This window comes from Zea mays, chromosome 10 (genome assembly GCF_902167145.1).
Source record: "Zea mays cultivar B73 chromosome 10, Zm-B73-REFERENCE-NAM-5.0, whole genome shotgun sequence".
NCBI classification, from domain to species: domain Eukaryota; kingdom Viridiplantae; phylum Streptophyta; class Magnoliopsida; order Poales; family Poaceae; genus Zea; species Zea mays.
In genome coordinates, this window is record NC_050105.1 from 124,185,161 (window position 1) to 124,329,339 (window position 144,179).

Here is a 144,179-nt window from a genome sequence, read left to right on the forward strand (position 1 = left end):
CCTTCCTTCCTGCTCTACGAAACCTTGGAAGTGGGGGAGGCGAGGGATGGGTGTCCCTGATTTGTTGTCTATGGTACCCGTTCAATGGCTCGGCATCGCCTGTCTACATGACCTTCCTTACCACGGTGTCAACTCGGTATGCTTCTACCACTTCTATGTACCTATCACCCATCCTTCTATCGTTACAAAAATTATTGTGTTGTTCCTCTGTTGTTTTGGGTGTTAGTTTTTTGTTGTGCTAGGGACTGAACATAATTTGGGTGTGTTAATACTTTATTTTATTGTCCACACATGGTTTGTGTTCTTCTGATGGTGGCTCATGGATCCTACAAAATATGTGTTAGGATTTGGAGATCCATACGAGCACTATCAAAGGGTGTTTGTCCTTGTGTTCTTGTCTCTTACATGCATTAGGTCGTTTCTGAGACCACATTGGCACAATGGACTCCATGGTGTTTGAGGTTGCTGAATTGGATGGAGCAGCAATGATTTGTCATGCTAACAGTAAAAGAAAAGGTTGCTGAGGTTGCTGAATTGGATGGAGCGCATCCATTTTTATTGATGCCTGACTTTAGCAACCACTTCATATTTTTGATCTATCTTTTTTATAAGTTTGAGTTCATGTGACTTATTTTAGAAACTTGAGCTCACAAACATCCTCTTATTTGGTCTCTGTATGGTAGAATTATGTCATTCTATAATCTCTGTTCATTCAGTCAATCGTTGTGAACTCTCTTCTAATCGCTCCCTTGATTGTACGTGTTGTATCAAGACATATTGGATGGAGTAAACAACAACATCAATTAGTCAAATAAAAAAATATTATACGGAGAGCGGAGATAATTAATAAAAAAATCTTGAGATCTTTTTGGTGAATAGTTTACGTGGGTATTATTGTGAGTCGTCGTAACGCACTGGAAACTGACTAGTATCTAATAAATTAAGAAGAGTCTTTTGAAAATAATCTTAGGACAACCGCAATGGTGTAGATAGCACACTCTTTATACAACATCCATGTCATCTACATAGCATCCTGTAGTGAATGTTTGTAATAGTGTATTTATTTATATACAGATATATGTTGGGTACCCGGGAATGGAGTACCAGAGAGGGCTCTAAGACCTCCAAAAACGGCCCGCTTGCCAGGCAGTTCGGCGAGAAAGCCCAAAAGGCCATCCGGGAACAGTCCACCAAGCTGATAGGCTCACTGAACAAATATCCGTTGAGCAACCCAACGAGGCAGGACTATCGACCAACCTGCCCATCGAGCAACCCAGCAAGGCGGGCTGCCAACCAATCTGTCCGCCGAGCAACCCAGCGAGGCGAGTCTGTCGACCAACCGGACCTCCGAGCAACGCAGCAAGACAACAACTGACTCTCAAGGGGAGTCAGTCTGGTACTATCCAGCCACGTCAACATGACAGGACATCACCGAGCCAGGCTCGGACTATGGAAGCGGTGCTGAAGGGGTCTATGTCAGGCACGATGACGGATATGTATCCTTGCTAATTAGTGGGACCGAACGATCCCGGTCGTAGAGACCTCGTCATAGGAATCTCTGCATTGACCCATACACCAAAGGGACGGGGCAATACACCGTACCAGGCATGCGTCTACACGTAATGAAAGATGACGCTAGGAGGATGATGGAAGATGAAGTTATACTGAAGAGATCCTTAAACCACTCCTTTACCTGAATCGATAGAACCTGCCAGGCACCGTCACGTCCAAATCAAAGTAGCTACAGGAAGGCGGCCATGAGACGACGCCACACCAGAGGTACGACGACGCACGCCTCGGCAGATGACTCCATGGAGGCTACAAGGCCTAGAAGCATGACCCAACAGATGAGACCACAAGGGCTATGAGGCCCAGAAGCAGGAGGTCGGTCCCCATCCCAATAGAATACTAGTCCACACTATAACGTATACCACTAGGCTATAAAAAAGGCAAGACAACCCACATCCAAACATCATCCTATATCTCTACAACTTCACATAAGCACTCAGCCGTACACACATTCTAAGCAATGCCACGATCACCACTGCACTGGACTAGGGCTCCGTCCTGAACTAGTATACCCCATTCGCCTCATATCCACCCAGAGCTCCCCGTAGCTCACCATTCGGAGTGATTCCGCGCAAACACCCCTGCCGAACATAAATCTTATTGTCCCCCGATTTCAGAAACCACGACAATATATATAAGCGTTTTTACTAATTACATACACTCTCTGTATCACCTCATTTTCGCGTATAGGCTTACTATAGATTCATAGATAGCAGCACTCTTTCTCTTTGTTTAATTTATTACCACATAGGATAGATACTGTCCAACAAATTACCCATCATTATTGTCGGGGACCTTTATTAGGGGTACCCCCAATGCTCCTTAATTCGGCTGGAAAACATCTTCAGAACAAACCATAAACGACTGATAAAGCGCAGGCCTCGTCTGCCAAGGGACACGACCTCATCCGAGCCCAGCCTCGGGCAAGGACGGTAGCCCCGAACGGACTCACGCCTAAACCGAGGGTCCCCTCAGTCAGCAGACGCACCCTCGGCTCGCCCGAAGCCCAGCTCGGGCAGACTTTGTCGTGCAGCGACCTCGGCCGGATCGCCCTACCAACCGACCGTATCGCATGCGCATTTAATGCGGGGATCGCCTGACACCTTATCCTGACACGCGTGCCTCAGTCGGCAAGGTCGAAGTGACTGCGGTCACTTCGCCCCTTTACTAACCGTTCTGACAGGAAGACAACACTGTTCGCCCCGCTCCGGCTACTGTGCCAACCACCAGGGCAAGACTAGCAACAGTAAGTCGTGACCTCTCCCAAGTTCAGCCTCGGGCGCAACAGGGAGCTCCGCCTCGCCCGACCTCAGGCCTCGGCCTCGGGAGGAGTCACATCCTCGCCCGACCTCGGCCTCGGCCTCAGGAGAAGTCTCCGCCTCGCCCGACCTCAGCCTCAGACCGACTACGCTGCAGGGGATACATCATTACCCTACTCCTAGCTAGCTACCTCAGGCTATGAAGGGACAAGACCAGTGTCCCATCTAAGGCTACTCCGGTAACATGTAATGATGGTTCCCCGCGTGCGCCCATGACGTCAGATTACTCCCAACCTCCTACGGAAGCAGGGGAACGTCAGCAGCATCCATGCCGCACCGCCAGCTATGCTTCTACAGGACTCAAGGCACTTCTCCGACGGCCACGTTGGTACATGTACAGACTCAAGTCATTTCTCCGCCAACCACGTTAGCTCATAGCTACACCCCAATTGTATAGCTGGACATCTCTTTGTATCTATAAAAGGGGATGTCCAGGGCCTTCCTAAGGAAGGGGGGGACGCGACGTACGAACAGGCGACGTACGAACGAGCAGAGGCAGGCAGAGTAGGAGAGTCGCGGTAGAGGCGGACTCAGACAGCTCACCTCAAGGCCGCACCCTCTCTTTCTCTCTCGCTCCCTCGCGACGCTTGTAACCCCTACTACGAGCACCCCGGTGCAAGATAACATAAGCCTCATTCCCCTCTTGTGTTCCATCTTGCATCAACCCATCTGGGCAGGGACACGCACCAACAAATTCACTAGTTGGTTGAGGGTCCTCGTGGGTCCAAAACACCGACAATTATACTCGTATTCAAACTTTACTCTATGAACAATGTTATAGTGCAAAACAGTGTTTTTTTGACCATATGAGCGAACTACTGGACACGATCTTTATAGAGAGCTGATTTGGAACCATTGTGTCTGCCCTTAGGAAAAGTATAATAATGGGTTCTAATCCTGCTTACATGTCATTTTTGCTTATGTGGAGGAGAGAGATATAAAAGTAGAGGAAGTGGTCTCTTATGTAAGAGCTAGATGCTACACGGGCTCCAAGACAAAAAGGTAGAAGACAAAGAGACAGAATAACCAGCTTTATTATATGAATGTGTTTATAGAGACCACTATAAAAGCAGCAGAAGTCGATACAAATTAAAACATAATATTTATTGTTGGTTCTAAATAACATGTCAATGAGTTAGAGTCAATATTAAACTTGCTATTATGTGTTGTGCTAACAGCCTGGCCCCACGTGAGCCCAAGCTGTCATTCTGTCAATGCTTGAGCGTAGCTTCCGTGCGAAAAGAGAGAAGGCTGCGAGGCTACCACGGCCGATGACTGCAGCCAGTAGCCCGCAGCGCACACCGTCTGGAGCGGCGAGCCAACGTGCCCACCGTCACCTCGCTCGGTGAGGATCCTCTACATTAGCATCCGAATCTATTGGTCCATCACACCCACTCATCATCGACCACGTCTCCTAAGAAACGCTAAAACCTTTCGAACACACAGATCCGGGATCCGCTGCTCCCCACCAGACGCCTTCGAAGTCGAACCTGCTCCTAGGAGCCAATAACCACCGACAGGTGGCTCCAGTACCATATGGTCCCACATGCCAGTCTATTCATCGTCACTGTTTCGTGGGGGGAACAGGCATGGATGTGTACCAGTACCAGTACAAACCAGTGGCAGGCAGCGGTGTCGCCGGCAAAAAATTTCGAAACGAGAGGTGTCTGCCTATCACTTGCGAAGAAATCGCGAGGGGAAGCGTGACACCTGACGAGCTGAGCAGGCAGGCGGTAGTGGCCGAGCGAAAGCATCCTCGATCTCGTCGTATCGTAGCTGCCGCCGCTCAGAGCAATGGAGAGAGCGGTGCCAGTTCGGAAGTCGCACACCAACACGGCCGACCTTCTCTCCTGGTCGGCCACGGGCCCTGACGCATCTGCCTCGCCGGCCGCGTCCTCCCGCCCCAGCCTCAAGGTTTGTTGTCGCCCTATTGATACCCGTGTCGGTGTGTTGTGAATTGATTGTTAATCTGTTTCTGCGCTATGCGGCTGACTTGGGGTTGATGGTGTGTGAGCAGCCGGCCGCGGGGATTACGCCGGCGATGTTCGGCGCGCCGGTCACCGAGCAGGAGGCCGAGGATCTGAGCAAGAGGTGAGATCTGAGGCATCCCCTTTCCGCATTCCGTGCTCATCCGTTAGTTGTTAGTTCGATTCCGATCTGATCTAGCGATGCGTATCTATGTGTGCGTGCGTGCGTGCTTTGTTCGGATGTATGCTCCTGCCGATCCAGTCGATTTCTCATTTCAAACGTAGAGCTTGGTTGCTCTGGTTTTGACGAGAAACGCTAGAGCGGATGGGGTTTAGTGAGGAGTGGCAGCTGCGTGTTTCAATCCTTGCGACTGCCTTCCCATGATGGTAGCTGGAGGGCAGTCGCTTGCAGGCGGTTGGTTCATGTGAATGCTGGGCCGTGCGCATGGGGTACAGTGCAAGCGTTTGACACTGCTAGTGTCCAACTTCATGGCATCAGTAGTGTATTGTAGATGGCGGTAAACTCCAAATTTTTAGTACTGACTGAAAGTGATTTCAGGGATGCAGAACGTAAGCGCCCAACTTGAAATTTATAGATTTTTTTTCCAGATCTACGATGTGATAGTGGGCTGTGCACACCGACGTCCTGATATAAGCTGTAGCGGTGTCACTGCCTGTTTAACATGTTCCTTTTGGTATTTATGAAAGTATACACTTTTGTTTTACATTGGATGATGATGAAAATTTTCAGGCAACTGTGACAAACCTTGTAAATGTCTCTTTTAGAAATTCATGTTTTACATGAAAATGTGTACCTGACAATTCTGTGATGGAGTGCTTGCATTGGACAACGGTAGAAAAGTAGCTGTGGATGTTCTAGTCTATGTAATTTTCAGCATACCTTCCAAATTTATTTGTCGCTTCTTCAGAGATAAAATGTACTGAACACTAACCTTCGTGTTGACCTATTATAGTGAAAGGAAATTTTGCTCTGGCTCAAAGTTGAAAGAGATGGGTGGGAGTGGGATTTTTGCTGAGAAGAGTGAAAATGGTGATGCAGAGGCTTCAAATCCTGCTAACAAGACTTCCTTGAGGATGTACCAGGTACTGGTGTTATTCAGATCCTTCTACTGAAACCTATTCTCGCTTTCTTAGCATTACTGTGCTGATCCATCCCAGTACATATTTATGTTTATGTGGATGGAATGCAGGTGATGCTTACACTTCTGTTAAGAAAGTGCACTGTAACTGATATTTCAAAGGAAATGCATCTTCTAGAGCTTATATTTCCCACATTGTGCTAAGTTTAGGTTTATGTAACGTTGATGCTTGACTAGATTTTGTATCTCTGATTATCTTGCATCGATTGGTTCTATATCACAGAACTGTTTTCTTACTATGTGATTCACCTTTTCATGACAGCAAACTGTGACTGGAATAAGCCAGATTTCATTTAGCGCTGATGGAAGTGTTTCACCAAAGAAGCCATCGTCGATACCTGAGGTGGCTAAGCAGCGAGAGCTTAGTGGCACCCTGGAAGATGCTGATGCTAAAATCAATAAGCAGCTTTCTGAAGCCAAGACCAAGGAGCTTAGTGGGAGTGACATCTTTGGTCCGCCTCCTGAGATTCCAGCGAGGCCATTGGCTGCTCGTAACATGGAGCTACAAGGAAATGTCGATTTTTCACTTCCACAGCGAAGCGTCCACACATCAGTTAAAGTATCTAATGTAAGTGACATCAGAAAATGACTCTCCGATCGATGTTTTGATGTACATTTTATTCATTTCTTGGCTGTATATGCACTACTGGTTAGCCAGTCAAAGACATAATATAGGAAAATTGGCTCTTCATTTCTTGGAAACAAATGTCGTCTTCAACTTTATATGGTTTGCACATGGCTGAACATTGCAGGCTAGTATTTCATTTTGCACAGTTATTTGTATGGCTATATTTGTTTTATGTTCCAATGATGCAAATATTTGAGTTACCAACCATTGTAATATAACTTTGTACTGCAAACATTCCTAATTCTGTACTGCATAACTAGTTATCCCTATTCGATGTGCTTGCGTGAATGTGGCACTGTGGTTTGCATACCTACCTGCTGAATACTATGTTAGATTATTAGTGAATGCTGCTGCCTTTTATAGTAGCAATTAAATCTGTTTATGGTAAAAATGTCTGACCAAGAAATCAGAATTCGAATCTGGGCTTGATAATGTATTCTTGCTTGCATCTTCTCTAGCATGATAATGTACTGAATTGATATGCTTAATAGTTATATTTGTACCATCATTCCATAGGATAATATGCAAAAGAAAATTTTGGTGTTTATGCTACAAAGAATTCGTTTGCGAGCTCTCGAATGAAATACACTAGCTAGGCTAACAGCATTGCGGAGAACAATTCATCATGTTTGGTTGATTTTGTCCTCATATGACTTGATATTCTTGGGAAACCATTGTATTCACCCCTTTGATCAGTAGCTAGATGCTTTTCATCATGTTAGCATGAATATCTTACCCTCTGAATCTATGTAAACTTATGTCGCAGCCTGCCGGAGGTCCAAGCAACATCTCTTTCAGCGAAGAGCCTGTAGTGAAGACAGCAAAGAAAATCCACAACCAGAAGTTCCAGGAGCTGACAGGTAACAACATCTTCAAGGAGGACGTCCCTGCCTCGGCCGAGAAGTCTCTGAGCTCTGCGAAGCTTAAGGAGATGAGCGGCAGTGACATCTTCGCCGATGGAACGCCAGCTCCCCGAGAATACCTTGGCGGCATCCGGAAGCCCCCTGGCGGTGAGAGCAGCATCGCGCTGATCTGATTGTTCTGGGCTGCTCTAATTCGCACTGGCTAGCAGCGCCCCCTCGCCAGTCGTCACTGAAGCAGCACACAGAGTGCATTTCTTGACCTCTTGGTTCTCGAATCGTGTTGGGGATCATAATTTATGTTGGGTGTCGTTAGTCTAATATAATTTGGAGTCAGCAGAATCTGATCCGGTTACCTCCGTATCATCTGATACGCGGGTGTGTGATCTCATCTGTGATCCATGCTACATTATTATGTTATGCCATCCGAACTGAGAACTTATGCAACAATTATTTTTGGACTCGTTTCTGGGACTATGGCATCATATAGGATGTTTTGCTTGTGCTGTCGATGATTCCAAAGGTACATAGTTTTGAAAAGAAGACATGCTACATTATTATGCTATGTATTAGTACAACCGAACTGAGAACTTATGCAGTAATTATTTTGGACTCGTTTCTGGGATTATGGCATCATAGATATGATATTTTGTTTTGTGCTGTTGGTGATGCAAAGGCTCCAATACTTTGGAAACGAAGACTGTATATTCAGAGTTTGCAAAAGTGTGGACCAGATTTTGTGTACCATCTGGTAACAAAACCTCTGGAAATGAAGAACATCCAGATTGTTTTCTGTAGCTGTGTTGGCAGTAGATGTCAACGTCAAGAATAAAATAGACCCGCGCCTTGACCATTGGGCCACGGAGTCGTTGTTGTTACCGCTATTGTTAAAACTTAAATATAACATCGATATCACTGCGAACGTTCGGTTAACATTTAACAACTTTGCATGACGTATTCCTGTATTAGAAAAACCACGGACAGGGCACACGCATTGGCTTTCAGCCTTCGTCCACAGACAACTCTTCCTCAGACGACGACCACACTGCAACCATTGACACACACAACGTCCGGAAGCGTGTCACGTCCACAACAGAAGGCCGCATCAGTCACTCATCACTCATCAGGGGTCCTCCGCAACAGAAGGCTGCACGAACCGTCTCCAGTACCAGTGGCGCTCCCAGATGGCGCCCATGGCCTCGAGCGGTACCCCCTTGGTCTCCGGCAGGAACGCCACGACGAAGGCGGTCATGACGGCTACCCAGGCCGCGTAGTAGATGAAGGTGGCGTACTTGAGCGTGCACAGCATGGAGAGGAACGTCTGCGTGAGCAGGAACGTGGCGCCCAGGTTGACGGCCACGCTGACGCCCTGCCCCGCCGACCGGATCTCCACGGGGAATATCTCGCCAGGGATCACCCAGGTCAGCGGGCCCCACGACCAGCCGAACGCCGCCGAGAAGACGCACGTCAGCGCCAGCACCGCGAGGGAGTAGGGCCTGGCCATCGCGGACCCGCCGTCGGCCCCGATCTGGGACCCCATGATCCACGCGACCGCGACCTGGCAGATGATCATGACGAAGCCGCCGGTGAGGAACAGCGGCCGCCGGCCGTACCGGTCGACCGTGACGATGGACAGGAGCGTGGAGGCGAGGTTGACGGCGCCGAGGATGACGGCGCCCATGAGCGCGGCGTTGCTGCCGAACCCGGCCGTCTGGAACAGCACGGGCGAGAAGAAGGCGATGACGATGACCCCCGTGAGCTGCTGGAACAGCGGGACCGCCACGGCCACGGCCAGGTGGTGCCGGTGCTCCCGCCGGAGGATCCTGCGGAACGCGCCCTGCTCGTGCGCGCGCGCGGCCTCCACGGCGCGGGCCACGTCCTCCAGCTCCGCGTCCACGTCCGCCTTGGCGCCCCTGACGCGCCGCAGCGCGGCGCGGGCCTCCTCCGCGCGCCCGCGCACGAGGAGGCTGCTGGGCGTGTCCGGGATGAGCAGCGCCCCCGCGAGGATGACGGCGGCGGGCGCCGCGGCCAGGCCCAGCGAGAGGCGCCACCCCCACGCCGGGATGCGCGAGGTGCCGTAGTTCACCAGGTTCGCCGCCAGGTTGCCGATGCTGAGGAAGAGCTGGAACCCCGTCGTGAAGGCGCCCCGCCACTTGGCCGGCGCCGTCTCCGCCAGGTACACCGGCGCCGCCTGCCATGCATTCGTCACTCATGCGTGTGAAGTAAAACACTTGGGATCCTGGATGTTAGAAAGGACAGCCAACTACCCCAAGAAAGCCGGCAGGATGACGCCATCTTAGGCATCGCTATCCCGTCAGGTCGGCGCTTGAGAGCGATGTGCTGGCTCAAAACCAACCACTAGTCCTAGCTACCTCGAGAGACAGTGAGCAAACGAAGCAGGAGTGTCGTAGGACGGTGCCGTCGCAACAACCTTTCCCATCTCCTCTGCTTCTTTTGGGCATGGCAATTGGCCAGCTACTCTCCTGTCTCCTTTGGTGGAGGTGCAAAGCACCTATCGCCTCATCTCTTGTGCAGGAATTCATTTTACCAGAGAGTAATCAGAGTATCCTATTCCTAGTATCCTAGCAAACAATTGGCTATATGCTTGTTTTGTGAAACATAATATATTCGGCGTCCACTGAGAAGAAACGCCAATATGCCGAAAGCCAAAACCACAATGAGATATTTTTTTTACCATTTTTCTGCAGCAGCATTGCTTAGTTTTCTAATTGAATTCCTGTCAAGAAGAACGCTAACTACTTGTACGCGCTGATAATGTTATAGACAGCTGGGTAGGTTTGTAGTGTAGCTTCATCTATCCATCTACCTAACTATAAGCTGACAACAACAACACATCAAGATAATAAAAAGTACACTTTTATTAGGGCATGTGTAGGGGTATTAGTTTCATGGTTTGTCCATGCACACTAATTGAAGGGCACACACACAGTGTGGGTCACCTATCATCTAAAGCTTGCTTAAGTGTTAGTAGTATATATTTACACTACATTATATTACTATGGGATTCTGTCCAATATAGCCCCAATGGGTACCCAGCCAGATTACGGTAGTCGTTCATCAGCCTCAGATAGTGACCGCACAAGCTGAACTATCGTTCCATTACTAGAATATTTTGAGTTATTACTATAATTTAAACTTATAACCATAAGGCAATCCATCAAAAGTTAGTGAGGGATTAGAAACACTAAAGTACATACAGGATTAGTAATGAGAGAATCTAAATCATTAGACATTTTTTCTCATAAAAGGAATCATAATAAGGACTTGAAATTGGTGGAAATGATCAAGCAGTACTTTTTTTAGATTCCGGTCTAAAGTATGTTCCCATTCACTTGTTAAGGAAATGGCTATCAAGAACGAATTAACCCTTTATTCTTTTTTAAGTATACCTCTCCCGAGGATAGAAGAGTAGGACAATACAATACAAAAAGGTTATTTATTTATTCTTTCCTTCCTTTATCCCTATTCATAGGGATGAACTAATGCCAAATTCTTTCCATTTATTAATTGTTATTAGGAGGGGGTATCAGTACTTGTGTTAATTAACAAGGAAAAACAATCGGATCGGATGGAGGTGCCGACAAGACCTGGTTGGTAAAGCCGATGCCGAAGCCCAGCAGCATGCGTCCGACGATGAGCATAGCGACGTTGACGGCGGCGGCGTTGACGGCGGCGCCGGCGAAGAAGAGCGCGCCGCCCGCGAGCATGACGGCCTGCCTGCCGATCGCCCTGGTGACGCGGCTGGCGACGAGAGAGGCGGCCAGCCCGGCCAGGTACAGCGACGAGGTGAACGCCGTGAGGACGTGGCTGTCGTAGACGCAGTACTCGTCCCGCCGCGCCGCGGCCATCCTGCGCAGCACCCCCGGGAAGAAGGCCGACAGGAACGACTCCATCGCCGTCACGCCCCCCGAGATGCCGATGTCGTAGCCGAAGATGAGGCCGCCGGAGGCCGCCATGAGGCAGGTCACGACGACCGAGAAGGTCACCTGGCCGCCGTAGTCGACGGACGGGCCATCAGCCACGGCGAAGCCACCCCCGGCCATGCTTGCCTTTGCCTTCCTGCTCGCTCGAGCGCCGCAGGCTTTACCTACTACAGTAGTAGCTAGCTAGCTAGCTACCACTCGTCACCGAACAGCTCGGCGATGCGATGGGTTAGCAAGTGAGGTATTTGTACTGCTGACAATGACGAGTACTGCCGCCGGTCCGCGTGAGCAGTCGTTAGGTGAGCGCCCTCATTCCCTCACCAAACTGCTCGATTCTCTTGCAAGCCCCCACGGACTTCGAATCCGCAACGCAGGTCAGAACTCAGCAGTGTTAGATTCTAGGGTGGCTAGGATCAATTCCTAAGCCCCTAAATCTGCTAATCCGCATTTGTTTTAATCAAAGAAAGGTCGTCTCGGATCAAAGTGATTAGACTCAGATTTACCTCGTTGTCTATCACCCCGAGCCAGATTAGATCGAGAAATTCAGAGAGTAATCCTCTCATACTAGGGTTTTCTAAACCCTAAGTTCAAGGATTCACTACCGGAATCCGAGACTTTGTCGAGTGTCGGACTCTTTGCCGAGTGACTTTTGTCGGGCACTCGGTAAAGAAGGTTTTGCCGAGAGCCGCACTCGGCAAAGTCCGGCTCTCTGTAACGAGCTGATTTATCGAGCGCAGGACACTCGGCAAAGAAGGCTCTCGGCAAACGGCCGTCCTAAAGCTGACGGTCGTCAGCCTTTGCCGAGAGCCGAGGACTGGCACTCGGCAAAAGGGCTTTTTTGCCGAGTGCCAAATACTGGGCACTCGGCAAAGAACTCTTTACCGAGTGCCTTCTATAAACACTCGACAAAGCATATTTTTGTTTTTTACATGTTGGCCACCAAATTTTTTGTAGTATGTTCCTACACTATATAGACGTACATGTACCATTTTGGGACAATTATACCAGTGTTTGCAATAGCTAGTAGATTTAGTTCGTTTATTTGAATTTGTTCGGAAAATTCAGATTTGAACTGCAGGTCACTCGAAACTTGGAAAACCGTGCATGCAAAAAAGATATCCATGCTACTTAGCACAAGTTACGACTGATTTCAGGAGCGGACCCGAAACTTCGAGCACCATGCTCATTCAACGTGGCTGTGAACTTGCCATCCAGGTGTTTAAAAATTGTATAAAACACAAACAAAGTCAGAAAATCATGAAACCTGTCCACGTGTCATGATATCATATGTAGAGGCTGTGATAAAAATTTGAATTTTTTTTAGAAAACTGTGATGCACTATGTGTACAAACCTAAGAGTTCCACATTGAAACTTTATGATTTCATGTGTAGTTCTCTTAGGTTTCTACACATAATGTCTCACAACTTTCTCGAAACATTTTCAAATTTTTATCACAGCCTCTACATATGATATCATGACACGTGGACATGTTTCATGATTTTCTGACTTTGTTTGTGTTTTATACAATTTTTAAACACCTGGATGACAAGTTCACAACCATGTTGAGTGAGCATGGTGCTCGAAGTTTCGGGTCCGCTTCTGAAATCGGTCGTAACTTGTGCTAAGTAGCATGAATATCATTTTTGCATGCACGGTTTTCCAAGTTTCGAGTGACCTGCAGTTCAAATCTGAATTTTCCGAAGAAATCCAAATAAACGAACTAAATCTACTAGCTATTGAAAACATAGCTATAATTGTCCCAAAATGGTACATGTAGGTCTACATAGTGTAGGGACACACCACAAAAAATTTGGTTGGGAAAATAAAAAAATACAAATGTACTTTGCCGAGTGTCAGCTGGTTGACACTCGGCAAAGTAGGTTTTGCCGAGTGTCAGCTGGGTAACACTCGGCAAAGAATAGTGAAAGAGTCTTTGCCGAGTGCCAGTGATCTGGCACTCGGCAAAGCGTATTTTAAAATTAAAAAAAACTTTGCCGAGTGCTGGATCACGGGCACTCGGAAAAGCACGTGTACATACCAAACGGTCAGCGCTTTCTTCCTCACTCTCTCACTCTCCTCACTCACACGCGCCGCCGCCGCGCCCTCACCGTCGCCGCGCCCTCGCCCACCGCGCCCCTGCCCACCACCGTCACGACGGCCGTGCCCGTGTCGCGCCCGCCGTGCCCGTGCCGCGCCCGCCGTGCCCGCGTCCGCTGTGCCCGCACCGACGCCGCGCCCCTCACCCACCGCACCCGCGCCCTCGCCGCCGTGCCCGCAGCTGCGCCCGCCGTGCCCCTCACCCGCGCCCGCCGCGCTCGCCGTGCCCGCGCCCGCGCCGCCATGCCCCTCACCCGCGCCCGCCGCGCTCGCCGTGCCCGTGCCCGCGCCGCCGTGCCCCTCGTCGTGCCCCTCGCCCGCCCCCGCCTTGCCCGTGCCACCGTGCCCCTCGCCCACCCCCGCCGTGCCCCTCGCCCGCGCCCCTCGCCGTGTCCCCGCCACCAACGTCGCGCGCCACCACCGCCGTCGGAGGCCGCCTCCTCGTGCGCCGCCACCGCCGCCTGGCCACGCCACGCGTACCATCGTAGCCCCCACGCGAGGTATAAACTTTTTATGCGTCAATTCACCATGTAGTTGTGGATCTACCAAGTTATTCGCATCTCCATCATGAAGCATTGTGATGGCTTGCAATGGGAAATAAGAAATGTGACAACTGCTAGTAGTGTATACTTTAGGTGAATTTCTTCTTACTGTGTGCATGTCAGCCATCGTGCTGTTAGTTTTATTTGCAGGTTTTAAAAACCTCAACGTACAGGGGAGGTGCTGTCGATTTTTTTGTATTAACAGACTTGTGTTTCTTTTTTACAGAGAAGATACTTGTCTTCCTAGCCGCTGCGGGTCTGCCTGCACCGCGTCGCGTCGCCACTGCACCGACCCGCCACAGCCCCACTAGCCTGACTCCACCGCCACCCTAGGTATAACCTCTATTTTCGCATCATGGTCGTAGATCACGTAACCCAGTTAGGCGTCTCCCGTTCGAAAGAGATACGATGTAGATATGCAGATCTTTGCATATCTACAAATGTATCAGTTTTGAATTGTCCACGTTTTTTGGACAGCCCACGGTTGCGTAGATGGTGTTAGTTTCATGCTCTACTCCGGTCCGAGATACAGTTTCGGCGTCACCTCCCTGTTGTTCTCCGAACAGTACACTCTCCCTGCCAGGACGTGTATCCGGAGAATAGCGGGGAGGTGCTACCAAAATTCTATCTCGGATCGGAGTAGAGCATGGAAACTAACTCCATCTACGCAACCGCGGGTGGGATTAGGACATATCCTCACCTATTAGAAGGTAGGAACGTAGTGTACATGCATTACATGTCTATATTAAACTATACTCGGTTATATATGTTAGAGGATGGAGGACCGTGAGTGGATGTACACGGGCCGCGTAGGATGTAATGATGTCACCCCTGAATGGATTAGGAAGACCGATGCTTTCGTGGAACGAGCATTTGGCGAAGCTGCTAAAGGAGCGAGTCTAGTCCCTTGTCCGTGCAGCAAATGTGCCAACAGGAAAAGGAAAACAAAGAAGGCCATGGTAGAACATATTTGGAAGAATGGATTTACGCCGGACTATACTCGGTGGATCTTCCATGGTGAAGCGCATCGCACGAGAGAGGAGGTGGTGAGACAACGCGTCGAGGATTACGATGCTGATGCCGGGGTAGCGGGCATGTTGAACGAATATCATGAGGCATAGTTTGCCGAAGGACGTACGGAGGACGAGCCAGATGCGACCGCAAAGGCATTCTACGACATGTTTGACGCGGCACAGAAACCCCTTCACGACAAGACAAAGGTTTCTCAATTGGATGCCATTGGGCGTATAATGGCGTTCAAGTCGCAGTACAGCATGAGTCGAGACGCCTTCGATGGTTTGTTGACAGTTATTGGCAGCCTGCTTTCGGAGGATCACGTTCTGCCAAAGAGCATGTACGAGGCACAGAAACTCCTCGTGCACTCAAGATGACGTATGAGCAGATACATGCTTGTCCGAAGGGCTGCGTCCTATTTAGGAAAGAACACATTGAGGCAAAGTACTGTCCGAAGTTTAAATCGTCTAGGTTCATGGAGGTAGGCTCTGGTGATGGATAGAAGAGGCAGCTCGACATCCCCGTGACAATCCTACGCCACCTTCCGTTCACACCGAGGATCCAGCATCTATACATGACAGAGGAATCCGCGAAACAGATGACATGGCACAAAAAAGGCAAACGATACAATCCTGACAAGATGGTTCACGCATCCGATGGTGAAGCATGGACCCACTTTGATGCCATTCACCATGAGAAAGCCGAAGAGGCTCGTAATGTTCATGTTGCGCTGGCCACAGATGGGTTCAATCCCTATGGAATGACCGCTGCCCCATACACATGTTGGCCCGTGTTCGTTATCCCCATCAATCTCCCCCCCCCGACGTATGCTTTCAAAGACAGAACATATTCGTGTTGTTGATAATTCCTGGACACCCGGGGAATAAAATGGGCGTGTACATGGAGCCTTTGATTGATGAATTGGTCCGTGCTTGGGAGAAAGGGGTATGGACGTACGACCGAGCTACGAAGACAAACTTCAAAATGCATGTTTGGTACCAGTACTCCATGCATGACTTTCCGGCGTATGGGCTATTTTGCGCTTGGTGTGTTCACGGTAAGTTCTCATGCCCAGTTTGCAAGGAAGCTCTTAGGTTCATTTGGTTGAAGAAGGGTGGCAAATATTCGTCATTCGATAAACATCGACAATTTCTCCCTCCTGACCATGCATTCCGACTAGACATCAAGAACTTTACGAAAGGTGTCGTGGTGACAGACCACCCACCTGCAATGATGACTAGTGTCGAAGTTCGCCAACAGATAGATGGTCTCGTGGCCAACCCAGAAGGTGGTTTTGTGGGATATGGTGAGCAACATATGTGGACACATAAGTCGGGCTTGACTCGGCTCCCCTATTATGATGACCTACTCCTTCCACACAACATTGACGTGATGCACACTGAAAAGAATGTCGCCGAGGTACTTTGGGCAACAATTATGGAGATTCCTGATAAGTCAAAGGATAACGTAAAGGCAAGAGTGGATCTGGCAGAGTTATGTGATAGACCAAACCAGGAGATGAAGCCGCCTAGTGGTGGAAAGACATGGAGAAGGCCTAAGGCTGATTTCGTCCTGAGCAGGGCCCAGAGGAAGGAAGTACTACAGTGGATCAAGATGTTAATGTTCCCTGATGGGTATGCAGCTAACCTGAGTAGGGGGGTGAACTTATCTACTCTGCGAGTCTTAGGGATGAAGAGTCATGACTTCCACATATGGATTGAACGAATTCTTTCGGCGATGGTTCGAGGCTATGTCCCTGAGCATGTCTGGCTAGCGCTTGCAGAGTTGAGCTATTTCTTCCGCCAGCTTTGTGAAAAAGAGTTAGCTCAGACCCTGATTGCAGACTTGGAAAGGATGGCACCCGTGTTACTGTGTAAGCTGGAGAAGATCTTTCCACCCGGCTTCTTCAATCCGATGCGGCATTTGATTCTTCATCTCTCGTATGAGGCACGAATGGGGGGGGGCGTGCAGGGACATTGGTGCTATCCAATCGAGAGATGTCTAAAGACTATCCGAAAGAAATGTAGAAATAAATGCAAAATCGAGGCTTCCATTGCAGAGGCATACATATTGGAGGAGGTGTCAAACTTCACAACAACTTACTATGGTGACAAACTGTCGAGCGTGCATAATCCACCCCCTCGTTACAATGATGGCGGCAATGAATCGAACCTCAGCATTTTTCGAGGGCAACTCGGAAGCACGAGTGGTTCAACCACCAAGACCCTGAGACATGAAGAGTGGCGCCATATCATGCTATATGTATTGACCAACCTTGAAGAGGTGACGCCATACATGGAGCAATTTCTTCATGAATGCTGGCGTCGATCAAGGGACCCAACTCCACAGGAATATGATACCCTTCTTAGAAAGGGTGTGGGAAATGGATTGCCCGATTTCATTTCCTGGTTTAAACGTAAGGTACGTGCTTAGTTTGTCATTTGAAGTTGCTCTTACGTGCGAATAATATAACAATCTAGCGTGTTTGAACTTGCAGGGCCAAAGAGAGCCGTCTATGAGTGCCGAGTTGAGACAAGTAGCCAATGACTTTGTCTATAGGGTCAGGAAATTTTTTTGGGTATGATGTCAATGGATACCATTTTCGCACAACAAGCTACGACCAAAGTCAGCCCAATCAAAAAACCACGTGTTCTGGAGTCTTTACGCCCGGGCTTGACGAGGTCGAGTATTATGGAAGAATTGAAGAAATATATGAACTCAATTTTTATGGTTCCAAACCTCTTACTCCAGTGATATTCAAATGTCATTGGTTTGACCCTGAAGTTACGAGACGGACACATTCTAATCTTGGGCTAGTCGAAATTCGACACGATTCTACCTTACCAGGAGACGATGTCTATATTGTGGCCCAACAGGCCACACAAGTGTATTATCTTCCATATGCGTGCCAAACGAAAGAATATCTTAAGGGTTGGGATGTTGTGTATAAGGTATCACCGCACGGTAAATTACCTGTTCCAAACGATGAAGATTATAACTTAGATCCGGACACATATGACTGAGAGTTCTTCCAAGAAGATGGGCTAGAAGGGCGATTTGAGATAGACTTAACCGAAGCGATCGGAATGGAAGTAGATATTGAAATGGTTGTTGATGAGGAGGATGATGAGGTGCAAAATGAGAATGACTTAGAAATGCTTGAAGGCAATGCCAATGACGAACTTGCGCCTTTAGATGGTGTTGACTATGAAATGGTTGATAGTGATGATGACACTTATGATCCGGCTAACCCGAACACATATGAAGATTATTTTTAATCGATGTAATGCTATATTTCATTTATTTTGCATATGTTTCTAAATACATATTTTTTATCTGTGCTTAATTGCTTACTCTTAATTGCAGGTTGTTGGACAAAGATGGTGGGCGGTGGGACGAGGACGAGGAGGGGGAGGGGGAGGGGGAGGAGGAGCACCCGTAGGACGGAGGAGGAGGCGCAGCAGGACGACGCCGTACAACAACAGGTGGAGCAGCAAGCCACTGTCGATGCGGCACAGTAGGACGATGACGATGCGGCGCAGCAGGACGACGACGACGACGCCGCTCAGCAGGATGTCTCTGGTTCTGGCTCCTCAGGTTCGAGGAACGTCTACTTGCGAGGTCCCGCGAGTCTTCCTCAGCGACCCATACTTCGTGACAGACGTCCGCTGATACGACCCGATGGGGAGAGGTAGGTAAGTTTAGATGTTGTTGTTGCTTTTTCATATTATATGTTCAAATTAATAATAGAAACTAATACTTTATCTTAATCACTTGAACAGGTCTTGGATGGTTTTGGAGAGTGCAGGGGGTCACGACCGCCTCCCCAATGGCATCCTCGGCCTTCTATGCAGGGAACACTTTACTGGACTTGTCGAGTACGCCGGAGTGACGGGCCCAGCCTACACCTTCGACCACTACGCCGTCGCCCCCGATGCAGTAGATCGGGACGACAGGGAATTCAACAACAAGGCGGAGCGGGTGAAGCAAGAGCTGTGGGTAAGTCTTCCTCGCACTATATTGTTTAATAAGTCGCATTTGTTGCATATTCTTGAAATAATGTATGGATACATCGTCTTTGTATGTAGGATTTCTTCAGATGCGAGGCTGGATACGAGGCCAGGGTGGATGTGGTGGCTACCACGAGCTGTAAGAAGCTCATCGTGGACATGCACTACGAGGCGCGCATCCAGGCCATCGTCACTTACCACGGCTCCGTCCTTGGGGAGAAGGTGAGCAAGAAGGACGCCCGAACCATGTCGTTGACTCCAGACCAGTACTTGCAGGTAAATACAAAACTTTATTATTGGTACTAAATATGCTTAATTTTATCTTCTGATATGCCGTGTACTTGTATTTTTTAGATGATTCCTTATTGGTGCGCCGCGCATCCTAAGTGCTGGGAACAGATGGTGCAGAGGTGGTGCTCGGCTGAGTGGGACGAGGCGCACAACGCTAGCCGGGAACGGCGTTTGATGATGCAAGGTCCCTCCCACCATCAAGGCAGCCGCAGCCTGGGCAAATACGCGGAAGCATGGGTACGCGCTCTTTTTTATTTAGGTATATAACTTTCGATTAGACATGATTTCTAACCATCTCGTTGGTTTTCTCGCAGTCGGCGTCACATGGTGGCCAGCCTTGCTCCATCTTCTCGGCATATGCTATGGCCCACAAGGGGAAGGCAACGTCCGACGTCACCTACAACCCGGATGACAGGCCCGAGGCGTACACCAACCCCGCCGTCCACAGCCGCCTCAGTGAGTACACCGCCCTGGCCAAGGAGGTCCATGGGCCAGATTATGATTCGAGGACCGAGGACATCGACGGAGATGTCCTCATGAGGGTCGAAGGAGGCAAGAGGCATGGGCGGTACTGGATTGCCGACGGGGCAATCGACTCATCCTCCACTCCCACTCTATCTCAGGTGCGAGCAAGGAGCACAAGCGCGAGCCCAGCCATACGACCTCGGCATGATAGCTCACAACATCGTATCCAGCAACTCCAGGTTATTCCTTATCTATTCATCGTTCATTTGTTATTATATATCTTCTCTTTGCATTATCGTAACATTAGGGCGAAATATTACAGACTCAGCTAGATGATGAGAGGAGGCAACGTGAGGAGCTGGAGAAGAGGATGGCGGAGATGTTCGCGTACATGCAGAGCCTTGGCGCCGCACAGGGTCATGCTCCACCACCTCCGTTGTTCCCTGCAGCTGACCCTACTGAGTTCACTACTCCTGTGAGTATCAAAATTTTAGTACTACATGATATATATTCATATGTTCTCACACATGCAATCTCTTCTCTGTGCAGGGTCAATCGGCAGCGTCGAACAACCCTCACGCTTCATCCAGCCCTTCGTCGAACCAGTCCAGCCGCCCACCTCGTTGATGACCTGTTTTGTGATGATCCAGACTTATATTTGTGAGTGTTGGTGATGTTAGTTATACTTGGTCTTGTGAGATACTTAGTGAGACTTATGTGCTGTGAAACCTGATTTATGTGGTGATATTTATGATATATATGGTGTTGATGATAAATGTGTTGATTCTGTGATGCGAATGATATATAATGTGATGTGAATGATATATATCTTTTGTTTGTCTGGATGGAATAGCAAAAACAAATAAAAAAGGGACTTCCTGGTCACTTTGCCGAGTGTAACACTCGACAAAGAGGTTCTTTGCCGAGTGTAATGTCTGTGGCACTCGGCAAAGAGGCACGCTTTGCCGAGTGCCGCACGTAGCACTCGGCAAAGAGCCTAACATGAGGACCCTCCCTGGCGGGTCCTTTGCCGAGTGTCCCAGGTGGCACTCGGCAAAGATGGATTCTTTGTCGAGTGCTTATGGGAAGACACTCGGCAAAGGTAACTCCTTTGCCGAGTGTCATCCGTGACACTCGGCAAAGACACCGTCTCTATCACCCGTCGCCGTAACGGTCGCTTTTCTTTGCCGAGTGCTCGAGAAAAAGTACTCGGCAAAGAAGGCTTTGCCGATGCACTGTTTACCGAGCCTTCTTTGCCGAGTGTGACACTCGGCAAAGCCTTTGCCGAGTGTGACACTCGGCAAAGCCTTTGCCGAGTGTTTTTAAGGCTTTGCCGAGTGCTCTGGGCACTCGGCAAAGCACTCGTTTCCGGTAGTGATTAGGCCATAGTATCAGACTTGGTCTCGGTCATCATCCCAAGGAACCGAGAGTAACAAATTTTTAGGAGCGTATTCGCGACTGCTCGTGTGATCCGTTCGACCCAGTGCTGCATGGTCTACATTCTGTTCTTCGTCGTCTTCGTGGATGACGCGTGCGCAACCGTTCGAGGGACTGCACAACGTACCCAGCGCTGCATCGTCTACATTCTGTTCTTTGTCGTCTGCTTAGACAACGTGTGCGTGACCGTTCGAGGGACTGCACGACGTACATCTTACTGCATCGACTTTATACGGCTACATTGAACATACACACGAGAGGTCTCGTGTGAATGGAGTCACGGATGCCTTGAGCACTGATCCCTCCGCAGGGTACATTATGTTCTTTGTATTTGTGCATGTTTTTATTGCCGTTTACTGCTATGCGAGTAGTTATACACACGTACACATCATGTCATCACATATATCACACCGTTTTTCTAGATTAAATTAAAATTAAAAATGCGAAAATTTCTAATAATCCAAAAATATGATATTAGATATTTTTCTGTTATTGGTTTTCCTACTATGTTAAAACCAATTGAACCATTTGATGTGACGTTTTACAAGAGATGGCGTAGTAAGATGATACTGTGGTCGACAACAATAAACTGCTATCACGCCACACAGGGGAAACCCGAACAGTTCACTCATGAAAAGGAGAGAAAGTTCGATGTTGCCGATAACCTGTTTCGAGGCGCCGTGATTGGCGCTCTTGCCAATAAGTATGTTGATTTTTATCTAACATGCACATCCGCAAAAGAATTATGGGATGTATTAGATGAGAAAATTTGGTGTTTTTGATGCCGGTAGCGAGCTATACATCATGGAGCAGTTGTTTGACTATAAGATGGTGGAAAATCATCCTGTAGTTGAACTGGCTCATGAAATACAGGCACTGCTCAAGGAACTCGAACAATTTTCATGTGTCTTGCTTGACAAATTCGTGGTCGACTGTATTATCGCTAAATTTTTGCCTTCTTGGACGGACTTTGCTACCACTCTAAACACAAGAGACAAGAGTTTAGCGTGGTTGAGCTTATTGGTACTCTTGATGTTGAGGAGAGGGCGAGAGCAAAAGACACTCGTGGAAAAGAATTGAGACTTCTCTTGCCAATATGGTACAAAATAAGAATTCCAATACATCACGTAATAATAAGAAGAAGAACAAGTAACAGAGCCACGAAGCCCAAGCAAAGGAGCTGGTTGTTTTGTTTGCGGGAGTACTGATCATTGGGCAAGTGCTTGTACAGATCATAAATTTAAGCAAGAGAAAAACTAGTCCAAGAGAAGAAAATAGTAAACATAGTTATTAGCGAGACTAGAGAAGGAATATCGGGGTATGGTAATGTTGGGACCATGCTTCGTCGCCGAAGGTCCTACGGAAAGAAACACCTTCGGCAAATCCGCTTGTACGTAATACCGAAGCTATCGCTCATGGAGCTTCGACACTAGAACGTATCCAAAGACGAAGGAACAAACCGACTTAAAGATGAAATGACTTTTTAGTCCATAAAGAGTCTGAGTTACAATTGTGATCTTCTGTAAGGGGCATGATTGTAATTTCTCACAGGCTACGCCCTGTGCCTATAAATAGATGAACAGTACTCCTTTACTATTCACGCAATCTTGTAATTGCTGACGCCGTGCTGCCGAGACGACAGGTATAAATGTACCTAATTACCGTGTTTTAATATCCGAATTCATATTGTACAGAAAGAGTAAATAATGTTATTTATTTTTATCATACTGTAGCATTTTTTGTATTTTATATTTCTTTTCACGTTATTTTATCTCTGATCATGAAAATATAATCTTCGTGATATATTATTCATAACCTTCGTCCGAAGCTCATTAAATCCACGAAGGAGTAATGTTGCAGCGGACCATGGGATTTTACATCTAATTCTCTATGTTGCCTTGTTCTTAATTCGAAGCATTTGAGAACAAGTCCCCAACATTGGCGCCCACCTCCGGTGAACTCACTTCCACTTTTTGAGCTGATGGCTTCGTTCAAGAACCAAACTGGAACTGCTTCGGCTCCGAAGTTGATTCTCCCGATAACAGGCGGTTCATGCTCAGAGCCGGCTAACAAGAAGTAGAAGAAGGAGGCGCAAAGAAGAGTACAACATGTAGGGGTGCAAGGACCCTTCATCAAGTCAAGATGGTCTCACATCCCAATTACCTTCTCTCAAGAGGATCTTCAGCTCAAGGATTACCCACATAATGATGCTATGGTTATCTCTTGTGTGATCAAGGGGTTTTTGGTCCACAATGTCTTGGTTGATACAGGCAGTGCGACAGATATCATATTTGCTAAGGCCTTCAGACAAATGCAAGAGCCCGAAGACAAGATTCATGATGCTACACACCCTCTTTGTGGCTTCGGAGGAAGACAGATTGTAGCGCTTGGCAAGATTACCATGCCAGTGACCTTAGGATTCGTCAACAACACAAGGACTGAGCAAATTGTGTTTGACATTGTTGACATGGAGTATCCTTACAATGCTATCATTGGTCGCGGAACACTCAATGCTTTCGAAGCAATTCTTCACCCAGCATATCTTTGCATGAAGATACCTTCGGATCAGGGACCTATTGCTATTCATGGGAGTTAGGAAGCCGCCAGAAAGGCCGAGGGGAATTGGACTGATTCAAAGGCAATCCACAACATAGATGAAGCCGAAGCTTGTGAGCAGTACAAGCATAGAAGAGAGAAGGCTGCTTCGGCCGATCAGCCGAAACCCATGCTTTTATGCGAAGACATCACAGAGCAGAAGGTGCTGCTGGGATCTCAATTGTCTGAGGAACAAGAGAAAACCCTGATAAGATTCTTGTTCAACAATAAAGATGTTTTTGCATGGTCCGCTAATGATCTTTGTGGAGTCAACAGGGATGTTATTGAACACTCGCTCAATGTTGATCCATCCTTCAGGCCCAGAAAGCAGAGGCTTCGGAAGATGTCTGAGGACAAGGCCGAAGGAGCTCGAAATGAAGTAAAAAGACTCCTCAGTGCCGGAGTCATTAGAGAAGTGAAATATCCAGAATAGCTGGCTAACACTGTTATGGTAAAAAAGGCCAACGACACATGGAGGATGTGTATTGATTTCACTGATCTCAACAAGGCTTGTCCGAAGGATGAGTTTCCATTGCCAAGGATAGACTCTCTAGTTGATGCAGCCGCTTCATCAGAACTTATGAGTCTCTTGGACTGTTATTCAGGCTATCATCAGATTTGGATGAAGAAGGAGGATGAGCCAAAAACCAGCTTCATAACCCCTAGCGGAACATATTGTTACCTTCGGATGCCTGAGGGGCTCAAGAATGCTGGAGGAAGCTTCAGCAGAATGACAGCAAAGGTTCTTCATTCTCAGATAGGCAGAAATGTGCTAACTTATGTCGATGATATCATTGTAAAAAGCACGAAGCAAGAAAATCACATTGTTGATTTGTAGGAGACTTTCGCTAATTTTAGACAGGCCGGTCTAAAACTGAATCCAGAAAAGTGTGTTTTCGGAGTAAAGAAAGGGAAATTCCTTGGTTGCCTAGTTTCGACAAAAGGCATTGAGGCTAATCCAAATAAAATCGAAGCTATTCTTCGAATGGAACCACCAAGCACAAAGAAGGGGGCTCAACGATTGACAGGAAGATTGGCATCTCTCAACGGATTCATATCTAGATCAGCAGAGAGAAATTTACCATTCTTCGAAGTGCTGAAATCAGCCGAAGTTTTTCAATGGGGACCAGTTCAGCAGAGAGCCTTCGAAGAGCTGAAGCAATATTTAATAGACTTAACGACGTTAACTCCACCAACGCCAGGGGCTCCTCTGTTGTTATATGTGGCAGCCTCGCACTCAGCGGTAAGTGCGGCACTTGTCCAAGAGAAGCTTGAAGGGCAAGTCAAGAAACAAGCTCCAATATACTTTGTATCTGAAGTTTTTAGTTTATCAAAGAAAAATTATACAGAATTAGAGAAGGTGCTATATGCTGTTTTGATGGCTTCCAGAAAGCTTCGGCATTATTTCCAAGCATACAATATAATTGTCCCTTCTTCACAACCATTGAAGGACATTATGAGAAATAGAGAAGCTACTGGAAGGATTGGAAAGTGGGCTGCGGAGCTTAATGAATTCTGCATTGATTATGTGCATAGATCTTCAATTCAGTCCCAGGCGTTAGCTGACTTCATTGCTGACTGGACGCCAGGGGCTCAGGTAGAAGAGGCAAGTAAAGATGCCGAAGCATGGACAATATTCTGTGATGGTTCTTGGGGAACCTTCGGAGCAGGGGCAGCCGCTGTGTTGGTCGCACCCTCCAAAGTTAAAACTTGCTACGCAGCAAGACTTGATTTTAGCTGCACAAATAACATTGCTGAGTACGAAGCTTTACTTTTGGGTCTTTGGAAGTTAAAGGCAATGGGAATCAGAAGGGCGGTTCTTAAAACTGATTCCCAGGTTATCTCCGGTCATATTGGCAAGAGTTGTAAGGCAAGAGACCCGAAGCTTGAGAAGTATTTAGATACGGTCCGAAGGATTGAAGCTTCCTTTGAAGGGTTTTCTGTAAAGAATATTCCTCGAGGAGAAAATGAACATGCTGATTTGCTAGCCAAGTCAGCAGCACAGGGGCTGCCCTTACCTTCGGAAGTATTTTTTGAAACAATAAAAGCACCTTCGGTTGAACTCCTTGAAAGAGCGGTCCTCAATATATCTCCTGTTTATAGTGAAGACTGGAGAACTGAGATCATCTCCTACCTTCAGGGTAACTTCCTTTCAGATGACGAAGCTTATAACAAGAGAATAGAGGCAATAGCTCGTCCATATGTAATAATAGAAGGGGAACTGTACAAGCATGGGGTCTGCTCTCCGTTACTCAAATGTTTATCCAGAGCCGAAGGTATAGAATTGATGAAGGAAATACATGCAGGCCTGTGTGGATCTCACATTGGATCTAGGCCTTTGCTGGGAAAAGTTTTTCGCCAAGGATTTTATTGGCCAAAAGCAGCTTCGGATGCAGCGGAGTTAGTCCAAAAGTGCGAAGGTTGTCAGAAATGTGCAAGAGATAAAAAACAACCTTCGTCCCTAACCCAGTTAATACAACCCACTTGGCCATTGCAAAGGTGGGGTCTTGATTTGTTAGGTCCGCTACCACCAGCACAAGGCAACTTAAGATATGTTGTAGTGGCAGTGGAATATTTTTCTAAATGGATTGAGGCAAAGCCTTTAGCCACAATAACTTCGGTTACCGTTCAAAAGTTTTTCTGGCAAAGCATTGTTTGTCGCTTCGGAGTGCCGAAGGCCATCACTGTGGACAATGGAACACAGTTTGATTCCGAAGCCTTCAAAGAATTTTGTGAACAAATTGGCACAAAGATCCATTTTGCATCAGTTCGACATCCGGAATCAAATGGACTAGTTGAAAGGGCTAATGGCATCATAATGACAGGAATAATGAAGTTAATATTCAATCAGCCAAGGGGAAAGTGGTCAGATGAATTAATCAAAGTGGTGTGGAGCCACAACACAACAGTGTCAAGGTCAACAGGTTTTACACCATTCAAATTGCTGTTTGGTGATGAAGCAATAACCCCAGAAGAGGCTAAGGCAGGGTCAATAAGAACAGTGGCTTCGGCGAAAGACGAAGCTGATTGTTCTGTGGACAAAGATGCTATAGAAGAGATCAGGCTTCAGGCTGTAAAAAACATCAATAAATACCAAGCCGAAACAATAAAATGGCGTGATAGAAAGGTTCGGTTGAAGAACATTAAGCCAGGACATTTGGTGCTTCGAAGAGTGGCCAACCCAGACACAGTGGGCAAACTACAGCTAAAGTGGGAAGGTCCCTTTCTGGTACTATCTTCGTCAAGACCCGGATCCTACAGATTAAAGGATATGGACGGCAACGATATTCCTAGATCTTGGAATGCGGATGAGCTTCGGCGATATTATGTGTAACCTGATGTAATCTTTTTTATTTTTTATTTTTCTAGTTTTTTCTTATGGCACCCTTTTCCTTTCCAAAGGGGGAGAAAGGTTTTTAATGGGGCCATAGTATGTAATTTCCCTTTTTCATTATTTTAGCTCTATAAGAGCGATATCCCCCCAAAAATGTAAATGTAAAAGCTGAGAATGCACCATCGAGTGCAAACGAAGAAAGAAAAGAAAATAGGGAGGCTTACAGCGAAAAATAAACGTTGATTCCGCCGAAAGTAAAAGGCGAAGAAGCTCCTAAGGGAGGCTTACAGCGAAAAATAAACGCTGATTCCGCTGAAGTAAAAGGAGAAGAAGCTCCTAATGGAGGCTTACAACGAAAAGTCAACGCTGATGCATCGAAAGATTTGAGTCACTCCTAAGGGAATGACGGCTATGATTATGGCTCTGAATATGTACTTGGACATTCATTCGCACAATACATCACATCATGACATTTGCATTCATAAACATTCATTTAGACATACATAGGATCATTATCATATCATACAGAAAAGGCAGATGCTTCGGCTATGAGGATAAAGCTTCGGAGAAAAACACAAACAAGAAATTTTTGTGCTTCGTTGTGTACGAAAAGAAGGGAAGGTGTTTTTCGCCTTCGGCTCAAAAAGAAAATTTCGTCCACAGCAAAGCAGATTGTACGTGAACAAAGGGGAAAAGATATATTACAAGGTATGCACAAATTGACATAAGTTTCTTTATAATCATGTTACAAAACTTTTTCTAGAATCTTGTGCAGCAAAAGACTTTCGGAGCATTGGTTAAAGCTTCAGTTCGTCATTCTTTAGCTTCATCATCCTGTACATATTAAAACGGAATGAGAAAAGCACAGAGTTCAAGGAGAAGGTAAAAGTAACGAGTATAAGTTTCTCACTGGCTTAAGGTGGCTCTGAGCTTCGTCACCAGCCATTTTTCGCCCGCCATTTATCCAAATCTGCGTCATAAACCTGTTTCCTATGCTACGAGCTAGGCTAGGGATATCAATTAAATCTGCTGGTGACAGACTGAAATTTGGTCTGTTAACAATTTTCCCATGTGTGCAGCCAGCTTTTAGGAAAGCAGAAGCCGTGCCTCGAGAAGCTAACGGGGTGCAGAAATCGGCATGCCCGGCGATAACTTCATCAAGTGCATCAACTTCGCCCTCAATGTATTCAAAAGTGCTCGGCAAGTTTTCAGCTGAAGGTGTAAATTTGTCAGAGCTGGCTCCGATTGAGTGAAACACATCCTTCAGCCGCTGCACACATCGGTTTCTGAAGTCTAAGCACTTTTTCTGAAGCTCTTTCAATGATTTCTGCAAACTTGAATTTTTCTCAATTTCAGTCTTGAGACTTGCTTCAAGATTCTTCTTTTCTTCCTCAGATTTTTCTGATTGTACGAGTAATTTGCTGTTTAATTTGTCAATTTCAGCCTGAGCTTCAGCCAGCGAGCCTTCCATAGATTGAATGACGAAGTCTTTCTTATCCAAGGCAGCTTCGTGATCTTTAGCTTTATGTTCAAGATCTTGAATGACGAAGTCCTTTTCCTTCAGAGCAGCTTCGTAATTTTCAACTTTGTTTTCTAGATCTTTGATGATAGCTTCGTTTTTCTTATCTTCAAGATCTTGTTGCATCCTTAGCACTTTACTTAGTAATATACTCTGGCAAAACAACCTTCATCAGAAAACATTTTAATCAGCGTAGAACAATAAAAGTTGAGAAGTTTTTACCTTGAAATTAGCATAGAACAGACTACCGGCGATATGTTGTCGCTGGTACCTGCACAGGTCCGCTTCAATCTTTGGTAGCCCAACACTCTTTGAGAAGGTTCTAACAACTTTGGCCTCGGTTCGATTCCGAAGGCATCTCAGTTTACCTTCATTGACTCCGCCAAATAGTAGAGCCCCTGGCTTGTATCCGCAGGATATAGCGTATTTCTTTAGCTCTTCTTTTTCACTTTCTGATAAATCTTGTCCAAGTATATCTTGAAAATCAAAGTTTTCTTCTTCCAAAGTGTCTTCAATTTGTTCTTTTCCTTTCTCAATCGTCGAGCCCACCGCGACCGCAGCAGCTTCTTCTTCAGCCATTTTCAAAAGTATGTTGTCAATATCACCAAGTGTGGTCTCTAGATTAGGATCTTCGGTGATCTCAGTTTCGGCTCCGGTGGCTCTGGTGGCTTCAGCTTCGGCAGTAACAGCGCTCTCAATTACTTTTGGCGCCGATGTTAGTGGTGGTGTCTGGTGAATGATATCGGCCACTTGCATAATTCTTCTTTTCTTCTTCGGCTTGGCAGGACTCTCTGTTGCCGAAGGTTCTTTTTCCTTTTGAAAAAACTTTGTCAGTTCTGGCGCTAGCGGACTTAGCTTGATAGGCAAAGGATCAGTCATTACCTTTAGAATCTCTTCCACTTCGGCAGCAGAAGGTGTTGCAGGAGCTTCTTCTTCTTGGGCTGGCGCCTTCGATTATGGGGTTGCAACTTTTCTTCTCTTTGAAGCAGTTATCTTCGGCTCAGGGCTTAATTTTCTTTTCTCAGAATATTCTTTGTCCTTTTTAGCCAACTTGGTGCCTTCTTTATCAAGGACGCTGGCAACCCGTTTTCTTTTTTGCCCTTCAGCAACCTTGCCCAACTGCTCATAATCAGGATAATCAAAATTCAAAGCATCCATCACCCGATTCATCCTTCACTTCGGACGAGTGCCAAAAGCTGCGGTCATTAATTGATCTTCTTTTTTAGAATAGTTGCCGAGGATCTCATTGCACATAACCTCAATTGTATCTAGCCACTCTTGGCAAGGCGTCTTAAAATGTTTTTTAAACTTGAAATGATAAGGAAGTCGAACAAGCTCTTTTTTCTTCTTCTCTCCTTTCAGCTTTGGCATGTCCCATTCCCTAAAAGTTGGGAATACTCTGAATGCTAAGAACTCTTGGACTAGATCCCTGGTGCCAATGTGCTCTGCAACAGTCCGAAATTCGATCAGCGCGGTCTGGCATGCGCTATCTGGATCCATGGTGCATTGAGGCCTAGTTTCCCCGAAGGTTAACCTTAAAGAGCTCTGAACCAATTTTTCCTTCTTTTCATCCACTTTGACATAAAACCATTCACCCTTCCAGCCGGCTGGCCATTTTGTACGGTAGCTAATAACTGGGTACTTGGCATCTTTCCGGTATGCAAAATTGTAGCAGCCAAAGTTATCATGTAGCCCGTCTTCTCTAGCTTTGGTCTGATAATGAAGTTCATGCGACCGGCAGAAACCTTCGGCAAGAGGTTCTGCATCCTGGCTTCGGAGTGCCCAGATGTAAACACTGAGCCTGACAATAGCGTTGGGAGTTAATTGATGAAGATAAATTCCAAATCTCTCTAACACATCTGCAATCATCTCGTGCAGGGGAAATCTTAGCCCTGCTTTGAAGAAGCTTTTAAAAACCACCACTTCATCTTTTTCGGGCTTCGGGGTAACCTCATCTCCCCCGAAGCGAATTAGCTCCTTCTTATCTTCGCTGAAATAGCCTAACTTCAATAACTTAGCCATATCACCTTTGTTAATAGTGGATTTCCCAAATTCCAAGTGAATGGGTTTGGATGGCGTTGCACCGTACTCATCTTCAAATTCAACTTCTTCAACATCAGCTCCTTTCACTTCGGCAGCAGGTGCATCCCCTGATGTTGCCAGCCCGGACCGCCTCATTACTTCGGAAATAGGAACAGTTTCAGAAGCTTCGGCTTCGTCTCCCGCACGCTCAATCCTGACAGTGGAGCGCAACCTAGCCATTTGATTATGAACACCTAAAGGTTTTTTGAAATTAATAACCTTTTTTCTCGAAGCTTTTCTTGTGACAAAGCAGAATCCGGAATGGTGCTTTGTTTGAGTGCAAGGATCAAGCTTCGGCTATGGTGAAATTTTTGGCAGCAAAACAGTGCAATTGCAATGAATGCTGTGGTAACTTTACACCTACCTGTTTATTTATATAGTGCTGCAGGTAAAAAGGTGAATCGTCAAGCCTCTTACACCGGACAGACAGTCGCCCGCACTCACTGAACAGTGGGCCACAAAACCCGAGAAGGTAAATGTGCATGCTGGGACTACTTTGCGCTCGGAAGTTATATCGTTTCTCGGCAACGAGCCCAAGGAAGGTGTTTTTCGGACCTTCGACTACCCGAAGCTTAAGGAGATTTTTTCATGGTTCAAGCTCGTTACGAAAAACGATCTAGCGCCGCGAAGGGGCTACTGTTGGGACCATGCTTCGTCGCCGAAGGTCCTACGGAAAGAAACACCTTCGGCAAATCCGCTTGTACGTAATACCGAAGCTATCGCTCATGGAGCTTCGACACTAGAACGTATCCAAAGACGAAGGAACAAACCGACTTAAAGATGAAATGAATTTTTAGTCCATAAAGAGTCTGAGTTACAATTGTGATCTTCTGTAAGGGGCATGATTGTAATTTCTCAAAGGCTGCGCCCTGTGCCTATAAATAGATGAACAGTACTCCTTTGCTGTTCACGCAATCTTGTAATTGCTGACGCCGTGCTGCCGAGACGAAAGGTATAAATGTACCTAATTACCGTGTTTTAATATCCGAATTCATATTGTACATAAAGAGTAAATAATGTTATTTATTTTTATCATACTGTAGCATTTTTTTTGTATTTTATATTTCTTTTCACGTTATTTTATCTCTGATCATGAAAATATAATCTTCGTGATATATTATTCATAACCTTCGTCCGAAGCTCATTAAATCCACGAAGAAGTAATGTTGCAGCGGGCGAAGGGATTTTACATCTAATTCTCTATGTTGCCTTGTTCTTAATTCGAAGCATTTGAGAACAAGTCCCCAACAGGTAATATTTTACCTAATGTTCTTTCAGTATGTCATTCCCCTGAGTGGTGGGCTGATACTGGTGCTAATATTCATGTGTGTGCTGATATTTCTTTGTTTTCTTCTTATCAGTGCAAAGGGACTAGAGCCTTGCTGATGGGGAACATATCACATGCGCGTGTTTTTGGTGTTGGTACAACCATTCTAAAGTTTACTTTAGGAAAGATGGTGCTATTGAAGAACGTGCAGCATGTCCACTTTATCAAAAAGAATCTAGTTAGTGACTCACAATTATTTCGAGATGGCTACAAACTTGTTTTTGAATCTAATAAATGTATACTCTCAAAGTATGGAACATTTATTGGAAAAGGCTATGATAGTGGAGGCTTGTTTCGCTTATCTTTGCATGACACATATAATAAATCTATAAACAATATTGTTTAGAATGAGTTGAATGTTTGACATTCATGACTTTGTCATATTAATTTGGTTGTGTCTCGTAGTTAACAAATTTAAATTTAATTTCGAAATTTGATTTAGTCAAAGGTTCTAAGTGCCAGGTGTACGTGCAATCTAAGCAACCTCGCAAGCTCATAAGGTTGCGGAGGCGAGAAATTTGGCACCACTAGACTTAATACATTATGATTTATGTGACAAGAACAGAATATTGACTAAAGGCGACAAACGATATTTTATTATTTTTATCGATGATTCTACTAGATTCGGTTATATGTATCTTTTAAAATCAAAAGATTAAGCTTTGCATTATTTTAAGACCTACAAAGCTAAAGCTAAAAATCATCTCGAAAGAAAAATTAAATGGTTAAGGTTTGATCGTGGTGGAGAATAGTTTTCGGGTGATTTTTCTGCTTTTTTGTGTGGAACATGGTATTATTCATGAGGACACCGCTATGCTCACCACAATCCAATGGGGTTGCTAAAAGAAAGAATCATACTCTAACTGATTTGGTTAACACCATATTAGAGACTTCGGGACTAAGAAATGGTGGGGTGATACGATCTTGACTGCGTGTCATGTCCTGAATAAAGTTCCCACAAAAAATAAAAAAGTCACTGAGAGCACCTAGAGGAGGGGTGAATAGGTGATCCTGTAAAATCAAAGACTAACTAGCCACAAACTTGATTATTAAAGTGTTAGTTAAATCAAGTGGCTATAAAACACGTTAGTGCGAACAAAATGATCACAAGAGGCAACACAAGAGACACGCGATTTTTATCCCGTGGTTCGACCAAGTAACACTTGCCTACTTCCATGTTGTGGCATCCCAATGGACGAGGGTTGCACTCAACCCCTTTCAAGTGATCCAATGATCAACTTGAATACCACGACTTTCTTCCTTATAGTCTTCTTCCCGTTTGCGAGGAATCTCCACAAGTTGGAGCCTCTCGCCCTTACAATATAGATCACAAAGAACGCACAAGAGTAAGGTTGGGAGAGCAACACACACAAGACTCAAAATCGCAGCACAACCATGCACACAAGTCACGACTTGAGCTCAAAACACAACACACGGAGTTCGCAACTCAAATGGAGCTCAAATCACTAACACAGAGAATCAAATGCGTGGAGTTGGAGTCTTGGAGTCTTAGGATGCTTAGTGAATGCTTAGATGACTCCTCCATGCGCCTAGAGACCCCTTTTATAGCCCCAAGGCAGTTAGGAGCCGTTGGAGACCAACTTGGAAGGCCATCCTTGCCTTCTATCGAGTGGCGCACCGGACAGTCCGGTGCGCCACCGGACAGCTACTGTAGCCTGTCCGGTGCGCGATTGCCTTCCAAATTGGGCACAGACGACCGTTGCAGCTCCGCGCCTGTTGGCGCACCGGACACCGTCTGGTGCACACCGGACACTTCGGTGCCCGTGCCGACCGTTGGAGCTGCCACACGTCATGCGAAGATTGCGCAGCCGACCGTTGGCGCTAGCGACCGTTGGCTCACCGGACAGTCCGGTGAACCACCAGACACTCCGGTGAATTATAGCCACGTCGCCTGTCTTCATTCCCGAGAGCGACGAGTTCGCCGCTGATGCCCTACCGGACAGTCCGGTGAACCACCGGACGGTCCGGTGAATTTTAACCGTACGCCGCCGTTGAACTCCGAGAGCGGCAAGTTTACGCGGACCAGCCTAGCACACCGGACACTGTTCGGTGCACCCAAACCGAGCTTGTGTTGGCTGCACACAACCAACACTTCTCCCTTTTCTTCTCTTGTCCTTTAGTCACTATTTCTAGCACTTGGATAACCATATTAGTACATAAAACAATTTACCAATTCTAGAAACATACCTTTTGCCTTGATTTTCACTTCTCACTTTATTTGGCACATAAGAACTTAATTGAATGTGTTGAGCACTTAATCACCAAAACATTATAGAAATTGCCCAAGGGCACATTTCTCTTTCAATCTCCCTCTTTTTGGTGATTTATGCCAACACATCAAAAAGCAACCAAAATAAGTGCAACATCAATGCAACTTAGGACCAAATTGTTTTTGCATAAGATTTGACATATTTGGATCATTCTTTGCCACCACTTGGTTTATTTTTGCAAATCAAATTCTTTTTCCTATCTCTAAGTCAAACACACTTGTTTGGGCAAATTAAGATATATTCCAAGAGAGAAATTGACCAATTACCAAAAACTCCCCCTTTTTCCATAATAAAAAATTCTCCCCCATAAGAGACCAAATTTTGCAATTAGAGTATTTTGACAAAATCGAATTCTAACTCTACTATTTTCAAAATTCACAAGTGGTAGCTGATCCATTTGCTTTGGCCTTAATTTCTCCCCCTTTGGCATTAAGCACCAAAACAGGATCATTTTTGGCCCTTTGAATCCCATTGCCACACAAAAATGTCAATTAAGAGCAGAAAGGCAATTAGAGCATAAGAACGAACTTGGAGTTAAATACACTAATACCGGAGTGTAGTGGAAGTCTTTGCGTCAACCAAGTCCATCTTTCCCTTTCAATGCACCTTTGAGACTACATCAAGAGTACTCAAACAAACATGTTAGTCTCAAAAGGTCAAGTTGTAGCACATCTCCCCCTCAATATGTGCATCATTCGCATATGAACTTGTGAGGTCCGGGGATCACTTGTACAACTTGAGCACCATAAATAACAATAATTGATTGAAATACATAAAGTAACATGATCAAAGGCATAGAACACATGTATGCTATAGATCAATCCAAGTTATGCGAATCTAAGACATTTAGCTCACTTCACAACCTGCAAAACCTTTTCTCATCTAAAGGCTTAGTGAAGATATCGGCTAGCTGGTTCTCGGTGTTAATATGGTATACCTCGATATCTCCCTTTTGCTGGTGGTCTCTCAGGAAGTGATGCCGGATGTCTATGTGCTTAGTGCGGCTGTGTTCAACAGGATTATCCGCCATGCAGATTGCACTCTCATTGTCACATAAGAGTGGGACTTTGCTCAGATTGTAGCCAAAGTTCCGGAGGGTTTGCCTCATCCAAAGTAGTTGCGCGCAACACTGTCCTGCGGCAACGTACTCGGCCTCGGTGGTGGATAGGGCAACAGATGTTTGTTTCTTGGAACTCTAGGACACCAGGGACCTTCCTAGAAATTGGCACGTCCCCGATGTGCTCTTCCTATCAACATTGCACCCGACATAATCGGAGTCTGAGTATCCGATCAAGTCAAAGGTAGACCCCTTTGGATACCAGATCCTGAAGCAAGGCGTAGCAACTAAATATCTAAGAATTAGCTTAACAGCCACAAGGTGACATTCCTTGGGGTCGAATTGATATCTAGCACACATGCATACACTAAGCATAATGTCCGGTCTACTAGCACATAAATAAAGTAAGGAACCTATCATGGACCGATATGCCTTTTGATCAACTGACTTACCTCCTTTGTTGAGATCAACATGTCCTTCAGTTCCCATCGATGTTTTCGTGGGCTTGGCGTCCTTCATCGCAAACATCTTGAGAAGATCCTGAGTGTACTTCGTTTGGGAGATGAAGGTGCCGTCCTTGAGTTGCTTCACTTGGAATCCAAGAAAGTAGGTCCACTCGCCCGTCATCGACATCTCAAACTTTTGAGTCATCACCCTGCTAAACTCCTCACAAGACTTTTGATTAGTAGAACCAAATATTATGTCATTGACATAAATTTGGCACACAAAAAGGTCACCATCACAAGTCTTTGTAAACAAAGTGGGATCAGCTTTCCCAACCTTGAAAGAATTAGCAATTAAGAAATATCTAAGGCATTCATACCATGCTCTTGGGGCTTGCTTAAGTCCATAGAGCGCCCTAGAGAGCTTAAACACATGGTCGGGATATTTATCATCCTCAAAGCCAGGGGGTTGTTCCACGTATACCTCCTCCTTGATTGGCCCGTTGAGGAAAGCGCTCTTTACATCCATTTGAAACAACCTGAAAGAGTGGTGAGCGACATAGGCTAATAAAATTCGAATAGACTCTAGCCTAGCTACAGGAGCAAAAGTCTCCTCGAAATCCAAACCTGCGACTTGGGCATAACCTTTTGCCACAAGTCGAGCCTTGTTTCTTGTCACCACCCCGTGCTCGTCTTGCCTGTTGTAGAACACCCACTTGGTTCCCACAACGTTTTGTTTCGAACGTGGCACCAGGCTCCAAACTTCATTTCTCTTGAAGTTGTTGAGCTCTTCCTGCATGGCCAACACCCAGTCCGGATCCTGCAAGGCCTCTTCTACCCTGAAAGGCTCAATAGAAGAGACAAACGAGTAATGCTCACAAAAATTAGCTAAACGTGAGCGAGTAGTTACTCCCTTGCTGATGTCACCCAGAATCTGGTCGACGGGGTGATGTCGTTGGATCGTTGCTCGGACTTGAGTTAGAGGGACCCGTGGTGCTTCTTCCTCCATCACTTGATCTTCTTGTGCTCCCCTTTGATTGTGCCCTTCTTCTTGAGGTATCCGTTCATCATCTTGAGTTGGGCATGCACAACTGTGGAGGAAGATGGTTGATCTTATTCCTGTTGTTCCTGCGGTCGCACATCACCTAACGCCATTGTGCGCATTGCAGCCGTCGGAACATCTTCTTCATCTACATCATCAAGATCAACTTGCTCCCTTGGAGAGCCATTAGTCTCATCAAATACAACATCGCTAGAGACTTCAACCAATCCCAAAGATTTGTTGAAGACCCTATATGCCTTTGTATTTGAGTCATACCCTAGTAAAAACCCTTTTACTGCCTTGGGAGCAAACTTAGAATATCTACCTTTCTTCACCAGAATGTAGCATTTGCTCCCAAATACTCGAAAGTAAGAAACGTTGGGTTTGTTACCGGTAAGGAGTTCATAGGAGGTCTTCTTGAGAAGGCGATGCAGATAGAGCCAGTTTATGGCGTGGCAAGCTGTGTTCACAGCTTCCGACCAAAACCGCTCGGGCGTCTTGAACTCTCCAAGCATCGTTCTTGCCATGTCGATAAGCGTCCTGTTCTTCCTCTCTACCACACCGTTTTGCTGTGGTGTGTAGGGAGTGGAGAACTCGTGCTTGATGCCTTCCTCCTCAAGATACTCCTCCACTTGCAGATTCTTGAACTTGGACCCATTATCGCTTCTTATCTTTTTCACCTTGAGCTCAAATTCATTTTGAGCCCTCCTTAAAAAGTGCTTTAGGGTCCCTTGGGTTTTTGATTTGTCCTGCAAAAAGAACACCCAAGTGAAGCGAGAAAAATCATCAACAATAACAAGACCATACTTACCTCCCCCGATGCTAAGGTAGGCAACGGTTCCGAAGAGGTCCATGTGGAGGAGCTCCAGTAGACTTGATGTCGTCATCACATTCTTGCTGTGATGAGTGCTTCCCACCTGTTTTCCTGCCTAACATGCTGCACAAGGTCTGTCTTTCTCAAAACAGACATCAGTTAGTCCTAACACATGATCTCCCTTTAGAAGCTTATGAAGATTCTTTATCCCAACATGTGCTAGACGGCGATACCAGAGCCAACCCATACTGGTCTTAGCTATTAAGCATGCATCTAGATCGGCGTTCTCTTTCGAAAAATCAACTAAATAGAGCTTGTCGTCTAGTACACCCGTAAATGCTAATGAACCATCACTCATTCTAAAGACAGATACATCAACATTTGTAAACAAACAATTGTAGCCCATGTGGCACAATTGACTTATAGACAGGAGGTTGTATCCTAATGACTCTACTAAAAATACATTTGAAATAGAGTGCTCGCTAGTGATGGCTATCTTTCCCAAACCTTTGACCTTGCCTTGATTCCCATCTCCAAATATGATTGTATCCTGGGAATCCTTGTTCTTGACGTAGGAGGTGAACATCTTCTTCTCCCCCGTCATGTGGTTTGTGCATCCACTGTCGATGATCCAGCTTGAGCCCCCAGATGCATAAACCTACAAGGCAATTTAATCTTGGGTTTTAGGTACCCAACTCTTGTTGGGTCCTATAAGGTTAGTCATAATAGTTTTTGGAACCCATATGCAAGTTTTGTCTCCCTTGCATTTGGATCCCAATTTCCTAGCCACTACTTTTGCATTCTTACATGAAAGAACAAAAGAAGTGTTGCAAGCGTGGAAAACAATAGTAGATTCAATGCACATTTTCCTAGGCACATGATGCACAACATGATTTCTTCTAGGCCTACTTCTACCATGAGCAAAAGTAGAGCTAGAGGCAAACATAGCATGTGAATTAAAAGCATCATGATCATAACTCCTATTATAATGAGCATGATTAGCAATTTTCCTATCATAAATAAAGGCATGGTTCCTTTGAGGTTAGTGAGGATTACTAACCATAGGGGCCTTCCCTTTCTCCTTGTTGGGAATGGGAGCCCTTTGGCTTGTTAAGTTCTTGGCTTCCTTTCAAAAACCAAGCCCATCCTTAATTGAGGGGTGTCTACCAACGGTGTAGGCATCCCTAGCAAATTTTAATTTATCAAAATTAATTTTGCAAGTCTTAAGTTGAGCATTAAGACTTGCCACCTCCTCATTTAATTTGGTAATAGAAACAAGGTGTTCATCACAAGCATCAACATCAAAATCCTTACATCTATTACAAATAACAACATGCTCTACATATGAACTAGTTTTGTTGACTTCCTCTAGCTTAGCATTTAGTTCATCATTTAAACTCTTTAAGCTAGAGATAGATTCATGGCAAACAGACAATTCAGAGGATAACATTTCATTTCTCTTAATTTCTAAGGCAAGAGATTTTTGCACACTAACAAATTTGTCATGTTCCTCATATAAAATATCCTGTTGCTTTTCTAACAATCTATCCTTTTCATTTAGAGCATCAATTAACTCATTAATTTTTTCTACCTTAGCTCTATCTAAACCTTTGAATGAACTAGAGTAATCTACTTCATCATCGGAAGATTCTTCATCACTGGATGAAGTGTACTTGGGTGTGTCCCGAACACGTACCTTTTTCTCCTTTGCCATAAGGTAGGTATGGCGTTCGTTGGGGAAGAGCGATGATTTGTTGAAGGCTAAGGCAGCTAGTCCTTCATCCTCAGAGTCGGAGGAGGAGCAGTCAGAGTCCCATTCCTTCCCAATGTGTGCCGCGCCCTTGGCCTTCCTGTAGTCCTTCTTTTTCTCTCTTTTCCCATGCTTTTCTTGTGCTTGGTCATCATTATTATCGGGACATTGTGCTATGAAATGACTAGTCTTACCGCATTTAAAGCAGGAGCGCTTCCCTTTTGTCTTGTTCTTGTTGGGGTACTCCTTACGTCCTTTGAGTGCGGTCTTGAAGCGCTTGATGATAAGTGCCATCTCATCTTCATTAAGTCCGGCTACCTCCACTTGAGCTACCTTGCTTGGTAGCGCCTCTGTAATGCCCTAAATTTGGGGGTAGAATTTTTTCTTCTTTTCTCTCACCAAATTCAGGCGTTACCCTTTCCTTTTCCCTTTTCTCCTCGCTAAACCTTGATCTTTTCCAAAGTATAGCGGGATTCGGCTTGAGATCCCATGTAAAGCAAAACCCTAAAATATTTTATTTTGTGTGATGCACCATGCCGAACCATGCATACCTTTTGATTGTTTAAAAATGTGAAGGCATTCATCTAGAGGAAAATATATTTTAGAAAAAGAAAAAAACCTTTTTCTTCTCCTCTCCCCCTCCTTCCCCATTTTCGGCCCAGCCGCCCCCCCTTCCCCCCCGCGTGGGCCTCGCGGCGGCCCAGCCGCCCCCTTCCCCTCCCGCCGTGGGCCGCCTGGCGGCCCAGCCGCGCGCCCCCCTCCCCCTTTGGGCCCAGCTGGCCCAACCGCCCCCTCCCCTTTCTTTTTCCAAAAATCCCCTCCCCGCGGGTCCCGCCCATCATCCCTCTCTCTCTCTCTCTCTCCCTCACCCTAACCCTAGCCGCCGCCGCCCCTCCCCCGCGCTGCCGTCGCCCCTCCCCGGCGCCGCCGCCGTCCTCCCCTCCGGTGAGGCCCTCCCTCCTCCCTCCCCCTCCCTCTTTCCTCCCCTCCCTCCTCCTTCCCTCCCGTCGGCGCCCTCCCCCGCGCCCCGCGCCGCCCGCCTCGGCCCCGGCCCCGGCCGCCTTCGGCTCGGCCGCGCCCGGCCGCCCGCTCGGCCGCCCGCCCGCCTCGGCCCCGGCCCCAGCCGCCTTCGGCTCGGCCGCGCCCGGTCGCCCGCTCGGCCGCCCGCGCCTCTCCTCCGCGCCGCCCCGCCTTCGGCCGTCCCCGGCGAGCCCGCCGCGCCGGCCTCGCCCCGCTCGGCCTCGCCCCCGGCCGCCCTCGGCCACCCCGTCCCGCGCCCCCTCGACCCCGCCCCCATGCCCGGCGAGTTCGGCCGCCCCCCCGCCCGGCTCGGCCGCTCGCGCCCGGCCTCGGCCGCCCCCGACCCCGGCTCGGCCGCCTCGCCGCGCCCGGCCCCGACCTCGCCGCGCCCCGGCCCTGGCCCGGCCGTCCCCGCCCGGCTCGGCCGCCCCGGCCTCGGCTCGGCCACCTGCGCCCCGGCCCCGACCCAACCGCCCCGCCCCGTGTTCGGCCGCCCCCCGGCAAACCCGCCTCCGTCCCCGCCCCGACGTGGTGACCGACCGTGTCCTCGCTCGCCTGTGCCCGCTTGCCCCGACGTGCTTGCCCGCTCGCCCCGCCGTGCCTTGCTCGCGTCGCGACGGCCCTCGGCGTGGCCTCGAGCTCGGCCCAGCGTGCCTTCGGCGCGCGGCCTCGAGCTCGGCCAGCGCACGGCCCCGACGCGTGCGCGACTCGTTCGCGGCACGTTAAGTGTGGCTTTGCGCGTGCGCGTGTTCGCGCAGCGTTCTGGCGTAGCTCGTCGTGCTCGCGACGCGACACATAGCGCCCTGTCGCGCTCGCGACACGATCGTCTACCCCCTAGCCCCCGTCTACCCTCGTATCCTATGCGCGCTAATCACGTTGTTTTTATTAATAAGATAGGAGTCTCAATTCGGAAATTGGTTACGTTGGTTAATTTGTATAGCTAATCGTCTATCTTATTCGATGTTAATCTACTAAAAATGGTCACGTTTACATTAGTGCATGTAGCTAATTCTTATCATTGAAGCTAAGTAGACCTGGAGCACGTAGCATTTAGTTGTTCGTCTACCCGTAGTGCGTCTCGAGCATAAGCTTTAACCCTCGCGAGACCTTTCCCCGCCTCTTTCTAACCATGGTAAATTCATCATCGTATGTGACATTCTATGCATATTTACTTTATTTGTTCTCTTGTATGGTGTACTGTTTGTTTCCTGATTTGAATGGATGGATGCATGTATGCTTGCAATCGCATAGAGAACGATCCGGTTGAAGAGCCCGAGGAACTCGCAGGAGAAGCCCCTGAGCAGCAGTCGGTTGGTGGAGGCAAGTGTCCTTTGACCTATCTCTGTCCTATTCATTCTTTAATCCACCTCCCGCGTTACACATTTATACTCAAGGATTGACTAGCTTTTGTTATCAATTACCTTGTTTACCTATTTGGGTTGGATTATTATTGTTTAGCTTTATGCTATTGCTCAACTATAATCAATGAACATGATGAGATTATCTATGATACGCTGTTTTCCCTCTTCTTATTATGATATTATACTTGTGGCCTTTAAGGGGCTCGAGCGGTTTCTCGAGTGCCTCTCCGTAAGGACCTGTTCTATGGATGACCGCCCGGGAAAACAGTGCAACCATGAGGGTGGAGTGGGACGCCCTTAGCTGAGTAATTAGAGAAACCGGGGTGTAGTTCGCTTAGCCGTCGTGTCGTCAATGGGGCTCGGTGTATGCGGCTCGCTCTGCCAAGGTTGATTTGTCCCTTTGGGAGGAGTGCAGTACATTTAGGAAACCTAACGGGCGGCTACAGCCTCGGGGAATCTTTGTAAAGGCTACGTAGTGATGCCCTGCTGGACCACCTAGGTAGTGGTCAATGGGGAGTAGCTCTCTCCGGGCAGAAAGGGAATCACGGCTTGTGGGTAAAGTGCACAACCTCTGCAGAGTGTTTGAAAACTGATATATCAGCCGTGCTCGCGGTTATGAGCGGCCAAGGGAGCTCCAGTGATTAGTGGTACTTGATCAGAGACATTTTGGTACAGGTGGCTATGAGATCGATGGTTCTGGTTATGATTATGGTGCTGGTAAGAGGTATTCTTTCCGTTTGGAAAGGGTACTTTTGGGCTAATAACTTGGGTTAATGCTAAAACCTGGCTTTCTACTAGTAAGTAATAATCTGACCAACTAAAAGCAACTGCTTGACTTTCCCCCACATAAAGCTAGTCCACTACAGCCAAACAGGATACTTGCTGAGTATGTTGATGTGTACTCACCCTTGCTCTACACACCAAACCCCCCCTCCCCAGGTTGTCAGCATTGCAACCACTGCTCAGGAGAAGATGAAGCTGTGGAAGGAGATTTCCAGGAGTTCCAAGACTACGACGAGTTCTAGGTGTGGGTTAGCGGCAACCCCCAGTCGGCTGCCTGTGAAGGCCGCAGTTATCTACGTTTCGTTTTCGCACTTTGATTTATTGTAAAGACTATGTGGATGTTTCAGACACATGATGTAATCGACTATTATTTTCCCTTTTTAATACTATTTGAGCACTGTGTGATGATGTCCATGTTATGTAACTACTGTGTACGTGAACTGCTGATCCTGGCACGTACACGGTTCGCATTCGGTTTGCCTTCTAAAACCGGGTGTGACATAAGCTGGTATCAAAGCCGTGCTGACTGTAGAACCGCTAACCTAGAGTAGAATGGTCGTTCTAAGGACTATAGACCTCTGTCCTTGCCTTGACTTTGATATCCCTTCAAAAGTTGGTCATACCGACCAAACCTATATTCTACTATATATTATACCTTGCTGAAAATTGTGTTTTATTCTAATCCTTCATTTATTTATGATTCATTATTTGCTGGTCATATTAATTCTGTTCTCACTCTTTTGCTTGCGATGTCTTTTGTAGATGGCTCGACTTAGACACACTGCACGAAAGTCCGTCATCCCCTTCTTACCCTCCCGCCTTGCTGAGCGTCCGCTTCGCCGTCCCGTGGCCGGACAGTCCAGCCACTTGGAGAGACTGCACCACCGCCTGCATGAGGAGCAGGAACGTCGACGACAGGAGCAGCAGAGCTCTTCTTTCTCGCTCCAGCAGGAGATAGAGTCTGTGAGGAGCTGCTCCCCTGTGCTTCCCCTGGAGGCGCCCCCTGCACCACCACTGGGCGCCCCAGCCTCTGGAGTAGCTGCTGGAGGAGACCCAGACGACGGAGGTGGCGACGACAGCTCGAGCCACGACGCCGACTTCCCTGCTAACCAGGAGCCGGAAGGATGGGTCGCTCGACCTATCACTCGCGACGCTGCTCGCGGGTGTCACTTCCACGATGCGCTCGACACCCTGCTACGTCGGGCACTTAACCGGCGTACTTGGTCCATCGAGTATCGCTGTGTGGTCTACTAGCATAGTCGCGGGGTCTACCCGGACCGCTGGGAGGCGACCTGCTTGGTGCGCCGTCCGGAGAACAGTCTCCAGGGTGCAGAGGCCTGCTCAGAGCACTATTCTATCTCTGAGCGGGACTCAGTTGAGGCGGCCATGCAAGATGCCGCACGGCGTGCGCTTTCGCACTACTGCTCGGTTTTCGGTGGGGTAGCTGACGGTCTCGACCTGAAGTATTACCCCCGCCGTCCATCTGGCAGCACAGGAGGCGTGATTGTCTCACCTGTCGGTGAGGACAATCCTAGGTTGAGCAGCACAGTCAACCTAGCCGCCGTGCTAAACACAGAGCTGGACCATGCATTAGACGAGCTGAGTAGGGCTCGTGCTGAGGTCGCCCTGCTGCGGGCTGAGCGCGCGGAACGTCGTCACTTGGATGATGGTTCCCCCGCTCCCGTCGGGACTCAGCACCCGTACTGCTCACCTCGGCGTGGACGCCAGCCTTATGGCAACCCCGACTGCAAGACCAAGATAAATCTAGGACCATAGATCATTAGAATTGGATCTTGTAATTAATACAAAATATATACATAGAAGCTACAGTCTTAGCGCTAGTCTCGCTCTTAGTTAGTCTTAGTTAGACAGGGTAGTTTGCTATATCCTGTGCATTTATGTTTGTCATGATGAACTATGTTTGGTTTGGATCTTTGTAATGACTGTCACTAGAGTGTGGGTATCCCTTGCATTTTGGTTTACCTGTTATATGTTAATGGAGTTAGCTATATAGTTGGGAGACCTTTTATTCCACTTTCCTCTTCATCTGAGAAGCTGTGTGGTCTGTGTTGGAGATCAGTGAAGATGCTCATCTGTTCAGTGCTGTTGAAGAATTCTATACTCTTTTCTTATGCTGCAAGATTTGCCAGATCAGTTCTGATGTGTGGTTGCATTCTGCAGATGTCAGAGAACAGGCGTAGAGGAGGAAGGCGTGCTCAGCAGGAGCGAGCCGCTCAACAGGATGAGGTGCCCCAGCAACAGCACCTGCCGCCCCCGCCCCCGATGTCAATCGAGCAGATGTTTCTGATGCAGACTCAGGCAGTTCAAGCCATTGGTCAGACTCTAGCCGCCATTCAGCAGCAGCAGCAGCAGGCCCCACCTCAGCCTCAGATGCCTCAGATGCCCAGAGACAAGCGTGCTGAATTCATGAGAGGTCATCCACCAACGTTTGCTCACTCTTCTGACCCCATGGATGCTGAAGATTGGCTGCGCACTGTGGAGCGGGAGTTGCATATCGCTCAATGCGATGACAGGGAGAAAGTCCTGTATGGTCCCCGTCTGTTGAGAGGAGCAGCCCAATCATGGTGGGAGTCTTATCTCGCCACCCATGCCAATCCTGACACCATCACCTGGGAAGAGTTCAGAGGTAACTTTCGTCAGTACCATGTTCCTGCAGGTCTGATGACAGTGAAAAAGGAGGAGTTCTTGGCCCTCAAGCAAGGGTCATCGTCTGTCAGCGAGTACCGGGATAGGTTTCTGCAGTTGTCCCGCTATGCTCCTGAAGATGTCAATACCGACGCCAAGCGACAATACCGTTTCTTGAGAGGCTTGGTTGACCCTCTGCACTATTAGCTGATGAATCACACCTTCCTGACATTCCAGCACCTGATTGACAGAGCAATCATGACGGAGAGGAAGCGTAAGGAGATGGAGGATCGTAAGCGTAAGATCAGCGGACCCCAGCCTGGAAGCAGCAACCGTCCTCGTTTCTCAGGCAATCAACCTCAGCAGTTCAGGCAGAACCAGCGTCCACCTCAGCAGCATCAGCAGTTCCAAAGGCAGTATCCTCAGCCTCAGTACCAGAACCGTCAGAGCAATCAGTCAGGAGGTCAGTTTCAGAGGCAGAATCAGCAGGCACCTCGTCTTCCTGCCCCAGCAAGCCAGCAGAACAATCAGGCAGCACCAGCTCAGGTTGAAAACAGAGCATGTTTCCACTATGGAGAGCAAGGCCACTGGGTGATGCAATGTCCGAAGAAGGCAGCCCAGCAGCAGTCAGGCCCCAATGCCCCAGCAAAGCAGAATGTGTCTCAGCCTGGAGCAGGCAACCGCTCTCAACCGCGCTATAATCATGGGAGATTGAACCACTTGGAGGCTGAAGCAGTTCAGGAGACCCCCGACATGATAGTAGCTATGTTCCCAGTCGACTCCCATATTGCAGAAGTGTTATTTGATACTGGAGCAACACATTCTTTCATTACTGCATCATGGGTAGAAGCACATAATCTTCCAATTACTACCATGTCAACCCCATTCAAATTGACTCAGCCGGTGGTAGAATTCGAGCCGATAGCATTTGTTTGAATGTAAGTGTGGAAATAAGAGGGATAGCATTTCCCGTTAACCTTATAGTAATGGGTACTCAGGGAATAGATGTCATCCTAGGGATGAATTGGCTAGATAAGTATCAGGCAGTTATCAGTTGTGATAAAAGGACAATCAAGTTGGTGTCCCCACTAGGAGAGGAAGTGGTGACCGAGTTAGTCCCGCCTGAGCCGAAGAGAGGAAGTTGTTATCAGATGGCTGTCGATAGCAGTGAAGCAGACCCAATTGAGAGTATCAAGGTTGTGTCTGAATTTCCAGATGTGTTTCCAAAGGATTTACTGGGTATGCCACCAGAGCGGAAAGTTGAGTTTGCCATAGAGCTTCTTCCTGAAACCGCCCCCATCTTTAAGAGAGCTTACAGAATATCTGGACCAGAGTTAGTTGAGCTTAAGAAGCAGATTGATGAGCTGTCAGAGAAAGGTTACATCCGGCCAAGCACCTCGCCTTGGGCCGCTCCTGTCTTGTTCGTGGAGAAGAAAGATGGCACCAAAAGGATGTGTATCGATTATCGAGCTCTGAATGAAGTCACAATCAAGAATAAGTACCCTTTGCCCAGAATAGAAGATCTGTTCGACCAGTTGAGAGGAGCCAGTGTGTTCTCCAAGATTGATCTGAGGTTGGGTTATCATCAGCTCAGGATTCGACCTTCGGACATTCCGAAGACGGCATTCATTACCAAGTATGGTTTGTATGAGTTCACTGTGATGTCTTTTGGTTTGACAAATGCACCGGCCTTCTTTATGAATATGATGAACAGTGTATTCATGGATTATCTTGATAAGTTTGTGGTGGTATTCATTGATGACATTCTGGTTTATTCTCAAAGTGAAGAAGAACATGCAGATCATTTGAGGATGGTATTGCAGAGATTGCAAGAGCACCAGTTGTATGCAAAGTTGAGCAAATGTGAATTCTGGATCAATGAACTCCTGTTCTTGGGTCACATAATCAACAAAGAAGGATTGGCTGTGGATCCGAAGAAAGTGGGAGACATTCTGAACTGGGAAGCGCCAACAGATGCTCGAGGAATCAAGAGCTTCATTGGAATGGCCGGATATTATCGGCGATTCATTGAAGGGTTTTCGAAGATTGCGAAACCAATGACAGCGTTGCTAGGCAACAAAGTTGAGTTCAAGTGGACCCAGAAATGTCAAGAGGCTTTCGAAACGCTGAAAGAGAAGTTGACTACGACGCATGTCCTAGTCTTGCCTGATGTGCACAAGCCCTTCTCGGTGTATTGTGATGCTTGTTACACGGGTTTGGGATGTGTGTTGATGCAAGAGGGAAAAGTTGTGGCTTACTCGTCCCGACAGTTGAAGGTTCATGAGAAGAATTACCCAATCCATGATCTAGAGTTGACAGCAGTGGTTCATGCACTGAAGACATGGAGGCACTACCTGTATGCACAGAAATGCGATGTTTACACAGACCACAGGAGTCTGAAGTACATATTCACTCAGTCAGAGTTGAATATGAGGCAGCGAAGATGGTTAGAGTTGATCAAAGACTATGAGTTGGAGATTCACTACCATCCAGGTAAAGCGAACGTAGTGGCAGATGCTTTGAGCAGGAAGAGTCAGATCAATCTGATGGTCGCTCATCCGATGCCTTATGAGTTGGCCAAAGAGTTTGACAGGTTGAGTCTCGGATTTCTGAACAATTCGCGAGGAGTCACAGTTGAATTGGAACCTACCTTGGAGCACGAAATCAAAGAAGCGCAGAAGAATGATGAGAAGATCAGTGAGATTCGGCGACTGATTCTAGATGGCAGAGGCAAAGATTTTCGGGAAGATGCAGAAGGCGTGATATGGTTCAAGGGCCGCTTATGTGTTCCCAATGTCCAGTCTATCCGGGAGTTGATTCTTAAGGAAGCTCATGAGACAGCCTATTCGATTCACCCTGGCAGTGAGAAGATGTATCAGGATCTGAAGAAGAAATTCTGGTGGTACGGAATGAAGAGGGAAATCACAGAGTATGTGGCTATGTGCGATAGTTGTCGAAGAATTAAGGCAGAGCACCAGAGACCTGCTGGATTGTTGCAACCGTTGCAGATCCCTCAGTGGAAATGGGATGAAATCGGCATGGATTTCATAGTCGGATTGCCTCGCACTCGAGCCGGCTACGATTCTATTTGGGTAGTAGTGGACCGTTTGACCAAGTCAGCCCACTTCATACCTGTCAAGACCAACTACAGCAGTGCAGTGTTGGCAGAATTGTATATGTCTCGGATCGTTTGTCTTCATGGTGTGCCAAAGAAGATAGTGTCAGACAGAGGAACGCAGTTCACCTCTCATTTCTGGCAGCAGTTGCATGAAGCCTTGGGCACACATCTGAATTTTAGTTCAGCATATCATCCGCAGACAGATGGTCAGACCGAAAGAACCAATCAAATTCTTGAAGACATGTTGAGAGCCTGTGCGTTGCAAGATCAGTCCGGATGGGACAAGAGATTGCCTTATGCATAGTTCTCCTATAACAACAGTTACCAGGCCAGTTTGAAGATGTCACCATTTCAGGCGCTCTATGGACGGAGTTGTAGAACTCCGTTGCAATGGGATCAGCCTGGAGATAAGCAAGTATTCGGGCCAGACATTTTGCTTGAAGCTGAAGAGAACATCAAGATGGTTCGAGAGAATCTGAAGATAGCGCAGTCAAGACAGCGAAGCTATGCAGACACAAGAAGAAGAGAGTTGAGTTTCGAAGTCGGAGACTTCGTCTATCTGAAAGTGTCACCGATCAGAGGAGTCAGAAGGTTCGGAGTCAAAGGCAAGCTAGCACCCCGCTACATTGGTCCGTACCAAATTCTCTCAAGGCGTGGAGAAGTGGCTTATCAGCTCAGTCTGTCAGAGAATTTGTCTGCTGTGCATGATGTCTTTCATGTGTCTCAGTTGAAGAAGTGCTTGCGTGTGCCAGAAGAGCAGTTGCCAGTGGAAGGTCTTGAAGTCCAGGAGGACTTGACCTACACAGAGAAACCAGCGCAAATCCTTGAGATTGCAGACAGAGTCACCCGAAGGAAGACCATCAGAATGTGCAAAGTCAAATGGAATCACCACTCTAAGGAAGAAGCAACCTGGGAGCGTGAAGATGATCTGATGGCTAAATACCCTGAGCTCTTTGCTAGCCAACCCTGAATCTCGAGGGCGAGATTCTTTTAAGGGGGATAGGTTTGTAACGCCCTGAATTTGGGGGTAGAATTTTTTCTTCTTTTCTCTCACCAAATTCAGGCGTTACCCTTTCCTTTTCCCTTTTCTCCTCGCTAAACCTTGATCTTTTCCAAAGTATAGCGGGATTCGGCTTGAGATCCCATGTAAAGCAAAACCCTAAAATATTTTATTTTGTGTGATGCACCATGCCGAACCATGCATACCTTTTGATTGTTTAAAAATGTGAAGGCATTCATCTACAGGAAAATAGATTTTAGAAAAAGAAAAAAAAAACCTTTTTCTTCTCCTCTCCCCCTCCTTCCCCATTTTTGGCCCAGCCGCCCCCTTCCCCCCGCGTGGGCCTCGCGGCGGCCCAGCCGCCCCCCCTTCCCCTCCCGCCATGGGCCGCCTGGCGGCCCAGCCACGCCCCCTCCCCCTTTGGGCCCAGCCGGCCCAACCGCCCCCTCCCCTTTCTTTTCCAAAAATCCCCTCCCCGCGGGTCCCACCCGTCATCCCTCTCTCTCTCTCTCTCTCTCTCCCTCACCCTAACCCTAACCCTAGCCGCCGCCGCCCCTCCCCGGCGCCGCCGCCGCCGTCCTCCCCTCCGGTGAGGCCCTCCCTCCTCCCTCCCCCTCCCTCTTTCCTCCCCTCCCTCCTCCTTCCCTCCCGTCGGCGCCCTCCCCCGCGCCCCGCGCCGCCCGCCTCGGCCCCGGCCCCGGCCGCGTTCGGCTCGGCCGCGCCCGGCCGCCCGCGCCCGGCCACCCCGCGCCGCCCGCCTCGGCCCCGGCCGCCTTCGGCTCGGCCGCGCCCGGCCGCCCGCTCGGCCGCCCGCGCCCCTCCCCCGCGCCGCCCCGCCTTCGGCCGTCCCCGGCGAGCCCGCCGCGCCGGCCTCGCCCCGCTCGGCCCCGCCCCCGGCCACCCTCGGCCACCCCGTCCCGTGCCCCCTCGACCCCGCCCCCATGCCCGGCGAGTTCGGCCGCCCCCCGCCCGGCTCGGCCGCTCGCGCCCGGCCTCGGCCGCCCCCGACCCTGGCTCGGCCGCCTCACCGCGCCCGGCCCCGACCTCGCCCGACCTCACCGCGCCCGGCCCCGACCTCGCCCAACCGCCCTGCCCTGCGTTCGGCCGCCCCCCGGCGAACCCGCCTCCGTCCCCGCCCCGACGTGGTGACCGACCGTGTCCTCGCTCGCCCGTGCCCGCTTGCCCCGGCGTGCTTGCCCGCTCGCCCCGCTGTGCCTTGCTCGCGTCGCGACGGCCCTCGGCGTGGCCTCGAGCTCGGCCAGCGCACGGCCCCGACACGTGCGCGACTCGTTCGCGGCACGTTAAGTGTGGCTTTGCGCGTGCGCGTGTTCGCGCAGCGTTCTGGCGTAGCTCGTCGTGCTCGCGACGCAACGCATAGCGCCCTGTCGCGCTCGCGACACGATCGTCTACCCCCTAGCCCCCGTCTACCCCCCCGTATCCTATGCGCGCTAATCACGTTGTTTATATTAATAAGATAGGAGTCTCAATTCGGAAATTGGTTACGTTGGTTAATTTGTATAGCTAATCGTCTATCTTATTCGATGTTAATCTACTAAAAATGGTCACATTTACATTAGTGCATGTAGCTAATTCTTATCATTGAAGCTAAGTAGACCTGGAGCACGTAGCATTTAGTTGTTCGTCTACCCGTAGTGCGTCTCGGGCATAAGCTTTAACCCTCGCGAGACCTTTCCCCGCCTCTTTCTAACCATGGTAAATTCATCATCGTATGTGACATTCTATGCATATTTACTTTATTTGTTCTCTTGTATGGTGTACTGTTTGTTTCCTGATTTGAATGGATGGATGCATGTATGCTTGCAATCGCATAGAGAACGATCCGGTTGAAGAGCCCGAGGAACTCGCAGGAGAAGCCCCTGAGCAGCAGTCGGTTGGTGGAGGCAAGTGTCCTTTGACCTATCTCTGTTCTATTCATTCTTTAATCCACCTCCCGCGTTACACATTTATACTCAAGGATTGACTAGCTTTTGTTATCCATTACCTTGTTTACCTATTTGGGTTGGATTATTATTGTTTAGCTTTATGCTATTGCTCAACTATAATCAATGAACATGATGAGATTATCTATGATACGCTGTTTTCCTTCTTCTTATTATGATGTTATACTTGTGGCCTTTAAGGGGGCTCGAGCGGTTTCTTGAGTGCCTCTCCGTAAGGACCTGTTCTATGGATGACCGCCCGGGAAAACAGCACAACCATGAGGGTGGAGTGGGACGCCCTTAGCTGAGTAATTAGAGGAACCGGGGTGTAGTTCGCTTAGCCGTCGTGCCGTCAATGGGGCTCGGTGTATGCGGCTCGCTCTGCCAAGGTTGATTTGTCCCTTGGGGAGGAGTGCGGTATATTTAGGAAACCTAACGGGCGGCTACAGCCTTGGGGAATCTTTGTAAAGGCTACGTAGTGATGCCCTGCTGGACCACCTAGGTAGTGGTCAATGGGGAGTAGCTCTCTCCGGGCAGAAAGGGAATCACGACTTGTGGGTAAAGTGCACAACCTCTGCAGAGTGTTTGAAAACTGATATATCAGCCGTGCTCGCGGTTATGAGCGGCCAAGGGAGCTCCAGTGATTAGTGGTACTTGATCAGAGACATTTTGGTACAGGTGGCTATGAGATCGATGGTTCTGGTTATGATTATGGTGCTGGTAAGAGGTATTCTTTCCGTTTGGAAAGGGTACTTTTGGGCTAATAACTTGGGTTAATGCTAAAACCTGGCTTTCTACTAGTAAGTAATAATCTGACCAACTAAAAGCAACTGCTTGACTTACCCCCACATAAGGCTAGTCCACTACAGCCAAACAGGATACTTGCTGAGTATGTTGATGTGTACTCACCCTTGCTCTACACACCAAACCCCCCCTCCCCAGGTTGTCAGCATTGCAACCACTGCTCAGGAGAAGATGAAGCTGTGGAAGGAGATTTCCAGGAGTTCCAAGACTACGACGAGTTCTAGGTGTGGGTTAGCGGCAACCCCCAGTCGGCTGCCTGTGAAGGCCGCAGTTATCTACGTTTCATTTTCGCACTTTGATTTATTGTAAAGACTATGTGGATGTTTCAGACACATGATGTAATCGACTATTATTTTCCCTTTTTAATACTATTTGAGCACTGTGTGATGATGTCCATGTTATGTAACTACTGTGTACGTGAACTGCTGATCCTGGCACGTACACGGTCCGCATTCGGTTTGCCTTCTAAAACCGGGTGTGACAGCCTCCTTGCTGCTTGTTGCTTTGAGAGCAATGTGCTGTGGCTCATAGATAGGTAGTGGACCGTTCAATGCGTCATCCACGTATCGTGCCTCCTTTACCATCATGCGCCCGCTCACAAATTTTCCGAGTATCTCCTCGGGCGTCATCTTTGTGTACCTGGGATTTTCACGGATAAGATTCACAAGATGGGGGTCAATAACTGTAAATGACCTGAGCATGAGTCGGACGACGTCATGGTCCGTCCATCTTGTGCTTCTATAGCTTCTAATCTTGTTGACCAGGGTCTTGAACCTGTTGTAGGTTTGTGTTGGCTCTTCTCCCCTGATCATGGCGAATCTCCCTAGCTCGCCTTCCACCAGTTCCATTTTGGTGATCATTGTAGCACCATTTCCCTCATGTGAGATCTTGAGGGTGTCCCAGATTTGCTTGGCATTGTCCAAGCCACTCACTTTATTGTATTCATCCCTGCAAAGCGAAGCTAACAAGACAGTAGTAGCTTGGGCATTCTTATGAATTTGTTCATTAATGAATATCGGGTTATCAGTGCTATCAAAATGCATCCCATTCTCTACGATTTCCCAAATACTAGGATGGAGTGAGAATAGATGACTATGCATTTTATGACTCCAAAATGAATAGTCTTATCCATCAAAGTGTGGAGGTTTTCCAAGAGGAATTGGTAGTAAATGCGCATTTGTATTGTATGGCATACGAGAATAGTCAAAAGAGTAGTTCTGATTAACCGTTTTCTTTTTCGATGAAGAGTCGTCGTCATCGTCATCTCTTGGTGAAGATGAAGAGGCATCGCTGTCGTAGTAAATGATTTTCTTGATGCACCTCTTCTTCTTCCCGTCCCTCTTCTTGTGACTTGAGCCTGAGTCGGTGGGCTTGTCGTCCCTTGGCTCGTTGAAGAGGGACTCCTTCTCCTTGTCATTGACCACCATCCCCTTTTCCTTAGGATCCATCTCTTCGGGCGGTTAGTCCCTTGAATGAAGAGTACGGCTCTGATACCAATTGAGAGCACCTAGAGGGGGGGTGAATAGGTGATCCTGTAAAATCAAAGACTAACTAGCCACAAACTTGATTATTAAAGTGTTAGTTAAATCAAGTGGCTATAAAACACGTTAGTGCGAACAAAATGATCACAAGAGGCAACACAAGAGACACGCGATTTTTATCCCATGGTTCGGCCAAGTAACACTTGCCTACTTCCATGTTATGGCGTCCCAATGGACAAGGGTTGCACTCAACCCCTTTCAAGTGATCCAATGATCAACTTGAATACCATGGCTTTCTTCCTTATAGTCCTCTTCCCGTTTGCGAGGAATCTCCACAAGTTGGAGCCTCTCGCCCTTATAATATAGATCACAAAGAACGCACAAGAGTAAGGTTGGGAGAGCAACACACACAAGACTCAAAATCGCAGCACAACCATGCACACATGTCACGACTTGAGCTCGAAACACAACACACGGAGTTCGCAACTCAAATGTAGCTCAATTCACTAACACAGAGAATCAAATGCGTGGAGTTGGAGTCTTGGAGTCTTAGGATGCTTAGTGAAGGCTTAGATGACTCCTCCATGCGCCTAGGGACCCCTTTTATAGCCCCAAGGCAGCTAGGAGCCATTGGAGACCAACTTGGAAGGCCATCCTTGCCTTCTGTCGAGTGGCGCACCGGATAATCCGGTGCGCCACCGGACAGCTACTGTAGCCTGTTCGGTGCACGATTGCCTTCTAAATCGGGCACAGACGACCATTGTAGCTCCGCGCCCGTTGGCGCACCGGACACTGTCCGGTGCCCCTGCCGACCGTTGGAGCTACCACATGTCGCGCGAAGATTGCGCGGCCGACCGTTGGCTCACCGGACAATCCGGTGAACCACCGGACAGTCTGGTGAATTATAGCCACATCGCCTATCTTCATTCCTGAGAGCGACGAGTTCGCCGCTGATGCCTCACCGGACAGTCCGGTGAACCACCGGACGGTCCGGTGAATTTTAACCGTACGCCACCGTTGAACCCCGAGAGCGGCAAGTTTACGCGGACCAGCCTGGCGCACCAGACACTGTCCGGTGCACCCAGACTGAGCTTGTGTTGGCTGCACACAACCAACACTTCTCCCTTTTCTTCTCTTGTCCTTTAGTCACTGTTTCTAGCACTTGGATAACCATATTAGTACATAAAACAATTTACCATTTCTAGAAACATACCTTTTGCCTTGATTTTCACTTCTCACTTTATCTCTACTAATCCTTAAGGTGGTGCGAGGGCGTCCACCGTGCCCTCGCCTGGCCCCGCGCATCCCGCAGCCCCCGCCCCGTGTGTCGCCCTCAGCTCCCCGAAAACCTACCGCGTCGTAGCCGCCGCCTCCGCACAATCCTCTGCCCGCTCGGCTGCGCAGCCTTGGCGCCGTGACCGCCGCCTCTGCTCCCACCTCAATCCCGCGCGCCCCCCGCGACATCCGCCTCCCCCTCGCGCGCAACCCCGCTTTGTGCCCATCCCCGGTGTCATCCCCCATCCATATGCAACCCCGCTCCGCCCGCGATGGGATCTGGGAGCATCAAGGCCACAACTACAGACGACCTCGACCACCCACACGTTCTTCTCCGGGCCGAGGACGACGACAGGGAGGAGGGCGAGATCACCGACAGCGCCTGCGCTCCTGCCCCGCCCGCCACGCACCCGCTCGAGCACTCCTAGACCTTCTGGTTCGACAACTCGCAGAGCAAGTCCAAGCAGGCCACCTAGGGGAGCTCCATCCGCCCCATACACACCTTCTCCACCATCGAGGAATTATGGGGGTGCATTCACTCTCTCCAGATTCTTGCTCTTCTCAGATTCATTCTCTCTAGATTCTTGCACTGTTAGTTGTACACAATTTGTTGCTACAACAACTATTGTGTTTCATCAATACCCTCAGGACATGGGTTTTGATTCCTGGGGCTATAATAAACCAATAGCTGATAAGGGATTTCTAGCCAACGATACACCATTCTAGCAACCTTTCTAGCAACCATTAATTTGCCATGTGGAAAACCTCATGATCGGAGTCTATTTTGGTGGTAGCAGTAGCAGAGAACCAATAGAGCTGGAAGCGTGCAGTTCAGATAAAGGGGACCGACCAAGAGGCAACGTGCTATGCATTATTGATCCACATATCTATTATCACGACAAGAAAGAGTAACACAATAGTAAAAAAAAGTTCCTCGGTTGTAGCTATTAGTATTTAGTAGCATTATATTTCGACTGCAGAGAGTTGTGATGAACTGTTGATCTATATAGCAAGAAAAAATGGGACTCTACTGTATATTTCATTTTAATTCTAACAGACAATAGATTCGAGGTACTTTGATAATTTGTTTTAGCGATGATTTGCTTTAGCTCCTTCGATCGGCTGCTTTACCATTTTATTACCTCACCTCACTCTGTCATGTAGCTAAAAATGGGAACTAACTGATATGATGATTTCTGATGGCTTGAGCAGGATGAAGTTTGTTGCTGCCTACCTACATGTTGCCCTCGCTGGGAACCCAGTCCCTCCGCTAAGAAATCATCATCATTTTTTGGCCTGAACTGATATATTTGAAATGAACTTATTGTCTAAAAATTGTCTTGATTATTCATAATAAACAGTTAGAGATTCACCAGCACGTTGCACTTAGATCTTGTTCCAAAGCGTGCAGATTCACCAGCTGTGTCACTGTCTTTACTGAGTTTAGTATGACGTTTATGGAGCAGACTTCCTATTGAAATGGAAGTGTTGGATCAATCCCCTAAAAAAGACTGAAATTCACACCATCTTGCCACAAGCTCAAATTTCCTATGTTGAGTGAGGATTCTCCAAACTGAATTTCACTGTGTGCTTTATTTGGAGAGTCAGTACTATGAATGTGGTGACAGCAAGCAGTGGCCTCTTTTACATTAGATGTCCCCTATGCAGTTTGATTCCTAACATGCAAATGGTAGGCTATTTACATGACTGAGAATATAATTTTGATTTTTTTTGCAGAATTTAAAGTGCAACGTGTTGATTCTTTTTATATGTACTTCTGAATGCTTGGACCTGGTGTGACTACATAGCCTGGTATTCATTTCATAAATGATGGAAAGAAGATTGGGACGACATGTATATTTGATTCCCAGAACCCTTCCCTTTATGCAACTCAATGTTATGTCCTCATTCTCAGCTGGCCATGGACGCCGACCCAAGAAGAAGGTATTTCTGATAAAATTATAATCAATCTTTATAAGGACAAGTGCGTTAGTGCCCATGTTTTAGGGTGTGCCTGCAGATTTGTTTCTGTTTTTTTAGACTTTGTGTACTTGCCCCTGTTTTTTCAAACAAGTTGTTGTATGTCCCCTACTCTGTTTGTGGTAGTGGCGGCGCCATGCACGTAGATGGAAGGGGTGTCGAAGAAACTTTTCCGTTGATTTCAAGGAGTCGCAGGTCCGAGGCACATCGATTTTTTTCTGTTTTGTTTGTACTTTACAGGTTGCACAGTGCATGGTAGAGAATCGAGTACACCTGCAGTCCAAAATAATTTTGAAGTCTGTTTTGAGCAATACCTGCTATAGCATTTGGATGACATACAAAACGTGCTCAAGTTTAATCTTCTGTAAATTTTGATGCAATTTTTTGGTTGCCAATCTGGATGGGTTTAGCATAAGACTGATATTTTGTTCCATAAAGCAGAGTACCTCCAAATCATAGAAGACCAATTCATACAGAAGAAACATATAGGAGCCTACCAAGTTGTCAAATTGTCGTTGTCGCTTGTTCTTCTCACACCAACCCTCCTATACCCCTCCACCATGGAGGGTCAGCAGTGAGGCATGTTCCCCTATCTTAGAACAATGATGGTGAGGTAAGATAAGATAGTTTAAGATTTTTAGTTGTCCTCTCAACAACTAAAGTTGGGCATGTCACCTGTGTAGTGTTCTACTGTTCTTGGTCTGTATTAATCGCAGATGCTATGGCAGTAGATAGTTCACTCTTGACTCCTCCAACATTTTAAAATGTATAAATTAGGGTTTTTTTAGAAGATCACAAGGGTGGGAATAAGTTTTTATTTATCTTTTTTTAAAGGCCAGAGCATGGATATGGCATAAGGTGATGGTGATGCAGCTACGTCGATCATGAGTATGTCATCATGCTTATCTGCTTCGTCGATCATGAGTATATTCTACTATTTCCACACAAGTTGATGGTGATGTAGCTACAAAGCTTGTGAGGTTTTCAAATATTCTAAAATCTGATCTCAACAATTAAAAGAGCTAACGATTCTACCAACATTTAGAGATCACAGTTCCATGGGAATTTTGTATGAAGATATTTCAAAGTTTTATAAAATGGCTCCTATAATCTCTGTTTGGAAGAGTAATGAAGTAGCAGTGACTATTCAAAGATCCCAGTGACTCACTATGATCGAGCAAAACACCTGCTACCACATGATTATTCAAAGTTCTATCTGAGCTAGCTTGTGCTTCAATTTGATCTGTTCGTCCGTTCTCACGGTCCACACTTGTTGCTTGCGTCAAGATTAGGCCGAGATGATGTCGACGCTCATCTACAGAGTGAGGAACTCGCCCCCCAGCAGGTGAGAACAATGCTCACAGTGATTTCATTCATGAACTTTCCTTAAGTAATAACTTCGAGTTTGTCGAGGTTGTTCTGAAATTGTTTTTGAAGGTAAATAATTTGTGCATTATTTGGACTGGTTTAAAATTGTGTTCAAAGGCATGTGGAGCCAATTGACATTGATGATGCAGGTTGATTATATGTAAAAAGCAAATTTCGGATGACATTGGTGGAGAGTGCTTATCTCTAAGACACATCTACTCATTCTTTGAATGGAAATCACATCCATGTTCTAGAAAGTCTATTTTTACTTCAAAAGTACTCCTTCTGTTCCAAATAAATTAGTGTTAGCATCTCTGCACTCTATTGCCCCCTTCCCCCTCATCGGTGTTTTTTATTGTTGCATATCAATTTTGTGGCTCAAATGCCCCCTTTGAAACATATAGCACCAAAATTATCCTAATTAATTAATTGGTTTCTAACTGGCTACTCTATTTGCAACAATGGGGATATATAACCTTACCATGTCTGTTTATCACAGTGCATCTTAGATTGCATCGTATTGTAATAGTTTTAGTTCCTTGACATACTGTTTGTGCAAACTTTATTTAAACCACCAGGTCCACCTCTTTTTCGCTTAGAAGAACTAGAAGAAATCACACACAAATCACTAATCAGTCAGTTTCATAAAAGGAAACGAACCAAGATACTATAGTAGAATACAAATCAGTTGACATGCTGAGTAGTGAGTTAGGTTTCAGAAACAGATGAGCAATCGTGACCAGCGAAACAGAACAACCAATAAAGGAATGTTGGTCAAATACAATAGTCCTCAACATACTCCAAAGAACAGACCCAGTGTTGGCGGCTCCTATATGAGTGGAGTCTGGAGAAGGAATAACCGAGGCAAACATTACCCCTGCATTTTTGCAGTGAGGCTACATCAAACCCAGGACAGTGTTGGCGGCTCCTATATGAGTGAAAACTGAAGTAGAGTACTTAACAGTTACATTTTGTTTTTTATTTTAGTTTATTTTTTGCACGGGGCACTATAAATGTCTGCAGATGACTTGAGCTGTCTACTGGGACCATTTCATGCAGAGACAAGCCACAAATAAGATACAAACAAACAAGAAAATGGTCAATTATAATTGTTCTCAGGAAGCGGAAAGCGGTGTTATAAATCCAAACAAATTCATGAAACACAACATGCTTCCTGTGCTTGGCTGATTGTACCTTTTTAGTATACTACTAATCTGCAATTTTTGTAGCTTATAAGTGTATAGAGAAAATTGGCCTTTTTCTGCTTTCCAAAAAATATTTTGGGAGCACAAAATATGCATGGTACAAGGCTACAAGCTGTCAACAGAATGACGTCTGAATTCTTCTCTTTGACCAATACCGTTGAGTTGAAAGATGTTGACAACAAAACTACAATTTAAACAGTTACGGATCAATTACTTAAAGTTAAAGGGGCAGAAAATGTTGTCCTAAGTTAACATATCCTGAACACTACAGTACATAAGAACCAGTTGAACTGAACCTGACACAACCAATAAGAAGGTCAGAAATAGGAACTGCTTGATGTACTTACGGTTGGGTATCTGTGTAGCTGTCCCTGCCAAGTTGCCTAAAGAAAAGTTCCTGACCTTTCACATGCTGCCACATTGCCACAATGTACCTTAAGAGCTTTTCTATACTTCTATGATTTGTGTTTTCGAGATCTGAGTTATTTAAATGTTGTCTGCTATTTTGAATTTTTATATGAAGATCAAAGTTCTCAATTGATAAAGTAATTAATATAACAAGCGGACAACACATAGACAAACTAATTAATCTAGCATATAGACGAATAAGGAATCCTGAAACATTGACCGTGAAGAAAATTATTGTGCACATATGTACTCTTTCTCCAAAATTTGGCATTTAATCTTATTGAAACATACTTGTACAGAGGGGCGAGGGTTGTTCAGTGCTTTGACATGTGTGCAACTATTCAAGCACAATGGTTAGATGATATCCCCATTCATTTTAGATTATTACATTGTGGTGTTCGGCTTCTTCAGTCAAGCAGCAATCATGCAGCATGCCTTACTGTAGTGTAAGTTATTTACACCATCTTCAATTCTTCATACCATGCATCTATTGTTTCCTTTTAGTTTCAATCTATTTTTCTTGATGTTATCTATGTTTATCAGAAAATCTCAAGTTTTGTATATATTTTAGTTTTTATCACTGCACATGTTGTTGGACAAATTTATGGACTGGAGGATTATAGAGGACTAACAAGTGCTACTGGGTATGACTTTGGAGGCCTTCCTTCGTAAACATAATTTTAATTTTACATGTACAGATTTCATTGAAAATGCCTTCTATGACAGGAGATTCTCGAGCACCATTGAACTAAGAGATTCCAAATAGTTCTTTGGAGTCTATTGTTGATGTTGGCGGGGATAATCTAGCAGAGATTTGTCAGGTATAGAAGTTATTGTGCCTTTTATTCCATGGGCACCGCTATATGAACTGCATCTCCTGCTATATGATGTGTTGTTATGACATAATAGATTTTCTCATTAATGTTCTACTTGACACCAGATTTTTTGTGCAACATGGGGGCTACATGAGGCAGCAACGATCCCATTCTTCTCGCATGCCACTTTACACAAGCTAAGGATAGCTTCTGGTCTCACTCATGGTTGTGGCAGGGAAAAGCCGAGTCAGTAGGGTTTGTCATGTAGCTGGAGTTATCTCAGACCACATATTAGATGCAGTGATGACGTTAATGGAGGATGTTTACATTTACCGTGCAAGCAAGATGACTTATATTATGCCTTAGGACAATAAGTATTGTTTTCACTCTAATGAAATACTTGGTAAAAAGTCGTCTCTGTAGTTGTATATTTGACTGTGAATATTTGAACCCACTGTTACAATTGTTGCAAATTGAGGTTAGATTTCAGAGGCCAAATAATTCTGGTATCTGCAGAGTTGGGTAAGTGTCTAATCTGGTTTTGAGACTGCTTAACATATGACATTTTCATTTTTAGAAGATACATCTCTGCAAAATATAGGGGTAAGGTTAGGGATGGCAATGGGTACGGGTATGGGTAAATAACCGCGGATAATTATCAATTGGATATGGGAATGGTGGAATTTGGGGTACGATTATGGATATAATAAGGTATTTGCGGGTACAGTTGTGGATATAATAAGGTATCCGCTGATAATTTTTTCGTGGGTATGGATACCGTTACCCAATAGATATCTGACATATGGGCCAGCCAGATTCAATATATTATCATTAATTCTTATTTTTCAATTTTTATCCATGACATATTGTTTGGTGCTGAAATTATCATTTGATGCTGCTGGAATGATAATTATTTTGAAATGTGATAAAATTGTTGTTTAGTGTCGAATGCTAAAATTGTAGTGGGCAGATGGTTAACGGGCATCCACCGGAAGCGCACATCTGCCCCCGCTTCTTGCCCGGTCGTCCTGCGTCACGCGCGAAGTACACATCTGTATCTTCCTCACCCATTTATCGCCTGACAACTACATCACGTGCAAAGCGCACATCTATTTCCCCTCCTCGCTTGTGTCACGCAAGAAGCACACATTTGTTTTCCCCTCCTCCGATACCGAGTGTATGTCTACACTCGCTGACAGGCGACGAAGGGCTCATAATGATATCGTTAAAAAGTAGATTAGTGTATGTTTATCGACACATTTGTCTGTCATTAAAAATTCTAAATTGACTCTTTAGAAATAATTTGTGATATTGATAATGTTTGCCACACGGATTTTGTATATCGTAGTGATGTATATCATACTAAAAAAATTACTCCGTCGCAACGCACGGGCACATACCTAGTTTGACACATAAGAACTTAATTGAATGTGTTGAGCACTTAATCACCAAAACATTATAGAAATTGTCCAAGGTCAGATTTCCCTTTCAGTCACACCATTCAAGGAATGAGAAAAGAAGAAATTAAATATCTCCTATTTGCACACATGGGGTTGTTTGGCTAAAGTGAATGTGCCAATTAACAAGAAGCGCAAATTAGGACCAAAAATTGTTGATTACGTTTTCCTTAGGTATGTTTCCCACAACATTGGATATAGGTTTTTAATTATAAACTCTAGAGTATCGGACATGTTGGTTGGTACAATTATGGAGTCCAGAGATGCTACATTTTTTAGGACGAATTTCCTATGAAAATTACACATGATGTGTCTAATAATGAACTAATGGTACCACATGAGCATTTTATTCTGATAGAACACACTAAGGAATCCCATATACAAAATCCCGTGGAATATGACAATGTAACAACTCGAAAGAGTAATAGACCAATGACTGCAAAATCCTTTGGAGATGATTACATTGTATATCTTAGGGATGACACACCAAGTATCATTGAAGAGGCATATTCCTCTCCTGATGCTGACTTTTAGAAGGAAGCAATAAAGAGTGAGATGGATTCTATTATGTCTAATGCAACTTGGGAGGTTGTTGAGCGTCTTTATGGATGTAAGCCCATTAGGAGTAAATGGGTGTTCAAGAAAAAGATTAGACCTGATGGTACTATTGAAAGGTATAAGGCGAGGCTTGTAATTAAAGGCTATTCACAGAAGAAAGGTGAGGATTTCTTTGATACTTACTCACATGTGGCTCGATTGACCACAATTCGTGTGCTACTTTCATTTGCTGCCTCTCATGGTCTTCTCGTCCATCAAATGGATGTTAAGACATCATTCTAAAATGAAGAACTAGATTAAAAAAATTTACATGGAGCAGCCAACTGGGTTTGTAGCAAATGGTTAAGAAGGCATGGTGTGTAAATTATTGAAATCTTTATATGGCCTAAAACAACCACCTAAGCAATTGCATGAAAAGTTCAATAAAACATTGACATCTGCTGACTTTGTTGTGAATGAAGCATACAAATGTGTATACTATCAGTATGGTGGGGGCGAGAGAGTAATTTTATGCCTATATATTGATGACATTCTAATCTTGGGACAAGTCATGGTGTGATTAAAGAGACAAAAGACTTTCTGTCTAATAATTTTGAAATGAAAGATTTGGGAGAAGCTTATGTTATTTTTAACATTAAGCTACTGAGAGAAGGCAATGGTGGGATCACACTTGTGCAATCCCATTATGTGGACAAGGTTTTGAGTCGCTTTGGTTTTAGCGAATGTGAACCTGCTCCAACGCCTTATGATCCTATTAAGCTATTGAAGAAAAATCGAAGAGTAGCAAGGGATCAATTGACATATTCATAAATAATTAGTTCACCCATGTATTTAGCTAGCGCTACGAGGTCTAACATATAGTTTGCTATGAGTAAACTTAGTCGATTTGTTTCAAATCCTAGAGATGATCACGGGTGTGCTCTTGAGAATGTTTTGCGCTATCTAAAAGGTACTATGAGTTTAGTGAGAGCACCTAGAGGGGGAGGGGTGAATAGGTGATCCTGTAAAATTCAACACTAATAGCCACAAAACTTAGTTATGAAAGTTAGAACGGCTAAGTAGCTTGAAACGAGCTCTTGTGAACACAGACAATCAAAGAGAAAGCACACAAGAGACACACGATTTTATCCCTTGGTTCGGCCAAGTAACACTTGCCTACTTCCACGTTGTGGCGTCCCAATGGACGAGGGTTGCACTCAACCCCTTTCAAGTGACCCGATGATCAACTTGAATACCACAGTTTTTCCTTTCTTAGTCTTTCTCCTATTTGCGAGGAATCTCCACAACTTGGAGCCTCTCGCCCTTACAATGATGATCACAAAAGAAGCACAGAAGTAAGGGAGGGGAGAGCAACACACATAAGACTCAAATCCACAGCACAATCACACACACAAGTCACAACTCGAGCTCAAAACACAACGCACGGAGTTCACAACTCAAATGGAGATCAAGTCACTATCTCAAAGAATCGAATGCGTGAAGTTGGAGTATTGGAGTCTTAGAATGTTTCTTGTAAGCTTGGGTCACTCCTCCATGCGTTTAGGGGTCCCTTTTATAGCCCTAAGGCAGCTAGGAGCCGTTGAAGATCAACAAGGAAGGCTATCCTTGCCTTCTGTCGAGTGGCGCACCGGACAGTCCGGTGCGCCACCGGACAGTCACTGTAGATGGTCCGGTGCCGATCTCCTTCCTTTTCTGGCGCAGACGACCATTGCAGCTCTGGGCCGGTTGGCGCACCGGACACTATCCGGTGCCCCCTACCGACCGTTGGCGCGGGCCACGTGTCGCCCGCGGATTGCACGGCCGACCGTTGGCTCACCGGACAGTCCGGTGAATTATAGCCTTACACCACCAAACTTTCCCGAGAGCGGCCTGTTCACTGGAAACCAGCCTGGCGCACCGGACACTGTCCGGTGCACCACCGGACAGTCCGGTGTGCCAGACTGAGCTGAGCTCCGGCTGCACATAGCCAGTCTTTTGCAATCCTTTTCTTTTCTTCTTTTCTCTATTTCTAACACTTAGATAACTTCATTAGTATTCAAAAGCAAATGTACTAAGTCTAGAAACATACGTCATGTCTTGATTTGCACTTTTTCAATCTTTGGCACATTTAGAACTTAGAGAATATGTGTTGGGCACTTAGTCACCAAAACATTATAGAAATGGCCCAAAGGCACATTTCCCTTTCAATCCTCCCCTTTTTGGTGATTTATGCCAACACAACCAAAAGCAACCAAAAGAAGTGCAATGTCAATGCAATTGAATACCAAATTATTTTGACTATAATTTGGCATATTTGGATCGCTCTTTGCCACCACTTGGTTTGTTTTTGCAAATCAAATTCATTTTCCTTATCTCTAAGTCAAACTCACTTGTTTGGCCATAAAGAGAGATAATCCAAGAGTGAAATTGATCAAGTGCCAAAACTCCCCCTTTTTCCCATAATCATAAATTCTCCCCCACGAGAGACAAAATTTTACAATAAGAGTATTTTGGACAAATCAAAAGTTCTAACTCTATTGTTTTCAAAATTCACAAGTGGTAGCTGATCCATTTGCTTTGGCCTTAATTTCTCCCCCTTTGGCATTAAGCACCAAAACAGGATCATTCTTGGCCCTTTAACCCCATTGCCTCACCAAAAATGTCAATTAAGAGCAAAAAGGCAATAAGAGCATAGGTATGAACTTGGAAGTAAATACACTAATACCGGAGTGCAGTGGAAGTCTTTGCAACGTCCAAGTCCATTTTCCCTTTCAATGCACCTTTGAGACTACATCAAGAATACTCAAACACAAAGGTTAGTCTCAAAGGGTCAAGTTGTAGCATAGCTCCCCCTAAATATGTGCATCATTCACACATGGACTTGTGAGGTCCATGGATCCCTTGCACAACTTGAGCACCATAAATAAGCAACAAATTACATAAATGTATAAAGTAACATGGTCAAAGGCATAGAACACATGTATGCTATAGATCAATCCAAGTTACGCGAATCTAAGACATTTAGCTCACTACGCAACCTGCAAAACCTTTTCTTATCTAAAGGCTTGGTGAAGATATCAGCTAGCTGGTTCTCGGTGCTAACATGGTATACTTCGATATCTCCCTTTTGCTGGTGGTCTCTCAGAAAGTGATGCCGGATGTCTATGTGCTTAGTGCGGCTGTGTTCAACAGGATTATCCGCCATGCAGATTGCACTCTCATTATAACATAGGAGTGGGACTTTGCTCAGATTGTAGCCAAAGTCCATGAGGGTTTGCCTCATCCAAAGTAGTTGCGCGCAACACTGTCCTGCGAAAACATACTCGGCCTCAGCGGTGGATAGGGCAACGGATGTTTGTTTCTTTGAACTCCAAGACACTAGGGACCTTCCTAGGAATTGGCACGTCCCTGATGTACTCTTCCTATCAACCTTGCATCCAGCATAATCGGAGTCTGAATATTCAATTAAGTCAAAGGTAGACCCCTTTGGATACCAGATCCTAAAGCAAGGCGTAGCAACTAAATACCTAAGAATTCGCTTAACGGCCACAAGGTGACATTCCTTGGGGTTGGATTGAAATCTAGCACACATGCATACACTAAGCATAATGTCCGGTCTACTAGCACATAAATAAAGCAAGGAACCTATCATAGACTGGTATGCCATTTGATCAATGGAGTTACCTCCTTTGTTGAGGTCGACATGCCCGTCGATTCCCATCGGTGTCTTCGCGGGCTTGGCGTGCTTCATCCCAAACCTCTTGAGAAGATCTTGAGTGTACTTCGTTTGAGAGAGGAAGGTGCGGTCCTTGAGTTGCTTCACTTGGAACTCAAGGAAGTAGGTCAACTCGCCCATCATTGACATCTCGGACTTTTGTGTCATCACCCTGCTAAACTCCTCACAAGACTTTTGATTAGTAGAACCAAATATTATGTCATCGACATAAATTTGGCACACAAAGAGATTGCCATCACACGTCTTAGTGAAAAGAGTGGGATCAGCTTTCCCAACCTTGAAAGCATTAGCAATTAAGAAATCTCTAAGGCATTCATACCATGCTCTTGGGGCTTGCTTAAGTCCATAGAGCGCCTTAGAGAGCTTAAATACATGGTCCGGGTACCTGTCATCCTAAAAGCCAGGGGGTTGTTCCACGTATACCTCCTCCTTGATTGGCCCATTGAGGAAAGCGCTCTTCACATCCATTTGAAACAACCTGAAAGAGTGGTGAGCGGCATAGGCTAATAAAATTCAAATAGACTCTAGCCTAGCCACAGGAGCAAAAGTCTCCTCGAAATCCAAACCTACGACTTGGGCATAACCTTTTGCCACAAGTCGAGCCTTGTTTCTTGTCACCACTCCGTGCTCGTCTTGCTTGTTGCAGAACACCCACTTAGTTCCGACAACATTTTGCTTGGGACGTGGCACCAGGCTCCAAACTTCATTCCTCTTGAAGTTGTTGAGCTCTTCTTGCATGGCCAACACCCAGTCCGGATCCTGCAAGGCCTCTTCTACCCTGAAAGGCTCAATAGAAGAGACAAACGAGTAATGCTCACAAAATCTAGCTAAACGTGAGCGAGTTGTTACTCCCTTGCTTATGTCACCCAGAATCTGATCGACGGGGTGATTTCTTCGGATCATCGCTTGGACTTGAGTTGGAGGGGCCAGTGGTGCTTCTTCCTCCATAACTTGTTCTTCTTGTGCTCCCCCTTGATCACGCGCTTCTTCTTGAGGAACATGTCCATCATCTTGAGTTGGGGGATGCACCATTGTTGAGGAAGAAGGCTGATCTTGCTCCTGTTGTTCCTATGGTCGCACATCTCCAATTGCCATCGTGCCCATTGCGGCCGTTGGAATATCATCTTCATCTATGTCATCAAGATCAACTTGCTCTCTTGGAGAGCCATTAGTCTCATCAAATACAACATCGCTAGAGACTTCAACCAAACCCGATGATTTGTTGAAGACTTTATACGCCTTTGTATTTGAGTCATACCCTAGTAAAAACCCTTCTACTGCCTTGGGAGCAAATTTAGAATGTCTACCTTTCTTCACTAAAATGTAGCATTTGCTCCCAAATACACGAAAGTAAGAGACATTGGGTTTGTTACCGGTAAGAAGTTCGTAGGAGGTCTTCTTGAGGAGGCGATGCAGATATAGCCAGTTTATGGCGTGGCAGGCTATGTTCAAAGCTTCTGACCAAAACCGCTCGGGTGTCTTGAACTCTCCAAGCATCGTCCTCGCCATGTCGATAAGCGTCCTGTTCTTCCTCTCTACCACACCATTTTGCTGTGGTGTGTAGGGAGCGGAGAACTCGTGCTTGACGCCTTCCTCCTCAAGATACTCCTCCACTTGCAGATTCTTGAACTCGGACCCGTTGTCGCTTCTTATCTTTTTCACCTTGAGCTCAAATTTGTTTTGAGCCCTCCTTAGAAAGCGGTTTAGGGTCCCTTGGGTTTCTGATTTATCCTGCAAAAAGAACACCAAAGTGAAGCGGGAAAAATCATCAACAATTACAAGACCATACTTACTACCCCCGATGCTAAGGTAGGCAACGGGTCCGAAGAGGTCCATGTGAAGAAGCTCCAACGGTCTTGATGTTGTCATCACATTCTTGCTGTGATGAGTGCTTCCCACCTGTTTCCCTGCCTAACAAGCTGCACAAGGTCTATCTTTCTCAAAGCAGACATTGGTTAGTCCTAACACATGTTCTCCCTTTAGAAGTTTATGAAGGTTCTTCATCCCAACATGTGCTAGACGGCGATGCCACAGCCAGCCCATGCTAGTCTTAGCTATTAAGCATGCATCTAGATCAGCCTCCTCTTTCGAAAAATCAACTAAGTAGAGTTTGTCGTCTAATACACCCTTAAATGCTAATGAACCATCACTCCGTCTAAAGACAGAAACATCAACATTTGTAAACAAACAATTGTAGCCGATGTGGCACAATTGACTTACAGATAGGAGGTTGTAACCAAGCGACTCTACTAGAAATACGTTTGAAATGGAGTGCTCGTTGGTGATGGCTATCTTGCTCAAGCCTTTGACCTTACCTTGGTTCCCATCTCCAAAGATGATCGTATCCTGGGAATCCTTGTTCTTGACGTAGGAGGTGAACATCTTCTTCTCCCCCGTCATATGGTTTGTGCATCCGCTGTCGATAATCCAGCTTGAGCCCCCAGATGCATAAACCTACAAGACAATTTATGCTTGGGTTTTAGGTACCCAACTCTTGTTGGGTCCTACAAGGTTAGTTACAATAGCCTTTGGAACCCAAATACAAGTCTTGTCTCCCTTGCATTTGGATCCCAACTTTCTAGCAACTACTTTTTCATTCTTATATACAAGCGCAAATGAAGTATTGCAAGCATGGTAAATAGTGGAAGGTTCATTACACACTCTCCTAGGCACATGATGCACAACATGATTTCTTCTAGGCCTACTTCTACCATGCACAAAAGTAGAGCTAGAGGCAAACATAGCATGTGAATCAAAAGCATTATGATCATAACTCCTATGAGCATTCCTAGAATATTTTCTATCATAAATGTAGACATGACACTTTTGAGAACTACTAGCCATAGGGGCCTTCCCTTTCTCTTTGTCGAGAACGGGAGCCTGTTGGCTTGTTAAGTTCTTGGTTTCCTTTTGAAAACCAAGTCCATCCTTAATAGAGGGGTGTCTACCAATTGTGTAGGCATCCCTAGCAAATTTTAATTTATCAAAATCATTTTTGCAAGTCTTAAGTTGAGTATTAAGACTTGCCACTTCATCATTCAATTTTGTAATAGCAATAAGATGTTCACTACAAGCATTAACATCAAAGTCCTTACATCTATTACAAATACTAACATGCTCTACACATGAACTAGATTTATTAGCTTCCTCTAGCTTAGCATTTAAATCATCATTTAAACTCTTTAAACTAGATACAGTTTCATGGCAAGCAGATAACTCAGAAGATAGCATTTCATTCCTTTTAATCTCTAAAGCAAGAGATTTTTGCACGCTAACAAATTTATCTTGCTCCTCATATAAAATATCCTCTTGTTTTTCTAACAATCTATCCTTTTCATTTAGAGCATCAATTAATTCATTGATCTTTTCTACCTTAGCTCTATCTAAACCTTTGAATAAGCTAGAGTAATCTACTTCATCATCGGAAGAATCATCATCGCTAGAAGTAGTGTACTTAGGGGTATCTCGAACACTTACCTTCTTTTCCTTGGCCATGAGGCAAGTGTGGCATTCGTTGGGGAAGAGTGAAGATTTGTTGAAGGCCGAGGCTGCCAGTCCTTCATCGTCGGAGTCGGATGAAGAGCAGTCCGAGTCCCATTCTTTGCCAAGGTGCGTCTTGCCCTTCGCCTTCTTGTAAACCTTCTTCTTCTCCCTCTTCCCATGCTTTTCTTATTCCTGGTCATCATCATTATCGGGGCATTGTGCTATGAAATGACCAGTCTTACCGTATTTGAAACAGGAGCGCTTTCCCTTTGCTTTGTTCTTGTTGGGGTACTCCTTGCGTTCTTTCAGTGCGGTCTTAAAGCGCTTGATGATTAAGACCATCTCATCTTCGTTTAGCCCGACAGCCTCAACTTGTGCCACCTTGCTTGGTAGCGCCTCCTTGCTGCTTGTTGCCTTGAGAGCAACGGGTTGAGGCTCGTAGACGGGTAGAGGGCCATTAAGAGCATCATCCACGTATCGTGCTTCCTTTACCATCATACGCCCGCTCACAAATTTTCTGAGTATCTCCTCGGGCGTCATCTTGGTGTACCTGGGGTTTTCACTAATGAGATTGACAAGATGGGGGTCAATTACCGTGAATGACCTTAGCATAAGTCGGACGACGTCGTGGTCCGTCCATCTTGTGCTTCCATAGCTTCTAATCTTGTTGATGAGGGTCTTGAGCCTGTTGTAGGTTTGTGTTGGCTCCTCTCCCCTGATCATCACAAATCTTCCCAGTTTGCCTTCCACCAACTCCATTTTGGTGATCATGGTGGCGTCGTTTCCCTCATGCGATATCTTGAGGGTGTCCCATATTTGCTTGGCGTTGTCCAAGCCGCTCACCTTGTTGTATTCATCCCTGCACAAAGATGCTAGCAAAACAGTAGTAGCTTATGCATTCTTATGAATTTGCTCATTTATGAAAATGGGATTGTCAGTACTATCAAAATGCATTCCATTTTCAACAATCTCCCAAATACTAGGATGGAGAGAAAATAAGTGACTACGCATTTTGTGACTCCAAAAAGAGTAGTCTTCTCCATCAAAGTGTGGAGGTTTCCCAAGTGGAATTGATAGCAAATGAGCATTAGAATTAAATGGAATACGAGAATAATCAAATGAATAGTTTTGATTCACCGGTTTCCTCTTTGACGAGGAGTCATCATCGTCGTCGTGTGGTGAAGAAGATGAGGCATCATTGTCGTAGTAGATGATCTTCTTGATGCACCTCTTCTTCTTCCCGTCCTTATTCTTGTGACTCGAGCCAGAGTCAGTGAGCTTGTCGTCTCTTGGCTTGTTGAAGAGGGACTCCTTCTCCTTGTCGTTGACCACCATCCCCTTTCCCTTAGGATCCATCTCTTCGGGCGGTTAGTCCTTTAAGTGAAGATAACAACTCTGATACCAATTGAGAGCACCTAGAGGGGGGGTGAATAGGTGATCCTGTAAAATTCAACACTAATAGCCACAAAACTTAGTTATGAAAGTTAGAACGGCTAAGTAGCTTGAAACGAGCTCTTGTGAACACAGACAATCAAAGAGAAAGCACACAAGAGACACGCGATTTTATCCCGTGGTTCGGCCAAGTAACACTTGCCTACTTCCATGTTGTGGCGTCTCAATGGACGAGGGTTGCACTCAACCCCTTTCAAGTGACCCGATGATCAACTTGAATACCACGGTTTTTCCTTTCTTAGTCTTTCTCCCGTTTGCGAGGAATCTCCACAACTTGGAGCCTCTCGCCCTTACAATGATGATCACAAAAGAAGCACAGAAGTAAGGGAGGGGAGAGCAACACACACAAGACTCAAATCTACAGCACAATCACACACACAAGTCACAACTCGAGCTCAAAACACAACGCACGGAGTTCACAACTCAAATGGAGCTCAAGTCACTATCTCAAAGAATCGAATGCGTGAAGTTGGAGTATTGGAGTCTTAGAATGTTTCTTGTAAGCTTGGGTCACTCCTCCATGCGCCTAGGGGTCCCTTTTATAGCCCCAAGGCAGCTAGGAGCCATTGAAGATCAACAAGGAAGGCTATCCTTGCCTTCTGTCGAGTGGCGCACCGGACAGTCTGGTGCACCACCGGACAGTCACTATAGATGGTACGGTGCCGATCTCCTTCCTTTTTTGGCATAGACGACCGTTGTATCTTCGGGCCAGTTGGTGCACCGGACACTGTCCAGTGCACATCGGACAGTCCGGTGCCCCCTACCGACCGTTGGCGCGAGCCACGCGTCGCCCGCGGATTGCGCGGCCGATCGTTGCGCTGGCGACCATTGGCTCACCGGACAGTCCGGTGCACCACCGGACAGTCCGATGAATTATAGCCGTACGCCGCTAAACTTTTCCGAGAGCGGCTTGTTCACCGGAAACCAGCCTGGCGCACCGGACAATGTCCGGTGCACCACCGGATAGTCTGGTGTGCCAGACTGAGCTGAGCTCCGGATGCACACAGCCAGTCTTTTGCAATCCTTTTCTTTTCTTCTTTTCTCTATTTCTAACACTTAGATAACTTAATTAGTATTCAAAAGCAAATGTACTAAGTCTAGAAACATACCTCATGTCTTGATTTGCATTTTTTCAATTTTTGGCACATTTAGAACTTAGAGAATATGTGTTGGGCACTTAATCACCAAAACATTATAGAAATGGCCCAAAGACACATTTCCCTTTCATTTAGGCATCCATTATATCGGGTACCCAACAGTACTGGAGGGTTATTGTGATGCAAACTGGATATCTGATGCTAATGAGATATATGCCACAAGTGGATATGTGTTTTCACTTGGAGATATCATTGTTTCATGGAAGTCTCGCAAGCAGACCATCTTAACGAGGTCGACTATGAAAGTAGAACTCACAACATTAGATACCGCTTAGGCTCAGTGGCTTCTTGAACTCCTTATGGATTTACCGGTGGTTGAAAAACTTGTGCCGGCTATTTCCATGAACTGTGATAATCAGACTGTGATAATTAAGATAAACAGTTCTAAGGATAATATAAAGTCGACAAGGCATATAAAGAGGCGTTTGATATCCATCAGAAAATTGAGAAACTCTAGAGTAATAGCGTTGGATTATGTCCATACGTCCAAAAATCTGCCAGATCAATTTACTAAGAGGCTATCACGTAGTGTGATAGATAGTGCATGAAGTGTGATGGGCCTGAGACCAACCTAAAGTTCATCATAGTGGTAACCTATTTTATATGATTAGAGATCCCGTGAATTAGAATGGTGAAACAAGCTAGTGGTAGACTGAGAGGAAAGACCCTTAATAAGGCTCATTTCAGATACATATCTTTCGTTACTATAATGTAGGTTGGTGTTTACACCTTAATATGTTCAAAGTGGCTCTGTGAAGCAAAGATGTTGTCCTACATAACATCTTTAGAGGAACATACCTATATGGATTAACTGCTAGTCAAAGTTTATGAGATCTAGGTGGTCTCTAGATACCCATGAAAGGCTATGGAGTTTGATTGATATGCTCCAACCAGAGGGGATGCGTTCGACAATCTAGTACTGGTAAAGAGTTTAGATGAAACTCATTCCACGCAAAACTGCCAATTCAAGGCCTAGTCTATTGTGCAGTTGTAGGTAAGTGTAGTCTATGCTCTAGGTGGATGTTCAACTTAACGGTCTCCATCGAAACACCAGTATATCAAACATTTGAGATGATGAAAGCATTTTTGTGTGACTTAGCATTTGGTTGGGATTGTTGGATAAATGTTGTTTGGCCCAATTAATATTTAATAATAGTCAATGCTAATTACCCACTTTAAATGTTATGATGTACTAATAAATTATCACCGCATTTGAAGTTCAAGAGACAAATCAAGCAACTTAAATAGGTGGACCGTTGGTGCATCTATTGAGAAGTTGAGAAAAGGATGAAGAATCGCAACACGCGCGCCGCCACTGCCGCCGACTGGGCTGGGCCGTGGCTCATGGTAGATCAGATCTGGGCCTGAATATTCCTTTCAAATAGTTGCATATTTTGCCTAGAGTGATGACCGTTTGTTTCCCGTCTTCTGGCTGGTAATGGTTGTCAGTTTTTAGTTCTAATGGCGGCCATTTATGTCTGTTGTCCTTCTCCCTCCTTCGATCTAACTGCCTATAAGAGAGGGAGGACTCTTCTAGGTACACGCGATATCTCTTACGCGAGTTACAAACAGCACATCCCCGTCCCATATTCTGCAAGCACAGAGAGAGTGGGAGAGCAGGCCTCCGAAATCGTCGTCCGTAGAGATACACTTGCACGGGTGTGCGGGCGATCAAATTTTTGGGGAGCGTATTCGCGACTGCTCACGTGACCCGTTCGACCCAACACTACTTCATCTACATCCTATTCTTCGTCGTCTTCTCGGGCGACACGTGCTGCTGTCGGTGACCGTTCGAGAGACTGCACGACGTACATCTTCCTGCATCGACTTTATGCGGCTACATCGAACATACACACGAAATGTCTCGTGTGAATGGAGTCACTGATGCCTTGAGCATTGGTCTCTACGCAGGGTACATTCTGTTCTTTGTATTTGTGCATGTTTTATTACTGTTTACTGCTTATGCGAGTAGTTATACACACATATAGATACATGTAATCACCTATATCACATTGTTTTTCCAGATTAAATTAAAACTGAAAATATCTAAATTTCTAACATAATCCACCACTTTAAATTTTGCAAATCACTCTCATACCCATAACCTCTACTAAATCTATTAAACAAATATGGCTGAATAGCTCCCTCCCCTTTACTCACTCAAATTCAATTGACAATATTATATAGGGCATGTTTGGTTTAGCTTTTTTTTTCTGACCAGCTCTTTTGAAAATTTGACTGTAAAGAGAATCTGACTGTAGGAAGAATCTGAATATTGTAGGGATTATGTGCGAAGGAAGAATGAGGTGTCCATAGGGTTCAGGATTTAGAAAGACGACTTGATCGATTCTATGTTCATGTTAATTTTGGATGGTTTTTACCAAAATCGATTTCTTATAGAAACGGTCTGAAAAGTTAAGCGTTTGACAGTCCGTAGGAGCTTTTGGTGGTCAGAAGCTGAAACAAACAAGAACATAGATCATTCTTTATCTCCCCCGTGATCCACCACCCCTAGCCTTCTCCCCACGTCCCCACCATCGCCTCCCCCTCAAATCGCACGACCGTCGTCGCTGCCGCTAACCCCTTTCCTCACGCCCCTCCCTCTCAAATCGCATAACTGTCGTCGCTGCCGCTAACCCCTCTCCTCACGTCATCGCCACCATCGACCTCTCCACACCTCGAAATCATAGCGTTAGCACCGTGAACCCATCACTCGCCCCATAAATCCATCACTCGCCCGAGCCATAGAGGCATACCCGTTGGAAAATCTTTATATAGATATATCCTTCATTCTTTGACACATTAACCATACAAGTGAGACGTTGTATTAATTATTGCATATGACCACCATGATATAACAGTAATTCGACTTGTCACTTGCTTAAGTGTACGTTGATATGATTCTTGTTACATACGGTTGATCCTGAACCTCCTACCTGGCAGCGTCCAAGACGACGAACTTCCTCCAGAACCAATGCCGTGCCCACACCGACCGCATGGTCTCCAGCGGCACGCCTTTCGTCTCCGGCAAGAACGCCGCGACGAAAAGCGTCATGGCCAGGACCCATCCGGAGTAGAAGAGGAATATGGCGTACTTCATGGCGCAGAGCATGGAGATGAACACTTGCGTCTGCGTGAAGGAGAGGGTGAGCGCGACCGATAGGGTAATGGCCTGCCCCGCCGACCTGATCTCCACGGGGTAGATCTCGCTCGGCACCACCCACTTCAGCGGCCCCCACGACATGCTGAAGCTGAACGTGTACAGGCACACCAGCACCACCACGCCCATCGCGTAGTTCTTGGGCATCGTCACCGCCTGGTGCTTCCCGAGGTGATCCGCCAACACCCATGACACCGCCACCTTGGACAATCCAAAAAGCACGTATATGTTGTGTTAGAGGTCGCTTGCAACCACGTACATACATGACTCCACGTCCACGGGTAGTGTATGGCATGAACAACTTACATACCTGGAAAAGCAACATGGCGGTGCCGCCGGCGAGGAACAAGAACCTCCGGCCGCAGCGGTCCACGGCGAGGGTGGACAGCGCCACGCCGCACAGGCTGACGAGGCTAATTATAACGGCGCCGAAGATGGCCCTCTGGCTGTCGAACCCGACCGTGCGGAACAGCACCGGCGAGAAGACGGAGATCACGACCATACCGGTGAGGTCGAAGAACGCGGGGATGGCCACCATCATCACCAGGTAGTGCCGGTACCCCTCGGCGCGCAGCCTCCTGAACGCGCCCTCCTCCTCGTCCCGGCGCGCCGCCTCCACGGCGCAGATGATGTCCTTGAGCTCGGCCTCCACGTCGGCGCCCGCCCCGCGGACGCGCTGCAGCGACGCGCGGGCTGCGTACGGCTCGCCGCGCAGCACGAGGCTGCTGGGCGTGTCCGAGACGAGGAGCGCGCCCATGACGATGACGGCGGACGGCACGGCGGCGAGGCCGAGGGAGACGCGCCAGCCCCAGTCGGGAATCCGGTTCGTGACGTAGTTGGCGACGTTGGCGGCGAGCGTGCCGGCGACGAGGAAGAAATGGTAGGCCGTGGTGAAGCCGCCGCGCCATCTGGTGGGTGATATCTCGGCCAGATACAGCGGAGCCGCCTGAATGAATGATGCGTGGAGGAGAACTCGTAATCATGTTTGCCGCAATGAGTTGTTGTTTACCTTTTGTTTAGATATGATAATGTTTTTTAGAACAATATTTGCATACGCGCATTATTTCGAACATTCCTGCTGGTATATATGTTTGGAAGTTGGAACATTAGTAGGAAATAGCAGTACCAGACCTGCGCTGTGAACCCCACACCGAAGCCGAGCAGGATCCGGCCGACGATGAGCATGGCAACGTTGACGGCCCCGGCGTTGATGACGGAACCGGCGAGAAACATGATGCCGCCGATCAGCATGACGGCCTTGCGGCCCACCCTCCTCGTCACGCTGCTCGCCACCAGCGACGCCAGCATGGCGGCGATGTACATCGACGACGTGAATGCCGTGAGCAGCTGGTTGTCATATTTGCAGTAGGCGTCGCGCTTTGCGCTCTTCATCCCCCGGAGCACCTCAGGGAAGAACTTGTTCAGGAACGAGTCCATTTGCGTCACACCGCCTGATGAGTAAAGGTATTTATTAGTTCATCTCTATGTGTACCTAAAAAACAATAAGATCTTGTTCGGTTGCGGAGGGGTTTGGAGAGGATTAGAGAGCATTAAATCTCTTCATTCAAAAGTTAATAAGGAGAGATTTATAGTCGGTTTGGTAGGGATGTGGCTTATCTAAAAGCAGCTCTGGGTTGTCTAAAAACAATTTTTTAGTAGAGTTGAAGCCATTTCACAAATCGTTTGGGAGAAACAGTTTATTCTATAGCCGGAGACATTTTCATGTATCAAAGTGTAAGAGACAGAGCGGGTGAAGCTACTATTTGTGACTTCTTCTCCGAAATATAAAAATAGCTCTAGCTTTTAGATGCTTTTTAGTAATAATCCATTTTTTTAAAAGGCTACCAAATGGACTCTTAATCTCCTCAAATCCCTCTCAGTTTATCCCTAACCGAATAAGTCCTAAAAGACAACGCTCACCTTTATTTTATACTATGCGAAAATCTCAAGTGAGAGTTGAACAAGTTACGATTTGTGAATAGTGTTCCATGGCATGTGATTTAATTAAGCAGTAACGAGATGAGTTGACCAAAAGGAATGTTTTGGTAGCTGAAACTAAAGAAGCTCTAATTTTGTGCAAGTGAATGACCATGGTGATTGCTTAGATGGTAACCAAACAAATATTCCTATCCCAAATTGCATTTAGAGTTGTTATAAATCAAAATAGTTTATGTTTCACCAAACTTATATAAAAGGGCACTAATATTTATAATACTAAATAAGTATCACTAGATATAGAATAGTTTAGTTTAGGGTGATATTTGGTTTGCAACGGTGGAATTTGAGTACTTCATCAAAATATCACCTATAAGATTAATATTTTCATATGGTTTTAATGTAAGGATGTGACTTTAACAAAGAAAGAACTTGATAACATAACCTTAATTATTTCATATACAATAAATAATTGTATGCACTTGTTTGTTCGTTGGAGGCGTAGCAACATTGTTTAATTTATTGCCTAAAGAACTTGTTATTCATTCTGATTACGAATCACTTAAACATATTTGGAGCCAAAATGAACTGAATCATAGCATGCTAAGTGAGCTAAATTTGTTTAATATTTTCCTTATATATCATCAAACACAAGAAAAGGAAAGATATTGGATATTGTTATTGTTGATGCTTTGTCTAGACAATATACAATGTTGTCCTAACTTGAATGTCATATATTTGGACTTGAAACAATTAAAGAATAATTTGTTAATGATGATTAATTTAAATATGTGTCGGCGTTTCGAGACAGGGGGGTCCCTAAGCCGACGAGTGAGTGTGCTGCGTGCCCCAGCCCAGATGGGTCGAGCGCGTGGGCGAGCGCGAAGGGGGGAGAGGCGAGGTGGCCGGAGCCGAGCGTGAGAGAGGTGGAAGTCCCGCGGCCTTCGTGTTCGTCCCGCGCCCAGGTCAGGTGCGCTTGCAGTAGGGGGGTTACAAGCGTCCACGCGGGTGAGGGAAGCGAGCGGCCCCAAGAGAGCGCCTGTCCCGTCCTCGGTCCCGCGCGGCCAACCTTTTCTGAGAAGGCCCTGGTCCTTCCTTTTATAGTCGTAAGGAGAGGATCTAGGTGTACAATGGGGTGGTGTAGCAGAGTGCTACGTGTCTAGCGGAGGGAGAGCTAGCGCCCTAGGTACATGCCAATGTGGCAGCCGGAGAGATCTGGGCACCCTGCTGGCGTGATGTCGTGGCTGTCGGAGGTGCGGCGGAGCCTGATGGAGGGACAGCTGTTGGAGCGGTCGAGTCCTTGCTGACGTCGTCCGGCTTCCGTAAGAGAGCTGGGGGCCACCGTCGTCATGGAGCTTGTGGAGCACCATCATTGCCCCTCTGGCGGAGCTGGCCGGATGAGACGCCGGTCTTGTTCTCCGTGACCCGAGTCGATTCGGGGTAGGATGATGATGGCGCCTCCTGTTGACGTGGCGGTCTGTGCCCTAGGCAGGGCGACGTGGGGTTTCCTCCGAAGCCGAGGTTGAGTCTGCCTTCTATTGCCGTGGCCGAGCCCGAGCCAAGGGGTCGGGCGAGGCGGAAGTCGTTCGGCCGAGGCCAGGGCGGAGTCCGAGCCCTGGGGTCGGGCGAGGCGGAGTTTCGTCGTCTTCCGGGTCTTAGCCCGAGTCCGAGCCCTGGGGTCGGGCGGAGCGGAGTTCGCCGTCTTCCGGGTCTTAGCCCGAATCCGAGCCCTGGGGTCGGGCGGAGCGGAGTTCGCCGTCTTCCGGGTCTTAGCCCGAGTCCGAGCCCTGGGGTCGGGCGGAGCGGAGTTCGCCGTCTTCCGGGTCTTAGCCCGAGTCCGAGCCCTAGGGTCGGGCGGAGCGGAGTTCGCCGTGGCGCCTTTGGCAAGGCCTGATTGCCTGTCAGACTCACTCTGTCGAGTGGCACTGCAGTCGGAGTGGCGCAGGCGACGCTGTCCTTCTGTTAGACTGGCCAGTGGAGCGGTGGAGTGACGGCGGTCACCTCGGCTCTGCCGGGGGCGCGTGTCAGGATAGAGGTGTCAGGCCACCTTTGCGTTAAATGCCCCTGCAATTTGGTCAGTTGGTGTGGTGATTTAGTCAAGGTTGCTTCTGAGCGAAGCCAAGGCCTTGGGCGAGCCGGTGATGTGTCCGCCATAAAAAGGGGGCCTCGGGCGAGACGGAAGTCTCTCGAGGTCGGCTGCCTTTGGCCGAGGCTAGGCTCGGGTGAAGCGTGATCGAGTCACTCGTGTGGACTGATCCCTGACTTAATCGTGCCCATCAGGCCTTTGCAGCTTTATGCTGATGGGGGTTACCAGCTGAGAATTAGGCGCCTTGAGGGTACCCCTAATTATGGTCCCCAACAGTAGCCCCCGAGCCTCGAAGGGAGTGTTAGCACTCGCTTGGAGGCTTTTGTCGCACTTTTTTGCAAGGGGACCAGCCTTTCTCGGTTGCATTTCGTTCCGGTGGGTGCGCGCGAGCGCACCCGCCGGGTGTAGCCCCCGAGGCCTCGGAGGAGTGGTTACACTCCTTCGAGGTCTTAATACTTCGCTTAACGCTTCAGCTGGTCTGGTCGTTCCCTCATGCGAACTGGCCGTAGCCCGGGTGCACGGTCGGGGCCCAAGCTCTCGGGCTGGTATGTTGACGCTGTCAACAATTTGGCCGGAGCCGGTTTTTGCGAGAGCAGCCCCCGAGCCTCTGCACAGGGCGAGAGGACGATCAGGGACAGACTCGGCTTTTTACATACGCCCCTACGTCGCCTTTCCGCAAGGAGGAGGGGGGGAGTGCGCCATGTTACCCTCGATGGGCACCGAACATGGTGTCTCCGGTGAGCTGCAAGCGGGTAATCCGAGTGGACGTCCGTGCCCCGTTCGTTGGGGGTCGGCTAGGGGCCCAGAGGCACGCCCAAAAGTACCTGCGGGTGATTTGCCGGACCCGGTCCCCTGGCGACGGGGTCCGAGGGCTCGATGCCTCCCTCCGATGGGATTCCGTTACAAGATCGTTCCCGCTGGTCTCGGAAATGTCCTAGGGTACCTCGGGAGCGCAGCCCGAGCCTCGGTTATGTATCGAACGTACCCCTGGTCATCCCTCGCTCGGTGTCTGAGGCGACTGTGAACCCTTCGGGGGCCAGCCTTCGAACCCCTGATCAGTAATGGGCGCGGAGCCCGAGTAGCCTGAGGCGGCCATGGAGCCCTTCGGGGGGCTGGCCTTCGAACCCCTGACCAGTAGTGGGTGTCGGGACCACGCGATCTGAGGCGACTGTTGAACCCTCGGGGGGCCAGCCTTCGAACCCCTGATCAGTAATGGGGGGCTCGGAGCCCGGTTCCTTCGCGGAGAAGGATCCCTTTCGGGGTATCCCCCTTTCCCGGTCCCTGTTGCAAGAGATAGAGAAAGAGGAAAACGGAAAAGGATACGAAATCGGACGACATGGCGTACCTTTTCTGACGCGGTTATTGCGGCGAAGGTGAAGCGTCGCGCGCTCCTCCTACCAGAGGCGCCGCGTGTCCCGCCGCGGAGTTAATGCGACGGGGCGAGTGGTTGGCGGGGCGGCCGTTGCGCGCGTGCGATCCGTTCGAGGAACGGGTCACGGGTGCACCGTCTTCACGCCGTGAGAGGAGGCTCTCTTGCTGTCTCAGGATGGGACGTGAGCCTGGCTGACGACGTGACCGCTGCGCCCGCCCGCCTGCCACCGCTATTACTGCCGGCCCACTTTCGGTCGCTTTGACCGATGCGCCAGTCTGGCGCTGTTGGGTCGCCTCGAGTCGTGGCATAGGCTTCGCAACCGAAGAGGCGCGATGGTGGCACAAGTGGCGGTGCGGTTGCTTGCATGCAGCAACTGGCGCGCCGGTTGCTCGACGCGTGGGCCTGGGTTCCAAGCTGGCGTGTCAGAAGTCGGAGAAGCGCGTCCATCTGGCGCGGTTGCATGCCGCCTGCATGGCTGCCCGCCCCTTCTGCCCGTTGGTCTGGGCGAAAATGGGGAGTCGCCTGTAACCGCTGGACGGTCGTGCGCACTGTGCGCGGCGGTTTGGCTTCTTCTGCCCTGAGCCGGCTTGCATGACATGCGGGACCCAGCCCCTGAGTCGCAGGGGAGGGCCTTGGAGCGTGTTGGAGAAGACTCGGCCCGCGGCGCCTGGGGGCGCACGTAGGGGGAGTTGCCTTTAAAAGGAGGGAGGCTCCTTTCGTAAGGCAACCATGTCTTCTTCCTCCCTTAAGCGTCGGGTCTTCCCGTCTTGCAAGCCCCCGGATGGGGGGTATCCGCCGCCTTTCCGCCTCCTCGTTGGAGGAACGCAACTCCATGGGAGTTGGTACCTCTCGGCCATCGTTCGGCTTCAAGGATTTTCATCACGCAGCCCGGTCGCACCCCTTCACCAGCGGTCACCCGAGATGGCGACCTCCAGCTTGATGGTGGGGGAAAGCGAGCCGGGCTGCGGCCTCTGCCCCTTCCTCAGCCTCAAGGATTTTCATCACCAAGGCTGGGGAGGGGAGAGTGCCGAGTTGGGGTCGGCCCCTGCGTGGGCGGTGGCCCGCTCCTTCACTCAGTGATGGGGGGAGAAGCGGGCATTGCCCGTGGCGTCCGGCAGCTGCAGCGTGCCTGGTCTTCAGCCGCGAGTGGCTTCGGGGCCACTTGCGGCGTCGGCGTCTGCCACGGCAGCCGGCAGAGGTTCTTCCGCCGGCGCGGCGGCCGGGACCGGCCACGGGCTGACCTCCAACTTCTACGGCCTTCTGCCCGTCCTTGCCTCACGAGTTTTGGCATGGGCGGGGGCCTCCTGGCAGCGGCATCCACCCTGAGGTCAGCGTTGCCGCTGTTCGGCCCCCCGGAGCAGAAGTCGCCGTCGTCGCCACTGCTGGAGCAGGTGACGGCGCGCCGTTCGTCGGCCTTCCGTCGCTCCGTAGGCCTTCCCCCTCGGAGTGGGGTTGTTCATACCTGCGGAGGGGGAACCGGAGTTCCGTTTGTAATGGCACTTCGAATGCCAGTGAGTTCGTTCATTGTGGCTGTCGAGGCCTGAACGTGTATGTAATTTTGGCACGGAGCCGTGTTTTTTCCTCATTTTCGAGCACTAAGTCTCGCCTGTTTGATTATATGAACCGCTTTACCAAGCATGAGTTGCCCCGTGTCAAGGTGACGGGTGAGGTATCCGTATCCCGGAGGCGTAGGAATCCCTCGGCCCATTCGGCCTTGTTATGTGAGGCTCCTCTAGCTTAGTTGAAGAGACCCCTCGGCCGCCCTTCGGTGGATCGAGGCCGGGGGTAGCGATATCAGTATGAACAGAGGCGGAGTTGGCTCGAGAATGGGGAACCTGGTTGGCCGGAGCCTAGCCGTGTTGTTCGTCAGCGGAGCCGACGCCAAAGTCGGTCAGTCGAGGCCTCGGATCGGGCTGGCGCCCTTGGAAGCCGGTTGACCGAGGCCCCAGGGGTAACCGGTTGAGCCACCTGCTCGGGCCGGATTCCCGGAGGAGCCCCTGGACCGCGGCGCCGCCCGAGGCTGGGTCGGGCTTTGCTGAAGACGTTGTCGATGCCGAGGGTGCTACGGCTCCCTTCGGCGTGAAGACCCGAGCCTGCAGGATCAGATCATCTTGTAGCGTGTGCTTTCTGCGGCCGCCGAGGCCAGAAGAACACACCCTCGCCACTCTTGCGAAGCTGCGTCTTTTTTCCTCCTGTTTCGAGCATCTGGACTTCGTCGGTAACAGGGATGTTTGTGTGAGCGAGAGCTGCTTTTCGCGGAAGGGACGAGTGAGGTATCCGTATCCCAGAGGCGTGGGGATCCCTCGGCTCAGTCGGCCTTGCCACTTACGCGTACTTTCACCCGTCCATGAGGCCCTGTCCCCGACTTAGTCGAGAAAGCTTGAAGGACTGCTTCGGCAGGAGAGCTTCCGAACGTGATGACTCGTTCGGTCCACGGAGTCGCTTTATCCGAGCGCAAGTTACTTATCACAGAAAGGGACGAGTGAGGTATCCGTATCCCGGAGGCGTAGGAGTCCCTCGGCTCGGTCAGCCTTGGCTGCTTACGTGTACCTCGTCATTTCCAGGATCCGCTTTCCGAAGTGGCCAAGAAGCACGAAAGAAATCCTGCTAAAAAGAGATCCTTTTTCGAGGAAAGATTCGACGCAGAGGGGGTCTCCCCCCTTTTAGCCCCCGAGGGAGGGTCGGGCTTTGCCGAGGCTAGGCCGACCCTTCCTTGACAACTAAACTTTGCGTAGGTGCGAGGTATATGAACAACTTGAAAACATCTTAAGGGTAGAAGCGACGTAGCTGTTTGATGTTCCAAGCGTTGCCGTAGATCTCGCCTTGATTGCTGGCCAGCTTGTATGTTCCGGGCTTCAGAACTTTGGCGATGACGAATGGCCCTTCCCAGGGGGGCGTGAGCTTGTGCCTCCCTCGGGCGTCTTGTCGCAGCCGAAGCACCAGGTCGCCCACCTGGAGTTCTCGGGACCAAACCCCTCGGGCGTGGTAGCGTCGCAGGGACTGTTGGTACCGCGCCGAGTGCAGCAAGGCCCTGTCCCGAGCTTCCTCCAGCTGGTCCAGCGATTCCTCTCGGCTGGCTTGGTTGCTTTGTTCGGTGTAGGCCAACGCCCTCGAGGAGCCGTATTCCAGGTCAGTGGGCAAGATAGCTTCAGCCTCGTAGACCAGGAAAAACGGCGTGAAGCCCGTGCACGACTCGGCGTCGTCCTTAGGCTCCAGACCACCGAGGGGAGTTCCTTCATCCATCGCCTGCCGAACTTGTTGAGGTCGTTGTAGATCCGAGGCTTGAGCCCTTGTAGAATCATGCCGTTGGCACGCTCTACCAGCCCATTCGACATGGGATGAGCCACGGCGGCCCAGTCCACCCGGATATGACGATCTTCGCAAAAATCCAAGAATTTTTTGCCGGTGAACTGGGTGCCGTTGTCGGTGATGATGGAGTTCGGGACCCCAAAGCGATGGATGATGTTGGTGAAGAATGCCACCGCCTGCTCGGACCTGATGCTGTTCAGAGGTCGGACCTCGATCCACTTGGAGAATTTGTCGATGGCGACCAGCAGGTGCATGTAGCCCCCGGGCGCCTTCTGCAAGGGACCGACGAGGTCCAGACCCCATACAGCGAAGGGCCAGGTGATGGATATTGTCTGCAGAGCCTGAGCGGGCAGGTGTGTCCGCTTCGCATAGAATTGGCACCCTTCGCAGGTGCGGACAATTCTAGTGGCATCAGCCACCGCCGTTGGCCAGTAGAAGCCTTGCCGGAAAGCATTTCCAACAAGGGCTCGGTGTGCTGCGTGGTGGCCGCAAGCCCCCGAGTGTACTTCTTGCAGCAGTTCCCGACCTTCGGCGATGGAGATGCATCGCTGGAGGATGCCCGAGGGGCTGCGATGGTAGAGCTCCTCTTCGTCGCCCAGCAAGATGAATGACTTGGCGCGTCGCGCTACCCGCCGAGCCTCGACTTGGTCGAGGGGTAGCTCTCCTCGACGGAGATATTGCAGGTACGGGGCCTGCCAATCTTGGTCTGGCGTGGCCCCGCTCTGCCCTTCCTCGACGTTCAATGCCCCGCCCTCGGGGGCCGAGGGTACCTCGGGCTGGGCCGAGGGTGCCTCGGGCTGAACCGAGGGTACCTCGGGCTGAGCCGAGGGTACCTCGGGCTGAGCCGAGGGTACTTCGGGCTGAGCCGAGGGTACCTCGGGCTCGGGCGCGTCGTCGAGCTTGACGGAGGGTTGATGCAGATCCCGGGAAAAGACGTCCGGGGGGACTGTCGTTCGCCCCGAGGCTATCTTAGCCAGCTCGTCTGCGGTTTCGTTGTAGCGCCGAGCGATGTGGTTGAGCTCGAGCCCGAAGAACTTGTCTTCCAGGCGCCGAACCTCGTCGCAGTAGGCCTCCATCTTCGGGTCGCGGCAGTGGGAGTTCTTCATGACTTGGTCGATGACGAGCTGCGAATCACCGCGGGCGTCGAGGCGTCTGACCCCTAGCTCGATGGCGATCCGCAATCCGTTGACCAGAGCTTCGTATTCGGCCACATTGTTGGACGCCGGGAAGTGGAGGCGCAGCACGTAGCGCAAGTGCTTTCCGAGGGGCGAGATGAAGAGCAGGCCCGCGCCGGCCCCCGTCTTCATCAGCGACCCGTCGAAAAACACGGTCCAGAGCCCCGGTTGGATCGGAGTCGTTGGCAGTTGGGTGTCGACCCATTCGGCCACGAAATCCGCCAACACTTGGGACTTGATGGCCTTCCGAGGGGCGAACGAGATCGTTTCGCCCATGATCTCCACCGCCCACTTTGCGATCCTGCCCGAGGCCTCTCGGCACTGGATGATCTCCCCCAGGGGGAAGGATGACACCACAGTTACCGGATGGGACTCGAAGTAGTGTCGTAGCTTCCGCCTTGTCAGGATCACAGCATACAGCAGCTTTTGAACTTGTGGGTAGCGGATCTTAGTCTCGGACAGCACTTCGCTGATGAAGTAGACCGGCCTCTGAACGGGCAATGTATGCCCTTCCTCGTGCCTTTCGACCACAATCGCGGCGCTAACCACCTGAGTGGTCGCGGCGACGTAGACCAAGAGGGTTTCCCCGTCCGCCGGCGGCACCAAGACTGGCGCCTTTGTAAGGAGCGCCTTCAGGTTGCCGAGGGCTTCCTCAGCCTCAGGGGTCCAAGCGAAACATTCGGCCTTCCTTAAGAGGCGGTACAGTGGCAGACCTCTTTCGCCGAGGCGTGAGATGAAGCGGCTCAGGGCCGCGAGGCATCCCATGACCCTCTGTACCCCTTTTAAGTCCTTGATGGGTCCCATGCTGGTGATGGCCGCAATCTTCTCCGGGTTGGCTTCGATGCCTCGCTCAGAGACGATGAACCCTAGGAGCATGCCTCGGGGTACCCCGAAGACACACTTCTCAGGATTAAGCTTGACTCCTTTCGCCTTGAGACACCGGAATGTCACTTCAAGGTCGGAGAGGAGGTCGGAAGCCTTCCGTGTCTTGACTACGATGTCATCGACGTAGGCCTCGACTGTGCGACCGATGTGTTGGCCGAACACATGGTTCATGCACCGCTGGTACGTCGCGCCTGCATTCCTCAAGCCGAACGGCATGGTGACATAGCAGTACATGCCGAACGGCGTGATGAAAGAAGTCGCGAGCTGGTCGGACTCTTTCATCCGGATCTGGTGATACCCCGAGTAGGCATCGAGGAAGGACAGGGTTTCGCACCCAGCAGTGGAATCCACGATTTGGTCGATGCGAGGCAGAGGGTAGGGAACCTTCGGACATGCTTTGTTGAGACCAGTGTAGTCTACACACATCCGCCATTTCCCCCCTTTCTTCCTCACAAGCACAGGGTTGGCAAGCCATTCGGGATGGAATACCTCTTTGATGAACCCTGCCGCCATTAGCTTGTGGATCTCTTCGCCAATCGCTCTGCGCTTCTCCTCGTCGAATCGGCGTAGAGGCTGCCCGACGGGTCGGGCTCCGGCCCGAATATCCAGCGAGTGCTCGGCGACATCCCTCGGTATGCCGGGCATGTCCGAGGGACTTGAGAGCACCTAGAGGGGGGGGTGAATAGGTGATCCTGTAAAAACTTCAAACTTAAGCCACAAAAACTTGTTAAGTGTTAGCACGATTATTGCCAAGTGGCTAAGGTGAAGTCTCAACAAAACACAGTACCACAAGAGAATCAAGCACAGAGTGACACAGTGGTTTTATCCCGTGGTTCGGCCAAGACCAACGCTTGCCTACTCCACGTTGTGGCGTCCCAACGGACGAGGGTTGCAATCAACCCCTCTCAAGCGGTCCAAAGACCCACTTGAATACCACGGTGTTTTGTTTTCCTTTCACTATCCCGTTTGCAAGGAATCTCCACAAATTGGAGTCTCTTGCCCTTACAAGTATATGATCACAAATGAAACACAGAGTAAGGGAGGGAAGCAACACACACAAATCCACAGCAAAAGCGCACACACACGGCCAAGAATCGAGCTCACAAGACTATCTCAGAGTTCTCACTTAGAACAGAGCTCGAATCACTTAGAAACACAAACGAATGCGCAGAGACTTAGTGTGGATGATCAAGAATGCTCAAAGGTTGCTTGTGTGTCTCCTCCATGCGCCTAGGGGCTCCTTTTATAGCCCCAAGGCAGCTAGGAGCCGTTGAGAGCAAATCCGGAAGGCCATCCTTGCCTTCTGTCGTCGGGGGCACCGGACAGTCCGGTGCACACCGGACACTGTCCGGTGCCCGATTTGTTTCCTTAAACGGCGAAGACGACCGTTGCAGACCGTTGGCAGATCTGGCGCTGTTGGCGCACCGGACATGTCCGGTGCACACCGGACAGTCCGGTGCCGTCTTCCGACCGTTGGCTCGGCCACGTGTCCCGCGCGGATTGCGCGGCCGACCGTTGGCCCTGGCCGACCGTTGGCTCACCGGACAGTCCGGTGCACACCGGACAGTCCGGTGAATTTTAGCCGTACGCCGCCGGCCAATTTCCCGAGAGCGGCCAGTTCGAGTCGCGCCAGCCTGGCACACCGGACACTGTCCGGTGCACACCGGACAGTCCGGTGCTCCAGACCGAGCTGGGTCTTGGCAGCACACAGCCAAGTCCCTTCTCCTTTTCTCTATTCTTCTTCTTTCTGTTTCTAACACTTAGACAGATATATTAGTACTTAAAACCAATGTACTAAGGCTTAGAAACATACCTTTACTTCATGATTTTCACCTTGTTCATCCATGTACATAAATTCCCAATTAAGCACATGTGTTGGCACTCAATCACCACAATACATAGAAATGGCCCAAGGGCACATTTCCCTTTCAATCTCCCCCTTTTTGGTGATTTATGCCAACACAACATAAAGCAACTAGAACAAGTGCAAACTCACTTCAAATAAAATAAATTTAAGTTTTATTCAATTTTGGCATATATGGATCATCCTTTGCCACCACTTGGTTTGTTTTTGCAAATCAAACTCAAATCTCTATCTATAAGTCAAACACACATATTGAAGCATAAAGAGAGTCATTTCAAAAGAATTTGACCACGGATTTCAAAAACTCCCCCTTTTTCCCATAATCAACACTTCTCCCCACAAGAAGCCAACTTTTGAAAATAGAGACAATAAGAGGACAATAAAAGCTTTTGACAAAACAAAAACTCTATTCTACTATTTTCAAAATCTCTCAAGTGGTAGCTGATCCATTTATCGCTTTGGCCTTTATTTTCTCCCCCTTTGGCATCAAGCACCAAAACGGGATCAATCTTGGCCTTTTAACCCCATTGCCTCACCAAAGTCTTCAATTAAGAGCAAATGGCAATAAGATTTCATGAGATGAACTTGGAATTAGTTACCCTCTCATCGGAGTGCAGTGGAAGTCTTTCATGGTCCAAGTCCACCTTTTCCCTTTCAATCCTCCTTCGAGACTAAATCAAGCAAACTCAAGCAAATGGTTAGTCTCAAAGGGTCAAGTTGTAACATATCTCCCCCTAAACATGTGCATCACTTTGCAACGGACTTGTGAGGTCCAGGGAGTGTTGGTACAACTTGAGCACCTCAATAAGCAACAAAATGCAGAATGAACCTGATCAAATGCATAAACACATGTATGCTACAATTCAATCCAAGTTCCGCGAATCTAAGACATTTAGCTCACTACGCAGCCTGCAAAAGGTCTTCTCATCTAGAGGCTTGGTAAAGATATCGGCTAGCTGGTTCTCGGTGCTAACATGAAACACTTCGATATCTCCCTTTTGCTGGTGGTCTCTCAAAAAGTGATGCCGGATGTCTATGTGCTTTGTGCGGCTGTGTTCAACAGAATTTTCCGCCATGCGGATAGCACTCTCATTATCACATAGGAGTGGGACTTTGCTCAGATTGTAGCCAAAGTCCCTGAGGGTTTGCCTCATCCAAAGTAGTTGCGCGCAACACTGTCCTGCGGCAACATACTCGGCCTCAGCGGTGGATAGGGCAACGGAAGTTTGTTTCTTAGAGTTCCATGACACCAGGGACCTTCCTAAGAATTGGCACGTCCCCGATGTACTCTTCCTATCGACCTTACATCCAGCATAGTCGGAGTCTGAGTATCCAACTAAGTCAAAGGTAGACCCCTTTGGATACCAGAGCCCGAAGCAAGGCGTAGCAACCAAATATCTAAGAATTCGCTTCACCGCCACTAAGTGACACTCCTTAGGATCGGATTGAAATCTAGCACACATGCATACGCTAAGCATAATATCCGGTCTACTAGCACATAAGTAAAGCAAAGAACCTATCATTGACCGGTATGCTTTTTGATCAACGGACTTACCTCCTTTGTTGAGGTCGGTGTGTCCGTCGGTCCCCATCGGAGTCTTTGCGGGCTTGGCGTCCTTCATCCCAAACCGCTTTAGCAGATCTTGCGTGTACTTCGTTTGGGAGATGAAGGTGCCGTCCTTGAGTTGCTTCACTTGGAACCCAAGGAAGTAGTTCAACTCGCCCATCATCGACATCTCGAATTTCTGCGTCATCACCCTGCTAAACTCTTCACAAGACTTTTGGTTAGTAGAACCAAATATTATGTCATCGACATAAATTTGGCACACAAACAAATCACCATTACAAGTCTTAGTAAAAAGAGTTGGATCGGCTTTCCCAACCTTGAAAGCATTAGCAATTAAGAAATCTCTAAGGCATTCATACCATGCTCTTGGGGCTTGCTTAAGTCCATAGAGCGCCTTAGAGAGCTTACACACATGGTCGGGGTACCGTTCATCCTCGAAGCCAGGGGGTTGCTCCACGTACACCTCCTCCTTGATTGGCTCGTTGAGGAAGGCGCTCTTCACATCCATTTGAAACAACCTGAAAGAATGGTGAGCGGCATATGCTAGCAAGATACGAATTGATTCTAGCCTAGCCACAGGAGCAAAAGTCTCCTCGAAATCCAAACCTGCGACTTGGGCATAACCTTTTGCCACAAGTCGAGCCTTGTTCCTCGTCACCACCCCGTGCTCGTCCTGTTTGTTGCGGAACACCCACTTGGTTCCCACAACATTTTGCTTCGGACGAGGCACCAGTGTCCAAACTTCATTGCGCTTGAAGTTGTTTAACTCCTCTTGCATGGCCAACACCCAGTCCGGATCTAGCAAGGCCTCTTCTACCCTGAAAGGCTCAATAGAAGAGACAAAGGAGTAATGCTCACAAAAATTAACTAATCGAGATCGAGTAGTTACTCCCTTGCTGATGTCACCCAGAATTTGGTCGACGGGATGATCCCTTTGAATCATCGCTCGAACTTGAGTTGGAGGTGCCGGTTGCGCTTCTTCCTCTATCACTTGATCATCTTGTGCTCCCCCTTGATCACACGCCTCCTTATGATGAACCTGTTCATCGTCTTGAGTCGGGGGATGCACCATAATTGAGGAAGAGGGTTGATCTTGCTCATCTTGTTCCTGTGGCCGCACTTCTCCAATCGCCATGGTTCGTATAGCGGCCGTCGGAACATCTTCTTCATCTACATCATCACAATCAACAACTTGCTCTCTTGGAGAGCCATTAGTCTCATCAAATACAACGTCGCTAGAGACTTCAACCAAACCCGATGATTTGTTGAAGACTCTATACGCCTTTGTATTTGAGTCATAACCTAACAAAAACCCTTCTACAGCTTTGGGAGCAAACTTAGAATTTCTACCCTTCTTCACTAGAATGTAGCATTTACTCCCAAATACACGAAAGTACGATACATTGGGTTTGTTACCGGTTAGTAGCTCATACGACGTCTTCTTGAGGAGGCGATGAAGGTAGACCCTGTTGATGGCGTGGCACGCCGTGTTCACGGCTTCCGTCCAAAAGCACTCGGGGGTCTTGAACTCTCCTAGCATCGTCCTCGCCATGTCGATGAGCGTCCTGTTCTTCCTCTCTACCACACCATTTTGCTGTGGTGTGTAGGGAGCGGAGAACTCGTGCTTGATCCCTTCCTCTTCAAGGAACTCCTCCACTTGAAGGTTCTTGAACTCGGACCCGTTGTCGCTTCTTATCTTTTTCACTTTGAGCTCAAACTCATTTTGAGCTCTCCTGAGGAAGCGCTTGAGGGTCCCTTGGGTTTCAGACTTATCCTGCAAAAAGAACACCCAAGTGAAGCGGGAAAAATCATCAACAATAACTAAACCATACTTACTTCCCCCTATGCTTAGATAGGCGACGGGTCCGAAGAGGTCCATATGCAGCAGCTCCAGGGGTCTTGAAGTGGTCATCACATTCTTGCTGTGATGTGCTCCTCCCACCTGTTTCCCTGCTTGACAAGCTGCACAAGGTCTATCTTTTTCGAATTGAACGTTAGTCAAACCTATCACGTGTTCTCCCTTTAGAAGCTTGTGAAGGTTCTTCATCCCCACATGTGCTAAGCGGCGATGCCACAGCCAGCCCATGCTAGTCTTAGCCATTAAGCATGCATCTAGACCGGCCTCTTCTTTTGCAAAATCAACTAGATAAAGTTTGCCGTCTAATACACCCTTAAAAGCTAGTGAACCATCACTCCTTCTAAAGACAGACACATCTACGTTTGTAAATAGACAGTTATACCCCATATGACATAATTGACTAACAGATAGCAAATTATATCCAAGACTCTCTACTAAAAATACATTAGAGATAGAATGCTCATTAGAAATCGCAATTTTACCTAACCCTTTTACCTTGCCTTGATTCCCATCACCGAATACAATTGAATCTTGGGAATCTTTATTCTTGACGTAGGAGGTGAACATCTTCTTCTCCCCCGTCATATGGTTTGTGCATCCGCTGTCGATAATCCAGCTTGAACCCCCGGATGCATAAACCTGCAAGGCAAATTTAGGCTTGGGACTTAGGTACCCAACTCTTGTTGGGTCCTACAAGGTTAGCACAAATGTCCTTAGGGACCCAAATGCAAGTCCTGTCTCCCTTGCATTTTGCCCCTAACTTCCTAGCAACTATTTTCCTATCCTTTCTACAAATAGCAAAGGAAGTGTTTAAAGCACAATAAATTATAGAAGGTTCATTCACTACTTTCCTAGGAGCATGAATAACATTCTTTCTAGGCACATGAGCAATATTTCTCCTAGGCATATCCCTATCATGCTTATAAGAAGAACTAGAGGCAAACATGGTATGAGAATCATAAACATGTGAATCAAAATCATTATAAGCATTTCTAGCATTTCTCCTATCATAATACATAAAAGCATGGTTCTTTTTAGCATTACTAGCCATAGGGGCCTTCCCTTTCTCCTTGACGAAGATGGGAGCCTTATGGCTTGTTAAGTTCTTGGCCTCTCTCTTGAAGCCAAGACCATCCTTAATTGAGGGGTGTCTACCAACCGTATAGGCATCCCTTGCAAATTTTATTTTATCAACTTCATTCTTGCTAGTCTTAAGTTGGGCATTAAGACTAGCCACTTCCTTATTTAATTTGGAAATTAAAACTAGATGTTCACTACAGGCATCAACATCGAAATCCTTACACCTAGTGCAAATCTTAACATGTTCTACACAAGAATTAGATTTATTTGCTACTTCTAACTTAGCATTTAAATCATTGTTAAAACCTTGTAAAGTAGAAATGGTTTCATGACAAGTAGATAGTTCATAAGAAAGCATTTCATTTCTTTTTACTTCTAAAGCATATGATTTTTGTGCCTCTACAAATTTATCATGTTCATCATACAATAAATCCTCCTGCTTTTCTAAAAGCCTATCCTTTTCATTCAATGCATCAATCAATTCATTGATTTTATCTATCTTAGATCTATCTAAGCCCTTGAACAAGCATGAATAATCTATGTCATCATCACTAGACTCACTATCACTAGAAGAAGCATAAGTGGAGTCTTGAGTACTCACCTTCTTCTCCCTTGCCATAAGACATGTGAGACGCTCGTTGGGGAAGAGAGCCGATTTGTTGAAGGCAGTGGCGGCGAGTCCTTCGTTGTCGGAGTCGGAGGAGGAGCAATCCGAGTCCCACTCCTTTCCTAGATGCGCCTCGCCCTTTGCCTTCTTGTATTGCTTCTTCTTTTCTCTTTTGTTCCCCTTTTCCTGGTCACTTTCATTATCGGGACAGTTAGCGATAAAATGACCAAGCTTACCGCATTTGAAGCATGAGCGCTTCCCCTTGGTCTTGGTCTTGCTTGGCTGCCCCTTGCGACCATTTAGCGCCGTCTTGAATCTCTTGATGATGAGAGCCATCTCTTCATCGTTGAGTCCGGCCGCCTCAATTTGTGCCACCTTGCTAGGTAGCGCCTCCTTGCTTCGTGTTGCCTTGAGAGCGAGAGGTTGCGGCTCGTTGATCGGACCATTCAAGGCGTCGTCCACATATCTCGCCTCCTTGATCATCATTCGCCCGCTAACAAATTTCCCAAGAACTTCTTCGGGCGACATCTTGGTGTACCTGGGATTTTCACGTATATTGTTCACCAAGTGAGGATCAAGAACGGTAAATGACCTTAGCATTAGGCGGACGACGTCGTGGTCCGTCCATCGCGTGCTCCCGTAGCTTCTTATCTTGTTGATAAGGGTCTTGAGCCGATTGTATGTTTGCGTTGGCTCCTCGCCCCTTATCATTGCGAACCGTCCAAGCTCGCCCTCCACCAACTCCATCTTGGTGAGTAAGGTGACGTCGTTCCCCTCATGAGAAATCTTGAGGGTGTCCCAGATTTGCTTGGCGTTATCCAAGCCGCTCACCTTATGGTATTCATTCCTGCACAAGGAAGCTAGAAGAACAGTAGTAGCTTGTGCATTCTTATGAATTTGTTCATTAATGAACATGGGACTATCCGAACTATCAAAATGCATTCCACTCTCTACAATCTCCCATATACTAGGATGGAGAGAGAATAGGTGACTACGCATTTTGTGGCTCCAAAATCCGTAGTCCTCCCCATCAAAGTGTGGGGGCTTGCCGAGTGGAATAGAAAGCAAATGTGAATTTGAACTTTGCGGAATACGAGAGTAGTCAAAAGAAAAGTTAGAATTAACCGGTTTCCTTTGTCTGTCGTGGTCGTCGTCCTTTTGGGAAGAAGAGGACTCATCGCTGTCGTAGTAGACGATCTCCTTGATGCGCCTGGTCTTCTTCTTCTTCCCTTCCTTCCGTCTTTGGCCCGAGCCGGAGTCGGTAGGCTTATCGTCCTTTGGCTCGTTGACGAAGGATTCCTTCTCTTTGTCGTTGATCACTATACCCTTCCCCTTAGGATCCATCTCTTCGGGCGGTTAGTCCCTTTGTGAAGAGAACGGCTTTGATACCAATTGAGAGCACCTAGAGGGGGGGTGAATAGGTGATCCTGTAAAAACTTCAAACTTAAGCCACAAAAACTTGTTAAGTGTTAGCACGATTATTGCCAAGTGGCTAAGGTGAAGTCTCAACAAAACACAGTACCACAAGAGAATCAAGCACAGAGTGACACAGTGGTTTTATCCCGTGGTTCGGCCAAGACCAACGCTTGCCTACTCCACGTTGTGGCGTCCCAACGGACGAGGGTTGCAATCAACCCCTCTCAAGCGGTCCAAAGACCCACTTGAATACCACGGTGTTTTGTTTTCCTTTCACTATCCCGTTTGCAAGGAATCTCCACAAATTGGAGTCTCTTGCCCTTACAAGTATATGATCACAAATGAAACACAGAGTAAGGGAGGGAAGCAACACACACAAATCCACAGCAAAAGCGCACACACACGGCCAAGAATCGAGCTCACAAGACTATCTCAGAGTTCTCACTTAGAACAGAGCTCGAATCACTTAGAAACACAAACGAATGCGCAGAGACTTAGTGTGGATGATCAAGAATGCTCAAAGGTTGCTTGTGTGTCTCCTCCATGCGCCTAGGGGCTCCTTTTATAGCCCCAAGGCAGCTAGGAGCCGTTGAGAGCAAATCCGGAAGGCCATCCTTGCCTTCTGTCGTCGGGGGCACCGGACAGTCCGGTGCACACCGGACACTGTCCGGTGCCCGATTTGTTTCCTTAAACGGCGAAGACGACCGTTGCAGACCGTTGGCAGATCTGGCGCTGTTGGCGCACCGGACATGTCCGGTGCACACCGGACAGTCCGGTGCCGTCTTCCGACCGTTGGCTCGGCCACGTGTCCCGCGCGGATTGCGCGGCCGACCGTTGGCCCTGGCCGACCGTTGGCTCACCGGACAGTCCGGTGCACACCGGACAGTCCGGTGAATTTTAGCCGTACGCCGCCGGCCAATTTCCCGAGAGCGGCCAGTTCGAGTCGCGCCAGCCTGGCACACCGGACACTGTCCGGTGCACACCGGACAGTCCGGTGCTCCAGACCGAGCTGGGTCTTGGCAGCACACAGCCAAGTCCCTTCTCCTTTTCTCTATTCTTCTTCTTTCTGTTTCTAACACTTAGACAGATATATTAGTACTTAAAACCAATGTACTAAGGCTTAGAAACATACCTTTACTTCATGATTTTCACCTTGTTCATCCATGTACATAAATTCCCAATTAAGCACATGTGTTGGCACTCAATCACCACAATACATAGAAATGGCCCAAGGGCACATTTCCCTTTCAGGACTCCACGCAAAGACGTCGGCGTTTGCACGGAGAAAGTCGACGAGCACTGCTTCCTATTTGGGGTCGAGCCCGGAACCGATCCGGATCTGCTTGGTGGTGTCGCCACTGGGGCGAGGGGGACGGCCTTGACCGTCTCCGCTGGCTCGAAGTTGCCGGCATGGCGCTTCACGTCTGGGACCTCCTTGGAGAGGTTCTCCAGGTCGGCGATGAGGGCCTCGGACTCGGCGAGGGCCTCGGCGTACTCCACGCACTCCACGTCGCATTCGAACGCGTGTTTGTACGTGGGGCCGACGGTGATGACCCCGTTGGGGCCCGGCATCTTGAGCTTCAGGTAGGTGTAGTTGGGGACGGCCATGAACTTCGCGTAGCATGGCCTCCCTAGCACGGCGTGGTAGGTTCCTCGGAACCCGACCACTTCGAACGTCAGGGTCTCCCTTCGGAAGTTGGAGGGTGTCCCGAAGCAGACTGGGAGGTCGAGTCGCCCGAGGGGCTGGACGCGCTTCCCAGGGATGATCCCGTGGAAGGGCGCAGCGCCTGCTCGGACGGAGGACGGATCGACGCGCAGAAGCTTGAGGGTCTCGGCGCAGATGATGTTGAGGCAGCTGCCCCCGTCCATCAGGACCCTGGTGAGCCTGACATCGCCGACAACGGGGTCGACGACGAGCGGGTATTTCCCCGGGCTCGGCACATGGTCGGGGTGGTCGGCCCGGTCGAAAGTGATGGGCTTGTCGGACCAGTCTAGGTAGACTGGCGCCGCCACCTTCACCGAGCAGACCTCCCGGCGCTCTTGCTTGCGGTGCCGAGCCGAGGTATTCGCCGCATGCCCTCCATAGATCATGAAGCAGTCGCGGACCTCGGGGAACCCCCCTGCTGGGTGATCTTCGTTCTTGTCGTCGTCGTGGGCCCTGCCACCCTCGGCGGGTGGCCCGGCCCTGTGGAAATGACGCCGAAGCATAACGCACTCCTCGAGGGTGTGCTTGACGGGCCCCTGATGGTAGGGGCACGGCTCCTTGAGCATCTTGTCGAAGAGGTTTGCACCTCCGGGGGGCTTCCGAGGGTTCTTATACTCGGCGGCAGCGACAAGGTCCGCGTCGGCGGCGTCGCGTTTCGATTGCGACTTCTTCTTGCCTTTCTTCTTGGCGCCGCGCGGAGCAGACGCCTCGGGAGCTTCTTCCGATGGGCGGCCCTGGGGCTGCTTGTCCTTTCGGAAGATAGCCTCGACCGCCTCCTGGCCGGAGGCGAACTTGGTGGCGATGTCCATCAGCTCGCTCGCCCTGGTGGGGGTTTTGCGACCCAGCTTGCTCACCAGGTCGCGGCAAGTGGTGCCGGCGAGGAACGCGCCGATGACATCCGAGTCGGTGATGTTGGGCAGCTCGGTGCGCTGCTTCGAGAATCGCCGGATGTAGTCCCGGAGCGACTCCCCCGGCTGTTGCCGGCAGCTTCGAAGGTCCCAAGAGTTCCCGGGGCGCACGTATGTGCCCTGGAAATTGCCAGCGAAGGCTTGGACCAAGTCGTCCCAGTTGGAAATCTGCCCCGGAGGCAGGTGCTCCAACCAGGCGCGAGCAGTGTCGGAGAGGAACAGGGGGAGGTTGCGGATGATGAGGTTGTCGTCGTCCGTTCCACCCAGTTGGCAGGCAAGGCGGTAGTCCGCGAGCCACAGTTCCGGTCTTGTTTCCCCCGAGTACTTTGTGATAGTAGTCGGGGGTCGGAACCGGGTCGGGAATGGCGCCCGTCGGATGGCCCGACTGAAGGCCTGCGGACCGGGTGGTTCGGGCGAGGGACTCCGATCCTCCCCGCTGTCGTAGCGCCCCCACGCCTGGGGTGGTAGCCTCGGCGCACCCTTTCGTCGAGGTGAGCCCGACGGTCGCGTCGATGGTGCTCGTTGCCGAGGTGGCCCGGGGCCGCAGGCGCGGTGTTGCGCGTGCGCCCGGTGTAGACCGAGGCTTCCCGCATGAATCGGGAAGTCGCGGCATGAGGTTCCGAGGGATATCCTTGCCTCCGGGATGCAGTGCTCTCGGCCCGCCGGGCCGCAGCGCCTTCCAGGAGATTCTTGAGTTCTCCCTGGATTCGCCGACCCTCGGTGGTTGACGGCTCCGGCATCGCGCGGATGAGCATCGCTGCGGTTGCCAGGTTCTGACCGACCCCGCTGGATGCGGGCAGCGGCCTGATCCTGACATCGTTGGCGACGCGGTGCTGGAGACCTTGGGGCAGATGACGTATTTCTCCGGCCAGGGGTTGGTCCACCCATGCCTGTCCGACGTCCCGACGGATCGGCTCAAGCGCTCCTGTTCCCTCGTTGAGCCTGGCCTGCGCCTCGCGGACTTGCTCGAGTTGTGGGTCGTAACCCCCCACCGGAGCGGGGACCACAGCTAGCTCCCGTGGGATGTCGGCGCGAGGCACCGGCCTGGGGAGGTCACCATCCTCCGGCATGCCAAGATGGTTGCCTTCGGTGGGATCCCCTAGCTCGATGTGGAAACATTCGCGGCTTGGGCCGCAGCTCTCGTCGCCAAGGCTGCGGCTTCCATCGGAACAGTCGGATAGACAGTAGTCACATGCAGTCATGAAGTCCCGCACGGCACTGGGGTTGCCAAGTCCGGAGAAATCCCAACCGATGCTGGGATCGTCATCTTCCTCGGACCCAGAGGGCCCGTAGGTCGAGACGTCCGTCAGTCGGTCCCAAGGCGACCGCATACAGAACCTCAGTGGGGTTGCACTCGCCTCAATGAGAGCGCCCGCCAAAACGAGGTCGTTTGGCGGGTTGAGGCCGAGTCGAAATGACGCAAGATGGGAGTTAGTCGTTACCTTTTGGTCGACGAGGAGCGACGTAGTCACACCGGGGACTGGTTGCGCCGTCATCCCTGGTTCGAGGGCGACGTCCTGCAGGCTTTCCGCGAGCGCGCCGGCATCGTCTTCTTGCTCAAGGTCAGCGTGCCGCGGGGGGACGGCGCTCTCCTCTGTCTCGAACGCGAGGTCGACGTCCGGCGTGCCTTCCGTCGGGGCGTCGGGGGCGTCGATTCGCTCGACGGCCGACGAAGCGCGGCCTCCCGTCTGGCCTTGACGGCTCCGCCTCCTCCTCCGTTGGCGGGGGAGAGAACGGAGCGAGCCCGAATATTGCTCTTCCACCACGCGGGGAAGACGTCGTCGATTCCGCCGCCGGCGGGCGGGTTGTCGGCCGCCATTGTCGTAGTCGCGCGGCGGTGGAAGAAGTGTCATGTCGTAGCTGCCGTCGAAGGACATGAACTCGAGAGTCCCGAAACGAAGCACCGTCCCGGGCCGGAGAGGTTGCTGGAGACTGCCCATCTGGAGCTTGACGGGGAGCTGTTCGTCAGCACGCAGCAGGCCCCTACCTGGCGCGCCAACTGTCGGCGTTTCGAGACAGGGGGGTCCCTAAGCCGACGAGTGAGTGTGCTGCGTGCCCCAGCCCAGATGGGTCGAGCGCGTGGGCGAGCGCGAAGGGGGGAGAGGCGAGGTGGCCGGAGCCGAGCGTGAGAGAGGTGGAAGTCCCGCGGCCTTCGTGTTCGTCCCGCGCCCAGGTCAGGTGCGCTTGCAGTAGGGGGGTTACAAGCGTCCACGCGGGTGAGGGAAGCGAGCGGCCCCAAGAGAGCGCCTGTCCCGTCCTCGGTCCCGCGCGGCCAACCTTTTCTGAGAAGGCCCTGGTCCTTCCTTTTATAGTCGTAAGGAGAGGATCCAGGTGTACAATGGGGTGGTGTAGCAGAGTGCTACGTGTCTAGCGGAGGGAGAGCTAGCGCCCTAGGTACATGCCAATGTGGCAGCCGGAGAGATCTGGGCACCCTGCTGGCGTGATGTCATGGCTGTCGGAGGTGCGGCGGAGCCTGATGGAGGGACAACTGTTGGAGCGGTCGAGTCCTTGCTGACGTCGTCCGGCTTCCGTAAGAGAGCTGGGGGCCGCCGTCGTCATGGAGCTTGTGGAGCACCATCATTGCCCCTCTGGCGGAGCTGGCCGGATGAGACGCCGGTCTTGTTCTCCGTGACCCGAGTCGATTCGGGGTAGGATGATGATGGCGCCTCCTGTTGACGTGGCGGTCTGTGCCCTAGGCAGGGCGACGTGGGGTTTCCTCCGAAGCCGAGGTTGAGTCTGCCTTCTATTGCCGTGGCCGAGCCCGAGCCAAGGGGTCGGGCGAGGCGGAAGTCGTTCGGCCGAGGCCAGGGCGGAGTCCGAGCCCTGGGGTCGGGCGAGGCGGAGTTTCGTCGTCTTCCGGGTCTTAGCCCGAGTCCGAGCCCTAGGGTCGGGCGGAGCGGAGTTCGCCGTCTTCCGGGTCTTAGCCCGAATCCGAGCCCTGGGGTCGGGCGGAGCGGAGTTCGCCGTCTTCCGGGTCTTAGCCCGAGTCCGAGCCCTGGGGTCGGGCGGAGCGGAGTTCGCCGTCTTCCGGGTCTTAGCCCGAGTCCGAGCCCTGGGGTCGGGCGGAGCGGAGTTCGCCGTGGCGCCTTTGGCAAGGCCTGATTGCCTGTCAGACTCACTCTGTCGAGTGGCACTGCAGTCGAAGTGGCGCAGGCGGCGCTGTCCTTCTGTCAGACTGGCCAGTGGAGCGGTGGAGTGACGGCGGTCACCTCGGCTCTGCCGGGGGCGCGTGTCAGGATAGAGGTGTCAGGCCACCTTTGCGTTAAATGCCCCTGCAATTTGGTCAGTTGGTGTGGTGATTTAGTCAAGGTTGCTTCTGAGCGAAGCCAAGGCCTTGGGCGAGCCGGTGATGTGTCCGCCATAAAAAGGGGGCCTCGGGCGAGACGGAAGTCTCTCGAGGTCGGCTGCCTTTGGCCGAGGCTAGGCTCGGGTGAAGCGTGATCGAGTCACTCGTGTGGACTGATCCCTGACTTAATCGTGCCCATCAGGCCTTTGCAGCTTTATGCTGATGGGGGTTACCAGCTGAGAATTAGGCGCCTTGAGGGTACCCCTAATTATGGTCCCCGACAATATGTGACATAAGATTTTAAAGAGAGACCTACATGAAACAAATATGTGGTACATGATGGGGTTTTATTTCGAGCTAACCACTTATGCATTCTAGTTAGTTACGTTTGTCTTTTGTTGTTGCAAGAGACACATGTAGGCAGATTGATGGAACATTTTAGGGATAAGAAGATGGAGGAGGTGCTGACCACACACTTATTTTGGTCAAGTATGAGGCGATATGTATGTGCACCATATGTCAAAAAGCCAAGTCACAGTTGAACACATATGGTTTGTATATGCCTCTTCTAGTTTGTTTTATTCCTTGGGCAGATATAAGTATGTAGTTCATATTATTGACCTATTCTGTCAATAAAATTGTTCGATTTTATAGTATGACTTCTACTATTGTTTCATATCACAACACAAAATTTTGAGTTACTTCCGGTGCACTTTATAAAATAAATTACAGAAATATGTTGCTTTCTACAACTTGTCAACCCCAAATTGATGGACAAACTGAGCTAGTCAATCAAACATTGCCGACCATGCTGAGAGAATTCTTAAAGCGCGGTTTAAATATATGGGAAGAGCATTTTCCATACATGTAGTTTACGTGTATAACAGGACATAACACTCCACCACCAAAGTAAGTCCCTTTTAGGTAGTATATGGATTTAACCCCCTTGCTCCTATTAATTTTTTGCCTTTACCTACTACCGAGAGAACACATAGTGATGCTAGAGAGCATGCTGAGTTTATCGTTAAATTTTATAAAATGACTAAGGCAAACATTAAAAATATAAATGAAAAGTATAAAATTGTTGGTAGTGAAGTTAGAAAGAAAGTTAAACTTGAATCATGCGATTTAGTATGGTTGCACTTGATAAAGATAGATTTCAAAGCTTCATAAATCTAAATTAATGCCAAGAGTTGCTAGTACTTCTAAGGAAAAAAATGAGAAAAAATGATAATCCATATGCATTTGAGTTTTCGCCCGAGTTTAGGGTTAGTCTTATCTTTAACATTGTAGCTTTAAAGCTATACTTGAGAAAAGAAGATTAACTTGAGTTGAGGATGACCACACTTCAAGAGGGGAAGGATGATTAATAGATTACTACATTGGATGCATGTGTTGATCCTTCTAACCATTATGCAAGGTCCAATGACCTGAGCATGAGTGCGATAATTAAATTAGAGGTGGGCTCGCTCTTAAGTGATCCTTTTATAGTTTTAAAAATATATATCACTTACTAATGATGTTATCTTACTTAGAAACATTGGAGCGGGTCATGAAGTTCTTGGAAAAAGGTGTGGAGGTGGGGAAGACCAAAGAGAACATCCAATATCAGCCAAAGACTTAGTCCAACTCAAGTTTGTGTTAACATTGACCTTTAGGATCAACCTTTAGTAAAATAGATGCCTAGGATGCAAAATGACTTCATTTTTAATGATCCACATAAAGATGGGAAATGATTTTATAATCTAACTAATGGATTTGTTTGTAGGTCTAAGTTACATAGAAGTCTATGAGAATCGTTGAAACAAATCATTGTCCAAATTTTTTAATATACTATGTCACCGTATTTTGGTCCATTTGGTCGTGTATTGTCTTAGAGCTTGTTAGAGGGTGTCCAAAGGGTGTGATTACCCTTAGACTATATAATCAATAATCACTATCCATGTTAGAGCTTGGATTTTGTTTTAGGTCAATCTATCATTGAACAATCAATGTCTTCATTTGTGAAACTCGAACAATCAATGTCTTCATTTGTGAAACCCCATTTTGTGATCTTAATCATACATATGTAGTCATCCTTTTATTGAGTTTCATATTTTAAAGTTCTTGTTTATGTTCTTTGTTTCACAAGCAAGGATTAGCCTTCTTGTCAAGGTTAATCGGATTAGTGACATGGTTGATAACCAGATGAGTTATGGTGCTAACGTTGCAAGGTTTGGGTCTTTTGATATGAGATTGGTGTGTTGCATTCCACCAAAACGAGAGTTATCGTGGACCAAACAAAAGATTGTGAACCATGTCCTCATCAATGAATATGGTAACTTACATATAGCCCTGTTAGTATTATAATCTCATTGTTATAGTGGTTTTCTATAAATGATAATGTTCAAGTGTGGGATCACTTACAAGTTACATCTCTCTATCTTCTTGCCAGGACCCTAATTAATGTTCTTCCATCCTAATGGGAAATGGATCGCATGATTTGTTCATCATGTTGGCATGATAGATGTAAAGTGTATGTGGGAAAAATTACGTAGCTAAGGAACTGCAGCATGTCCCTTCTATGAAAAAAAAATCTTGTAAGCATTTCCCTTCTATGCAAACATGGGTGTAATGTATGTTAGAGTCCAATAAAGTAGTTATTCCAAAACATTTGTTTTTTAAAACACTTGTTTCTATCATGTTAAAGGTCGGGAAAGCATAATTGTCGTGTTAATGATGAGTCAAGGGTTTGGTACTCTTGTTTCTATCACGTTATTTTTTTGTTTTCTAGCATGTGTTTGAATTTCACTATTGCCAAACATTCTTAGTGCCATAGTTTTATGCGGTATAAGCAATGTGCTTTCAATACATAAAACACATGGTCTAAACCACAAGTAAATTTAAAAACAAAGTTTGTATATTCTGTAACTCCTACATATATGATGAATCATCTGTCATATGTGTGTGATTAGTCACGCAACATGGTGTTGTTGTGTGTTTGGAACCAAAATGAGCGGCGGACGGTCCGGTCCTGAGGCCGAACGGTCCGCGCCTGTGGGGCGGACGGTCCGCGCAAGCGCAGAACAGATTAGGTTTCCGAGTTTTTTGCTATGTTTGTTGGCGAGAATTTCGGGATAAGCTCGGAAATTAGTTTGTAAAGGGTCTAGCCCCCCTCCTCTATAAATAGAGAGGTATACGGCCGATTTGTAATTAGCAATCGAATCAATACAACTTCTATTTCGCATTTATTTCCAGTACAATTAGGAGTAGTTCTAGTCTAGTTCTAGTTTAGCCTCTCGATCCCCAAATTTTTTGCTTCTCTTCGACTCTACGTCGATTAGAGGAGTCTAGGTCGGCCGGCCTGAGCCTAGACAACTCCTAGGATCTCTCCTCCCCGACGGGGTCCCTCCCGGGAGCGAGATCCAGGCGCCGCCGGCGATCTTCCATCGCCCTTGCGTACGCGCGGACCGTCCGGCCGTCAGGCAGGAGCCCTAACCTTGCACCAGGCCACGGACCGTCCGGCCCCTGCGCGCGGACCGTCCGCCCCTGTGCAGAGAGCACCGCCGCGCCTCACACCAGGCCGCGGACCGTCCGACCCCTACGCGCGGACCGTCCGCCCTTGTGCAGAGGGCACCGCCACGGTTCTTGTTGAGTGTTTGGCGCTCTAAAAAGGCGTCAACATACTTTTTGGCGACTCCGCTGGGGACAACACATATAGACCTATCAAATCGGCCCTCAATGGCCGGTTCAAAAGATAGCTCTGAAGTTTCCACCAGCAATATCATCACACCTACATGGGAGACCTTGCCGGCTGAAGAACAGCTCCTGTTCGAGGAGCGCCAGGAGCAACTGATCCAAGAAGCAAAAGCAAAGTTCTTGGCCAACTTCAAAGTGGACAGGAACAACAAGGTCGTCCGACATCAGGCGACGGATCCGGCTTCGTTCCGGCCCACACCAGATATCCCCAATGTAAGTAGCACCAACAAACTCCAATCTCTTAAAGCTTACATAGACGAACAGCGAGAACAGTTGCAACGTATCGTAGGGGATATACAAAATGATCATAAAAGGCTAGTGCGTGCGCTTGATAAGTCTACTATGGCAAATCTTCCTTCACACGAGGTTGAATTGAGGGAATACACATATAATTCATCGGCTACAGGTTGTCACGACCAGTCACAACCCCTTTATGGGATGCCAATAGACATGTACCTTGGGCAACAAAGCCTCCCACGCACATCGGTGATAAATTTGCCGATCTGCGCATGTCCGGACCGTCCGCACGTGAGCGCGGACCGTCCGGGCCAGCGGCGACTGATCCCATTTTTAGTAGTGAATTACCAAGACCTGCACCCAAGCCGCCACATGCCGTGCAAACCCTAGATAACCCATTTGGACCGTCTGCGTATGGCGCCAGACAGTCCGAATATAATGTCGGACGGTCCGACCACATGGCCGGACAGTCCGCGCACGGAGCCGGACGATCCACGTATTTAACCGGACGGTCCGGCACAGAGTTTTTTTAAGGAGGATGGATATCCAACTCCGTATCCGTCCCAGCTAGACTCCCCATCTCACCATACGACACACCAGCACCATAATATAATCTATCAAACCCATGAGAGTGAGTACTTTCCGGCCCCTAGAAGGCCAGAAAGGAATGGCCAGTCCTATGAGCCTCATAGGGCATGCATTAACATGCCGCAAAACCCAAACCAATGGGGAGGAAAACAACATACCAACATCCAAACAAACTCACCCATATTGGGTCAAAGAGCCGGTGGTCTCCCACCGGCTGCCATCGATATAGTAAGGGAGGAAATAGCTAGGGCGTTCCGAGATAAGCTCGGAGTTAGTATAGTCCCCGGGGGCAGTCATATCAGAGACCTTATGATAGCCAATTTGACCGGCTCCCATACCCATAGGGGATCAGAATACCCGAATTCGTAAAGTTTTCGGGTGACGAAGAAAAGAGCACGCGTGACCACACAGATCAGTTCTTAGCACAGTTAGGAGAATTGGCCGACACCGAAGCATTCCGTGTACGTTTATTTTCATTATCTTTAACAGGGACTGCATTCACATGGTATGCCACGCTCCCTCCTAATTCCATTTTGTCGTGGGGAGATTTAGAACAAAAAATTCATGAACATTTCTTCTCTGGCAATTATGAGCTAGATTTAGTAGACTTAGTGGCCCTACGACAAGAAAAGGATGAATCGGTTAGTGATTACATCCAGAGATTCCAGGATACGAGAAACCAATGCTTTCAAATTCATTTAACAGATAAACAACTGGCGGGAATAGCTTTTGATGGATTGCGCTATTATCTAAAAGATAAATTAGAAGGCATCCAGTTCTTTACGCTAGCACAATTACATCAGAAAGCTTCGGCTTGTGAAAGCCGAAGCAAAGAACTAGTCAAAACGGTTTATCATAATGTCCATATAGTAGAACACAATCAAGGTAGTTCGGACGGTGAACCAAAGGAAATTTACACTGCCGAAATAGTTTGGCCTAAGCAGGCCAAATCTTCGGCTTGCTCCTCCTTGCAGCCAGTTCAAAAGAAACAGCAGGAGGAGATTAAGTTTACATTTAATGTTGGCAAATGTGATAAGATATTCGATGAATTACTAAAAAATGGTAACATTAAAATTGATTATATCGTTCCACCTGCCGACGAACTAAAGCGTCGCGCATACTGCAAGTGGCACAACTCATTGTCCCATGCCACTAATGATTGTAATGTGTTCCAACGACAAATCCAATCGACCATTAACGAGGGACGATTGAAATTTCAGGAGGACACGAAGCCCTTTCCAATGAATATGATCGACTTCAAGGGCAAAAGGATCCTAATTCAGTCCAGCACAGCCGATAAGGGCAAAGACAAAGAAGTCATCATCGACAACTCACGGGAGGCCGATGGAAACAACAAAATCTCTTGCAGGAAAGTGGTGGCCGAGAAGACTCCTGATGGAAGAGAGACACTGAAAGTGACCATCACAAACTCCGGCACTTGGGGGCAAGCGCAGACAAGGGGATATTCACGAGAACTCATACTACGCATCGCGGACGGTCCGGTGCCCAGGCGCGGACGGTCCGTAACATCACCGGACGGTCCGAAACGTTCCAGCGGACGATCCGACAACGCCAAAGAGCCGCGGCGACCACGTACCTTCAAACCACGACGACCAGAAATAGGTACGTGGAAAACTAATACGTTCAAGGCAACTGGACAGTTGGTAAAATCCAGCCCGACCTTTGATCAATTATTGTCTAAATATGTGAAAAAGAAGGCTAGCCCCAGCGACCGGCCACCAAAGCGACCTCGCTTACCCACCCAGGTGCGACAGCAGGTTAGGCCGATTGGACCACCACACCAATCGGAAAGGACGGGAGGTCATAATGTTCAATTAAGACCTAACGTACCTGCATGGACACCTCCACCACCATATCCACCTATGTCATATCCATACACATACATACTTCCACCATATGTCCCAAATCAAATGTGGGGCATGCCACCATATCCATTTGGGATGCCACAGTACCCCGCTTGGGGGCACCTCAAACATTTGTATTCAATAGGTTGACATCTCCAGTACAAGACCGATTGAGAGCCCCTCAATCTGGTCCACGAGCACAGGCCCAGCAAGATTGTCGAACAACTCGGCCCCAAAGGCTGACTAATCCGGTAGGGGGCATACAGCTACAACCTCCAACAGTACAAAAAAGGAGACGTCATTAAAATAGGAACGACAGATGTCGTCGTACAACAAAATGACGAAGGGCCGATGATTTTTGGTGAATCGGCCAACACAAACAAAAAAGGAGGTACGACTGTCAACAAAACAACCGATCCAAAATACTCCATGCCCTGTTGGTGCCCATCGGGATTGACACGATCGCAAAAGCGAAAATTACAGCACCTTAGATTAAAGGAGAATCAGGAGAAGGAGGCGGAAAAAATATTCAATGACACACATCCACAGTATCCACCACCACAAAAGAAATGGAGACCAAAGGTCGTTGAGGAAAATCAAACAGCCACAGAGACAGAAAATAAAACAACAACTGTGCAGCTCTTTGCAGGTATGGCAGACAGTCTAGCTATAAAGACCGGACCAACCGTAAAGGGCGCGGACCGTCCGACCACTGAGGCCGACTCATCCGCGATACACCATGACACCTGCAACGACATACCGACACCCATGGAGGAAGACGACCTGCAAGGAGAAGATCTGGTCGACTACGAAGCTACGCCAGAACACTTAGAAAATTAGGAAAGCAAGGTGACGAATTGGTCAGGACCAGTATGGCGCTCGACGGTATTGGGACTAACAGTTCGATCAAAACTAAAGGGGTCACGTCCGTTGAGTCAACCATCGGGACTAAGGCCACTGTGTATCATCCTAGTAAGTGTCAATATGCCTAAGAAAACCGATGTGATCACATCGAGTTAGTTGCTTTTGGTTCGCTCAGCTCCACCAAAAGGCAGGGGGCATATGTTTGGAACCAAAATGAGCGGCGGACGGTCCGGTCCTGAGGCCGGATGGTCTGCGGTCCGGACGGTCCGCACATGTGGGCTGGACGGTCCGCGCAAGCGCAGAACAGATTAGGGTTCCGAGTTTTTTGCTATGTTTGTTGGCGAGAATTTCGGGATAAGCTCGGAAATTAGTTTGTAAAGGGTCCAGCCCCCCTCCTCTATAAATAGAGAGGTATACGGCCGATTTGTAATTAGCAATCGAATCAATACAACTTCTATTTCGCATTTATTTCCAGTACAATTAGGAGTAGTTCTAGTCTAGTTCTAGTTTAGCCTCTCGATCCCCAAATTTTCCGCTTCTCTTCGACTCTACATCGATTAGAGGAGTCTAGGTTGGCCGGCCCGAGCCTAGACAACTCCTAGGATCTCTCCTCCCCGACGGGGTCCCTTCCGGGAGTGAGATCTAGGCGCCGCCGGCGATCTTCCGCCGCCCCTGCGTACGCGCGGACCGTCCGGCCCCAGGGCGCGGACCGTCCGGCCGTCAGGCAGGAGCCCTAGCCTTGCACCAGGCCGCGGACCGTTCGCCCCCTGTGCAGAGAGCACCGTCGCGCCTCGCACCAGGCCGCGGACCGTCCGGCCCCTGCGCGCGGACCGTCCGCCCCTGTGCAGAGGGCACCGCCACGGTTCTTGTTAAGTGTTTGGCGCTCTAAAAAGACGTCAACACTGTGTCTACCAGCTCTCAATACAAGGGGGTGTTTGGGGGGGTGTCCAATTCTATAACACGAAATCATACCATGTCGCCGTGCAACAATTAACCACAACTTCATACGAAGATCAAGCAAAAGACCGTGATTTTTTTTTCTGTTCAGGCAACATATATTTTTGTTATTGTTTGACTATATAAAAAGATTATCTACCAGTCTCTGGTAAGCTGTTCTTTTAACTATACTAGCTATATATATAGTTGACTCGATCTTGTGCATGAAAACTCTCTCAAAAAAAATTATGGCATCGAAAATATAGCAACTCCCTGGCTAGTACTGGCCGCCGGCCGGAGGAAGCAGAGGAGCCGCAAATAGCACGTGCGTTTGCTCGACGCTCTTCATGGAGTGCCATCTAATAACAGAAAATGAAGCCGCAGCCAGCAGAGAGCGCATGCACCTGAGACGCCAACGTCGTAGCCGAAGATGAGGCCGCAGGAAGCGGCCATGAGGCTGGTGACCGCGACGGAGAACGTCACGCCGCCGCCGTAGTCGCGCGCCCGGCCTCCCTCCACCGGAACGAGCACTTCTCCCGCCATTTCTACTTCTCCTGTGTGCTCGATCGGGGCGGGGCGGGACCGCGGGAGTGGCTGGCCGGGTTCGAGCTTGCAGGTTTTTGCGACGGTTTTGGCGCTTTGGCGGCAGGATTCAGCGTTAGGTTGGAGCTGGCATGCATGGAGATGCGAGGAAATGGGGACCGGGCTCGGTAGAGGGGTTATATGTGCCGGCCGGATCGTCTGACGGGGTAGATATATATATTATCTTCAGCACATTATTCATACATATATTTATATTCAAACTTATATAACTTAAGATATTTATATTCAAACTTATATAACTTAAGATGCAGAACAATACAAAACAATGTTTATCGATAAACTTTGGGCGAACTGCTATAGTCGGCCTTAGTTAGAAGTCAACTATGGTGAATTAGCTCTATATATGATCGGCTCGTTGCGCTGTCGCGTTCCCAGCGAGATAATTCATTTCTTTTTAGATTTGTAATCAGCGAGAGAAATCTTCTGGCTGGTCTGAGTTCTGGTCAGAGAATCACACAAAATCCGAAAACAACTGTGCACGATGTACGTTGTCATTTTCAGCGCATCTGAACGGTCTTAAAAAAATTGTGCACGCTTGTTGTTTTCTAAGCTAGGCGCACCTGCACATATCTTTTTGTTTAGATCAAGTCTTTGCAAATCCCTTTTTTTAAATAGCTGAAGAAGTAAGCTCTTAGTTTTACCTAATTAAAATAATGTTTTGATCTAGAGAAAATTTCTTGTGTAACATCCATAGAACTTGCTCTACCTAAACTTTGAATCTTTCTTATCTAGTACATCTTTAATTTTTTAAAATCGCCAACTCACACTACCACATTAGTTTTAGTTTGGCAAGTGATGGTAGTAAGTTTTATTGTGAAAAGACATTTCAGACCTCCAAATGTTCCAACTTTATATTTGTGGTGATATTTTTTATGATGGTTGTTTCATTATATTACTCCAAAATTTTTATTATTACGATGAGTTTTTCCGGTGAAAAAGCGCTGCATACTTTAAGTGTCTAGAAAAAAACATCTAAAAAATCATAACATGCTCGCCGTTCAAGAGCCTAGAACATTTGGAGGAGCCTAGACTCAAGCTCGTTATTAGGTCAGCAAGCCTCTCCAAGCCAGAGTGGGCCGAGAGTTTTTTTTGAGCCTGTTCGAACCAAAAGTGAGCGTGCGGACGGTCCGGCCCTGAGGCCGGACGGTCCGCGGTCCGGACGGTCCGCGCCTGTGGGCCGGACGGTCCGCGCGTGCGCAGAACAGATTAGGGTTCCGAGTTTTGTGCTACGGTTGTTAGCTATATTCGCGGGATTAGCTCGGAATCAGTTGTGTAAAGGGTCCAGCCCCCCTCCTCTATAAATAGAGAGGTCTACGGCCGATTTGTAATCATCAACAATCGAATCAATACAACTTTTATTCGCATTTTATCCTAGGAGTAGTTCTAGTCTAGTTTAGGTTTAGCCTCTCAATCCCAAATTCTTCGCCTCTCTTCGACTCTACGCCGATTGGAGGAGTCTAGGTCGGCCGGCCCGAGCCTAGACAACCCCTAGGATCTCTCCTCCCCGACGGGGTCCCTCCCGGGAGCGAGATCCAGGCCGCCGCCGGCGACTTCCGCCGCCCCTGCGTACGCGCGGACCGTCCGGCCCTAGGGCGCGGACCGTCCGATCGTCAGGCAGAGAAGCCCTAGCCGCGCACCAGGTCGCGGACCGTCCGGCCCCAGGCCGCGGACAGTCCGCCCCTGACCAGAGAGTACCACCGCGCCTCGCACCAGGCCGCGGACCGTCCGGCCCCACGCGCGGACCGTCCGCCCCTGTGCAGAGGGCACCGCCACGGTTCTTCTTGAGTAATTGGCGCTCCCAAAAGGCGTCAACATACTTTTTGGCGACTCCGCTGGGGAAGACATATCTAAGCTCATCAAATCGGCCCTCAATGGCCGGTTCAAGGGATAGCTCTGATATTTCTCCAAGCAACATCATAGAGCCAACTTGGGAAACCTTGCCGGCTGACGAGCAGCTCCAGTTCGAGGAGCACAAGGAGCGGATGATCCAGGAGGCGAAAGCAAAGTTTCTGGCCAACTTCAAAGTGGACAGGAACAACAAGGTCGTCCGACATCGGGCGACGGATCCGGCTTCGCTCCAACCCACGCCAGATATCCCCAATGTAAGTAATACCAACGAGCTACAATCTCTTAGAAATTATGTAGAAGAGCAGCGTGAACAAATGCAGAGCATCATAGGGGGTATGCAAAGCGATGTTAAGAGACTAGTACGTGCATTCGATAAGTCTAACATCGCAAATTTTCCTTCACACGAGGTTGGGTTAGGAGATAACGCGTGTAACACATCGGCTACAGGTTGTCACGACCAGTCACAACCCCTTTATGGGATGCCGATGGACACATACCCTAAGCAACCGCAAATCGGCAGCAAACCAGCCGATCTGCACATGCCCGGACCGTCCGCACGTGAGCGCGGACCGTCCGGGCCAGCAACAGTCGGGCCTATTTTTAATGAGTTACCTAGATATGCGCCCGAGCCACCACACATGGCACAGAACCCAAACTACCCAGTCGGACGGTCCGCATACAACGACGGACGGTCCGCATATAACCACGAACGGTCCGGGTACGTATCCGGACAGTCCGCGCATGAGTATTTTGAGGAGGATTATTACATGAATCCTCGCCCGTCCCAGCAACACTTCCCATCACACTATGCGATGCACCAGCCCATTAATTCAGGATCCAAAGCCCAGGAAAGCTTTCCGGCCCCACCTAGAAGGCCGGAAAGAAACGATCAAACCTATGACCCATATAGGGCAAATGAAAATGCACCACGTAACTCAAACCAATGGGGGGAAAGACAACATGCTAATATCCAGCCAACCCCACCTATGTTTGACCAGAGAGCCGGTGGTCTTGCACCGGCTGCCATTGATATAGTAAGGGAAGAAATAGCCGGGGCGTTCCGAGATAACCTCGGAGTAAGCATGGTCCCTGGGGGCAATCATATCGGAAACCTTATGACAGCCGATTTGATCACCACCCATACCCACAGGGAACCAGGATACCCGAATTCGCAAAATTTTCGGGTGATCAAGGGAAAAACACACGCGAACATATAGGCCAGTTCTTAGCACAATTGGGAGAATTGGCCGACACAGAGGCATTTCGCGTACGTTTATTTTCATTATCGCTAACAGGAACCGCGTTTGCATGGTATGCCACTTTGCCTCCTAATTCCATTTCATCATGGGGGGATCTAGAACAAAAATTTCATGATCATTTTTTCTCCGGTGATTATGAATTGGATTTGGTAGATTTAGTGTCATTGCGACAGACAAAAGACGAATCGGTTAATGATTACATCCGGAGATTCCGCGATACAAGAAACCGATGCTTTCAAATTCATTTAGCAGAAAAACAGCTAGTAGGATTAGCCTTTAATGGTCTACGATATTATTTAAAAGAGAGATTAGAAGGCATCCAATTTTTTACACTAGCACAGTTACACCAGAGGGCTTTGGCTTGCGAAAGCCGGAGCAAAGAAACTGCTAAAACAATGCGTCACAACGTACATATAGTAGAATGCGACCAAGGTAGCTCAGATGACGAATCAGCCGAAGTATATGCTGCTGAAATGGTTTGGCCAAAACATGCCAAATTTTCGGCTTGTTCCTCCTTGCAGCCGGTTCAAAAGAAACGGCAAGAGGAGGTTAAGTTTACGTTTAATGTTGGTAAGTGTGATAAAATATTTGACGAATTACTCAAAAATGGCAATATTAAAATAAATCACACTGTTCCATCCGCCGACGAGCTAAAACGTCGTGCATACTGCAAGTGGCATAACTCATTTTCTCATGCCACTAATGATTGTAATGTATTCCGACGACAGATTCAATCGGCCATTAATGAGGGACGATTGAAATTTCAGGAAATGCAGGTGGATACAGAGCCCTTTCCAATGAACGTGATCGACTTTGAGGGCAAGAAAGTCCTGGTTCGGCCAAACACGGCCGATAAAAGCAAAGGCAAAGAGGCAATCATCGGCAATTCTAAAAAGGCCGATGAGGATCATAAAGTTTCTTGCAGAAAAGTGGTAGCCGAGAAGACTCCCGATGGAGGGGAGACCCTAAAGGTGACCATCACAGCCTCCAGCACTGGGGGGCAAGCGCAGACAGGGAGACAGATGCAGGAACCCGTGCTACGTATCCCGGACGGTCCGACACATAGGCGCGGACGGTCCGGGACCCCACCGGACGGTCCGGAGAGCTCCGGCGGACGGTCCGGCCGTACTCAGGACTCGCAGCGACCACGTACCTTCAAACCACGACGACCAGAGATAGGTACGTGGAAAACAAATACATTTAAAGCAGCTGGTCGGCTGATCAAGCCTGGCCCAACTTTCGATCAATTGTTGTCTAAATATGTGAAAAAGAAGGCCGTCCCCAGTGACCGGCCACCGAAGCGACCCCGCTCACCCATTCATGAGCAACGTCAGGTCAGGCCGATTGGACCACCTCACCAATCGGAAGAAATGAAAGGTCCTATTGTACAATTGAGACCTAACATGCCGACATGGACCCCTCCACCTCCTTATCCATCTATGCCATATCCATACACATACTTACCTCCACCATATGTCCCAAATCAAATGTGGGGCATGCCACCATATCCATTTGGGATGCCACAGTACCCCACCTGGGGGGCACCCCAAACATCCGTTTTTGATAGGTTGGCGCCGCCAGTGCAAGACCGATTGAGCGTTGCTGAATCTGGTCACCAGGCACAGGCCCAACAAGATTGCCGGACTACTCGGCCTCCTAGGCCGACCAATCCGGCAGGGGGGCATATGCCTGTAGCAACTCAAAGAACAACAAAAAAGGACATCATCAAAATAGGCACTGCAGATGTTGTCATACAGGGAGACAATAAAGGGCCGATGATTTTCGGCGAATCGGCCAACACAACAGAAAAGGATACAGCTACCATCAAAACAGCTGATCCAAAATACTCCATGCCTCGATGGTGCCCAGCGGGATTGACACGATCCCAAAAGAGAAAATTACAGCGCCTAAGAGCAAAGGAGAGCCAGGAGAAGGAGGCGGAAAAGACATTTAATGACACACATCCACTATACCCGCCACCACAAAAGAAATGGAGACCGAAGGCCGTTGAGAAAAAACAAACGGCCACAGAAATAGAAAGTCAATCTGCACCAGGCGCGGACCGTCCGGCCTCTGCGCGCGGACCGTCCGCCGTTCACCAGGAAGTCTCTGGACAACCTGCACCAAGCGCGGACCGTCCGGCCCCCACACGCGGACCGTCCGCCGTTCACCAGGAAGCCTCCAACGACACGACAACATCAATGGAAGAGGACGACCTGCTGGGAGAAGACCTAGTCGACTACGAGGTTTCTCCAGAACGCCCAGGTATGGATGTAAATATTATTACATTTTCTGCCGATTGTACTATCATCGGCGACGATGAACCTGTTGTTGCCCAGTTTGATTTTGGTCCTAAAGAAGCCGCCTTTACTAAACCAAAGGAATCGGTAAATCATTTAAAGCCGCTCTTCGTGCGCGGTCACATTGATGGGATACCGATTGCTAAGATGTTGATAGATGGAGGGGCGGCTGTAAATCTAATGCCTTATTCATTATACAGAAAATTAGGTAAACAAGATGACGAACTTGTCAAGACCAACATGACCCTCAGCGGTGTTGGGACTGATAGTTCGATCAAAGCCAGGGGAGTCACGTCCGTTGAATTAACCATCAGGACTAAGACCCTTGCTGCTGCATTCTTCGTCGCTGATGTAGAAGGAAATTACAGTTTAATCCTAGGCAGAGATTGGATTCACTCCAATCAATGTATACCTTCTACATTACATCAAATGCTGATACAATGGGTAGGCGATGACATAGAACAAGTACATGCTGATGTATCGGCCTGCATCGCTGTGGCCGATGCCCCTGTACTCTGGACTTATGAGACTGCTACATGTCTCACAGGAGTAGACTTTTCTGATTATCAATTCATAAGTATAGATAAGAAAGGTTTCATTCCTGTAATGCTAGAGCCGATGGAGAATCGGCTAAATCCTAAATAAAGTTAAATGATGAATACACACAAAGTTCATGAGTCTTTGGTCACGGACAGTTCGGCCGCCAAGGCCGGATGGTCTGGTCTTTCACAAAAGAGTTCGGACTTTAAGACCGAACATCTACCACAGCGAAAAGACAGTATTACGGGTGATCCGGTCCACGAGACCGGAAAGTCCGCCATCACACAAAGATCATCTGATTCCTCTGTGGGGGACATGATAGAGGAATTCAGAGATCTTGATAAACTAGGACAGGGGTTTACATCGGCCGATCCTTTGGAGGAGATTGACATAGGAGATGGTAAAACTCCAAGGCCGACTTTTGTAAACAAGACCCTGGAGACCGATCCTAGAGATGAGATGATCAGTCTATTGAAGGAATATTCAGATTGCTTTGCTTGGAATTATACTGAAATGCCTGGATTAAGCCGAGAGATCGTAGAGCATCGGCTGCCTATTAAATCTGGTTTCAGACCTTTCAAGCAAAGAGCTAGAACATTTCGTCCAGATCTTCTCCCACGCATCAAGGACGAAATCCACCGGCTGCTAGAAGCTGATTTTATCAGACCTTGCAGATACGCAGAATGGGTCTCCAATATTGTGCCGGTGGAGAAGAAGGAGTCAGGTAAACTTAGAGTATGCATTGATTTTCGCAATTTAAATAGAGCAACTCCTAAAGACGAATATCCCATGCCCATAGCCGATACATTAATCAATAATGCATCAGGAAATAGAATTATTAGCTTCCTTGATGGTAATGCCGGATATAATCAAATTTTCATGGCCGAAGAAGATGCGTCTAAAACGGCCTTTATATGTCCAGGCTTCATTGGTTTATTTGAATGGGTTGTCATGACATTTGGTCTGAAAAATGCTGGTGCTACTTATCAGAGGGCTATGAATTTGATCTTCCATGAATTGTTAGGAAACACCGTGGAAGTTTACATTGATGATATTGTAGTCAAATCGGCTGAGTTTAGTTCTCATATAGCTGATTTGCGCAAAGCCTTTGATAAAATGCGTCAGTATGGTTTGAAAATGAACCCACGTAAATGTGCTTTTGGAGTGTCGGCTGGTAAGTTTTTAGGATTTGTCATACATGAACATGGTATAGAAATAGACCCTGACCGAATCAAGTCTATTCGGAATGTGGGACCTCCGACCTGTAAGGTCGAGGTACAAAGGTTTCTCGGCAAGGTGAATTATTTACGAAGGTTTATTTCTAACCTAGCCGGGAAGATTGATGCGTTCACCCCTATTCTTCGGCTTAAGAATGATGCCGTATTCGCTTGGGGGGCAGAACAACAAGAAGCATTTGATCTCATCAAAAAATACTTATCTTCGGCTCCCGTATTAAAAGCACCACGAGCAGGAGTACCATTCCGATTATACATTGCGGCTGAGGATAAGGTCATTGGGGCTGTTCTGACACAAGAAACCGAGGGGAAGGAGCATGTGGTGACATATCTAAGCCGAAGGTTGGTGGATGCTGAAACAAGGTACACTTTTATTGAAAAGTTATGCTTATGCTTGTTTTTTGCATGCACCAAATGTAGATGCTATTTATTGTCTAGTCATTGCACTGTTTCTGGTCAAGCCGATGTGATCAAATACATGTTGCATAACCCAATTATGAGTGGTAGAATTGGTAAGTGGGCCTATGCACTCGTAGAATATGACTTGGCCTATGAACCCTTGAAATCTATGAAGGGCCAAGTCATAGCGGATTTCATTGTAGAACATCGGGTTAATGATATTCATGAACTAGACATGTCATACCTCACTATTACTCCTTGGACTTTATATTTTGATGGATCGGTTTGCAGTAAAGGGCAAGGAATTGGCATTGTGCTTGTTTCACCAAGTAATGTCTCCTTTGACTTCTCTAGCCGATTGAAAACATATTGCACTAATAATCAAGCTGAATATGAGGCCCTCCTATTCGGTTTAGAACTGTTAAATGGTATGGGAGTAAAACATGTGAAGGTATTTGGTGATTCTCAGCTGGTTGTCCAACAAGTGTTAGAAGAATATCAATGTCTTGATGGTACTCTAAATAGTTATCTTGAGAAATGTTGGAGCATAATCCATTCTTTTGATGAATTCAGTATTCAGCATATCTCTAGAGTTGAGAATCATAGAGCTAACAACTTGGCACAAGATGCATCGGGTTACCGGATAAAGAGAGGGAAATTTCACAAAACTGAAAATCTGATAACCAGTGCAGAGCCAAATTCCTAGGTCGCGGACCGTCCGCGTGTTGACGCCGGACCGTCCGAAGTTACCAGAAAGGTTCTCTTAATCGATTCGGCTGACAATGAAGCCGATACAAGTGATTGGAGGACACCTATACTTAATTATTTGCAAAATCCCAATATCAGGACAGATAAGAACATTCGGCGAACAGCTTTCAAGTATGTTTTGATAAGTGATGAACTTTACCGCCGAACGGTTAATGATGTCCTGCTTAAGTGCTTGGGCCCAGATGATGCTATATTAGCCATGGCCGAAGTACATGAAGGAATTTGTGGTACCCATCAATCAGCTCCAAAGATGAAGTGGTTGTTGCGAAGGTCTGGTTTTTATTGGCCTAGTATGACAGCTGATTGTTTCAAGTACTACAAGGGGTGCCAAGTGTGTCAAAAATTCGGCGACCTACAGTTGGTCCCTGCAGCCGAATTACATCCTATCATCAAGCCTTGGCCATTCAGAGGATGGGGATTAGACTTTATTGGAGAAATTCATCCTTCATCATCAAAGGGGCATCGGTTTGTGTTAGTTGCCACTGACTATTTCACCAAATGGACTGAAGCCGTTGCTCTAAGGAACATGACGCACAAGGAGGTAATTGAGTTCATAACTGAGCATATTATTCATAGATTCGGCATTCCCCAGACCTTGACTACAGATCAAGGTACTTCTTTTATGTCAAAGGAGGTACGTGAATTTGCTGAATTATACAGAATTAAGCTGCTTAATTCGTCTCCATATTATGCTCAGGCCAATGGACAGGCCGAGTCTAGTAATAGGACATTGATTAATTTGATAAAGAAAAAGGTATCTGATAATCCTAGACATTGGCATAAGATTTTGTCTGAAGCTTTATGGGCTCATAGAATATCTAAGCATAGTGCTACTAAAGTATCTCCTTTTGAGCTTGTCTATGGGCAGGAAGCAGTGTTACCTGTGGAAATAAGTTTGAATGCTGTCAGGTTTGCCAGACAAAATGATCTAACTACTACTGATTATTATAATTCAATGATGGATAATATTGATGAGGTGACTGACAAGAGGATGATAGCTTTGGGAGCAATAGAAAAGGACAAGATCATGGTAGCCAGGGCCTACAACAAGAAGGTCAAAGCAAAATCATTCCAAGTAGGAGACTTGGTGTGGAAGACCATTCTGCCTCTAAAGAATAAAGACCGAAAGTTCGGGAAATGGTCGCCAAGCTGGGAGGGTCCTTATAAAGTGAAACAGATAATGTCTGGTAACGCCTATTTGCTACAAACATTACAAGGCAAGGATTTACCAAAGGCTTTGAATGGGCGTTTCCTCAAACAATACCATCCTAGTATGTGGCAAGATGCCTAAGAGAACCGATGTGATCACATCGAGTTAGTTGCTTTTGGTTCGCCCAACTCCACCAAAAGGCAGGGGGGCATATGTTCGAACCAAAAGTGAGCGTGCGGACGGTCCGGCCCTGAGGCCGGACGGTCCGCGGTCCGGACGGTCCGCGCCTGTGGGCCGGACGGTCCGCGCGTGCGCAGAACAGATTAGGGTTCCGAGTTTTGTGCTACGGTTGTTAGCTATATTCGCGGGATTAGCTCGGAATCAGTTGTGTAAAGGGTCCAGCCCCCCTCCTCTATAAATAGAGAGGTCTACGGCCGATTTGTAATCATCAACAATCGAATCAATACAACTTTTATTCGCATTTTATCCTAGGAGTAGTTCTAGTCTAGTTTAGGTTTAGCCTCTCAATCCCAAATTCTTCGCCTCTCTTCGACTCTACGCCGATTGGAGGAGTCTAGGTCGGCCGGCCCGAGCCTAGACAACCCCTAGGATCTCTCCTCCCCGACGGGGTCCCTCCCGGGAGCGAGATCCAGGCCGCCGCCGGCGACTTCCGCCGCCCCTGCGTACGCGCGGACCGTCCGGCCCTAGGGCGCGGACCGTCCGATCGTCAGGCAGAGAAGCCCTAGCCGCGCACCAGGTCGCGGACCGTCCGGCCCCAGGCCGCGGACAGTCCGCCCCTGACCAGAGAGTACCACCGCGCCTCGCACCAGGCCGCGGACCGTCCGGCCCCACGCGCGGACCGTCCGCCCCTGTGCAGAGGGCACCGCCACGGTTCTTCTTGAGTAATTGGCGCTCCCAAAAGGCGTCAACAGAGCCCTACCTTTACCTACACAACAGGAAAACGAGAAAGGTTCGACGGTCTCGTAGAAAACCGTTAGCAGTTATATTATGTCCGACGACATCTAGTAGTCATCAAAGTAATACTTATGTTCGACGACCCTACTGATAGCCGTCGGACATAATCCTCCTTTCCGATGGCTGTCAGTAGGACTGTCGGACATAAGATATTTTTAGGTAACAACGTCGGATGATGTTTCAATTTTCTACACGCATACATGATCGCGTCCGCACTCTCTCTCTCTCTCTCTCTCTCTCTCTCTCTCTCTGTTTGACACCGCCATTGTCGCCGCCACCGCCAGAGCGTCTCGCCGCCTTGCTCCGCCGTCGTTGTCGCCGCCGCCAAGTGCGCGCCCTGGCTTAGCTGACGCGCCCGCCGCCAGCCCGTCGGTCACCTTGGAGTACCCGCCTCCAGCCGCCTCAAAGCACACGTCGTTGTCCTCTCCGGCGAGTCCAAGGTCGTGCCCTCGCCTGACATCCAGCCCCGCCCTTCCTCACGCCCTACGACCGGTGTGCCTCCGTCCACCTTGCCTGTGTCATCTCGCCGCTACGTGAGTATTCTTGACTTTGAATGATGCATGTGTTGTTTGTTTATAGTTAAGTTATGTAGAATTATATGAGAATATGCAGGACTATGACTGGAGGAGCCAGCTAATCGACCCTTAGGGAGCATATGCTAGTGCAGGAGGACAAGCCCATGGACGATGAGAGTATTTCATTTGGATTTCGAAAGTTATGCTCATATGCTTGCGATTAAACTGAGTTCATGGTTTACTTTACTAAGTTCATGGTTCACTGTTGTAGGTTGAGTATTTTTTACTCTACTATTAACTCGATGGAGATGAGACGACGTGGACGATAGTTTGCATCCTCGTCCTCGCAGTCGTCTCACTCTAGATCCTCCGCCTAGGACATGGAGATTGTAGTGTTGCGACAGCAGTCAGATTATTAATGAAAGTCGCCTAGAAGGGGGTGGATAGACGGATTTACAAACTTAAGCACACACTACAAGCCGGGGTTAGCGTTAGAATTAAATCCGAGTCCGAAAGAGAGGGAAAACAAATCAACCAAGAAATAAAGCGGATGAACACGTTGATTTGTTTTACCGAGGTTCGGTTCCAAAGAACCTAGTCCCCGTTGAGGTGGTCACAAAGACCGGGTCTCTTTCAACCCTTTCCCTCTCTCAAACGGTCACTTAAACCGAGTGAGCTTTCTCCTTAATCAATTGGGTCACTTAGACCCTCACAAGAACCACCACACACTTGGTGTCTCTTGCTTTGATTACAAGTGTCTTGAGAACAAGAATGAGGAAGAAGAAAGCCAACCAAGCGAACAAGAGCAACAAGAAAACACAAATGATCCTCTCACAAGTCTAAATGTGCTAGAGTTGAATTGGAGACTTTGAGCGGATCGATCACTTGAATTGTGTCTTTGGAGTGGTGTCTATTGCTCTTGTATTGAATGCGAAGTAGTGAATGCTTGGATGGTTGGAGTGGAGGTGGTTGTGGGGTATTTATAGCCCTTAACCACCAATTCAACCGTTGGGGCAGGCTGTTGTCGATGGGCGTATCGGACAGTCCAGTGCGTCACTGGATAGTGTCCGGTGTGCCAGCCACGTCACCCAACCGTTAGGGTTCTGACAGTTTCGACCGTTGGAGCTTTGTCTTCTGGTGGCACCAGACAGTCCGGTGCCGCACTGGACAGGTACTGTGCACTGTCCGGTGCGCCTTCTGGCGGCTGCTCTGACTTTTGCGCAAACTGTCCGCGCACTGTAGCTTGCAGGCGACCGTTGCAGTCGACCGTTGCGCTGGCTAGCCGTTGCTCCGCTGGTGCACCGGACAGTCCGGCCGGTGGCACACCGGACAGTCCGGTGAATTATAGCGGAGCGTGGTTTCAGAAACCCGAAGGTGAAGAGTTTGGAGTCGTACGACCCTGGTGCACCGGACACTATCCAGTGGCACACCGGACAGTTCGGTGCGCCAGACCAGGGTACTCTTCGGTTTCTTTTGCTCCTTTCTTTTGAATCCCTAACTTGATCTTTTTATTGGTTTGTGTTGAACCTTTAGCACGTGTAGAATATATAATCTAGAGCAAACTAGTTAGTCCAATATTTGTATTGGGCATTCAACCACCAAAATTATTTATAAGAAAAGGTTAAACCATATTTCCCTTTCAATCATCAGGAATATTTGAGGCACCAGACGGAGTACCAGAGGCAGCAAGCTGAGTACCAAAGGCAGAAGGACAGGTACTATTTGAACCTCTTGGCCCAGCAGCAAGCTCTCCTCTCACTAAGTTGAAGTAATATGTTCGTAACAACTACAAACACATGATGCGCGTCTTATTTTCTTAACAGTTACTTGCATCTAATTTGTAGCAACTAGCACAACAAGCTGGCGTCTCGATGCCAACATATGGGGTGCCGCCTCCGGACCTTGCATTGTCGACGCTAATGCCGCCGCCTCCACCTCAGCCACAATTCCCTGTGGTGTATGTATATTCCCTTATGTGTTTCAAATGCAGAACTTGGAGGTTATTATCTCATGTGCGCGTGTTATAGGACTTTGAGACACCTCCCGCTTCGGTTGCCACACCTAGAGATGCATATGGTCAAGACGACGTATCGGCTTCTTGGGTGAACAACATTTTCAACACCCAAACTTCAGCCAGAGGAAGTGACCACAACTCCAACCAACTAGGTGACATATATGTGTGACAGATGTTGAACTATGTTTGATTTCGTACTATGTCAATGTTGATGTCAAAGACTATGTAAATATGGATTTTGAACAACGTGAATGTGGATGTTGAACTATGGCGATAATTGAATCAATGTGGATTTGAAACTATATGTGATGTTGCAATGTGTTTGTGAATGTGAATTGATGTTTGAGAATGTGAATGTAAATTGATGTTTGAGAATGTGATTTAAGGTTAGATTGATCCTAATTAAAAAATAGCTAATTAAATTAGATTTAAGGTGTCGGCGTTCCGAGACCGGGGGGTCCCTTGGGCCGACGAGTGAGTGTCGCCGCGTGCCCTAGCCCAGATGGGTCGAGCGCGAGGGCGAGCGCGAAGGGGGGAGAGCGAGGCGGTCGGAGACCGGCGTGAGAGAGGTGGGAATCCCGTGGCCTTCGTGTTCGTCCCGCGCCCAGGTCGGGTGCGCTTGCAGTAGGGGGTTACAAGCGTCCACACGGGAGAGGGAAGCGAGCGGCTCTGAGCGAGCGCCTGTCTCGTCCTCGTCCCCGCGCGGCCAACCCTCTCTGAGAGGGCCCTGGTCCTTCCTTTTATAGGCGTAAGGAGAGGATCCAGATGTACAATGGGGGTGCAGCAGAGTGCTACGTGTCTAGCGGAGGACAGCTAGCGCCCTAAGTACATGCCGATGTGGCAGCCGGAGAGATTTTGGCACCCAGCTGGTGTGATGTCGTGGCCGTCGAAGGAGCGATGGAGCCTGGCGGAGGGACAGCTGTCGGAGTGGTTGAGTCCTTGCTGACGTCCTCTTGCTTCCGTAAGGGGGCTGAGAGCCGCCGTCGTCACAGAGCATGCGGGGCGCCATCATTGCCTATCTGGTGGAGCTAGCCAGATGGGACACCGGTCTTGTTCCCTGCGGCCCGAGTCAGCTCGGGATAGGGTGATGATGGCGCCTCCTGTTGACGTGGCTGGCCTGCGCCCTAGGTTGGGCGATGTGGAGGCTCCTCCGAAGCCGAGGTCGAGCCTGTCTTCCGTGGCCGAGGCCGAGTCCGAGCCCCCAGGTCGGGCGAGGCGGAGGTCGTCGGCAGAGGCCAGGGCGGAGTCCGAGCCCTGGGTCGGGCAGAGCGGAGTTCGTCGTCTTCTGGGGCTGAGCCCGAGTCCGAGCCCTGGGTCGGGCGGAGTGGAGTTCGTCGTCTTCTGGGGCTGAGCCCGAGTCCGAGCCCTGGGTCGGGCGGAGCGGAGTTCGTCGTCTTCCGGGACTTAGCCCGAGTCCGAGCCCTGGGTCGGGCGGAGCGGAGTTCGCCGTCTTCCGGGACTTAGCCCGAGTCCGAGCCCTGGGTCGGGCGGAGCGGAGTTCGCCGTCTTCCGGGACTTAGCCCGAGTCCGAGCCCTAGGTCGGTGAAAGGGAAATGTGCCCTTGGCCCATTTCTAAGTATTTTGGTGATTAAGTGTCAATACAAGTGCTTAGATGTGAACCAATGCCCATGAATGAACAAAGTGCAAATCTACAACAAAGGTATGTTTCTAAGTCTTAGTACATTGGTTTTGTGTACTAATATATTTGTCTAAGTGTTAGAAACAAATAGAAGAAGATAAGAGAAGACTTGGCTGTGTACAGCCAAGGGACTGTTTCGGTCTGGGGCACCGGACTGTCCGGTGGTGCACCGGACAGTGTCCGGTGGTGCACCGGACAGTGTCCGGTGCGCCAGGCTCCCTCGGCCGAAGAGCCCGCTCTCGGGAATTTGCTGACGGCGTATGGCTAAAATTCACCGGACTGTCCGGTGTGCACCGGACTGTCCGGTGAGCCAACGGTCGGCCGAGCCAACGGTCGGCTTCGCCATTTAAGGAAAGGAATCGGGCACCGGACACTGTCCGGTGTGCACCGGACTGTCCGGTGCGCCCAACGACAGAAGGCAAAGATGGCCTTCCAGATTTGTTCTCAACGGCTCCTAGCTACCTCGGGGCTATAAAAGGGACCCCTAGGCGCATGGAGGAGACAACCAAGCAACTCTTGAGCATTCTTGATCATCCACACTCAGTCTTTGCGCATCCATTTGTGATTCTAAGTGATTCGAGCTCTGTTCTTGTGAGAAACTGTGAGATAGTCTTTGAGCTCGAATCTTGGCCGTGTGTGTGCGCGTTTCGCTGTGGATTTGTGTGTGTTGCTTCCCTCCCTTACTCCGTGCTTCTTTGTGAATCTTAAGTGTAAGGGCGAGAGACTCCAATTTGTGGAGATTCCTCGCAAGTGGGATAAAGATAAGCAAGGCAAAATACTGTGGTATTCAAGTGGGTCTTTGGACCGCTTGAGAGGGGTTGATTGCAACCCTCGTCCGCTGGGACGCCACAACGTGGAGTAGGCAAGTTTTGTACTTGGCCGAACCACGGGATAAATCACCGTGTCTCCTCTGTGTTGAATTCTCTGTGATTGTCGTATTGTGCAAGATCTTCTCTTTAGCCACTTGGCAATTATTGTGCTAACCTCTAACAAGTTTTTGTGGCTATAAGTTAAGTTTTTACAGGATCACCTATTCACCCCCCCTCTAGGTGCTCTCAATTGGTATCAGAGCCGTTCTCTTCAAGAAAGGGACTAACCGCCCGAAGAGATGGATCCTAAAGGGAAGGGAATCGTGATCAACGACAAGGAAAAGGAGTCCTTCGTCAACGAGCCAAAAGATGATAAATCCAACGACTCTGGCTCGGGCCACAGACATAAAGATGGGAAGAAGAAGAAGACAAGGCGCATCAAGGAGATCGTCTACTACGACAGCGACGAATCCTCTTCTTCCCAAAAGGACGACGACAACGACTACAGGAAGACGGTCAATTCGAACTTTTCATTTGATTATTCTCGTATTCCACATAGTTCGAATTCGCATTTGCTTTCCATTCCTCTCGGCAAACCTCCACACTTTGATGGGGAGGACTACGGATTTTGGAGTCACAAAATGCGTAGTCACTTATTCTCTCTTCATCCAAGCATATGGGAGATTGTAGAGAATGGAATGAAATTTGATAGCTCGGATAGTCCTATGCTTATAAATGAACAAATCCATAGAAATGCACAAGCTACTACTGTTCTTTTAGCATCTTTGTGCAGGGAAGAATACAATAAGGTGAGCGGCTTGGACAATGCCAAGCAGATATGGGACACCCTCAAGATCTCTCACGAGGGCAACGACGTCACCATGCTCACAAAGATGGAGTTGGTAGAGGGCGAACTTGGAAGATTTGCTATGATAAGGGGGGAGGAGCCAACCCAAACATACAACCGGCTCAAAACCCTTGTCAACAAGATAAGGAGCTATGGAAGCACGCGATGGACGGACCACGACGTCGTCCGCCTAATGCTAAGGTCCTTTACCGTTCTTGATCCTCATTTGGTGAATAATATTCGTGAGAATCCCAGGTACACCAAAATGTCGCCCGAAGAAATTCTTGGAAAATTTGTAAGCGGGCGGATGATGATCAAGGAGGCAAGGTACGTCGATGACGCGTTGAACGGTCCAATCCACGAGCCTCAACCCATTGCTCTCAAGGCATCGAGAAGCAAGGAGGCACTACCAAGCAAGGTGGCGCAAATTGAGGCGGCCGGGCTTAATGATGAAGAAATGGCTCTCATCATTAAGCGCTTCAAGACGGCGTTAAGGGGTCGCAAGGAGCATCCCAACAAGACCAAGACGAAGGGGAAGCGCTCATGCTTCAAGTGTGGTAAGATTGGTCACTTTATTGCTAATTGTCCCGATAATGATAGTGACCAGGAAAAGAAGAGTGAGAAATGGGAAAAGAAGAAGAATTACAAGAAGGCAAAGGGCGAGGCTCATATTGGAAAGGAGTGGGATTCGGATTGCTCCTCGTCCGACTCCGACAATGAAGGACTCGCCGCCACCGCCTTCAACAAGTCATCCCTCTTCCCCAACGAGCATCACACGTGCCTCATGGCTAAGGAGAAGAAAGTAAGTACTCGAAACTCTACTTATGCTTCTTCTAGTGAGGATGAGTCTAGTGATGATGAAATAGACTATTCATGCTTATTTAAAGGATTAGATAGATCTAAGATTGACAAAATTAATGAATTGATTGATGCTTTAAATGAGAAGAATAGGCTACTAGAAAAGCAAGAGGATCTCTTGTACGAAGAACATGATAAGTTTGTAGAGGCTCAAAAATCCCTTGCATTAGAAATTAAGAGAAATGAAATGCTTACTTGTGAATTGTCTACATGCCATGATTCAATTTCAAAATTAAAGAGCATCAATGATGACTTAAATGCTAAACTAGTAAAAGCACAAAAATCCAACTCTTGTGTTGAACATGTTGAAATTTGCACTAGGTGTAAGGATGTTGATATTAATGCTTGTAGTGAACACTTACTTTCCATTTCAAAATTGAGTGATGAAGTGGCTAGTCTTAATGCTCAACTTAAGACTAGCAAAAGTGATTTTGAAAAACTAAAATTTGCTAGGGATGCCTACACGGTTGGTAGACACCCCTCAATTAAGGATGGACTTGGCTTCAAGAGGGAAGCCAAGAACTTAACAAGCCATAAGGCTCCCATTCCCGCCAAGGAGAAAGGGAAGGCCCCTATGGCTACTAGTGCTAAAAGGAACCATGCCTTTTTGTATCATGATAAAAGACAAACTAGAAATAGAAGTTATAATGCTTTTGATTCATATGTTTATGATTCTCATGTCATGTTTGCTCCTAGTTCTTCTTATGTGTATGATAGAAATGTTACTAGGAGAAATGTTGTTCCTAAAAGAAATGTTGCAAATGTTCATAGAAAAGTAGTGAATGAACCCTCTACAATTTATTGTGCTTTGAATGCTTCATTTGCAATTTGTAGAAAGGATAGAAAAGTAATTGCTAGGAAGTTAGGGGCAAAATGCAAAGGTGATAAAACTTGCATTTGGGTCCCTAAGGAAATTGTGACTAACCTTGTAGGACCCAACAAGAGTTGGGTACCTAAGTCCCAAGCCTAAATTTGCCTTGCAGGTTTATGCATCCGGGGGTTCAAGCTGGATTATTGATAGCGGATGCACAAACCATATGACGGGGGAGAAGAAGATGTTCACCTCCTACGTCAAGAATAAGGATTCCCAAGATTCAATTATATTCGGTGATGGGAATCAAGGCAAGGTAAAAGGGTTAGGTAAAATTGCGATTTCTAATGAGCATTCTATCTCTAATGTATTTTTAGTAGAGAGTCTTGGATATAACTTGATATCTGTTAGTCAATTATGTCACATGGGGTATAACTGTCTATTTACAAATGTAGATGTGTCTGTCTTTAGAAGAAGTGATGGTTCACTAGCTTTTAAGGGTGTATTAGACGGCAAACTTTATTTAGTTGATTTTGCAAAAGAAGAGGCCGGTCTAGATGCATGCTTAATAGCTAAGACTAGCATGGGCTGGCTGTGGCATCGCCGCTTAGCACATGTGGGGATGAAGAACCTTCACAAGCTTCTAAAGGGAGAACACGTGATAGGTTTGACTAACGTGCATTTCGAAAAAGATAGACCTTGTGCAGCTTGTCAAGCAGGTAAACAAGTGGGAGGAGCGCATCACAGCAAGAACGTGATGACCACTTCAAGACCCCTGGAGCTGCTGCATATGGACCTCTTCGGACCTGTCGCCTATCTGAGCATAGGAGGGAGTAAGTATGGTTTAGTTATTGTTGATGATTTTTCCCGCTTCACTTGGGTGTTCTTTTTGCAGGATAAGTCTGAAACCCAAGGAACCCTCAAGCGCTTCCTCAGGAGAGCTCAAAATGAGTTTGAGCTCAAGGTGAAGAAGATAAGGAGCGACAACGGGTCCGAGTTCAAGAACCTTCAAGTGGAGGAGTTCCTTGAGGAGGAAGGGATCAAGCATGAGTTCTCTGCTCCCTACACACCACAGCAAAATGGTGTGGTAGAGAGGAAGAACAGGACGCTAATCGACATGGCGAGGACTATGCTTGGAGAGTTCAAGACCCCCGAGCGTTTTTGGTCGGAAGCCATGAACACGGCGTGCCACGCCATCAACAGGGTCTACCTTCACCGCCTCCTCAAGAAGACATCATATGAGCTTCTAACCGGTAACAAACCCAATGTATCGTACTTTCGTGTATTTGGGAGCAAGTGCTACATTCTAGTGAAGAAAGGTAGAAATTCTAAGTTTGCTCCCAAAGCTGTAGAAGGGTTTTTGTTAGGTTATGACTCAAATACAAAGGCGTATAGAGTCTTCAACAAATCATCGGGTTTGGTTGAAGTCTCTAGCGACGTTGTATTTGATGAGACTAATGGCTCTCCAAGAGAGCAAGTTGTTGATTGTGATGATGTAGATGAAGAAGATGTTCCGATGGCCGCTATACGGACCATGGCGATTGGAGAAGTACGGCCACAGGAACAAGATGAACGAGATCAACCATCTTCCTCAACTATGGTGCACCCCCCAACCGAAGATGACGAACAGGTACCTCAAGTGGAGGCGCTTGATCCAGGGGGAGCACAAGATGATCGTGTGATGGAGGAAGATGCGCAACCAGCACCTCCAACCCAAGTTCGAGCGATGATTCAAAGGGATCATCCCGTCGACCAAATTCTGGGTGACATTAGCAAGGGAGTAACTACTCGATCTCGATTAGTTAATTTTTGTGAGCATTACTCCTTTGTCTCTTCTATTGAGCCTTTCAGGGTAGAGGAGGCCTTGCTAGATCCGGACTGGGTGTTGGCCATGCAGGAGGAGCTCAACAACTTCAAGCGCAATGAAGTTTGGACACTGGTGCCTCGTCCGAAGCAAAATGTTGTGGGAACCAAGTGGGTGTTCCGCAACAAACAGGACGAGCACGGGGTGGTGACGAGGAACAAGGCTCGACTTGTGGCAAAAGGTTATGCCCAAGTCGCAGGTTTGGACTTTGAGGAGACTTTCGCTCCTGTAGCTAGGCTAGAGTCCATTCGTATCTTGCTAGCATATGCCGCTCACCATTCTTTCAGGTTGTACCAAATGGATGTGAAGAGCGCTTTCCTCAACGGGCCAATCAAGGAGGAAGTATACGTGGATGAACGGTACCCCGACCACGTGTGTAAGCTCTCTAAGGCGCTCTATGGACTTAAGCAAGCCCCAAGAGCATGGTATGAATGCCTTAGAGACTTTTTAATTGCTAATGCTTTCAAGGTTGGGAAAGCCGATCCAACTCTTTTTACAAAGACATGTGATGGTGATTTGTTTGTGTGCCAAATTTATGTCGATGACATAATCTTTGGTTCAACTAACCAAAAGTCTTGTGAAGAGTTTAGCAGGGTGATGACACAAAAATTCGAGATGTCGATGATGGGTGAGTTGAACTACTTCCTTGGGTTCCAAGTGAAGCAACTCATGGACGGCACCTTCATCTCCCAAACGAAGTACACGCAAGATCTGCTAAAGCGGTTTGGGATGAAGGACGCCAAGCCCGCAAAGACGCCGATGGGAACCGACGGACACACCGACCTCAACAAAGGAGGTAAGTCCGTTGATCAAAAAGCATACCGGTCAATGATAGGTTCTTTGCTTTATTTATGTGCTAGTAGACCGGACATTATGCTTAGCGTATGCATGTGTGCTAGATTTCAATCCGATCCGAAGGAATGTCACTTAGTGGCGGTGAAGCGAATTCTTAGATATTTGGTTGCTACGCCTTGCTTCGGGCTCTGGTATCCAAAGGGGTCTACCTTTGACTTAGTTGGATACTCAGACTCCGACTATGCTGGATGTAAGGTCGATAGGAAGAGTACATCGGGGACGTGCCAATTCTTAGGAAGGTCCCTGGTGTCATGGAACTCTAAGAAACAAACATCCGTTGCCCTATCCACCGCTGAGGCCGAGTATGTTGCCGCAGGACAGTGTTGCGCGCAACTACTTTGGATGAGGCAAACCCTCCGGGACTTTGGCTACAATCTGAGCAAAGTCCCACTCCTATGTGACAATGAGAGTGCTATCCGCATGGCGGAGAATCCTGTTGAGCACAGCCGCACAAAGCACATAGACATCCGGCATCACTTTTTGAGAGACCACCAGCAAAAGGGAGATATCGAAGTGTTTCATGTTAGCACCGAGAACCAGCTAGCCGATATCTTCACTAAGCCTCTAGATGAGAAGACCTTTTGCAGGTTGCGTAGTGAGCTAAATGTCATAGATTCGCGGAACCTGGATTGAATTGTAGCATACATGTACTTATGCTTTTGATCATGTTCCTTTTTGCATTTTGTTGCTTATTATGGTGCTCAAGTTGTACAAACACTCCCTGGACCTCACAAGTCTGTTGCAAAATGATGCACATGTGTAGGGGGAGATGTGTTACAACTTGACCCTTTGAGACTAACCATGTGCTTGAGTTTGATGATTTAGTCTCGAAGGAGGATTGAAAGGGAAAGGTGGACTTGGACCATGAAAGACTTCCACTGCACTCCGATGAGAGGGTAACTAATTCCAAGTTCATCTCATGAAATCTTATTGCCATTTGCTCTTAATTGAAGACTTTGGTGAGGCAATGGGGTTAAAAGGCCAAGATTAATCCCGTTTTGGTGCTTGATGCCAAAGGGGGAGAAAATAAAGGCCAAAGTAATAAATGGATCAGCTACCACTTGAGAGATTTTGAAAATAGTAGAATAGAGTTTTTGTGAGTTTTTGTTTTGTCAAAAGCTTTTATTGTCTCTTATTGTCTCTATTGTCAAAAGTTGACTTCTTGTGGGGAGAAGTGGTGATTATGGGAAATAGGGGGAGTTTTTGAAATCCTTGATCAATCTCTTTTGGAATGACTCTCTTTATGCCTCAACATGTGTGTTTGACATAGAAATAGAGATTTGAGTTTGATTTCAAAAACAAACCAAGTGGTGGCAAAGGATGATCCATATATGCCAAAATTGAATCAAAACCAATTTGAGTTTTTATTTGAAGTGATTTTGCACTTGTTCTATCTACTTTATGTTGTGTTGGCATAAATCACCAAAAAGGGGGAGATTGAAAGGGAAATGTGCCCTTGGCCCATTTCTAAGTATTTTGGTGATTAAGTGTCAACACAAGTGCTTAGATGTGAACCAATGCCCATGAATGAACAAAGTGCAAATCTACAACAAAGGTATGTTTCTAAGTCTTAGTACATTGGTTTTGTGTACTAATATATTTGTCTAAGTGTTAGAAACAGATAGAAGAAGATAAGAGAAGACTTGGCTGTGTACAGCCAAGGGACTGTTTCGGTCTGGGGCACCGGACTGTCCGGTGGTGCACCGGACAGTGTCCGGTGGTGCACCGGACAGTGTCCGGTGCGCCAGGCTCCCTCGGCCGAAGAGCCCGCTCTCGGGAATTTGCTGACGGCGTATGGCTAAAATTCACCGGACTGTCCGATGTGCACCGGACTGTCCGGTGAGCCAACGGTCGGCCGAGCCAACGGTCGGCTTCGCCATTTAAGGAAAGGAATCGGGCACCGGACACTGTCCGGTGTGCACCGGACTGTCCGGTGCGCCCGACGACAGAAGGCAAAGATGGCCTTCCAGATTTGTTCTCAACGGCTCCTAGCTGCCTCGGGGCTATAAAAGGGACCCCTAGGCGCATGGAGGAGACAACCAAGCAACTCTTGAGCATTCTTGATCATCCACACTCAGTCTTTGCGCATCCATTTGTGATTCTAAGTGATTCGAGCTCTGTTCTTGTGAGAAACTGTGAGATAGTCTTTGAGCTCGAATCTTGGCCGTGTGTGTGCGCGTTTCGCTGTGGATTTGTGTGTGTTGCTTCCCTCCCTTACTCCGTGCTTCTTTGTGAATCTTAAGTGTAAGGGCGAGAGACTCCAATTTGTGGAGATTCCTTGCAAGTGGGATAAAGATAAGCAAGGCAAAATATTGTGGTATTCAAGTGGGTCTTTGGACCGCTTGAGAGGGGTTGATTGCAACCCTCGTCCGCTGGGACGCCACAACGTGGAGTAGGCAAGTTTTGTACTTGGCCGAACCACGGGATAAATCACCGTGTCTCCTTTGTGTTGAATTCTCTGTGATTGTCGTATTGTGCAAGATCTTCTCTTTAGCCACTTGGCAATTATTGTGCTAACCTCTAACAAGTTTTTGTGGCTATAAGTTAAGTTTTTACAGGATCACCTATTCACCCCCCCCCTCTAGGTGCTCTCAGTCGGGCGAAGCGGAGCTTCCTATGGTGCCTTTGGCAGGGCCTGACTGCCTGTCAGTCTCACTCTGTCAAGTGGCACTGCAGTCGGAGTGGCGCAGGCGGCGCTGTCCTTCTGTCAGGCCGGTCAGTGGAGCGGTGAAGTGACGGCGGTCACTTCGGCTCTGCCGGGGGGCGTGCGTCAGGATAAAGGTGTCAGGCCACCTTTGCGTTAAATGCTCCTGCGATTTGGTCGGTCGGCGCGGCGATTTAGTCAGGGTTGCTTCTTAGCGAAGGCAGGGCCTCGGGCGAGACGGAAATCCTCCGGGGTCGGCTGCCCTTGTCCAAGGCTAGGCTCGGGCGAGGCGTGATCGAGTCACTCGAATGGACTGATCCCTGACTTAATCGCACCCATCAGGCCTTAGCAGCTTCATGCTGATGGGGGTTACCAGCTGAGAATTAGGAGTCTTGAGGGTACCCCTAATTATGGTCCCCGACAGTAGCCCCCGAGCCTCGAAGGGAGTGTTAGCACTCGCTTGGAGGCTTTCGTCGCACTTTTTTGCAAGGGGACCAGCCTTTCTCGGTTGCATTTTGTTCCGGTGGGTGCGCGCGAGCGCACCCGCCGGGTGTAGCCCCCGAGGCCTCGGAGGAGTGGTTTCACTCCTTCGAGGTCTTAATGCCTCGCGCAATGCTTCGGCTGGTCTGGTTGTTCCCTCATGCGAGCTGGTCGTAGCCCGGGTGTACGGTCGGGTCCCAAGTTCTCGGGCTGGTATGTTGACGCTGTCAACAGTTCGGCCGGAGCCGGTTTTGCGAGAGCAGCCCCCGAGCCTCTGTACAGGGCGAGAGGGCGATCAGGGACAGACTCGGCTTTTTTACATACGCCCCTGCGTCGCCTTTCCGCAAGGAGGAGGGGGGGGAAAGCGCCATGTTGCCCTCGATGGGCGCCGAAAATGGTGTCTCCGGTGAGCTGCAAGCGGGTAATCCGAGTGGACGTCCGTGCCCCGTTCGTTAGGGGTCGGCTAGGGGCCCAGAGGCACGCCCAAAAGTACCTGCGGGTGATCTGCCGGACCCGGTCCCCTGGCGACGGGGTCCGAGGGCTCGATGCCTCCCTCTGATGGGATTCCGTTACAAGATCGCTCCCGCTGGTCTCGGAAATGTCCTAGGGTACCTCGGGAGCGCAGCCCGAGCCTTGGTTATGTATCGAACGTACCCATGGTCATCCCTCGCTCGGCGTCTGAGGCGACTGTGAACCCTTCGGGGGCCAGCCTTCGAACCCCTGATCAGTAATGGGCGCGGAGCCCGAGTAGCCTGAGGCGGCCGTGGAACCCTTCGGGGGGCCGGCCTTCGAACCTCTGACCAGTAGTGGGTGTAGAGCCCACGCGATCTGAGGCGGCTGTCGAACCCTTCGAGGGCCAGCCTTCGAACCTCTGATCAGTAGGAAGGCTCGGAGCCTGGTTCCTTCACGGGGAAGGATCCTTTTCGGGGTATCCCCCTTTCCCGATCCCTGTTGCAAGAGAGAGAAAGAGGAAAAAAGGAAAAGGATACGAAATCGAGCGACGCGGCGTACCTTTTTTGGCGCGGTTATTACGGCGAAGGCGAAGCGTCGCCCGCTCCTCCTGCCAGGGGCGCCGCCTGTCCTGCCGCGGAGTTAATGCGGCGGGGCGAGTGGTTGGCGGGGCGGCCGTTGCGTTCGAGGAACGGCTGTTTCGCCTCGCATTTTTGAATCCCGCGTCCGGTCCGGGCGGAACGTTTGAACCGGTCTCGCCTTGGTCTTTATATACCCGGGAGAGGGTCTGGTGGCGGCTCTTTGCTCCGCCTCCTGCCTCCCTCTTAGGTTTTCGCAACCCGAGAGACTTAGCCAGAGAAGAGGAAAACCGTCCTCCCTGCCCCTTGCGCCGCCACCTCTTCCGCTCGGTGATGGCTGACCGGGTGACCATCATCTCGCCGCGCGACCCATGGCCTTTTTCCACGGTGACGGCGAGTGATCTGGAGGACCTTGTCGGCGAGGGTTTACTTCGCCCTCTCACCGATGAGCAGCGACCGGAATGGATTCCTCCCGTGGGTGGAGCCGCTCCGTCCCCACCGCCGGGGTACATCGTGAGCTTCGTCTCCTTCCACGAGCGGGGATTCGGTGTGCCGGTGGGTCGCTTTATGCGGGCGATCCTGCACCACTACGGGGTGGAGATGCACAACCTCACCCCCAACTCCATCTCGCAGGCCGCCATCTTCGTAGCGGTGTGCGAGGGGTATTTGGGGATCGCCCCCCATTGGGATTTGTGGACCCATCTCTTTTTCGCGGAGCTTTTTGCCTCGCCGACGGGGGAGAGGAAAGTCCGCGCCGCGGTGCGGGCCGGCGGCTGCACCCTCCTGCTGAGACAGTCGCGGGCGTCGCTGTATATTCCTGCCATCCTCGCGTCCTCGAACAAGGGGTGGCAGCGCCGGTGGTTCTACCTCCGGAATGACGGCGAGTTGCTCCTGCCGTTCTCCCAGCGAGTAGTCACCACTACCACCGACGCTTGGCGCCATGGGACCCCGCACGAAAGACAGAAGAACCTCGAACCCCTTCTCCAGGCCTTGGAGGCGTTGCGAAAGGGGGGACTCACCGCTGCGGGAGTGATTGCCGCCATCCACCGTTGGAGGGTGCTTCCCTTGGCGGAGCGACGGCTGTCGCTTTGGGAGATGACACCGGAGGCTGACTTGGAGGGCTCGCGGATGTCCTCTGATCCTCTTCCCTTCGACGCCCTCCAGGGGCGGGTGTTCGTCGCGTTGGGGAAGCCGGACCCCAACGCCTTCTCCCAGCTTTTGATGCGCCCAGACCAAGGGTGCGTGACTCTGGTGAGTGTTCGCTTCTTCCTTCCTCTTGCATCGGGTTGCTCCTGGTTCTCACGATTGGGGTGTTCCCCCTTCTTCAGGAGGTGGGGTGGCACAAGCCTTCCCTGCCACAGGTCCCGCAGGATGCGGTGGACCGAGCAGCGCGGCGGGTCGCCGCGGAGGAGAGGAAGAAGAAGAAGGACGCGAAGAAGGCCCGAGCCCGCGAGCGGAGGCGGGCTCGGGACGCCTTGGAGAAGCTTCGTCGCCGGCAGGAGAGGGAGGGGCTCCCGAGGGAGTGTGAATCATCTAGGCCCCTTTGGAAATTTTTTGGTAATTAATGACAACTACTTGTGGACTAACGATTCTTGGAGAAATAAGAATGCAGGGTTGGACCACATAGAACAGGAAATGTTGAAGAGTCATACGCATTGGTTGTGGATCAGATGAAGGAAAAGGTATAATATAGGTTTTACTTTTGCCGGTCTTGAGGAGTTTAGAGAAGATACCTGACCGGATTAGTAGGCTAGATAGCCGTACTATTAAGAGGGGTCAATGACTCAGATCTGTGTAAAACTTAGTGCCTTATAGAGCATCAAGTAGTTGCATTTGCATGAGGACTAACAGCGCTTCACATTTCGCAAGTCAAAAGTTCTTTCAAAGCATGTTTGAAATTGCGAAGTCATGGACGCGCGGACTGTCCGGGCCTTAGGGGCGGACCGTCCGCGATCCACCAGAGGGGTCCGAAGTCTGACCATTTGTGTTGACACTGTGTTCTATTGCACTGCGGACCGTCCGGGCCTTAGGGCCGGACCGTCCGCAGTCCTGACCAGAGGAAGGTGGCTTCGGGCCAGTCCCTGAATTATAGGCGGACGGTCCGCCTGTGAGGGGCGGACGGTCCGCAAGTGTCAAACTCGTTTTTGTACAGGGACTGTGTGTTTTTATAGATTTGTACTACGGACGGTCCGGGGGACCAGTCCGGACAGTACTGTCTCAGGTCGCGGACCGTCCGGGATTTATAGCCGGACGGTCCGCGTGTGTTAACTTGTTTTGATCCGAGACTCGGGTGTTTCATTCTGCCAGGTCGCGGACGGTCCGGCCTTGAAGGGCGGACTATCCGGACCCACCTTTTGAGTCAGCTCTGACATGTTTCAAACGGTCATTATAGCCGTTATGATGTACGGCGGACCGTCCGGCCCTAGGGCGCGGACGGTCCGCGTGTGCGCAGAATTGCCCCCTTTTGCACATAACGGTTGGTTTTAGATGGGGGGCTATAAATAGTAGGGTAGCTCGTGTGAGAGAGCTCTCTTGGCCATTCCTTGCACACATTGAGCTCATTTGTGATCCTCCAACTCACTCTCTCACACTCTTTGCTTGAGATTGCATTCTAGTGAGAGATTGAGGGTTCCTAGTGCATTTGCATCATTTGGTGATTCTTGAGGCACTAGGTGGTACACCGAGCAAGCGTCGTTGGCTTGTTACTCTTGGAGGTTGCCGCCTCCTAGACGGCTCGGGTGATTGTCTCCGTCGAGCTCTCCAAGAAGATTGTGGAGAAGCCGCGGTGTGGATTGTGAGGGGTTCGCGCCTACCTCGCCGGAGCGGCAAAGGTGACATTAGTGGAATCGAGGTATTGAGTGATTTCTTGTCCACTTGGCTCAAAGATCAAGTCGTGTCTTGATAGAGGAGCAAGTGAGAGCTTGAAGTCCACCTCAACGTGGATTAGGGGTGATCGGCAAATCACCGATACCACGGGATAAAATTCGGTGTCTATTCCTTCTAGCATTACTTATTGCCTTGCAATTGATTAGTGTTTTGCTTATTGTTCTTCAAGTATTCAATCTCCGTAGTTGTCTTTCATACATTGTTTATTTATTGACACTAGATAATTTATTCCTCTTGTTGTATTGATTAAATTTATTTAGTATTGTTGTTTTTAGTCAAAACCGTCTATTCACCCCCCCTCTAGCCGGTGTCCTAGATCCTACAAGTGGTATCAAAGCCGAGGACTCCATTGTTTGTGGATCTAATCATCCCGGAGTGGGACAAAATGGCTAGTAACAACAATGTGCACATTGGGAAGCCACCGCACTTTGATGGAAACAATTATGATTATTGGAAAATAAGAATGTCTATGCATCTTAGAGCAATGGGTGGAAAAATTTGGCCAATTGTTAGGGATGGATTTGTTGTATTGAAGGAGGATGAACCATCCGTTAGTGATAATGAGAATACCCTCACAAATGATCAAGCCATGAATGTCTTTTATGATGCTCTTGATATAAATGAGTTCAATCGTATCAAGAATCTCACAACCGCTCATGAGATTTGGATAAAACTAATGGAAATTCATGAAGGAACTACAATTGTGAAGAGTGCCAAACTATATGTGTGCAAAGGGAAGTTTGAGCAATTTATTATGAAAGAAGATGAGAGTGTATTCGATATGTTCAATCGGTTGAATGAGATAGTAAATGAACTCAAAGGACTTGGTTTTAATGTACCGGATGTGGATTTCACACACAAGTTCCTTAGATCACTTCCGGAGAAATATGAGACTATTGTGACAATGCTAGTAAGGAGTGATCTATCTACAACTTCTCCAACCGAAGTTTTGGGAGAAATTCTCACTCAAGATATATTTAAGAAGTCACAAGCCGATGCTTTAAGTTTGGCAAAGAAGGTGAAAAATGAATCTATTGCTCTCAAAGCCAAGCCATCAAAGGCAATTGAAAAAGAAGATAGCAATGATGAAGAAAATGAAAGTGAGAGTGATGGTGACATGGCTTTATTTGTAAGGAAATTCAATAAATTCATGAAGATGAAAAGAGGTCAACCTAGAAGAGGTCAAACATCTAGAAGAAATGCTTTCAATGATAGAAAATGTTTTGAGTGTGGGGAACCCGGTCACATTGCCATGAATTGCCCAAGCAAGAAGAAGAAGGGCAAAGATGAAAGTGACAAAAAGAAAAAGAAATACTATAACAAGAAGAAAGATGGCAAAGCCTACTTAGTTGAATGGGACTCGGATGATAGCTCGGATGATGATGATGATGACACCTCATCCAAGCTTAATGCCGGAATTGCCATCAAGGAAGCTCCCTCACTCTTCTCATCCCCCCATTGTCTCATGGCAAAGGGAGATGCTAAGGTAAAAATCATCACCGATTTAAATGATATAAAAGATGATGATGATATCGATGATGTTGATGATGATGGCTATTCATATGATGATCTTGTTAGAATGTTAGGTGAGGCCGATGACTACATGCACAAAGAAAAAGAAAAATTTAAGACCTTGAAGGAATTGTATAAAAACCTCCAAGTGTCTTTTGAGGAGCTCAAGACCTCTCACAATGACCTCAAAGAAAATTGTGAGAAGCTTGCGGATGCTCAAAAATTATCTATTGTGCATGAAGTTGAGGTGGTTACTAAGGATGTTGGAGTCACTTGTGACTTACTTGATAGTCTTACAAGTGAACCACTACCTACTAACTCTATTTGTGATAAATGCAAAATTTCTCTCAATGATAACATTGCTCTTGATGAATCAAAAATTATTGTTGAGAATGAAGTGTTAGTAGATAGAATAAATACTCTAACTCATGACTTAGAAAAGGCATATGGTGGTAAGACTAAATTGGATTTCATATTGGGAAGTCAACGATGCTCTCTTAACCGTGAAGGTCTTGGATATGTTCCCAAGAAAGGAAAGAATGCTTTTGTAAAGCAAAAGACATTGTTTGTGAAAGAATGTGACAAAGTGTGTCACAAGTGTCACAAAAAGGGACATATTAAGAAAAATTGTCCCAAGTTCAAAAATGTATCCTCCACTTGTTTTGAGCATTGTTATGTTCTTTCTCATAATGCAAAAGGTGTTCATGCTAAATTTGTTGGTACTTCAATTGTTGGAAACAAAAAGAAAGCTATTTGGGTACCAAAGACCTTGGTCACTAACATCCAAGGACCCAAGCAAGTTTGGGTACCTAAAAGAGATTGATTTCCTTTTGTAGGTAAACTACAAGGCGGGAGGGAATCATTGGGTGTTGGATAGTGGATGTACTCAACACATGCCGGGGATATGAAAATGTTTACCCAAATGAGTGAGGAAGATTGCTCAAATTATGATAGTATCACATTTGGAGATAATCGTAAAGGAAAGGTTAAAGGTTTGGGTAAAATTGCTATCTCAAATGATCATTCTATATCAAATGTGTTATTGGTTGAGTCTTTGAATTTTAATTTACTTTCCGTAGCTCAATTATGTGATTTAGGATTTTGTTGCAATTTCACGGTTGAAGATGTTATTATCTCTAGTGTTGATGGTAGCAATCTTAAGTTTAAAGGTTTTAGACATGAAAATCTTTATCTTGTTGATTTCTCATCTAATGAGGCAAAGCTCACAACTTGCCTATTTTCAAAAGCTTCACTAGGTTGGTTATGGCATAGAAGACTTGGTCATGTTGGGATGAAGCAACTCAATCGGTTAACCAAGCATGACTTAGTTCGAGGCTTAAAAGATGTGAAGTTTGAAAAGAACAAATTGTGTAGCTCTTGTCAAGCCGGTAAGCAAGTGGCAAACACTCATCCAAATAAAAGTCAAATGTCCACTCATCGACCTTTGGAATTACTTCACATGGATTTATTTGGACCCACATCTTTTGTAAGTATTGGTGGTAATTCTTATTGTCTTGTGATTGTGGATGACTATTCAAGATTTACTTGGGTTTATTTTCTACGAGACAAATCCAATGTGTTTGAAACATTCAAGTCATTTGCTATATTGGCTCAAAATCAATTTGATTTCGACATCAAAAAGGTTAGAAGTGATAATGGGTCGGAATTCAAAAATGCAAGAATTGATCAATATTGTGATGACACGGGTATCAAACATGAATTCTCTTCCAAATATACCCCGGAACAAAACGGTATTGTTGAAAGAAAGAATAGAACTCTTATTGATATGGCAAGGTCTATGTTAGCGGAATATAATATATCGGATTCTTATTGGGCCGAGGCAATAAATACCGCTTGTCATTCATCAAATAGACTATATTGTCACAAGCTCTTGAAGAAAACTCCATATGAATTGCTCATTGGTAGAAAGCCAAATATCTCATATTTTAGGGTATTCGGTTGCAAATGTTATATTTTGAGAAAGGGGAGCCGGCTTTCTAAATTTGAGAAGAAATGTGATGAGGGTTTTCTTCTTGGATATTCATCAAATAGTAAGGCTTATAGAGTCTTCAACAAAACTCATGGTATTATTGAGGAAGCATATGATGTTGAATTCGATGAAACAAATGGGTCTCAAGATGAGAGTGATAATCTCGATGATGTTGGGGGAACTCAATTGATAACTGCAATGAAAACAATGGCCATCGGTGAAATAAAACCAAAGGAAGATGATGATGAAGATAGTGTGGTTGTCATTCCTTCATCCTCAACTATAAATGAGGAAGATCACCAAAGCCAACAACTCAATGAAACCATGGATACTCATGATCAAGGTACTTCAAGACCTTCGGTTCCTCCTAATGCTTTAACAAGCAATTATCAAACGGTATCAAGAATTCATCATTCCATTGTGAAGGATCACCCGGTTGATCAAATTGTGGGTGATATTAGTAAGGGTGTTCAAACTCGCTCTCGCATAGCTTCGTTTTGTGAACATTTCTCTTTTGTATCTTGTATGGAACCTAACCGTGTAGATGAAGCTCTACTTGATGTTGATTGGGTCAATGCAATGCATGAAGAATTGAATAACTTCGCTCGAAATGAAGTTTGGGAGCTTGTTGAGAGACCAAAGAACCACAATGTTATTGGTACAAAATGGGTGTTTCGCAACAAGCACAATGAAGATGGTGTGGTAGTAAGAAACAAGGCAAGATTAGTTGCACAAGGATATACTCAAATTGAAGGATTGGATTTTGGGGAGACATTTGCTCCCGTAGCAAGATTAGAAGCAATCCGGATTCTACTTGCTTATGCTTGTGCACATAATATTAAGCTCTACCAAATGGATGTAAAGAGTGCCTTCCTAAATGGTAAGATTAGTGAACTAGTGTATGTTGAACAACCTCCCGGTTTTGAGGACCCCAAAAGACCTAACCATGTGTTCAAGCTTTCTAAAGCTCTCTATGGGCTTAAGCAAGCCCCACGCGCTTGGTATGAAAGGCTTAGGGATTTCTTGCTTTCCAAAGACTTCAAAATTGGGAAGGTTGACACTACTCTATTCACTAAAAGAATTAGCAAAGACTTATTTGTTTGTCAAATCTACGTTGATGATATTATTTTTGGATCTACTAATGAATTATTTTGTGAGGATTTCAGAAAAATGATGTCAAAAGAATTTGAAATGTCTATGATAGGAGAATTGAGCTTCTTTCTTGGCCTTCAAATCAAACAATTGAAAGATGGAATTTTTATAAGTCAATCAAAATATTTGAAGGACATGCTCAAGAAGTTTGGTTTAGAAAATGCTAAGCCTATCAAGACTCCAATGGCAACAAATGGTCATCTAGACTTAGATGAAGGAGGTACTATGGTTGATCAAAAACTTTATCGTTCAATAATTGGTAGTTTGCTTTATATTACCGCATCTAGGCCCGATGTTATGTTTAGTGTATGCATGTGTGCTCGATTTCAAGCTTCACCTAGAGAAATTCACTTGAAGGCCGCTAAAAGAATTCTAAGATATTTGAAGTATACTCCCAATATTGGTCTATGGTATCCCAAAGGTGCTCAATTTGAATTAATTGGGTATTCGGATTCAGACTATGCGGGGTGCAAAGTTGATAGAAAAAGCACCTCCGGTTGTTGTCAATTTCTTGGTAGATCTCTTGTTTCATGGTCTTCTAAGAAACAAAATTCGGTTGCTCTATCTACCGCCGAGGCGGAATATATATCGGCCGGAAATTGTTGTGCTCAACTATTATGGATGAAACAAACCTTATTGGACTATGGAATTATTTTCAAGAATGTGCCTCTCATGTGTGATAATGAGAGTGCGGTAAAATTGGCTACCAATCCGGTCCAACACTCAAGAACCAAGCATATTGATATACGGCATCACTTCTTAAGGGATCATGTTGGCAAGGGAGATATCTCTATTTATTCCATTGGCACGGATGATCAATTAGCAGACATTTTTACAAAACCTTTGGATGAAACAAGATTTTGTTCTCTAAGAAGTGAAATGAATGTGATCGATATCTCAAATGTGGCTTGAAGTTGATCACACATGTGTCGTATTGCAACTCGGGTCTAAATATGCTCTTTATGCTATTTATTTGGTATTTTTGGTACATTTTTCATTCCGAATTGCTCTAGATAGTTTAATTCAAAAATTTTGCATTACTCAATTACATCATATGTATATGCATGCATACTAACTCTTGGATTGGTCAAAATGTCCATATATGAGCACCAATTCGGATTCGAAATTCAAAATCAGCAAGTGGACAGCAATTGGAAAAATGAGTATCAGGCCGCGGACCGTCCGCCCATGGACCGCGGACCGTCCACAGCATCAGGAACTGGACAGTCCGATCAGCCTCGCGGACAGTCTGAAATTATCAGGGCGCGGACCGTCCGCCGCCCCAGCGCGGACCGTCCGCGACAGGGCAGTAAAAACGGGCAGTGGCCGCAGACTTGCCAGTTGTGCTCATTCGCTTGTTCTCTCTAGCTCTCCACTCACCAAATACTCTCTTGTGTCGAGTGTGTGCGGACGGTGAAGTGAAGTTGTGCGCGGACAGTCCGACAGCTTGTAGCAACATTCCATCAACATGTCTTCATCACGGTATCTTCAAATCTTGTGGACTTCATCAAATGTCTTCTATTTTGAGATTATTTGGGTTTCCTCTCTGATCTGAAATTGAGCAGTAGTTTTCAAAATCTGATTGGTGGGATTGTTAGTTCTCCTCAATGTGAATGCTATGCAAAATTTTGAACTTGTTTGGATGCGTATTCTCTGCAAAATCATCAAATTCAACATTTGTGGCGGCTAGGGTTCTTGGAGTCACCCCTGGTCGGTCGCGGACCGTCCGCCTGGTGGACGCGGACCGTCCGGGCCTCTGGCGCGGACAGTCCGGCCCCCTAGCGCGGACCGTCCGGACCCTGGCAGAGCATTCCCATTCCATTCCTTTTTATAAGTGGTGATTGGTATCAATTATTTATCTATGGATGTCTGTCACATTGTTGCAGTGGTTTTGGTGGTCTCCACAAGAAACTTGCAGGTCGCTTTAAATCCAAGCGCCCTCGTGGCAATGATGATGACTATACACCAACCACTGATTCAGAGGCTCAATCCTCAGCTGGGGGCACTGAATCCATGGATGCTGAAGATTTTCCTCATGTTCATCCTGACTATCCCATTGATATCCAAGGATGGACTTATCCAAAGCGGAGATTTTCTATGGCTGAGTACTGCTCTAGACGGACTGTGAACCAGTATACTCTGCCATCTGATACAAATATCCAGTTTTTCCACA

The 144,179-nt window shown here is 48.1% G+C and overlaps 3 protein-coding genes, 1 long non-coding RNA gene and 1 pseudogene across 5 annotated transcripts; 3 read left to right on the forward strand and 2 right to left on the reverse strand.

Moving 5' to 3' along the window:
* The first annotated feature begins 4,469 nt into the window (after positions 1 to 4,469).
* LOC100277155 (uncharacterized) lies at positions 4,470 to 8,144 on the forward strand. The gene is made up of 5 exons (NM_001150805.2): positions 4,470 to 4,802; positions 4,906 to 4,979; positions 5,830 to 5,959; positions 6,278 to 6,583; positions 7,410 to 8,144. Exons 1-5 carry the CDS (start codon positions 4,683 to 4,685, stop codon positions 7,677 to 7,679), a joined length of 900 nt encoding a protein of 299 aa, NP_001144277.2. The 5' UTR covers positions 4,470 to 4,682; the 3' UTR covers positions 7,680 to 8,144.
* A 250-nt stretch (positions 8,145 to 8,394) lies between these two features.
* Positions 8,395 to 11,657, reverse strand: LOC100283132 (sugar transport protein 5). Its single transcript, NM_001156034.2, has 2 exons — positions 11,112 to 11,657; positions 8,395 to 9,694 (listed from the first exon to the last, which is right to left on the reverse strand). Exons 1-2 carry the CDS (start codon positions 11,565 to 11,567, stop codon positions 8,627 to 8,629), a joined length of 1,524 nt encoding a protein of 507 aa, NP_001149506.2. The 5' UTR covers positions 11,568 to 11,657; the 3' UTR covers positions 8,395 to 8,626.
* Positions 11,658 to 54,202: 42,545 nt separating this feature from the next.
* Positions 54,203 to 54,688, forward strand: LOC109943194 (uncharacterized; annotated as a pseudogene).
* Positions 54,689 to 58,482: 3,794 nt separating this feature from the next.
* LOC103641714 (uncharacterized) lies at positions 58,483 to 61,174 on the forward strand. 2 transcript variants are annotated; one of them, XR_560463.3, is made up of 5 exons: positions 58,483 to 58,610; positions 60,247 to 60,393; positions 60,519 to 60,591; positions 60,674 to 60,768; positions 60,888 to 61,174. It is a non-coding gene; the product is annotated as an uncharacterized lncRNA (long non-coding RNA). The 2 variants fall into 2 exon arrangements; XR_560464.3 differs by having other exon boundaries at positions 58,570 to 58,638.
* A 14,219-nt stretch (positions 61,175 to 75,393) lies between these two features.
* On the reverse strand, positions 75,394 to 109,733 carry LOC103642786 (sugar transport protein MST1). The gene is made up of 4 exons (XM_008665966.2): positions 109,430 to 109,733; positions 76,876 to 77,195; positions 76,055 to 76,690; positions 75,394 to 75,945 (listed from the first exon to the last, which is right to left on the reverse strand). Exons 1-4 carry the CDS (start codon positions 109,566 to 109,568, stop codon positions 75,517 to 75,519), a joined length of 1,524 nt encoding a protein of 507 aa, XP_008664188.1. The 5' UTR covers positions 109,569 to 109,733; the 3' UTR covers positions 75,394 to 75,516.
* Positions 109,734 to 144,179: the final 34,446 nt, after the last annotated feature.

Bases quoted from the DNA above. Each gene is read 5' to 3' on its own strand.
- LOC100283132 (NM_001156034.2), bottom strand. From the start codon at position 11,567: ATGGCCGGGGGTGGCTTCGCCGTGGCTGATGGCCCGTCCGTCGACTAC. The intron at 9,695-11,111 runs GTCTTGTCGGCA...AATGCATGGCAG, and splicing joins GCATCGGCTTTACCAACCAG to GCGGCGCCGGTGTACCTGGC.
- LOC100277155 (NM_001150805.2), top strand. From the start codon at position 4,683: ATGGAGAGAGCGGTGCCAGTTCGGAAGTCGCACACCAACACGGCCGAC. The intron at 4,803-4,905 runs GTTTGTTGTCGC...GTGTGTGAGCAG, and splicing joins CCTCCCGCCCCAGCCTCAAG to CCGGCCGCGGGGATTACGCC. The intron at 4,980-5,829 runs GTGAGATCTGAG...GACCTATTATAG, and splicing joins GCCGAGGATCTGAGCAAGAG to TGAAAGGAAATTTTGCTCTG.
- LOC103642786 (XM_008665966.2), bottom strand. From the start codon at position 109,568: ATGGCGGGAGAAGTGCTCGTTCCGGTGGAGGGAGGCCGGGCGCGCGAC. The intron at 77,196-109,429 runs GTGCATGCGCTC...TTTACTCATCAG, and splicing joins CTACGACGTTGGCGTCTCAG to GCGGTGTGACGCAAATGGAC. The intron at 75,946-76,054 runs GTATGTAAGTTG...GGATTGTCCAAG, and splicing joins CCGCCATGTTGCTTTTCCAG to GTGGCGGTGTCATGGGTGTT.